The following is a 144179-nucleotide window of genomic DNA, read 5'->3' on the forward strand; positions in this document are numbered from 1 at the left end:
ATGGAATATACCATCTTCAGATGTGCAAACAAACAAGAGGTAGGAGAAATATTCTCATAGTAAAGGAATCATCTTGGCCTAAATTGAATTTTCCTTCAAGGACTCAACAATGAAAATAAATTGTAAGAATTTCTTTAAATTGCTGTCTTGTTATATACTGAGTTGTATAGCATCCACAACTGGAAAGGGCAAGATGCATGGCAAATGGATCATTTAAAAAAATGTAAAATACACACTTTTGGGGAGATTCTGGTGTTATAATATACTCTCTGTATCTTTGAAATGGAAGCTTTTCTACTGTTAGGCAGGACAAAAGTTAAATGAAAGTGATCTCACTAGGTAAAAGTGGAATAAAAGAGACCTGCCTGATGTGCATTGTCATACATCCTAACAAAGTCCTTTCATAAGATGACATGTGTAATGTGGCTTCTAACTCCATATAGAGAACCAGGTTTTTAACCAATCAAGTCAAAAAATAATCCTAAACACACTTCAACATAGAACTAAATACATATTGCATAATCAGTCTGTGCAATGCCGTCAATCATCTCTAATAAAAAAGCACAAACAGAAAGTGCTTGGGCAGTGTAATTTAATAAAACATGAAAAAAAAAAATGCACTCACAGGAAAGTGAAATAATTGTAATTCAATTGTGTCTCTAGTCCAATCCAGATGAACCCTTCCACCATGGTTCCCAGGAATGTCTACAATAGGCCCTTAAACTGGGTGTATGAAGAGCTGCATCCTGCAGCCACAAGAAGAATTACCTTGAAGGCAGCCATAAAAACAAATTATTTTGTGGAACTGGGTCACAGATTATGTTGCTTTCCTGTGAGTGCGTTTTAGTTTTCTTTACATTTTATTAAAATGATCTGTGTTCTTTTTGTATTTTTTTTTTTTTAATTTAAACTTTTATTTGATTTTCCAGTACAAAAAGAACACATTTGCAAAAAAATTTCACATGTACATATTCCCATTTACCCCAATATTACCCCCATGCCCTCCCACCCTCCCCCCCAACCCATTTTCAGCATCCACATCCTCTTTCCTGAACTATACCTTCTCTCATATTTATCTCTGATACTGCTCTCTTTTGGATTCTCAATTAAGGCTCTCTCGTGACTTCTACACTTCCCCCTCAATTCCGATCAGTTCCATATATCTTTCAGAGGTTTTAAATTTCAACCAACTACACCAAATTTCCTGAATTTTTCCATTTTATCCTCCTCCGTATGACATAGCTTCTCCATCCTATAGATATTTTCAACTCTATTTATCCATTCGTTAATTCTTGGTGCTTCAGTAACCTGCCAGAACTTGGGAATCAAACCCTTAGCCACACTAATTAAGTGATAAAGTACCCTAATTTTTATATTATTTCGCTGAAAGCTCAAAGTTATAAAATAAACACCTCTATGGATCTCTGTACAGTTATCCCACATATTTCCTGAATGTATTGGATTATTTCCCTCCAGTAATCCTGTATATTCGGGAAACATATATATGTGCCATTGTACCCCTTTCTCCACATCCTCTCCAGCACAGAGGTGAAGTACCTACTTGTTGCCTGTAAGCTACGTTTGGTGTAATATACCATCTAGTTAAACATTTATAGTTCATCTCCACTGTGCTCATATTTGTCACCTCATGTGTTAATTTGAAAACTTTATTCCATTGCTGTGCATTCAATTCTGTTCCAAGCTCCTTTCCCATGTTTCCAAGAACCCTGGAGGATCAGTTCCTTCAATGACCATAAGGATCTTATAAATCCTAGAAGTAACACGTTTTGGGGTTAGTTTTTCATTTAACAATTTTTCAAATGGATACATGTCCTCAGTAGTTGTGAGAGACTTGAAACAAAATGGTTAAGGTGATAGCACCGCCACTCATCAAATGTTATAAATAAATAATTTTTTTTCTTTAAAGTTTGTAAAGTGTGCAATTTCCCTTCATTCAATATATCCTTCAAATGTGCGTTCTTATCCTTTATCCATTTCTCAGAAATATTATCTTTCCCTGGGGGGAAATACTCCATTCCCACCAAGGGAGTCAATATTAAATTATTTTCATCCTTTTTGACTATACATTCTATCCCATAAACTCAAAACTTTCCTTGTCAGTGAACTAATGTTAACATCCAATGTGCGAAACGTATGTGGTATCCATACAATCTTCTCTAACTGTGCCTTACTTAAAATCCCTTCCATCTTTCCCCATCTTTTTCCTTGTGAATTAAATGTCCAATCTACTATTTCTGATAAAATCACTGCTACATAGTAATTCCTTACGTTGGGTAAGCCCAAACCCCCATTCCCTTTTACTCTACTTAGGACCACGTAACTGACTCTCGGTTTCTTATTTGCCCATATAAACTTAGTAACCATCTTCTTTATTATCCCTATAAAAGACCCTGGAAGATGAACTGGGAGCATGTAGAACTTATACAGAATTTTTGGCATTATCACCATCTTTACCAGATTTATATGCCCTATCCAAGAGGCTCCTCCCTTTTGAAAGTCTCCTTCGCTCTTCCTTAATTTCATTTATTAGGGGGATATAGTTTGCCTGATATATACCTTTTTGTTTAGGGGGTTAATTTTACTCCCAGGTAACCTATTTCCTTTTCCTCCAGATAAATGGAAATTCTTTTGTAGACTCAACGTCTGACATTGAGAGGTTGATATTTAGTATTTCTTATTTTACCAGGATTATTTTCAGGTTTGATAGCTCACCATGCTGTTTTGATACCCTCATTAGGTTAGGCAATGTTATTCTAGGTTTAACAATATAAAACAACATATCATCGGCATATGCAGCTACTTTATGCTCCACTTCACCTATCTCTTTATTCCTGCTATATCTACACACTTCCTTACCCTTGTCAGAACAGGTTCCAAAGACAGTACAAACAACAAGGGAGAGAGGGGGCATCCTTGCCTAGTGCCGTTGTGCATTCTAAAAAACTGAGAAAGCGATCCATTAACCTTATTCACCACTGACAGGCTATGATACAATCCTATTATCCATTTTAGCATTTTAGGGCCTATTCCTAATGTTTCTAGTGTATCAAACATGAATCTCCAATTAACCCTAGCAAAAGCCTTTTCGACATTGATCGATAGGAGTATTGCCAGCACTTTCTCTCTTAGCTCTTTCTACAAGAATCAAGGATCTCAAACCATTATCCCTACCTTCTCTTCCTGGGATCTAGATCTAGATGTACCCATTCCGGCATCAAGTCCTTCAGTCTCGTTGCCAGCACTTAGCATATAGTTTAGTGTCTATGTTTAATAATGATATAGGCCTATAACTGGCACACTGTGAGCTATCCTTCCCTTCTTTAAGAATAATCATTATATGAACTTGCAGTGACTCCACCCTCATTTCCAACTCCTCCCCCGTGTGTTCATATACCTACACATTTTAGGGACAAGGAGAGATCTAAATTTTTTAAAATATCCCACTGTGTATCCATCTGGGCCTGGGCTTTTACCTTCTACCGTGTTCTTTAAGGCTACGTCTTGCACTAATCGTGGCAACTTCACCTCACTTAAATATTTCTACCTGATTCTTTTTTTTTCCTCTTCCTTTTCCTTTTGATCACCACCGCTCACATTATAAAGTTCACTATAATATTTTGAAACCTATGTCTTGGGACCTTTCCGCTGGCAATTCCTATATTGGGGTGGGATTCTAAACACGCACGCCCACTTCGCTCCCTAGCTTGCAACATAGGGGATGTAGAGTTTGGCAGAGCATTCAGACTCTAGGTGGCCCACCCTCATCTTCTCATCAACTGCCTGATTACTACTGCCCTACTGCATCACCGACCTGCCGCCTCTCCCAGGGGCACAGGAACAGACTCCACCAACACTGACCACCTCAGAGACCACCACCAGTATGCCTGGACTCGGAGCTGCCACGGTTCTCTGCTCCACTCCCGCCCAGGCTTTCTGGTAGGACAGGGCTCCGGATGAACAACAAGGCAGGGCTGCACACATGACTGGCGGGTGCCTGGAGGTCACGCTGCTCACGGCGCCATGTTCATGCCCCCCCCCCCCTTGGCAATGGTCATGTTCTTTCTGTTTATGCTTGATTTATGAGGAGCAGTGAATCCACATTGTTGGAGATAAGCAAACCTTTCCAGATCACAAAGTATCACAATTTAAGCTTGTTTCATTTACACAGTTTCATGAAGTAGAGAAAAAAAGTCAAGATCTTAGATGTATTGCTGAAGTCTATGTCAGAGTCTGACTTATTAAACTACCTGATTGGTGTATTTCATATTGCAGATTGAACTACATATTGCTGAATCTGGAGGGGAATGACATCTGGATATTTTCTGGTTGATTGGAATGTGGACTTTAAATTGTACAAGACACCTAGGACAGGTTCTGGACCGGCACTATGTTCCGCCCATATTGGTTTGTGATCAGTTAAGGTATTTATAAACCCTCACCTTGTAAAACAACTCATTCAGTGTAAAATAGAAACTAAAGGAAAAACATTTGTGTATAGATATAAAAAATTTTTTTAAAAATGAAATATGAAAAATGAAATTTTTACTCTCTGTTTTACAAGTGACCACATACCCTCTAAGCTCCTTATGCAGCTGAGAACAGAGAGCTGGGGGAGGAGAAACAGCAGGACAATGAACTTCCCAGTGAATGGCTGTGCAGAGGGGGGCATATGAGCACAAGTCTGATCATTAGAGGAGAGCACACTAAGTTTTCAGCACAGCTTGAGAACTGACTATGCTTTGTTCTCATGCCCAGTGTGGTCAGTTTTTAATAGGAACATAGAGGGACTAGCACAAACACCAGGAATTTCACATAAAGGAAGCATACTCTTTAAGGGGGATGATTTCTGTGCAGTTGGTGCACTCAGGGGTTCTCATCCATGCGGGATGAGGCGTTCCAGGACAGTTTCATCAGAGAGGAGATCATTTCTTTTTTTTGAGACCTAGAACTAGGAGGTTCAGAGAGATTTTCGGCTGGGAAAGAACCTCTACCCCTGATTACGGGGACTCTGGTCCCAAAGATGTGAAGCCTGCCTCCAGGAAGCAACACTTAAAGACAGGAAGCTCCTAGAGCAGGGGTGGAGTAGTAGAGTTTGGAGAGGAGCTTTTTTTTCTGCTAGTAAAACCCTTGCATGTATGTTACAATACTGTGTTACCTTGTGCTGAAGATAAACAGATTTTTGTTTTCTCATTTCACCACAGTTAAGCTGATTACGGCTGCAAGCACTCTTTTATTTACCTTGCAAAATAAAAAAAAGACTTGTATTTTTATGAAAAACTGCTTTATAAATGATCCTGGAGTATGGCTAAAGTAGCTATTACACCTGAACTTTACAATGTATAAAACTGTACTTCAATTGTTTTTCAGGATTGGGGATGGACTATACAGTATATTTATTATAGTGATAGAGCTTTCTTTTGAGTTATTGTTGCTATGCAGATTTCAGAAGCTTAGGATGCGCTACATCAAGCAGGGAAAAGAGTAATGGGTCCACACTGGGTAGGGTCAAGCAAAGTTTTGAACCTCTGCAGAAATATACACCCACCCCAGAATCTCACCCTTCCCGAAGCAGATGTCTCCTCTGCAGCTGCTGGAGCGGTAAAAAAAATGTCCCCAAATACATCCCATGCCCAGCAGCCAAAACCCAACTTGGCAAAATGCCAGCTGAAAGGGAAATGTAAAAAAAGGAATGGAGATTGTGTAAAAATCTGTATGCCCTTAAACAATAATCATACCAGACCCTTTGGCTATTTTATAAAGAAACCTCAAGCAAATAAACAGAAAAAAGCATGAAGTCTCCCCAAATATCTATACCAGAGCCTAATGCAGCCTGGTTGGCCAGAAAAGGGGGAGGGCGAACATGAGACCCCCTCGAACCATACCAGGCCACATGCACTCCACATGGGGGAGGGGTTTGTCAGGGTAGATTCCCCTTGGCAAAGCACTTTGTCCCCATATTGATTATGGCCTTCTCTCCCAGTGGTTGATGGGACTTGCAAGTGGGGCATTTATTGGAATCTGGAATGCTAAATAGGAAGGGTCCATATACCAGTTCCCCATGTGAATGAGCAAAGGGTACATATAACAAAAATGTAAACTGAACAAGCACACTGACACTTTCTGACACGTTCATAATAAAAAAATAAAAACAAAAAAGTCCCACAATGTTAATGAATTGTCAATCACATCATCCAGACATACAGATCCATGTCAGTCATGACAGCAGATTTTTTTTCTTTCATGAGGGTCTGGTTAACGGTGGGCCCCAAGCAAAAAAAAGAAAGTGAAATTCCCCCTAAAATGCATAACAGATTCCACACAGAAGATAAAATCCTATAATTAGAACCCTTGGGGTCTGAAATTGATTTATGGGGGGACCTTACTCTAAAAACAAGAAAAAAAAGGGTGTGGTCCTTTCCAATAATCTAGTCCAGACTTATCCAGGTATACAGCTAGAAGGACAGGAAGGGGGGGAAGGCGAGTGTGTGCCCCCCCCTCCTGAACCATACCAAGCCACATGCCATCAATATGGCTGGGGTACCTTGCCAGAGGGTCTTGGGGCCCCTTCCCCACAACCCTTGCCCAGTGGTTGTGGGGGTCTTCAGGTCAGGAGCTTATTGAAATCTGGAAGCCCCTTTAAAAATGAGGGTGGCTCAAATACCGACTCCCCACTCATTTAAAAAGAAAAGTAAATAAATACCCACTTTCTGAGAAGTGTTTCCTGTTTTATTTTTGGGTTTTTTTGTGAATGAATAGGGATACTACGTAATCCTTGTTCATTCACATGAGGTGATGGCATCTGGGGGCTTCCTTATTTTTAAAGGTTGCTCCCAAATTCAGATAAGCCCCCAGGCCACAGATCACTACAACTACTGTGCCAAGGAGCTGGAGACAAGGCCCCCCTCATCAACACTGGGACATGGTGCTTTACCAAGGAGAACCCTGCTTCTAATCTTAGCTTGTTACCTGTATGAAAGACACCTGGTAGCCAGAAATCCTGCTGAATGATAGGGGATCAAATACGTATTTCCCTCAGGAACATGCAGATCAGTGCATCATTTGTTAGACATGCATTTCTTTTGAATTTTTTGTTGCTATTCTGTCTCTCAGTGTTACAATACACCTACCATTCGATTTCTTAGACTGATCATTTCTTTGTGAGTGGGCAAACATTCAAAATTAGCAGGGGATCAAATACTTATTTCCTTCACTGTACTACCATTAATTATACATATTTAATTGCCTATTCTCAAGGTCCCATCATTCCAGAATCAATAATAACCTCATAATGCTACCTGTTTTTTTTTCTTCTGTGTTAAGCATGTGACACAATAAAATGAGGGTAGCAAATAGGGAGAATTATGTACTCTTGCATTGCCCTTTCACAGTAACAAAAAGTATCTAAATGTAGTGTATTACACAGACACTTGACAGGTCCCGCTTTTTGTCCCAAGTTCTATTCCCTAAAGGGTACAAGCAGCCAGACACACAGTAGTTTCCCAGTTTCTCAACACAATAACCAGGCAGAAAGTGTTTTTTGAAGTTTATTGCTAAACTTGGTTAAACTAAACTGAAACAGAGGACACTTTCTGATAGTAGCTGAAGAGATAGTGGACATAGAACTCAGGGAACTCCCACTCTGGAAGCAGCCCTGAGCCAAAAACCCTGGATCAGTCTCTCCAATTTTTAGTGCAAAAGTAGTAGAGGACAAGATCTGCATTTTTCCTTCTACTTTTTAGGGTAGCTCTCCTCTTGCTTAAAGTGGCACTACACTGCATCTGAACACGACAAATGAAAAATGCTAACTCCCTCATCCATTCATGTCTCCTTGCTTTTTTTTGCTGAGAAATCACTTTGAAAAACACCCCCTAGCATTTATGGCCGTGGCCATCTTAAGTAACAGCAGATAATTTATGTAGCATTTACTTCCTGGATTCTATCTGCCCTTAGCTCAGGCATGCGGACAGGAGGGTGTGCTTAGCTGAGAAAACCCCTCCTCCCCTCCTGAAGACTTCTGGGGTGTATGACATAATTTGCCTGGGCCTGGAAAGCACAAAGTGACTGAAGAAATGTAAAGAAAAAAAGTTTAAAACAAGTAAATATGATATTCTGTCCTATTTATTAATGCTAGCAGCAAAAGGATTAAAATAGTCAATGTTGATTGAGAGAGTGATGTTCTGCATTAAGAATAGAAGAACTGCAATTCAGGGACTCCAGACACAAGCACAGTCCTATACAGGGGCCCCTGTGTCCTTGCCCAAACTCAAAAAAGCCTATGAAAAAGGTACCAGGGGCATCTCATGGGGCCCTCTACTGACCCGGGCAGTGCCCGAGTTTCCAAATGGTCATTCCGCCCCTGGTCCTACATCAGCTACTCTGGAGCAAGTGCTCAAAGGGTTAAAGCAGCACTAGACACTAGAATCACTCTCTATAAGGCTTTTACTTACTGTGTCCCTGTTTACCTGGTTGCCTCTTTCCAATACCAGCCAGACACTGTACTGTGAGCCCCCAGGCTAGATTTTCAGTCGACAAGAGCATTTCCAGACTGGGATCTCCTGCTGCTGCACAAGAACTAAGTCCTAGACTATTTATGCCCTTCTCAGCCACCTACTAATCACCTTCTCCCCAGGGATTGGCTGAGACAGCATGAATATTCAGGCCCAGTGTCTGCCTTTTCCAGCCCACTCTATTCTAGAACTTACTAGAAGACAGGGGAAAACAGTTGAGCCTGCAGCCAGCAAGACCTAGAACAGCCATAAGCAATCACACACACAGATCCACTAATTACAAAGGAGCTAACAAAATACGATTATCTGAACATCTCTAGCAACTTAACTAGGAGGGTAGAGTAGTAAGGTATTGTTTGCTGTACTATCAAACACTTTACACTGAGTGATTGGAAGACCAAAGCCTTCCAAGGAAGGAGAAGAGAGAGAAAGGAGAGGAATAAGATAACAGTGTTAAAAAAAAAAAAAAACCTAAGGCAGAGTTGCCAGTAGCATTGAAAATCACAATTAGGATGAGATGAGATTCAGGTTTAGGCCAGACCTGAGTTCGAGGTACATAGTTCATTGGCCAACCAAACTCTTGTAGTGTGTTAGAAGCTTTCCTTAACCTAATATTTAATATCTTCTTATTAACAGTACTAACATAAGTATGAATGAGTTGGATCTTAATAGAATAATTGAGTTATTATATTTATATTTGTTCTAGATTGGGAAAAGTAAGTAATTAGACTTCATAGTCTGTGAATATACATATGAACATATATCTTGGGTTTTTCCTTTACATTCAAGCCACATATGAGAGCAATTAGCTATACCTTCCCCCATCCTCCCCCATCTATGTAAGAGATAAAGTTACACTCAGACTTTGAGAGAAGTAGATTGGAGGTTTTGTTTTAATACCTCTGTTGGTGTCAATTATCTTAGTGGGACTACAAGAGAATACCAACCCACTTTTAGGAGATGGTGGGGGCTGGATTGCTCTTTTAAGAGCAGAACAAAGACTTTTTAAGGACACTTTGCTAGAAGCCTTGTTGCGTTACACACACACACATATACATATATACAATCTTATTATCAAGAACTTAACTATATTTTTTGGACATTATTTAAACATTTTGTATGCCAATATTTTATTTCTAATTTTATGCAACATTATTATTAAATCATCTTTTTGAGTTTATGCAAGAAGTGGAAGGACTTTCTATCTGAACATTTCTCATCAATACAAGTTAATAAAATATCGAGACAATACGATATTTTACAGTGGCGAGCCTCCAGTTCGATTAGTTTCCGACAATCGATTATTTTTGACTTTTTTCTCTTTCACCTTGATGAGAGGGACGATGTTTGTAAGTCAACAAAATATGAAGTCAAGCTTTCAGGAGAAATAAAAGTCTTCAACAGATAAATCGTCGGCATAATCGAGAACCTAAAAGCAGGATTGGTGAGAATTTTGCGCAATTGCAAGAAACGCTGTTCCTTGGTGATGTCATTTCCCGCCAAGAGAGAAAAGACGCGTTTATGTAAAGAAAGACCTTCTTAATCGGTAAGTAATGGATTTTATTGATGAATTATCTAGAGAGAGTAAGTTAGAATTCAAGAATCTGTCTACATTTGTTAAAGAGGATGAACTTTGGCGGTACATGTATAATGAGTGCTTACAGGCTAATATTAAGATAGAAAAATCTAAGTTTTCCTTTAAGAAACTGAGCAAACAAATTAGAAATGTAATGAAGTTAGTTAATGTTTTTAACGCCATGATTTTTGATGTTCCTAAGACTGCTGCTTGTGTAATGAAGCAAGATCAGAGCAGTGTATGTGCTAATTGCCAGACTTTGACTCAGAAAATAGATGATCTGCAAAGTGCAATTCAAACAAAAGACATTCAGTTATCTGACCTGCAGAATGATGTAAAAAGAATTTGTGTGAATACTAAGGCAGAGAAACAAAAATCTTTTGTACCAGAGATCCAGTCTATAGAAGGAGACCCTATAGATCAGGAAGAAATGTGTAAGAGAAAATTAAGGGATAAAGCTGCAGAACTTAATCTTAAAATCCTTGATCCAGCTTTTATTATTGCTACTGGAAAAAATGATTTAGATCAAGCAGCCAAAGTTATAGATACATTTAGAAGGCTTAAATTAAACAATCAGAAGAAGGAAAGTTTAATTGTTCAAAATGGAGAACAGAGAGAGACCATGTGCTTAGCCACACCCAATTATGATTATGAATACGTCACAGGCAGGACGAGAGTCTCAGAGCAGACAGGAAATACTATTTGTTTCTATTGTAAACGATTTGGTCATTTGAAAAGAGATTGTATTCATTATAAATTAGATTTACAAAGAAAAACATTGGAATTAGAAGATGAAAATATAATTTCTGAACAATCTGCTCCTCCATGTTCCAACAATAGTCTGTCTGAGTTGCCTTATGCCTCAGAAGTTAAAAAGATCAGTTCACTGAGTGTCAACAACAGCTTAAACAATATGGTAAACAGCGCTGTTGTCATTAATAGGAATGGTTTATTGCCATTGCCGAAATTTAAATCAGGATCAAATCGAGATTCTTCTTCCTTACTGTTGGAATATGTTGCTCCAATTTTATTGGATGAATGTGGAAGGCCCAAATCAACATTAATTGATTCTTCCATGTATTGTAATGTTGGAAGTATTTGTACAGCAACTGCTGACATGTCTTCAGATCATAAATGGCCACATACAGGAACCAATCTTGAATTGGAACAATTGGTTAGATCACATAAAGATCTTTGGAGTCAAAGCAAAAATGATGTAGGTTTGTTTACAGATTTTGAAGTTGACATTGAAGGTAGAGACCCTAAGCCTCAACCTCAATACAAATTGCCATTAGAATCAATTAATCCAATTTCTTCCATTGTAGATGAGTTTTTACAGCAAGGAATTTTAAAGAAAGTACAATCAGTGGTGAATAATTGTATTTGGCCTATCAAAGCTGATAATTCATATTCTTTATCAGTTGATTTCAGGACATTGAACAAATGCATCACAAATAACAAATCTATTGTTCCTGATTGTAACATAATGTCACATCTGGATGCCAAGGCCAAAATATTCTCAGTACTTGAAATCGCCAATAGCCATTTGTCAGTACCCTTAGCTAAGAGCTGTCAATATAAACTTGCCTTTAGCTTCAACACAGAAACATATACATTCACAAGATTAGCCCCAGGCTTAGATTTAAGTGATGGAATTGTTCATGAGTATTTGGGAAAAATATTATATAAATTCTCTAGGCCAGAATGTATTGTCCAGCATGTAGACAAGCTTCTCTTGTCTACACAAAATATAACTGAGCATATCACTCTTTTGTCTGAAATATTTACGTTGTTACAAACAGCAGGATTGAAATTGAATACAGAGAAAGTTCAGTTGATGAAAAGACAGGTGGAATTCCTTCATATGCAAATTAGTCATGGACAGAGACAGTTGTTGCAAGAAAAAGTTAGAACTATTTCTGCTTATCCAATTCCAACAAATTGCAAGGCTTTGCAGCAGTTTTTGAGCGAAGTAAATCATTGTAAAGATTTTATACCCAATTTTGCAGAGAAGTCTAGATCATTATTTGATCGTTTGAAACAAAAATATGGTGTGTTCGATCAATGGGATCAAACTGAGAAAGAAGCTTTTGAACTATTGAAATGGGATTTGCAGAATGCTACTACATTAAATACTGTTGAGTTTTGTAGTAAAATTCCTTTTGTTTTAGAAACCAATGTGTCCAATAATGCAATCTCAGCAACTTTGTCACAATTAAAAGAAGGTAATCAGAAAATAATAGGTTTCTTCTCAAGAACTTTGACAAATATGGAGAAAAACTTTGATGCACATATGAAAAAATTGTTAAGTGTTTTCTTTGCAGTCAAGGTAACTGAAAACATTGTTAAATCAAGTAAGATCATATTACAGACACCTGATTCATCACTGAAACTCCTACAGGAAGATGGTTATCGTGAAAATTATCCTATATGGTACAAAACACTGTCTTCCAAACACATACAGATAGAAGTAACAAAAAGACCTTTTCAGGAAAACATACCAACACATGTTTGTACAGCTGTAAGTGAGAAGTTTGTACCTCATGCTTTCAACATAGGAATTGAGAAAAGTTTGAAACCAGTATTTATTACTGCAGATCAGTCTTACACTACAAGAAGTAAGTCAACACAAAAAACAGTTACGCATATTTCCAATTTTATAGAGATAAGATCAAAGGCATAATCCTTTGTTATCTCTGGGTTGATACAAAACTTTTCTTTGGTTTTGAAACCAAGGTTTTGATTCATGACCAATAATGGAGATGTAGCGTCCTGTTATATTTATTTTTGTTTATTTCAGGTACTTATTTAGCGTCGTCAATTTACGTAGTGCTTTTTACATATATAGTACATTCACATAAGTCCCTAACCCTCAAGAGGTGTACAATCTAAGGTCCCTAACTCGCAGTCATACATACACATACTAGGGCCAATTTAGAGAGTAGCCAATTCTCCTACCAACATGTCTTTGGAGTGTGGGAGGAAACCGGAGTACCTGGAGGAAACCCACGCAAGCACAGGGAGAACATACAAACTCCAGGCAGGTGGTGCCGTGGTCGGGATTTGAACCAGCGACCCTAGTACTGTTAGGCGGAAGTGCCCGCATTCTAAAATAGAACACTACAAGTCAATAAGAAGTGTTATAATCAAAATATGTCTTCCATGTCATGACTAGAAATGTTTGTGATTGTGATATGTAATATTAACAGATAAATGTAAGGGGATTAATCCATGTAAAATTATCAATGCCAAAATAATGATACTGCATTTCTGTTACAGGAAATGACCTAAGAGTAACTGTTAAGGGAAGAAAACTCAAATATTTCTAAACCTTTCAGATGATAATACATTTTCCAAGAAGGAAATTTATTCTGGAAGAAGCTTTGCAACAAGAATTTCATTCATCATAGTTTTTGTTGTTCTTTTTATGTTCAGTAAAGTTATTTTAACTTTACAGAGCGCTAGAAGAAGACAAGGCATCTCATAGAGGAAGAACTTATAAAACAATTGACTTTTGACTACTGATGAAATAATTCATTCATCAGATATATTGTTTTTTTTTGTGTGTACATTTTATTTTGACATGATATGTTTACCATATCAAGATGAAATCCGTTTTTACATGAACATTTGCAATCACACACTATGTATTTTCAGAAGTGAAAGGGTTAAACTTTTGTTACAACAGAGTCACTCTACTTAGTTAGAACATCTGTTGTTAATTAAGCTAGAAATAAGTTTTTCTAAGGTACATATAGAAAAACTTAGGCAAGTTTTACATTGTTATATGTATGTTTTTAAAAAAAAATCATTTGATATACATGTATGGATTGAAGCTAGGGAACATATGTTATGTTTAAATGTTAATAAGGTATTTTGAAAAGATGTAGTGGATTATAGAACTATGTGCTACACACATTTTGGAGGGAAAATATGAAATATCTATTTTTTAAGTGACATATTTTAAAGTATTGTACTATAATGTTACAGTTATACATTTATTAAGGGGATGAATTATTTGGTAAAAGGAAAATAATAAGGGTAAAAATATTTTTATGTGATACATAACAAAAGGTTTATCAAAGAATTTGTTTTCCCATTATAGAATCAAATTGAAGATAAGTTCAGATCAATTATCTTAAGATCCAAAAACGCATGAATGGATACGAAAGTGACGAGAATGTGTATAAATGGATTAAGATAAGGAAAATGATTAAGATTCGATAAAATCGATCATTTTGAGAGGGAAATGTTAGAAGCTTTCCTTAACCTAATATTTAATATCTTCTTATTAACAGTACTAACATAAGTATGAATGAGTTGGATCTTAATAGAATAATTGAGTTATTATATTTATATTTGTTCTAGATTGGGAAAAGTAAGTAATTAGACTTCATAGTCTGTGAATATACATATGAACATATATCTTGGGTTTTTCCTTTACATTCAAGCCACATATGAGAGCAATTAGCTATACCTTCCCCCATCCTCCCCCATCTATGTAAGAGATAAAGTTACACTCAGACTTTGAGAGAAGTAGATTGGAGGTTTTGTTTTAATACCTCTGTTGGTGTCAATTATCTTAGTGGGACTACAAGAGAATACCAACCCACTTTTAGGAGATGGTGGGGGCTGGATTGCTCTTTTAAGAGCAGAACAAAGACTTTTTAAGGACACTTTGCTAGAAGCCTTGTTGCGTTACACACACACACATATACATATATACAATCTTATTATCAAGAACTTAACTATATTTTTTGGACATTATTTAAACATTTTGTATGCCAATATTTTATTTCTAATTTTATGCAACATTATTATTAAATCATCTTTTTGAGTTTATGCAAGAAGTGGAAGGACTTTCTATCTGAACATTTCTCATCAATACAAATTAATAAAATATCGAGACAATACGATATTTTACATAGTGGTTTGTGACTATTCGCCCATCTGATCCTCAGCAGAGGTTTTAGATGGAGGGAAGTAAAAATTTAAACTTTGTTGAAGCACCTTTTGATTTTATTAAAGCATGAGTCTATCAGCATGGCACATCTTGACTTGGCAATATTTGCCCACTCTTCCTTGCAAAAACACTCCAAATCTGTCAGATTACAAGGGCATCTCCTGTGCACAGCCCTTTTCAGATCACCGCAGAAATTTTCAATCAGCCATTCCAAAACTTTAATCTTCTTCTGGTGAAGCCATTCCTTTGTTGATTTGAATGTATGCTTTGGGTCGTTGTCATGCTGAAAGATGAAGTTCCTCTTCATGTTCAGCTTTCTAACAGAAGCCTTAAAGTTTTGCGCCAATGTTGACTGGTATTTGGAACTGTTCATCACTCCCTCTACCTTGACTAAGGTCCCAGTACTTGCCAGATATTCCTGCAGCTCCATTAATGTTGCTGTAGGCCTCTTGGCAGCCTCCACGACTAGTTTTCTTGTTGTCTTTTCAATTTTGGAGGGACGTCCAGTTCTTGGTAATGTCACCGTTGTGCCATATTTTCTCCACTTGATGATGACTGTCTTCACTGTGTTCCATGGTATATCTAATGCCTTGAAAATTCTTTTGTACCCTTCTCCTGATTGATACCTTTTAACAATGAGATCTTCTGATGCTTTGGAAGCTCTCTGTGGACCATGGCTTTTGCTGTAAGATGCGACTAAGAAAATGTCAGGAAAGACGTACTAGAACATTATTTGGGGTTAATCAGAGGCACTGTAAAGGATGGCAGGTGTGTACTGACTCCTATTTAACATGATTTTGAATGTGATTGCTTAATTCTGAACACAGCTACATCCCCAGTTATAAGAGGGTGTGCACACTTATGCTATCTCATTATTTTAGTTTTTATATTTACTCCCTCCCCTAAAAGATTTCACTTTGTCTTTCAGTTGTACAATTTATAGGTCACATTAACCACTTGCCCTCCTGAGGATTTACCCCCCTTCCTGACCAGGCCATTTTTTGCTGTACGATGCTGCGTTACTTTAACTGACAATTGCGCGGTCATGCAACTCTGCAAATTAAATTTACTTCCTTTTTTCCCCCACAAATAGAGCTTTCTTTGGTGGTATTTGATCGCCTGTGTGTTTTTTTTGCACTATAAACAAAAAAGCCGAACATTTTGAGAAAAAAACTGTATTTTTGCAATTAAACAGATCCACTAAAAAAATAAAAAATAAAATGTTGTCTTAAATTTAGGCTAAAATGTATTCTGCTACATGCCTTTGCTAAAAAAAAATCCAAATACGTGTAAACTAATTGGTTTATGTGAAAGTTATAGCATTTACAAATGGTGGTATACATACTGGAATTTTTTTTTCACTAGTAATGGCTGTGATCAGTGACATTATTATTATTATAATACAGTATTTATATAGCGCTAAAAGGTTTGCTCAGCGCTGTACATTATAGTGGGGGACAGTACATGAGGCAATACAGTAACGAAACAAAACACGAGGGGGTCTTTCGAGCTTACAATCTAGGAGACTTATAGCAGGACTGCGGAACTGCAGTGGGCATTCTGACATTGGGGGGAACTGACTTGGTGTCACTGACATCCCCAGTGAATTCCACTGGGAATATTATATAACTTTCAAATTAAAAAAAAAATTAAGTAAACATGGGTTGCTGCTAGCATTGACATATTCCCATACCTCAAAAAGTAATCCTCAGTAGTACATGTAATTACATAAAGAACGTAATGGTGACACCCTGCTTATAAAAAAAAAAAAACTATATAGTGGTGTCCTATAAACCAGAATTCAAACACACCAAATAAATATCAAACTTTACACCAAATAAAAATTACAAGATAAAAAATAGCAATATATTAGTGATGTTGACACTCCTTCAAAGTGTGATTCAAAAAAATTAAAATTATGCAATATAAAATGGCAATATATCAATAATAGAGATACCTTCTCAAAACAATATAATTGCAATATGTAAGAGATGGTGACACCCCCTCACCATGAAAACATTCAGTAGCATATCCCTCAATTTATCAACAATATATTATATACATACATATTACAAGATGTAAATAAAAAAGTCCTCTAAATATTCTCTTTAATCCTTTGTGCTGTGAATATCTTGATTGCAATGGCCACATGCTGTCCTCCACCACATGCACCAACTGCTCACTTTAATGCAATGGCCTATATGTTGGATAGGACTAAAGTGCGTATCCCTTTAAATTGGGTAAATTTCTCCAATAACCAGCTTTCTACAGATGTGTTGAATCGGATTCAGCTCTCCAAGTTTTTTTTTCCACTAGCACTCAAAGCAAGGCCATCATCACGCTGATTATTAAAAAATGTAATTTATTAATAAATTTTAAAATTTACACATATTTATGTGCACTGTAATCCGGTGCATAACAGAATATAAGCATATACAGTACTGTGCAAAAGTCTTAGGCAAATGTGAAAAAATGCTGTACATTCAGAATGCTTTCAGAAATAGAAGTGTTCATAGTTTATTTTTAGCAATTGCAAAATGGAAAGTAAATGAACAGAAGAGAAATCCTAAGCAAATCAATATTTGGTGTGGCCACCCTTTTGCGTTTAAAACAGCATCACTTCTTCTAGGTACACTTGCACACAGTTCTGAAGGAACGTGTCAGGTAGGTTGTTACAAACATCTTGGAGAACTAACTAGAGATGAGCGAATCGAAGTATCCGAAGTGGAATTCGAGTCGAATATCGGAAAAATTTCGATTCGTGCCGAATCCGAAAAACAGCCTAATTCGGACGTGCGAATCGAAATTTTTCCGAAAATGGCGGCTGACATGTGCGGCGACGGAGCGGGGATGTCGGGGAAGGCGCGCAGACAAGGCGCGCTGCCCCATAATGCATTCCTCAACGACATGTGATCGCATCAGCCAATCAGCAGCCAGCCAGCCAGCACTGTGTAATGGTCGAGGTATATATAGCGGCCATTTTGGAAATCTTCATTTGCCTGCAGTCATTGAACAGAGGCAGACCGCTCTGTACTAGGGACAGGGACAGAGTTAGGGCCACAGAAACGAGAATTGGGGACAGAGAGAAGTTACTTAGGGACAGAGAACCATTACTCAGGGACACAGACTTGTTAATGAGGGCCACAGAATCGTTATTTAGGGACAAAGAAACGCTAGTTAGGGCCACAGAATTCATACTCAGGGACAGACAGAATTTTCACTCAGTGCCAGAGAATTGTTACTTAGGGCCACAGAAACGTTATTAGGGCCACAGAATTTTTACTCAGGGACAGACAGAATTGTTACTGAGTGCCAGAGAATTGTTACTCAGGGACAGACAGAATTGTTACTGAGTGCCAGAGAATTCTTACTCAGGGCCACAGAATTCATTCTCAGGGACAGACAGAATTGTTACTCAGGGACAGACAGAATTGTTACTGAGTGCCAGAGAATTGTTACTCAGGGACAGACAGAATTGTTACTGAGTGCCAGAGAATTGTTACTCAGGGACAGACAGAATTGTTACTGAGTGCCAGAGAATTGTTACTCAGGGACAGACAGAATTGTTACTGAGTGCCAGAGAATTGTTACTCGCACAGACACAAAATTGTTACTTGCACAGACACAGAATTGTTACTCGCACAGACAGAATTGTTACTCAGGGCCACAGAATTCATACTCAGGGACAGACAGAATTGTTACTGAGTGCCAGAGAATTGTTACTCAGGGACAGACAGAATTGTTACTGAGTGCCAGAGAATTGTTACTCAGGGACAGACAGAATTGTTACTGAGTGCCAGAGAATTGTTACTCAGGGACAGACAGAATTGTTACTGAGTGCCAGAGAATTGTTACTCGCACAGACACAAAATTGTTACTTGCACAGACACAGAATTGTTACTCGCACAGACACAGAATTGTTACTCAGGGCCACAGAATTCATACTCAGGGACAGACAGAATTGTTACTGAGTGCCAGAGAATTGTTACTCAGGGACAGACAGAATTGTTACTGAGTGCCAGAGAATTGTTACTCAGGGACAGACAGAATTGTTACTGAGTGCCAGAGAATTGTTACTCGCACAGACACAAAATTGTTACTTGCACAGACACAGAATTGTTACTCGCACAGACACAGAATTGTTACTCAGGGCCACAGAATTCATACTCAGGGACAGACAGAATTGTTACTGAGTGCCAGAGAATTGTTACTCAGGGACAGACAGAATTGTTACTGAGTGCCAGAGAATTGTTACTCAGGGACAGACAGAATTGTTACTGAGTGCCAGAGAATTGTTACTCGCACAGACACAAAATTGTTACTTGCACAGACACAGAATTGTTACTCGCACAGACACAGAATTGTTACTGAGTGCCAGAGAATTGTTACTCAGGGACAGACAGAATTGTTACTGAGTGCCAGAGAATTGTTACTCAGGGACAGACAGAATTGTTACTGAGTGCCAGAGAATTGTTACTCAGGGACAGACAGAATTGTTACTGAGTGCCAGAGAATTGTTACTCGCACAGACACAAAATTGTTACTTGCACAGACACAGAATTGTTACTCGCACAGACACAGAATTGTTACTCAGGGCCACAGAATTCATACTCAGGGACAGACAGAATTGTTACTGAGTGCCAGAGAATTGTTACTCAGGGACAGACAGAATTGTTACTGAGTGCCAGAGAATTGTTACTCAGGGACAGACAGAATTGTTACTGAGTGCCAGAGAATTGTTACTCGCACAGACACAAAATTGTTACTTGCACAGACACAGAATTGTTACTCGCACAGACACAGAATTGTTACTCAGGGCCACAGAATTCATACTCAGGGACAGACAGAATTGTTACTGAGTGCCAGAGAATTGTTACTTAGGGACAGACAGAATTGTTACTGAGTGCCAGAGAATTGTTACTCAGGGACAGACAGAATTGTTACTGAGTGCCAGAGAATTGTTACTCGCACAGACACAAAATTGTTACTTGCACAGACACAGAATTGTTACTCGCACAGACACAGAATTGTTACTCAGGGCCACAGAATTCATACTCAGGGACAGACAGAATTGTTACTGAGTGCCAGAGAATTGTTACTCAGGGACAGACAGAATTGTTACTGAGTGCCAGAGAATTGTTACTCAGGGACAGACAGAATTGTTACTGAGTGCCAGAGAATTGTTACTCGCACAGACACAAAATTGTTACTTGCACAGACACAGAATTGTTACTCGCACAGACACAGAATTGTTACTGAGTGCCAGAGAATTGTTACTCAGGGACAGACAGAATTGTTACTGAGTGCCAGAGAATTGTTACTCAGGGACAGACAGAATTGTTACTGAGTGCCAGAGAATTGTTACTCAGGGACAGACAGAATTGTTACTGAGTGCCAGAGAATTGTTACTCGCACAGACACAAAATTGTTACTTGCACAGACACAGAATTGTTACTCGCACAGACACAGAATTGTTACTCAGGGCCACAGAATTCATACTCAGGGACAGACAGAATTGTTACTGAGTGCCAGAGAATTGTTACTCAGGGACAGACAGAATTGTTACTGAGTGCCAGAGAATTGTTACTCGCACAGACACAAAATTGTTACTTGCACAGACACAGAATTGTTACTCGCACAGACACAGAATTGTTACTCAGGGCCACAGAATTCATACTCAGGGACAGACAGAATTGTTACTGAGTGCCAGAGAATTGTTACTCAGGGACAGACAGAATTGTTACTGAGTGCCAGAGAATTGTTACTCAGGGACAGACAGAATTGTTACTGAGTGCCAGAGAATTGTTACTCGCACAGACACAAAATTGTTACTTGCACAGACACAGAATTGTTACTCGCACAGACACAGAATTGTTACTCAGGGCCACAGAATTCATACTCAGGGACAGACAGAATTGTTACTGAGTGCCAGAGAATTGTTACTCAGGGACACCTAATCGTTGAATTAAATAGTATGTCAGACAACATGCAGAGGAGTGGCAGAGGAGGCAATGTTTTAGGAGCGAGCAGACGTGGCAGCAGAGGAAGGGGTCGAGGCAGCAGTATTCGCAGCCAGAGGCCAGTGCTCCCGGTGTCATCCAGCGGTCGTGTCTCCACCGACAACCCTGCCGTCATTGATTGGTTGGCTCGGTCGTCTTCCTCTTCCCAGGTCACCTCTGACACCTACAGCCAACGGTCGGTGGGTACGTCAGACACAACCGTTAGTTGGCATGGCCCGGGAGCAAGCCCACTGAAATCACGTGTCCTCTACCTGCCCCTGTCCTTTGCTGTTCCCTCACCAAGCGAAGTATCGCATGCTGTGGGCTCAGCCCCACTGTACAGTGAGGAAGAGCTAACAGAGGGCGGTCAGGAACGGGGGGAGACATCGGCCTTTTCAGCAGCCAAGCGAACAAGTACTGGCGAGGAGAGTGGCTCGGTAGCCGGTCTAGAGACAGGTCTGTCTCCTGACCCAGACGCAGCCGAGGGGGCTAGTAGTGAGGCGGAGACCCTACTTGATGATGAGGAGGTTGATCGCACTTGGCAGCCTCGTCGTCATCAGGCAATTTCTTCCGCATCATCAGGAGAAGAGGGTGGCAGCTTGGCAGCGAGCAAAACAGTCGGTGGGTTGCCCAGGAGACAGCAGCAGGGTCGCATCAGTGTCAGTGGAGCCAAACGTCCACGGAGTAGAGCACCAGCTCCACTGCAGCCTACCACCACGGCCAGTAGTGGTGCCGGTGCGCACGGAGGAAGTAGCAGTCAGCCAGTGAAGAGTAGCGGGGGCAAAGTTTCCTACTCGGTGGTGTGGCAATTTTTCCTCAAGCCGCCCGAGGAAGTAAACGTAGCCGTATGTCGACTATGTGGCCAGAAATGCAAGCGTGGCCAGGGGGCCCATGTTGGGACTACAGCGTTGCGTCAGCATATGCAGCGTCACCATTCGGTGGCCTGGGAAAACCGTGATAAACATACGGCGGTTCTGCCTGCCCCAGCCCCCGCTCCATCACCCGCTCCGTTACTTGCTCCGTCACCCGACGTCGTCAATCGCCCTCTATCAGCCAGTCAAGGCTCCAACACCTCTGCTGAGGGGAGTTGTCGCTCGTTGGCATCTTCCGCTCGTTCAGATGCTCCTTCTCCTGCTACTCCTCTTCTCGGATTCCGTCAACAGTCTTTCTTGGAATCCGTATCCAAGAGACAACAGTTTGCGAGCACGCACCCGACGGTGCAAAAGCTGAACGTCCTCCTGTCCAAGTTGCTGGTGCTGCAGTCCCTCCCTTTCCAACTGGTGGACTCAGCACCTTTCCGAGAAATGATGGCTTGTGCCGCGCCGCGGTGGAGAGTGCCAAGCCGTCATTTCTTTGCCCAAAAGGCAGTGCCAGCCCTGCATTCACATGTAGAAGAGATGGTGGGCCAGTCTTTGAGCATGTCGGTCTCTGCCAAAGTGCACGGCAGCGCCGACGTGTGGAGCTGTAACTACGGTCAGGGACAGTACATGTCATTTACGGCCCACTGGGTGAACGTGGTGCCGGCACAGCCGCACCAGCAACTTGGACAGGTCACGACGCTTTTGCCTCCACGTTTGCACGTCCTTGGTCCAGCAAGCATGTCCGCCTCTACCACCTCTTTTTCCGCCGTGTCCTCAGCCGCCACCCCCGTGCCAAGTCCCATTACCCGACCGGCATATCACATGTGCAGGGCGCAACGGTGTCACGCTGTGCTGCACCTGGTATGCCTTGGCGAACGTAGTCACACAGGGGAGGAACTGCTGAGTGTAATGAACAGAGAAATCGACAGATGGCTGTCTCCGCGCAAACTAAAAATCGGAACCATGTTGACTGACAACGGAAAGAACATGGTGTCTGCTCTGCGTCAAGGAAGGTTGTGCCATGCGCCATGCATGGCTCACGTGTTCAATCTGGTTGTCAAGCGGTTCCTAAAATCCACCATCCCACTGCAAGACATCCTTAAAATGTCACGTAAACTGTGCATGCATTTCAGCCATTCCTACACCGCAAAGAACACCCTCATTGAGCTGCAGCGGCAGAACGGAATTCCACAGCATCGCCTGATCTGCGACGTTGCAACAAGGTGGAATTCAACCCTACACATGTTAGACCGCCTTTACGAGCAGCGAAAGGCCATCACCGATTTCCTGATGTTACAAGCGGATAAAGGTACTCCCCTGTGTAACTTAGATGTCAGCCATTGGCAGCTCATGCGTGACACCTGCCGCTTGCTCAGGCCCTTTGAGGAGGCCACGCTATTCGTGAGTCGGCAGGACTATGGGATGAACGACGTCATTCCTCTGTTGCACGTCCTGGAACAAATGCTGTTAACAATGGCTGGTCAGGGTGCGGTAGACGTGGCGCACAGATCTCAACGCCACATGACCCCTGTGGGGGCAGGACAGGAAGAAGAGGAGGAGGTAGAGGAGGACATTTGTGCTCAGGAATTATTGAGTGAAATGGGTGGTTTTTCCACTCAGCGGACAGGAGTGGAGGAGCAGGAGCATCTGGTAGAGGAGGAGGAGGAGGAGACAGAGGACCCAGACGCACCGTGGCAGTATGCTGTGGAGATGGAGGCAGGGAGTCCCTCGCATTCCTTGGCACAAATGGCCCATAGCATGCTCGGTTGCTTGCGTAGCGACAGCCGAATAATAACCATCAGACAGAGGGATGACTTTTGGCTGTCCACCTTGTTGGACCCTCGCTACCGGTCCAAAATGGTGGCCTTTTTCACACCTGCTGAGAGGGAGGCCAAAATTACGTACTATAAAAACCACCTATGTAGTCAGTTGGTCTCTGCCTTTGTGCGCCAACGTCCATCCTCAGACACTGTGGGCCCTGTGCGCTCGCGTTCCGCTGCCATGGCAGCACGGGAGGGGTGGGGTGGTAGGAGCAGTGGCAGCTCCACCAGCAGTGGCTGCCTCAGTCTGCAGTCGATGATGAGTAGCTTTCTTCACCAGCGCAGTGAGGAAACTACTAACCAGCCGCAGCAGCAGCAGCAGCATCAGGTGGACCTGGAGCAGGAGCTCAAACAACAGGCTTGGGCCTACTTGGACAGCACCCTGCCAACCGAGGTAGACAATCCCCTTGACTACTGGGCAACGAAACTTGACCTTTGGCCCCAACTAGCTGAATTTGCCCTTGAAAGGCTGTCATGCCCGGCCAGTAGCGTGGCATCGGAGCGCGTGTTTAGTGCGGCAGGAGGTATTGTAACTCCGCGGAGGACACGACTGTCCACCCAAAGTGTGGAGAGACTCACGTTTGTGAAAATGAATCAGGCGTGGATTAGTCTGGATTTCAAACCACCAGTTCCTGACACAACTGACTAAATCCGCCATGAATCATGCCTCAAACATGTGCCACTTTCAGGTCTCCTCACACTGCTGGTGTGTTTAATTTTTTGACATAGGGTGCTGGCAGATTACGGGCCTCCTATAGCTGCTGCCAGGCCCCTAATCTGCCATAGGCCCCTATATACCGCCTCCTCATGCTGCTGCTAGGTCCAGAGTCTCTCATGGGTCCCTGTACGGCCTCCCATTGCTGCTGTCTCCATCGCCACACTCTGCTGCCATGTGCCACTTTCAGGTCTCTTCACACTGCTGGTGTGTTTAATTTTTTGACATAGGGTGCAGGCAGATTACGGGCCTCACATAGCTGCTGCCAGGCCCCTAATCTGCCATGGGCCCCTATATACCGCCTCCTCATGCTGCTGCCAAGTCCAGAGTCTCTCATGGGTCCCTGTACGGCCTCCCATTGCTGCTGTCTCCATCGCCACACTCTGCTGCCATGTGCCACTTTCAGGTCTCTTCACACTGCTGGTGTGTTAAATTTTTTGACATAGGGTGCAGGCAGATTACGGGCCTCACATAGCTGCTGCCAGGCCCCTAATCTGCCATGGGCCCCTATAAACCGCCTCCTCATGCTGCTGCCAAGTCTAGAGTCTCTCATGGGTCCCTGTACGGCCTCCCATTGCTGCTGTCTCCATCGCCACACTCTGCTGCCATGTGCCACTTTCAGGTCTCTTCACACTGCTGGTGTGTTTAATTTTTTGACATAGGGTGCAGGCAGATTACGGGCCTCACATAGCTGCTGCCAGGCCCCTAATCTGCCATGGGCCCCTATATACCGCCTCCTCATGCTGCTGCCAAGTCTAGAGTCTCTCATGGGTCCCTGTACGGCCTCCCATTGCTGCTGTCTCCATCGCCACACTCTGCTGCCATGTGCCACTTTCAGGTCTCTTCACACTGCTGGTGTGTTTAATTTTTTGACATAGGGTGCTGCAAGATAACGGGCCTCACATAGCTGCTGCCAGGCCCCTAATCTGCCATGGGCCCCTATATACCGCCTCCTCATGCTGCTGCCAAGTCCAGAGTCTCTCATGGGTCCCTGTACGGCCTCCCATTGCTGCTGTCTCCATCGCCACACTCTGCTGCCATGTGCCACTTTCAGGTCTCTTCACACTGCTGGTGTGTTTAATTTTTTGACATAGGGTGCAGGCAGATTACGGGCCTCACATAGCTGCTGCCAGGCCCCTAATCTGCCATGGGCCCCTATATACCGCCTCCTCATGCTGCTGCCAAGTCTAGAGTCTCTCATGGGTCCCTGTACGGCCTCCCATTGCTGCTGTCTCCATCGCCACACTCTGCTGCCATGTGCCACTTTCAGGTCTCTTCACACTGCTGGTGTGTTTAATTTTTTGACATAGGGTGCTGCAAGATAACGGGCCTCACATAGCTGCTGCCAGGCCCCTAATCTGCCATGGGCCCCTATATACCGCCTCCTCATGCTGCTGCCAAGTCCAGAGTCTCTCATGGGTCCCTGTACGGCCTCCCATTGCTGCTGTCTCCATCGCCACACTCTGCTGCCATGTGCCACTTTCAGGTCTCTTCACACTGCTGGTGTGTTAAATTTTTTGACATAGGGTGCAGGCAGATTACGGGCCTCACATAGCTGCTGCCAGGCCCCTAATCTGCCATGGGCCCCTATATACCGCCTCCTCATGCTGCTGCCAAGTCCAGAGTCTCTCATGGGTCCCTGTACGGCCTCCCATTGCTGCTGTCTCCATCGCCACACTCTGCTGCCATGTGCCACTTTCAGGTCTCTTCACACTGCTGGTGTGTTAAATTTTTTGACATAGGGTGCAGGCAGATTACGGGCCTCACATAGCTGCTGCCAGGCCCCTAATCTGCCATGGGCCCCTATATACCGCCTCCTCATGCTGCTGCCAAGTCTAGAGTCTGTCATGGGTCCCTGTACGGCCTCCCATTGCTGCTGTCTCCATCGCCACACTCTGCCATGTGCCACTTTCAGGTCTCTTCACACTGCTGGTGTGTTTAATTTTTTGACATAGGGTGCAGGCAGATTACGGGCCTCACATAGCTGCTGCCAGGCCCCTAATCTGCCATGGGCCCCTATATACCGCCTCCTCATGCTGCTGCCAAGTCCAGAGTCTCTCATGGGTCCCTGTACGGCCTCCCATTGTTGCTGTCTCCATCGCCACACTCTGCTGCCATGTGCCACTTTCAGGTCTCTTCACACTGCTGGTGTGTTAAATTTTTTGACATAGGGTGCAGGCAGATTACGGGCCTCACATAGCTGCTGCCAGGCCCCTAATCTGCCATGGGCCCCTATATACCGCCTCCTCATGCTGCTGCCAAGTCCAGAGTCTCTCATGGGTCCCTGTACGGCCTCCCATTGCTGCTGTCTCCATCGCCACACTCTGCTGCCATGTGCCACTTTCAGGTCTCTTCACACTGCTGGTGTGTTAAATTTTTTGACATAGGGTGCAGGCAGATTACGGGCCTCACATAGCTGCTGCCAGGCCCCTAATCTGCCATGGGCCCCTATATACCGCCTCCTCATGCTGCTGCCAAGTCTAGAGTCTGTCATGGGTCCCTGTACGGCCTCCCATTGCTGCTGTCTCCATCGCCACACTCTGCTGCCATGTGCCACTTTCAGGTCTCTTCACACTGCTGGTGTGTTTAATTTTTTGACATAGGGTGCAGGCAGATTACGGGCCTCACATAGCTGCTGCCAGGCCCCTAATCTGCCATGGGCCCCTATATACCGCCTCCTCATGCTGCTGCCAAGTCTAGAGTCTCTCATGGGTCCCTGTACGGCCTCCCATTGCTGCTGTCTCCATCGCCACACTCTGCTGCCATGTGCCACTTTCAGGTCTCTTCACACTGCTGGTGTGTTTAATTTTTTGACATAGGGTGCAGGCAGATTACGGGCCTCACATAGCTGCTGCCAGGCCCCTAATCTGCCATGGGCCCCTATATACCGCCTCCTCATGCTGCTGCCAAGTCCAGAGTCTCTCATGGGTCCCTGTACGGCCTCCCATTGCTGCTGTCTCCATCGCCACACTCTGCTGCCATGTGCCACTTTCAGGTCTCTTCACACTGCTGGTGTGTTAAATTTTTTGACATAGGGTGCAGGCAGATTACGGGCCTCACATAGCTGCTGCCAGGCCCCTAATCTGCCATGGGCCCCTATAAACCGCCTCCTCATGCTGCTGCCAAGTCTAGAGTCTCTCATGGGTCCCTGTACGGCCTCCCATTGCTGCTGTCTCCATCGCCACACTCTGCTGCCATGTGCCACTTTCAGGTCTCTTCACACTGCTGGTGTGTTTAATTTTTTGACATAGGGTGCTGCAAGATAACGGGCCTCACATAGCTGCTGCCAGGCCCCTAATCTGCCATGGGCCCCTATATACCGCCTCCTCATGCTGCTGCCAAGTCCAGAGTCTCTCATGGGTCCCTGTACGGCCTCCCATTGCTGCTGTCTCCATCGCCACACTCTGCTGCCATGTGCCACTTTCAGGTCTCTTCACACTGCTGGTGTGTTTAATTTTTTGACATAGGGTGCAGGCAGATTACGGGCCTCACATAGCTGCTGCCAGGCCCCTAATCTGCCATGGGCCCCTATATACCGCCTCCTCATGCTGCTGCCAAGTCCAGAGTCTCTCATGGGTCCCTGTACGGCCTCCCATTGCTGCTGTCTCCATCGCCACACTCTGCTGCCATGTGCCACTTTCAGGTCTCTTCACACTGCTGGTGTGTTTAATTTTTTGACATAGGGTGCAGGCAGATTACGGGCCTCACATAGCTGCTGCCAGGCCCCTAATCTGCCATGGGCCCCTATATACCGCCTCCTCATGCTGCTGCCAAGTCCAGAGTCTCTCATGGGTCCCTGTACGGCCTCCCATTGCTGCTGTCTCCATCGCCACACTCTGCTGCCATGTGCCACTTTCAGGTCTCTTCACACTGCTGGTGTGTTAAATTTTTTGACATAGGGTGCAGGCAGATTACGGGCCTCACATAGCTGCTGCCAGGCCCCTAATCTGCCATGGGCCCCTATATACCGCCTCCTCATGCTGCTGCCAAGTCTAGAGTCTCTCATGGGTCCCTGTACGGCCTCCCATTGCTGCTGTCTCCATCGCCACACTCTGCTGCCATGTGCCACTTTCAGGTCTCTTCACACTGCTGGTGTGTTTAATTTTTTGACATAGGGTGCAGGCAGATTACGGGCCTCACATAGCTGCTGCCAGGCCCCTAATCTGCCATGGGCCCCTATATACCGCCTCCTCATGCTGCTGCCAAGTCTAGAGTCTCTCATGGGTCCCTGTACGGCCTCCCATTGCTGCTGTCTCCATCGCCACACTCTGCTGCCATGTGCCACTTTCAGGTCTCTTCACACTGCTGGTGTGTTTAATTTTTTGACATAGGGTGCAGGCAGATTACGGGCCTCACATAGCTGCTGCCAGGCCCCTAATCTGCCATGGGCCCCTATATACCGCCTCCTCATGCTGCTGCCAAGTCCAGAGTCTCTCATGGGTCCCTGTACGGCCTCCCATTGCTGCTGTCTCCATCGCCACACTCTGCTGCCATGTGCCACTTTCAGGTCTCTTCACACTGCTGGTGTGTTAAATTTTTTGACATAGGGTGCTGGCAGATTACGGGCCTCCCATTGCTGCTGCCAGACATGTAATCTGCCATGGGCCCCCGTACCGACTCCTCATGCTGTGACGTTGCAACAAGGTGTAATTCAACCCTACATATGTTAGACCGCCTTTACGAACAGCTAAAGGCCATCACAGATTTCCTGATGTTAAAAGCGGATAAAGGTACTCCCTGTGTAACTTAGATGTCAGCCATTGTCAGCTCATGTGTGACACCTGCGCTTGCTCAGGCCCTTTGAGGAGGCCACGCTATTCGTGAGTCGGCAGGACTATGGGATGAATGAGGTCAAATCGGCCATGGGCCCCCGTACCGCCTGTTCACGCTGATGCTGGTCCCACAGTGTGACCTGGGTCCCTGTACGGCCTCCCATTGCTTCCACTCTGCCATGTACCTCTTTGAAATCTCCTCACACTCCTGCGGTTGTCCATTTTGTCATAGGTTGCTGGCAGATTAGCGGCCTTCCATAGGTGCCGCCAGGCCCCATATCGACCATGGGCCCCCGTACCTCCTGGTCACGCTGCTGCTGAGCCCACAGTGTGACCTGGGTCCCTGTACGGCCTCCCATTGCTTCCACTCTGCCATGTGCCACTTTGAAATCTCCTCACACTCCTGCGGTTGTCCATTTTGTCATAGGTTGCTGGCAGATTACAGGCCTTCCATAGGTGCCACCAAGCCCCATATCGGCCATGGGCCCCCGTACCGCCTGGTCACGCTGCTGCTGGGCCCACAGTGTGACCTGGGTCCCTGTACCGCCTCCCATTGCTCCCACTCTGCCATGTGCCACTTTCAGGTCTCCTCACGCTCCTGCTGGTTTCCATTTTGTCATAGGTTGCTGTATGGCCTCCCATTGCTGCTGCCTCCACCGCCACACTGTGGCTCCAAACACTGGTTTTGGCCCCGTGACTGCCCAAATGAGTGAAGTGTGCGGTGATTCTAAGATCGACGGCACTCATCTGCATGTCATACTGACAGACAGTATTATTTCTCTTCCCCAGCAGACTCCAAGGGCATTTAAATTAAAGGTACAGTGTTCTGCACTAATATTAAGTCTCTCTGAAGCCTAGAAACACCCTTTTTTAAGTTAAATTCACAGCGAATTTATTCGACTCGAATCGAATATTGTCCACGAATTCGCCGAATCAGTCGAATCGAATTTTTCATTTCTTCGCTCATCTCTAGAACTAACCACAGATCTTCTGTGGATGCAGGCTGCCTCAGATCCTTCTGTCTCTTCGCATAATCCCAGACAGATTCAATGATGTTGAGGTCAGGGCTCTGTGGGAGCCAAACCATCACTTCCAGGACTTCTTGTTTTTCTTCACACTGAAGATAGTTTTTAATAATGGCTGAATATTTGTGGTCATTGTCCTGCTGCAGAATACATTTGGGGCCATACATTTTTATTGTATGGCATGATGGATAAGTATCTGCCTGTATTTCTCAGCATTGGGGACACCATTGATCCTGACCAAATCTCCAACTCCATTTGCAGAAGTGCAGCCCCAAACTTGCAAGAAACCTTCACCATGCTTAAGTGTTGCCTGCAGACACTCATTATTGTACCATTCTCCAGCCCTTCGTGAACAAACTGCCTTTTGCAAAAGCCAAATATTTCACATTTTGACTCATCAGTCCAGAGCACCTGCTATCATTATTTGCACCCCAGTTCCATGTTTTCATGCACAGGGCTAGGCAACTCAACTATGCATGAAAACAGAGGAACTGGGGTGCAGAAAAATGGCAGCAGGTGCTCTGGACTGATGAGACTTCATAGACTTCAATGGGGTTCATTACTAAATTTGATGTTCAAAGACTATCCACTGAAATATAGATAATAGCTTATCTTAGAAATGAATATGTATCTGGAAAGAAAACAGCTACTGAAATGTTTTCTAAAGTGGGAAACACAAAAGCAGAATATGTAGAAGGAAAACAAAAGGAATTGCGGAAAGGGGGTAGGATCAGACAGCAGTATTCAAACACTCTTAGAGACAAACAGGATATCATAACAGACTCTTGCCTAGGCAATACAGAAAAAAGAAAGCACAATGAGAAATAATAGCCTGACATATCAAGAGTCACAAGTAGTAGGTGAATAAAAAAGAAGAGAAAATGAGGAGAGCTTCAAATATGATGTGAAGCAGGAGGAAGAATGAGATTAGCGAAGGGGAAAGAAAAGTAAAGTGCCATATTTGTAGCTGACAGAATCTGTAGTCAGCCAACCTTGCAGCACTTCCATTCTCTGTGAATAGGGTCCCATTAGGGCTTGTTTTCTGGCTTTAGAAATGCTCTACTTGTAAAACACTTGTCTCTGAACTACAGTATAGAAACCACCAGCAGTCCTTTACAGAATCTTACTATCAGTTAATGACAGGGCGGCTCTGATTAATTCAACCGCAGTACAGGGAGAGGGCCAGCTAAGGTGTTATGAAAAGTATTAAAAATTGTTTCTCTTTATATAGCTCTAGAAGAGCAACTTCAAACTTGATCTGAAGAAATAATTAAAGGGACTTTTTACATAATAAAAGGATTTCTCCTGATATTACACATGATATAACATGTAGCATCTTGGCTCCCGTATCTAGCGCTGTGTTTCTGGATTGATTGAGTTTGCTCAGCTCCCATGCCTGGACATGGATCACCTCTCTGCCTGCAGCATGACAAGATCCTTGTCTGGACAATGGATTGCACTACTGAATACTACCTGCCCTGACCCTTGCTTGTGTAGCACTACCCTCTTGAGGGTTGCTGAACTTGTTTTGGGTACCCTAAACTCTGCACGGCCAGACAACATGCATTTTCCACACTTTCATTAAAAGTCAGCAAACAGTCCACGAGCTTGATTGTTTTGTTGTTTTATAAGGGGTTAACAACTTGGATGGGATATGAGACGCCCAAGGAACTGTAAACCTGAGGACAAACTTCTTAAAAATTCTTAAAGTGAAACATTAAAGATGGAAAATTCTTCTGAATAACATGCTTGGTGGATGCCCTAACCTTGTTTGTTACATCTACTTGATGTATTCAACCTACAACAGCAAAACTGATACTTCCAAAGAAAAATAGTGCTGAGTCAGGGTTGTGGAGAAGAGGCCCTTGTCCTCACCTACACAGGGACTAGGTGCTTTGCCAGGGAGGTCCCCCCAGCAAGATATCCCTTCTATGTTTAGGATATGTGGCCTGGTATGGTTCAGGAAGGGGGAGGGGGTGCCATACACTCATTTCCCTCTTTGCTAGGCAGCCAGGCTGCATGCTCTGATAAAGGTCTGGTATGGTTTTGAATGTGGACTCCGCACTTTTTTCTTTTTTTTTTTTTATGTGGGCTCCCCCTAAAATTCAGGTATGGAATTTGATGGGCCCAACACTTTTTTATTCTGGCAGCCACGATTTTATCCCATTTGTTTACATTTAGTTGTCATTCTGATGGGCACTACTTCCAGAAGCTCATAAATTACATACTCCATGGGTAAAATGTCATCTATCTGGTTGATTTACCAATTTATTCCAAGTCTCTGGCAGACCATCACAGTTTCCTTCTAGTAGGTTTGGCCTGGCTTTGAAAACATACCCCCTCTATGTCAAACTGGAGATATGTTTTTTTACTGCTTCTGCGATCTAGGGTACTTCATCTCTGACTTGGCCAAGGATTCCATTAAGATCCAGGCTACTCTGCATTGGCATCAGCCTATGGAACTTTGTGCCAATCAGCACTTAGGGTTTGATCATTTATCAAAAACTTATCTAATCCCTTTTTTGAGGCATTCGGACCCTGTCTTAGCTTTCCTTTTGGAGGTCAATGCGTCTGAGTTTCGGGCAGGAGCTGTTTTGTTGCAAAGTATTTCCGATGGTAACTTGCACACATGTGTGGTTTTGTCCAGCAAGTTCTTTCCTTCTAAGTAGAGATGAGCGAATCGAACTTGGCGAAGTGGAATTCGTTTAGAATATTAGGAAAAATTTGATTCGCACCGAATCCGAAAATTAGCAAACTTCGGATGCACGAATCGAATTTTTCCCGATCGGCCGATTTTCATCCCTTCTACAGCCGGCAAAAAGTGTCCCTGCAGAGAGCTCCGCTATTTCTGACAGTTCTCTGACAGTTCCTTCACATTTACAGCGGTTGAAACATTGTATCTATTTGTTTCCATTTAGGATACAGATGTTTTTATTTGGAAACAAATAGATACAATGTTTCAACCGCTGTAAATGTGAAGGAACTGTCAGAGAACTGTCAGAAATAGCGGAGCTCTCTGCAGATACACTTTTTGCTGTACTGGAATTCTTCTTCTTTTCATTCTTCTTCTTCTTTTCATTCTTCTTCTTCTTCTTCTTTTCATTCTTCTTCTTTTCATTCTTCTTCTTCTTCTTCTTTTCATTCTTCTTCTTCTTCTTCTTTTCATTCTTCTTCTTCTTCTTCTTCTTTTCATTCTTCTTCTTCTTCTTCTTCTTTTCATTCTTCTTCTTCTTTTCATTCTTCTTCTTCTTTTCATTCTTCTTCTTCTTCTTCTTTTCATTCTTCTTCTTCTTCTTTTCATTCTTCTTCTTCTTCTTCTTCTTTTCATTCTTCTTCTTCTTCTTTTCATTCTTCTTTTCATTCTTCTTCTTTTCATTCTTCTTTTCATTCTTCTTCTTCTTCTTTTCATTCTTCTTCTTCTTCTTTTCATTCTTCTTCTTCTTCTTTTCATTCTTCTTTTCATTCTTCTTCTTCTTCTTCTTCTTTTCATTCTTCTTCTTCTTCTTCTTTTCATTCTTCTTCTTCTTCTTCTTTTCATTCTTCTTCTTCTTTTCAGTCTTCTTCTTTTCATTCTCCTTCTTCTTCTTTTCATTCTTCTTCTTCTTCTTTTCATTCTTCTTTTCATTCTTCTTCTTCTTCTTCTTCTTTTCATTCTTCTTCTTCTTCTTCTTTTCATTCTTCTTCTTCTTCTTCTTTTCATTCTTCTTCTTCTTTTCAGTCTTCTTCTTTTCATTCTCCTTCTTCTTCTTTTCATTCTTCTTCTTCTTCTTTTCATTCTTCTTTTCATTCTTCTTCTCATTCTTCTTCTCATTCTTCTTCTTCTTTTCATTCTTCTTTTCATTCTTCTTCTTCTTCTTTTCATTCTTCTTTTCATTCTTCTTCTTTTCATTCTTCTTTTCATTCTTCTTCTTCTTCTTCTTCTTCTTCCCCCGTGACTGCCCAAATGAGTGAAGTGTGCGGTGATTCTAAGATCGACGGCACTCATCTGCATGTCATACAGACTGACAGTATTATTTCTCTTCCCCAGCAGACTCCAAGGGCATTTAAATTAAAGGTACAGTGTTCTGCACTAATATAAAGGCTCTCTGAAGCCTAGAAATCCTTTTAATAAGTTAAATTTGCAGCGAATAAATTCGCATCGAATCGAATTTCTTCCGCAAATTCGGCGAATCAGCCGAATCGAATTTTTGAATAATTCGCTCATCTCTACTTCTAAGCATAACTACAGTATTGGCAACCAAGACTACTGGCTGTGACGTGGGCCTTGGTAGAGTGGCTAAACACCTGAATTTCTGGCATTCCCAATTTCCCTTCTTTTTCTCTTGGTTCAGTTTTATCATGACCTTGGTTCCAAGAATATTGAAACTGATGTTCTTTCTAAAAGCTTTGAACCCTGTTCTTCTTCCCATTGTGATATCACATTCCACCTGCTGCCCAAATCGTTGACAGCCTCTCTCTTGACCTTCCCTTTCTACCCCAGGTGGTTCAAAAATCTGCTTCTAACAGTGCTCCTTCCAAATGGTTGTTTATTCAACTTGTTTCATCAGTTACATGATGCCAAGTCCGCTGGCTATTTTGGCATTTACAGACGTATCTCTCTTCTTTTTGATTCTGTGAAGTGACCATCTCTCAGGTAGGATGCTACAGCTTACATCAAGGCCTGTGTGGACTAAGCCTTCCAGCCTGTTACTGTTACCAGTTCTTGAATGACCTAGGACTCATCCATCTTTGTAGCATTAAAAGTATTACAGTGAAAATTCTTTCAAACTGCAGATTATAGCTCATCTCCCAGTTCTGGAAACTCTTCTTTTCTCAGTTTGGAATTTACCTATCTGTCTTATCTGCATATCACCCTCAATCTAATGGCCAAATGGAGCACATCAATCAGTCTCTTGAATGCTTTCTCCACTGTTTCATCCCAACAGGGTTGTCAGTGCCCAGGGCAAGGCAACTTTTTTGGGCGTCAAGCTTCACGCAATGCAATTTTCCGAATGACAATCACATTAAAACAGTATCACATTTTAGATGCCATTGAAAATAATAGCACCTGAACTTGCGTTTTGTGATCACAGTGATTTTGCCAAAATCCCAAAACACCCAGGTGTGAATGGAGCCACCCTGGGTCACACGTATGCAATTCTGGATGAATTTTAAACTCAAAGATTCACATGATAGGCTAGATATTATGTGTTTCCTATTCAGGTGGTTCACACAGATGGGATCCACACACATTGGGTTTTAACCTCCTTAGCGGTAATCCCGAGTGTAGCTCGGGGTAAAATTTCTATACCAAGAGCGGTAACCCCGAGCTACACTTGGGCTTACCATGCGGCGTTGTTCAGGGGGTCCCTGCAGCACTTGCCTTGTCCTTTGCTCCCGCGATGAAAAAAATGGTACCGCTTTCAGCACAAAAAATCGGAAAGAATCATACCACCAAGGAGGTTAAGTGCCATTACGAAAAGAGTCCTGTGCAAGTTTGTAGTGGTGCATTCCAGACTCGCAAGTGATAGAGTAGAGTGGCATGCAGAGATAAGTGATCACATAGTATTGTTATTGACAAGAGTTTTTGCATTGAAGTGGGAGGCGTTTTTGCATTGAAGTCAATGGGAGGCGTTTTTGCATCAAAGTCAATAGGATGTGATTTTGCATTAAAGTCAATGTGTCGTGATTTTGCATTGAAGTCAATAGGAGGCGTTTTTGCAATAATGTCAATGTGACAAGATTTTGCATTGAAGTTAAATAGGCCGTGATTTTGCATTGAAGGCAGTGTGTGAACCCAGGCGCCAGGACGCAATTTCTATTCATGACCTGGTGTCTGGTATATGTCGAGCCCTGGCTTATGCTACTGATTACTGCCTGTTCTGCCTCCTGCCTGGACAATGAATTACACTACTGATTACCCTACTGACCTTTGCTTGGATTTCCTGTTACACTACTACAGTATCTGCCACCAGCCCTGACCACTGCTAGCTTGGCCTGCAGCCAGTTACTAGTTCAGATTGCGTATGCTCACAGCACCTGTCTTGAACCATACCGCAAAAAAAAATCTGACACAGCACATGACCTCTCTCTCTTGGTTGCAAGGAAGAATCCTGGTTCTGCAAATATAGCATTGCACCCTAAGCCCTGGGCCTTAAAGGAAAGATGGCAGCTAAAGATAAAATCATGCTAGAGCTCTCTATATTTCTTTGTAGAACATGGTGAAAACCCTTAACCTTAAGCTATGGATCTGTGCTCCCAGTACCTCTTCTGCTACTTATTTTCATTATACCACTAGTCATCAGATCACCATTCAGCAGGGGCATCTCTGACATAATGAAACATACAGTGAGGAACGGAAGTATTTGAACACCCTGCGATTTTGCAACTTCTCCCACTTAGAAATCATGGAGGGGTCTGAAATTCACATTGTAGGTGCATTCCCACTCTGAGAGACAGAATTTAAAATTTCAGGAAATCACATTGTATGATTTTTAAAGAATTTATTTGTCTTGCACTGCTGAACATAAGTATTTGAACACCTAAGAAATAGCAAGAATTCTGGCTCTCAAAGACCTGTTACTGTGCCTTTAAAACGTCCACCTCTACTCCACTCATTAATCTAACTTAGTAGCACCTGTATGAGCTCTTTAAAGACACCTGTCCACCCCACAGTCAGTCAAACGCCAACTACTACAATGGGGACAGGACGACTGCACTGTATTAAGGAGAGGATGAATGGGGCCATTTATTGTGAGATTTTGAGCAACAATCTCCTTCCCTCAGTCAGAGCATTGAAGATGGGTCGTGGCGGGTCTTCCAACATGACAACAACCCGAAGCACACAGCCAGGATAACCAAGGAGTGGCTCCGTAAGAAGCATATCAAGGTTCTGGAGTGGCCTAGCCAGTCTTCAGACCTAAATCCAATAGAACATCTTTGGAGGGAGCTGAAACTCCGTGTTGCTCAGCAACAGCCCCGAAACCTGACAGATCTATAGGAGATCTGTGTGGAGGAGTGGGCCAAAATCCCTGTTGCAGTGTGTGCAAACCTGGTCAAGAACTACAGGAAACGTTTGACCTCTGTAATTGCAAACAAAGGCTTCTGTACCAAATATTAACACTAATTTTCTTAGGTGTTCAAATACTTATAATAAATAAGTAATAAATTCTTTAAAAATCATACAATGTGATTTCCTGAATTTTTTTTTTATTAATTCTGTCTCACAGAGTGGGAATGCACCTACAATGTGAATTTCAGACCCCTCCATGATTTCTAAGTGGGAGAACTTGCAAAATCGCAGGGTGTTCAAATACTTCTGTTCCTCACTGTATGCCTACTCCTCTAACCTGTAGGCTTCCTCCACACAGATACACAGTGTAGAACACGGCATAGCAAGGTAGTAAGGCTCTGATCAGATGGGCATCAGCCATGGATTATATTTTATAAGGTGGTTGACAGGCGGCTGGTGACAATATGTCACTTCCTCACCGCCTGTTTTAACCCTGAAAAGACTGAACCATTGCTGCAATTATGAGCATTGCATGCCATTGCAAGGTGGTTGTGGTGTAGCCTCATTTATTTGAATGAGACACATTCAGCCATTAAAACTGGGGCTAAAATTATGCAAAGCATTGTGGCTGCATCATGTGTACAGCCCTTATGAGCTGCTTGGCCTTTTTACAGGTGAGTGCTTTGAAGGCAGTTAAACCTTGACTCAACCACCTCTTTTTACCAAGCCCAACCCCCCATGTGAACGAGCTCTAATGCTTCCTTTTTTGGGCCCAAAGTCCTTGGTCCTTTGCTTCCTTTTTTGGGCCTAACTTCTACAGTATAGATCCTCTTTAATAGTGAACATTCAGTTCTGGGTTTTTTTTTTTGCCATATCAGACTAAAGCAACCAGCCAGGTTAAAGGATAAGTTTACCTTTTATTAAAATAAAAAAAATGAATAAATGCATATTTTGCAGGTAAAAGAAATGTGCTTTTAGTATTTTTATTTACACTGGAGCCTGTAAAGCATTGCACCCATGAACAGAGGATTGTGGGTGCATTGCCAGACTCCTGCAGACTCTCAGTACACTGTCTGCCCATACCTTATACAGGCAGGCAGTTACTTAACCTCCCTGTCGGTATTCCTGAGTGTAGCTTGGGGTAAAGTTTCAGCACCACAAGCGGTAACCCCGAGCTACACTCAGGAATACCCTGCTGCATTGCTCCGGGATCTCTTCTTCACTTACCTTGTCCTTTGCTCCCGTGATGTCCCTCCTGCAGTGTCCCCGGCAATGTCCTCCGGGCCGATGCCGGCATCTGTCTTCTGGGTTCCGTTCCCTGCGGCGTTGGGACTTATGGGGACGGAACTGGCGGGAAATTTGAAAGTTGCAAAAGTGACATTCACTAAATTCACTAAAATCACATAGTAAAACATTACTGTATCAAACCATTTCACACACATTTTGTCCCGAGTGCTTTGTCCTGTGCCCTGCTGCATTTTTACTGTTCTTTCTGCCTGGAAACTGAGAGATGTCCATGGCGTCCAAAAAGCGTCCCTTTAGGTCAAAAGCGGTTTTAGACCAGCTAGAGAACAGCGATAGTAAATTAGAACCACTTGCCGAATTGAGTGATAATGATTGTGGGGAAATTCATCATCAGACACTGAAAACGATTTTGCGACTTTGCTCAGTGATGTGCGAACTTGGCGCTATATTTCAAATTTCAGTGTTTTTGGTTTGATTATATTATTGAATTAAATTTATTATTATATTATTATTTTTTATGATTATTTATTAAATTATAATTTATGATTTCGTGTTTCAAATTTTAACATACCCGGGATGTTTACTAGACTCTTGTTTGGACAGATTTCAGTGAGTTATTCCTAAAAATTACAGGCCTACAATAAAAAAAATACATATTTCCATGCAAAAAAATGTACCGCTTTGAGCACAGAAATACTAACATAATCCGACCACTAGGGAGGTTAATTGCAAGAAGAATCAATGAACTATGAGAACTCTTACCAGCTCCCTTGCAGTTCATTGAGAACTAAAAGCCATCAGCCGCGGTGGCTGATGGTTTTTGTAGTTCATTCATTCACAGAACTCTGTGAGGGAATGACACAGCCTATGTCGGTGTACTGTACCCCCATTCTGTTTTTAAATTCAGACAGCAGGTGTGGGGAGAAGATTCCCCCTTCTGCTGTCACAGGGAGGGGGGGATCGGGAAGAGGTCAGGAGCTGGAACATGTTACATGTTCCACCCTAAGCATGGATAAAATATGTTGCATGTTCCAAAGGTGAACTTATCCTTTAAGGTAAACAAAAAAATCTTGCTGGCCAGATGAACATTTAGTAATGCATCATAACAGTATAATTCCAAATTGCACTTTTTCCCATTTTCCATCATCATTTTTCTTTTCTGGTTTCTCCTTTTTTTTACCCTTTTACTTGTACAGATGGGAAATGTATTCTTGTACATCTGATCTTGCCCTTGTTCTGTTCCTCTTGTTCTGTGTTTGCATTATCCTTTTCTAATACCTTGCCTTTCCTGACCCAATTTTTTATACCTTCTTGTTCACAAAAATCTGATCTCCTTTTCCTCCCACCCATATCTCTGGTGCCTGGTTCTTCATACATTTATATTTTGTTTCTTTCATGTTATTTTCACTATTCATCTCTGCCTCTGCATTGCTGTCTGTACATCTTTTTCATTGGCAAACCTTCATTTCACTCCGTCTCCCCTTCATCTCTCTTGCAATTATTTTCTCTATTTAATTTTCTCTCTCCTATATTATTACAAAGTGTCTGTCTTTTTTTTCTCTCTCCCCAACACCCACCTACAGCCCCCGCCCCCACCCTCTGTCTCGCTCTGTCAGAAAGATACCATAGAACAGTTGAAGCACTTATTAAATTGTTAGTACGTAAGTGCCATGTAACCAGTATAATTGGCTTCTTAAAATATTCTGTTTAACAATAACAGCTCTGTATGCAGCACGTGGCAGCAGCTGAGTGACAGTGTGAGTGACAATGCTCCTGGGAGTTTAATGGTTGACCATACAGGTGACAGGAGGGCACTAGAGATATTCTCTGTAACATTCTGAGAAGAATGTGAGCTGCCCAAAATGATTCAAATAAACTGTGGGGCTGCCAAATGGATATTCTGATTCTAAAACTCTTTTCTCAATTTAACCCTTTTATTACCAAAGACGTAAGGGTTACTTTGAAACAGAACTGCTTGCGGAGAGACGGTTCAGTGAACATTATGTCCTCTGCTCCTCTTTACGTTGTGGTGCAGTAAAAAAAAAAGAAGCAAAAAATAGGGGGTGCTATACAAATAAAAATCCCTCTTGCGAATTGCCAATACCCAGCAGTGAATACTTAAATCTCCAATAGCATTACCAGAAATCCCAAATGCAGATTCTTAATCACATGCAAATACACAATGGACTATACATGTTTACAAACATACATGTTTGTGTATCTGCATATGATTAAGAATCTGTATTTGTGATTTGTGGTAATAGTATTGGAAATTTAAATATTCACTTCTGGGCACTGGCAATTCCTAAGAGGAATTTTTATTTGTGTAGCAACCTCTTTTTTTTTTTTTGCTTCTTTACATATAGTATTTTTTACACTATAAAATAGTGTTTTACTAAAAAATGTTTAACTGTGCTAGCAAAGTGTGATGGGAGGGCGCAGGGCTGCTGTTAGAAATCACGGGACCCCTTACAGCCTACCTGAAAGGTCCCTCCACCCCAGAAAATATCAACATTATATTTTTGCTAAAAATACTCTAAAATCATAATTAGCAGATAAAACAACACAATTAGTGCTAAATCTGAAAGAAAAACTGTTATTAAATAAAGCATTGGGGCTCATTCACATAGTCTCTGTGGCCTGTACAGTGTTTATGTGACCTGAGCTGCCTGGAGCACACCATAACCAAATACAAGCTCAAAGTGTTGCCCTCTATATAACAGTGCAAAACATTTTCACATGTGTATTAAAAGTCTATATGACATAAATATAAATAAAGCACTACCCCCTTAAGAGTTGCTTAGTACGGTAATTTTTGAGTTCCCAGTTATGATAAACCAAGTTAGGATAAACCAATATGAAGTTTATACTGGAATTAAAGGTAACTTGGTCAAAAAGAACAAAATGACACTGATATATGCAGCAAATATAATCACTCTTGGCAGTTGTGAGCAAAAGTAACAACATTCACAGTAAAGTAACACGAATTGTTAACAGGCCTGCATTCAGAAATAATCCACTGCCTCTGATCTGAGGGGACTGCTGAATCACCAGTGAGCAGAAACAACTATCAAGAAACAGGTAAGCTCATTGTGGATCCTCAGAACTAGAGGACAAGGATTAGATGTGAAGAAAAGAGAATTCTCATTTGAAATTGAGCACTGTCTCTTTAAGAACACTAAAGTGTCTTCTGTGTGCTTGTTGGGGCCCAGTTGGCATGACATTGAGTTGAGGTGTGGAATATAGTTCCTTGAGATGCTAACACAAAAATAGTGAAGGAACAAGGGAGATTCATCACTTTTCCTCTTGGTGGTTGCGAATTAGGGTGGGGTCCCCTTTAAAGCACTAAACATGGGCAGGCTTAGAGTAATAGATAGCAACAATTTGCATAAATGTCTATAGGCAAAGACAGCTCCCTTTGTACATCAAAGGAAAAAATCAACAATAATGGAAATCCTGCTTTGTTGAAGAAGGGAAACTTGTTGTTTCAGTTGGCACTGCTGTATACTGGCCTGAAAATGTTTGTCCTGCAATCTGCTTGTATGATGAACTGTAATGCAGATGTATCTCAACGATGGTGGCTGCAAGAACTGGGCCACAAACTAAGGCAGCTGTATGTAATGTTCACAATTATGTGTAAGCAGACTGTCAAACTGTCAGTATTCACTTGATTAGTGGATGTATGGGTCTCTCTCACCCGATTAAAGTAGTCCAGAAGATCACAGCAGTCTGTCTTTTTCTGCAAATGGGGTTAGTCCACTGACTCTCCGGTTCAGACTTGGCGTCCTGTCTGGTCTCCTGCTGCTAGATTGGCCTGCTGTGCATCGTGGCAGACTGGGTGGTCAGTGTTTTTCTGGTTTTCCCCTCTCTCCAACCCTGGCTCTGCGGCCTAGTTCAGCACTTCATCTGTCAGCACACCTCCTTCTCCTTCAGTCTCTTCCTGTACTCTCCTGGAAATCTCCCGGGCTTTGATATTTATATGGCCCTGTCCACACGCTACCTTTCTTAGGAAATGCAGTCCCTGACTGCCCTGCTCACCAGCTGAGTCCTGATATACAGCACACAAGTTCCAGAGGGCTGTTCTGTCCATGTGAGTGACCCTAAAATGGCAATCCACCGCCATCTAATGTCCATTTTAATGTATTGCACGTAATAACATTTCAATGGGTTACAAGTCTATAGTGAAGAAAGTGCAGTAATCCTCAAAATGATGGGTGCTGAAATCATAGTGCTGTGCTCCCCTCCTGTGTTCCCACACTCGACAGCATCTGTGGATTCTTACATATAATGTCAAGAGACATATATGCATATAATGCAAATCGTCAAGTGTTGCTGGGACTTATGTACCTCCTTATGGATCGCTCCTCCACTGCAAGGACTGGATTCACAGACTGATGTGCTCATATAAAAAGGAATGGCAAAAAGGCCACATGGCATAATTTCATTTTTTATTAAGTTTATATATAAATTAGTTATACTCACATTAAAAACAATAGGAAAGACACAGATTAGAAGTGACACACTACTATGCATTCCAACAGCTGGATATGACATCACCACTTGTCTCCTTCTAGTGCATTTCGCTCCTCCCATGGGGCATCTTCAGAGATGGGGCAATGGCCTTAGTGTGGGTAATTTTGTGATTTTATTACATCATGCCATAGAGATGCAGTGGTTGTATGAACACAGCCAAAGGTCTTAATTTAACAGGTGTGCAGGTGCAGGTGTATGGTCTCAAACACAGACAGTGTGCATTTTGGGCCACTCACCTACATCTGTCAAATCAGAACTTGTGCCTGTGTTTGTAGAGCTAATAAAACAAATATGCAGCGCTTAGCATAAACTTAAAATAAAAGTCAGAAGTTATATATATAAAAACTCATAAAAGATGATGATGCATAAAATAATAAAGTGACAAGTGAAATGATGAACGGATGACAATGTCTAAAATGATAATACACCTGGTTATGATTATCTCATAGTCACAAACATCATCACAATAAAAGTATACAGTATTTCTAGGAACAGATTTATTGATGTTATACAGTACATGTACGTGTGAAGCACTACATTTTGAACTGTTTTAAGAACCTGGAAAATAGATGTTTAAAAAATTAAGATTATGAATTACAAATGCAAAGGAAAAAAAATTGATGCATTGCTGATAACAATTTAGTTATTAACCTGTATGGGGATTATGGATGAAATATAATGGTTACACATCCCATGTAATACATTTCACCTTTTTTAGATAAGAATATGGGGAAAATTACTTTTGTGTATGAGGATTATGGGGAGAATATCATGGTTACATTTAACAATGAACAGATTAGAACTGCAAGTAAGAACAAAAGAAAGCGCACCAACCGTGCGCATTACCTCAGCGATAAAAGCGGTTTTAATAAAATAAGATGTATACTCACAAACGTAGCAATATTAAAAGCATATGATATCCAAGAATGGATCACAAGAGCCCAAGTAGTGTACGAATCCCACCGAAAAGGGAGACTATATGTAAAGGCTGATGTGTTTCAAAGGGAGATCCCTTCTTCCTTTAGAGCCAACGTGATAGAAATTCACCCTCTCTTAAATATGACATTTTTATAGACACTCCCATATGGGCTGGATATGTCAAAACAAGGGGGAGGGGTAGAGGTGTCAAGGTAAACACGCTTAAGTAAAATAGAATCAAAATCAAATTATAATAAAATACAGCATACAATCTGTACGAATCCATACATGCAATTTATAAGTAAAATTCCTATGTGGAAGGATTAGCCATTACAATGCATAAATAGCATTAAAAAGTACTCACAGAGCATCAATTGACCAGACGGTACCACAAAGTATTAGCTCTTATATGTCATCCATTGAATATGATTGGTGCAGACTAGAAGTGTTAGGAAACTGGCCATAATGAAGTTTGAAATGGAATACAAAATGGGGTAGACCTCAGTGGTGATTCCAGGTGTTTGTAGAACGCACGCCAGTGGAAAGCATGGAAGTGCGGCTGCGCAGTGTGTTCGTGCCACAACTACCAGTTCCCAAGAGCGCTCAGCTGCCTATGGAATGCATGCCTGTGGAAAACCCGGAAGAGCAGCTGCGAGGTGCGTTCCAGCCGCGACTTCCGGTTCCCGGAAATGTCATTTCGGTACATGGTTGTATCTGGGCTGTGATCCAAGCCTCCATCTCATCTCGGAGATGGAGAGCAATGGACACCATGTCGATCTCTGTGAGGAGAATATGAGAATAGTTCTTTTTCTACATGGGGAATATGGGTGGATTATTGTGGATACACATGCCAAGGACCATATGGGTATAGTTATTTTTCTACACTGGGATTATGGGTGTAATATCATGGTTAAACATGCCTCAGAACCCATTTGACCTGTGTCTAATAAGTAAATGAAAATAGTTATTTTTCTACATGGGAAATATGGGTGGAGGATTGTGGATATACATGCCAAGGATCATATTCGACCTGTTTCTGATAAGAATATGAGAATAGTTATTTTTCTTCATGGGGATTATGGGTGAAATATCATGCTTGAACATGCCTAGAAGCACATTTGACTTGTTTCTGATAAGAATAGCTATTTTTTTACATGAGGATTATGGGTGAAATATTATGGTTATACATTTCACATTATGCATTTGACCTTCTTGAGATACGAATATGGGTAAAATTACTTTTATGTATGAGGATAATGGGTTGAATATCATTATTACAAATGCCAAAGGAACACATTTGACCTGTTTCTGATATGAATGTACAGTGGGGCAAAAAAGTATTTCGTCAGCCACCAATTGTGCAAGTTCTCCCACTTAAAAAGATGAGAGAGGCCTGTAATTGGCATCATATGTAGACCTCAACTATGAGAGACAAAATGAGAAAAAAAATCCAGACAATCACATTGGCTGATTTGGAAAGAATTTATTTGCAAATTATGGTGGAAAATAAGTATTTGGTCACCTACAAACAAGCAAGATTTCTGGCTCTCACAGACCTGTACCTTCTTCTTTAAGAGGCTCCTCTGTCCTGCACTCATTACCTGTATCATTGGCACCTGTTTGAACTTGTTATCAGTATCAAAGACACCTGTCCACAACTTCAAACAGTCACACTCCAAACTACACTATGGTGAAGACCAAAGAGCTGTTGAAGGACACCAGAAACAAAATTGTAGACCTACACCAAGCTGGGAAGACTGAATCTGCAATAGGCAAGCAGCTTGGTGTGAACAAATCAACTGTGGGAGCAATAATTAGAAAATGGAAGACATACAAGACCACTGATAATCTCCCTCAATCTGGGGCTCCACGCAAGATCTCACCCCGTGGGGTCAAAATGATCACAAGGACGGTGAGCAAAAATCCCAGGACCACACGGGGGGGAACCTAGTGAATGACCTGCAGAGAGCTGGGACCAACGTAACAAAGGCTACCATCAGTAACACACTACGCCGCCAGGGACTCCGATCCTGTCCTGCAGTGCCAGACGTGTCCCCCTGCTTAAGCCAGTACATGTCTGGGCCCGTCTGAAGTTTGCTAGAGAGCATTTGGATAATCTAGAAGAGATTGGGAGAATGTCATATGGTCAGATGAAACCAAAATAGAACTGTTTGGTAGAAACACAACTCGTCGTGTTTGGAGGAGAGAGAATTCTGAGTTGCATCCTAAGAACACCATACCTACTGTGAAGCATGGGGGTGGCAACATCATGCTTTAGGGCTGTTTCTCCACAAAGGGACCAGGACGACTGATCCATGTACAAGACAGAATGAATGGGGCCATGTATCGTGAGATTTTGAGTGCAAACCTCCTTCCATCAGCAAGGGCATTGAAGATGAAACGTGGCTGGGTCTTCCAACATGACAATGATCCCAAACATACAGCCTGGGCAACGAAGGAGTGGCTTCGTAAGAAGCATTTCAAGGTCCTGGAGTGGCCTAGCCAGTCTCCAGATCTCAACCCCATAGAAAACCTTTGCAGGGAATTGAAAGTCCGTGTTGCCCAGCAACAGCCCCAAAACATCACTGCTCTAGAGGAGATCTGCATGGAGGAATGAGCCAACATACCAGCAACAGTGTGTGCCAACCTTGTGAAGACTTACAGGAAATGTTTGACCTCTGTCATTGCCAACAAAGGATATATAACAAAGTATTGAGATGAACTTTTGATATTGACCAAATACTTATTTTCCACCATTATTTGCAAATAAATTCTTTCCAAATCAGCCAATGTGATTGTCTGGATTTTTTTTCTCATTTTGTCTCTCATAGTTGAGGTCTAGCTATGATGCCAATTACAGGCCTCTCTCTTTTTAAGTGGGAGAACTTGCACAATTGGTGGCTGACTAAATACTTTTTTGCCCCACTGTAGCCCTCTGTACAGACTGAAGTGGTCAGGAATTTGTAACATAGAGACCAGCACACAGAGTACAGTGTAATGTGCAATCCAGCATACAGAGTGCAGGGCTCAGGAGTACATAACGTAAAACCTGTTGTACAGAGTGCAGAATTCAGGAGTATTGTCCAAGGGCCATTAATATGTAACATATGACTGTAAGTGGTACGTAACATATAGCACAGCATACAGAGTATAGAAGTTATGACTAGGTAATGTAGAAGGTATGTTACTAAACCCTCACTGTTGCATCCTGCATGCCGTGCCATACATACTCTTGGTTACTGAACTCTGTATGCTTTCTTGCCATCCAGCAAAGTTCCCTTGTCCTCTCCAAGCAAAAATTTCCCTTCCCTCAAGTATCCCCCCCCCCAAAGTAACCACCAATTGCTCGCCTTTGCACACTTCTTTTCTTATGTAACAACCTCTTATTACCAATAATATAACTGCAGACATTATAGTACTGTATGTGAATTTGATGCAATATCTTATTCGGCCACAAGATGCCACTAGCAACAGTTCCAGATTCAGCTCTATGATCGCCTTGGGACAGGAAGAGGGAGGACACAGGAAGAAAAGGGAGAGACGATTTCCGGAGGGAAGGTGAAGGTCAGTGCGGAGGGGCTGGCGAAAAGAGGAACCCGTTGTCATTGTTGGACACCAGAGACAGCGCTGCAGGATCCTAGAGGACTAAGAGGAGGCTGAAGAGTTGAACTGAGTGAAAGATCATATAGGACGTGAGTACTGCTGTCTGCAACTCCCTCCACGAGGTCGGTGGTACTCTGCTGAGTCGCCATTTTAAAGACACACTGACACAGAGAGAGATACCCAGTGGAATTTCCCGCCAAGTCACTGTACTGATTTTACCAGCACTAGAGACTAGTAAAGTGTGTCGTTTCCCTCGGTTGTCTGCAAAGTCTGAATACATATATTGGAGACAGTGAAATTAAAGAGAAATCCCTAAATGAGAGATATGTGCTGAAGTGAGAACAAGCCATTTACCCAGGATTGCTACTATTTTTTTCAAAGACATTTTTGTAGGATTTTCTGATGAAATCAGCCACATTCTGTTTAACAGTTCACTTATGTTAAAAAAGAGCTCCAACGGGCCCCATCTAGAGACTGCATTTTTGGAACTTTTGTTCTGGTCAGATATCAGGAAACAAGGGGAGTGTTTGGCACTCATTATAGTTAAGTGCTGGTAACTATTTTATTCAGTAACGTTTATACTTGTTAATATATGCGTTTGGTATAGGACATCTTATGTCCATAAGTTAATATACATGATTATCCAATACGGTTACTAAGATTCACTACGCTTAGAGTTATAGGTGATATTTGCACCCTGTTTCTAGATGGAATAAATCCACCAGGGAAATGTTATCTCTTAAATCCAGTGTGTGTTTTATGGGATTCTGCTGTGTCATCAATCCAGGTAAGAGCTGTGAAACCCACATTATATACCAATATATTGCTAACACCCACGGGTGTGCTACACTTATCTCTGTGCCCCTCCCATCCCCAGCTCAACTCTGTATCCCCCATCCCCACCTCAACTCTACACCCCTCCATCCACAGGTTACACTCCCAGTCCACAACTCACCTCTGTATCCCCATTCAAGCTTATCCTCACAGCTTTCACCTCTGTACAACCCCTTCCCAACTTTGACCTCTGCAAAAATTCCCCCTTCCTTATAATTCCTGCACAAATCCCCCTTTTCCTAGCTCTCCCTTTCCACAGATGTCTCACCTCATACGAATCCCCCTGTAAGGGACCACCGGGTGGTACCACTAGCACTCCACTGGCCAGACGTCCCCAGCGCACGGAATCTAAGCCCCAGGGTACGTGTTCACCAGAGCCCCTGATGGTGGGGATGGAGTAGTCGGGTCACACGCCAGGTCAGCAACGGAAGGTCAGATCCAAACAGGGGCATTCAGGAGAGAGGTCAGGCAAAGCAAGGGTCTGGGCAGGAGAAGGCAACAAGGTCAGGTACAATCCAGGTCAGTAACTTACTCAGAACAGGTTCACAGATACAGGATACAAGGAAAGACCAGAAGGCACTGAATGACAGCTCAGGGCCATTTAAATATCCCACCCTGCGCTGTCATTGTGCCACACGCGCGCCCGCGGTCCCTACTGCGCATGTGCGAACTCCCTCGCCGCGGACGGCCAGGTCTCAGTGCCCGCATTCTGACACAGGGCGGTGCACTGCGCCTGTGCTGAGCCCATCGCGGCGGGGATCCCTGACATTGCCCCCCCTCCCCTACGGGCAACCTCTGGGTGCCCACCCGATCTCTCCACCACGGGTGATCACGAAGGAACCTCCGGACAAGTCTGGGTGCATGGACATTATGGGCTGGTTCCCAAGAATTGTCCTCAGGGCCATAGCCCTTCCATTTAATAAAAAATTGGGTCTGACCCCCCCCTCCTTCGGCACTTCAGGATTGTTTCCACCTCAAATTCTTCTTCCCCTTCGACCGTTATGGCCTCCGGAGGTCGGGATTCTCGTTCTGGGAAGGCATCAGGGATCACTGGTTTCAGCAAGGACACATGGAAGACCGGGTGTATCTTGAGTGTGTCAGGGAGGACAAGTTTGTATGCCACCTCATTGACCGTCCGCTTTACGCAAAAGGGGCCTATGAACTTTGGTCCTAATTTCTTCGATGGACATAGCATTTTCAAGTTCGTCGTTGCCAACCACACTTTATCCCCGGGCTGCAGCACCAGGTCCCCTCTTCGTCTTTTGTTAAACGCCTTCTTGTAGTCCTCCTGGGCCCGAGCGATAGCCTCCTGTAGTACTTTTATGTTGGAGGAGAAGAAAGCTAGCGTGTCCTGTGTTGCCGGAACTGGGCATTCAGGTACCAAGTCAGTGAGAAAGACAGGGTGAAATCCGTAGTTTGAAAAAAACGGCGATTGCCCCGTTGCAGAATGGTTGGCGTTGTTGTACGCAAACTCCGCCAAGGGTAGGAGTGATAGCCAATTATCCTGTAGGAAGGATGTGTAGCAACACAGGTACTGTTCCAGGGTCTGGTTGGTCCTCTCGGTCTGTCCATTGGTCTGGGGGTGGAACGCAGAGGAGAGGGATAATTTGATATCCAACGCCTTGCACAGTGCCCTCCAAAATTTAGACGTGAATTGGACCCCTCGATCCGAGACAATGTCCTCCGGGATTCCATGTAGTCTTACAACCTCCTGGATAAAAATTTGCGCAGTCTCAGCTGCTGACGGAGTCCTCTTTAATGGTAGAAAGTGAGCCATTTTCAATAATCGATCAACGACTACAAGGATCGTGGTGTGGTCTTGAGACGGGGGGAGCTCGACTATAAAGTCCATTGCGATCCTTTGCCAAGGTCGTTCAGGGATTGGCAAGGGCTGCAGCAGCCCCCAGGCCTTGTTCCTCGATGGCTTGTTCTTCTGACAGATGGTGCAAGATTTTACGTAGAGCCTGCAATCCTTGGCCATGTTCGGCCACCAAAAGGAACTGTCAGGAATGGACTGGCCAGCAATGGTGGGACTCACCTGCCTTATGAGCTGCAGTACCAGGGCTGGCCAGCGGGTGCTCCCAGCAATCAGAGACTCAACCTTGCAGCCAGTCAAACACCTGGAACTGATTATACTGGTGTATTTAAGGGATGGCCAGACCTGCAGACTCTGCCTTGGTGTGTGTTTCTCCTGGGCCCTGTATCCTGTTCCTGCTCCCTGTTCTTGTCTGATTCGTTGCTGACCCTGCTCTGATCCCTGGCTTTGTCTGACCTTTCTCCTGCTCCTGATCCCTGGCTTGTCTGATCATTCTCCTCTGCCTGACCCTCTGTACCACGCTGCCCGCTACCTGCTGAACCTGGCTTGTGACCCCGACCATTCTCCGCTTGCTCCCCCTGTACCTACCTGCCCGATTGATATTGACCCGGCCTGCCTGACGACGCTTGCATTGTATGTATAGTTATCTGTGGGTGGTTTGGTTTGGTTCGTTTGCACTGTGTTATGTTTTAGTATTGCACTGCGTTTATGTTTGTATTGTTAGTGTCAATAAATTATATTGTTTATAACATATCTGAAGTCTGCGTTTCCCTGCGTCAGTCACACACCTCTGGTCATACCCGGGAGCCCTGACAGGAACATTGAAGAAGTTCCAGGGTCTTCGCTGGGCCAAAGTGTCCTGCCATTGGATGGTCATGACACTGTCCTAAGACAAGGGTTCGGACCTCCTCGGGTACCATGATCAATCCTTCCTTCCAGAGGAGCCCCCCCTTGTTCTGGAGGGGTACCCCAGCTGGGGTTACTGTGGTCGTAGATGCATCCATTAGTTTGGACCGAAGGTCAGTCTGGAGAGCCAAGAAATTCCCTGAGGACAGAATAGTATCGGGTACCACTTCTTCTTTGGAGTCCTCGAACATGCGTGATAGTGCATCGGGTTTCGTATTTTTGGACCCAGGTCTGTAAGTGATATGGAATATGAACCTGGAGAAAAACAGTGCCCATCTTGCCTGCCGTGGACGTAACCGTTTGGCAGTCCTCAGGTACTCGAGATTCTTATGGTCAGTGAAGATCAAGATGGGGTGTGAGGCCCCTTCCAGCAAGTACCTCCATTCTTCCAGTGCAGTTTTGATGGCTAACAACTCCCGATCGCCAATATCGTAGTTCTTCTCGGCTGGGGTGAGTTTCCTCGAGAAGAACGCTATGGGGTGGAGTAATTCTTTGGTGCCTTTTCGCTGGGACAGGATGGAACCCACCGCATTCTCAGATGCATCTACCTCCAGTACGTAGGGCAGAGAAGCGTCTGGATGGCCCAAAATGGGTGCCGTGGTAAATAGTTTTTTCAAGGCCTCAAAGGCTTCCTGAGCCTCCGGCGTCCATCTGAAGCGGGTTCCTAGTTTGGTTAGCTGAGTTATGGGGGAGACCAAACCCGAGAAGTTCCTAATGAATTTCCGATAAAAATTTGCAAAGCCGATAAAGCGCTGGATGCCCTTTTTGTCTGTGGGCACAGGCCAATCCAAAATTGCAGAGACCTTCTGAGGGTCCATTGCAACTCCCGTGGTGGAGATAATCAAACCCAGAAACGCAATGCTGGACTGCTCGAAACTGCACTTATCTGCTTTGGCGTATAACCCATGCTGGCGTAACCGACCCAATACCTTTGCCACATGTATTCTGTGATCCTTCAGGGAGGATGAGAAGATCAGTATATCATCTAGGTAAACAATTACAAAAACGTCAAGGTAATCCCAGAAAATGTCGTTTACAAAATGTTGGAATGTGGCTGGGGCATTGCACAGTCCAAATGGCATTACCAGGTATTCGAAATGCCCAAACCGGGTACGAAATGCTGTCTTCCACTCATCCCCTTCCCTTATGCGAACCAAGTTGTAGGCCCCCCTGAGATCAAGTTTAGTAAATATTGCCGCAGCCTTCAGGCTCTGGAATAATTCAGGTACCAATGGCAGTGGGTAACGATTTTTAATCGTGACTCTGTTCAGTTCACGATAGTCAATGCAGGGTCACAGAGATTTGTCTTTTTTCTCCACAAAGAAGATCCCCGCCCCGGCTGGTGAAGTAGAGGGACGGATGAACCCCTTCTGGAGGCTGTCCTCTATGTATTCCTTCAGGGCCCCCAATTCCAGTTCAGACAGGGGAAAAATCCGCCCAAAAGGGATCTCGGAGCCGGGCAACAGATGAATTGGACAGTCATACGGGCGGTGGGGGGAGGAATTCCTGATGCTGGTTAGCAATGGTAGTGGCGATAGGGGGAGTCTCCTGGTTAACTACTCCTGATTTTATCTGGGAGCCATCTGCCAGGAATATGTTAAAGCCCCGTTTTCTGGGCTGGAGGGGAATCATCTGCTGATGAGCAAAATCTAAATCCAGGAAACAGCTGCATGCCCCTGAATCAACTATGGCTGTCACCTCCACGGTCCTTTCTGGAAGCTGGAAGGAGAGGGGCACCACTAAGTATTGGGACGGACTGACCTTGCCAATAGCCAGAGAAGAAAAAGAGGTGCACTTACTCATTTTCTGAGGGCAGGATCGTACCATATGACCGGCTTCACCGCAGTAGAGGCAGAGGTTCAGAGAGCGTCTCCACTGGCGTTCTTCTGGCGATAATTTAGGCCGAGCCAGGCCTAGTTGCATTGGTTCCTGCGCGTCTCCTAGAGGTGGGTTCTGGATATTTGTTCTGGTTTGTTGGCTGGGGCCTGGAATTGGGCCCCATGCATTTCCGTGACCCTGACCGGACCTCTCAAACCTGCGTTCCCGCAGTCTACGGTCTATTTGAATCGTAAGGGCTATTAGGTCTTCTAGTGACTCGGGAACCCCCACTCGGGCCAGCTCATCCTTTAAGGGCTCTGACAGACCCATACGGAACTGGTGTCGCAACGCGAACTCGTTCCAGCGTGTGTCCCCCATCCAACACCTAAATTCAGAGGCGTATTCCTCTGCCGCCCGGCGGCCCTGTCGAAGCGTGTATAACGTTGCTTCAGCAGAGGCTGCCCGCTGTGGATCATCATAAAGGATGGCCATGGCTTTAAAAAAATCGCTGACCGTTCCCAGGTGAGGGTCATGGTTTGCCCTTAACCGATGGGCCCAATTTTGGGGTTCACCCTGCAATAGTGAAATTAAAAATCCCACTTTCACTGACTCCATTAGAAAGGTGCGGGGTTGCAATTCAAAAAACAGGAGGCAGGAATCCCGAAAAGACCTGAAGCGTGTGCGGTCCCCGTGAAAATGTTCAGGTAATGGTACTCGGGGTTCTACCATAGGTAGCGGAGCAGAGGCCCCTGAAGCTGGCCCAAGGGCTTCTCCCACCATGGGAGCGGAAACAGGGGCCTGTGGGGCAGGGCCAGATACCGAGCGGGTCTGGAAGCGGTTTTCCAGGTGCATGCACTTGTCCTGCAAGGCCGCCACAGCCTGTGTCAGGGCTGAAAGGTGCCTGCAAATATCTTCCAGCGGGCTGACCCTCCTCCAGGCTCAGTCATGGCTTTCTGGTACTGTAAGGGACCACCGGGCGGTACCACTAGCACTCCACTGGCCAGACGTCCCCAGCGCACGGAATCTAAGCCCCAGGGTACGTGTTCACCAGAGCCCCTGATGGTGGGGATGGACTTGTAGTACCCCGAGACCAGGTTGTGGCTACTGAGCACGCCTGTCAGTGGTAGCAGTATTCGCCAGGGGTTCCCACAGGGAAGAGCCTGATGTGAGGAGGTCGGGTGATCCCGTCGGGATGGATGGATGGCTGAGCAAGTGCAAGGTCAAACGGGCCGGGTCGGTAACAGTGGGGACGGAGCAGTACAAGGCAGCGGGCAGAGAGTAGTCGGGTCACACGCCAGGTCAGCAACGGAAGGTCAGATCCAAACAGGGGCATTCAGGAGAGAGGTCAGGCAAAGCAAGGGTCTGGGCAGGAGAAGGCAACAAGGTCAGGTACAATCCGGGTCAGTAACTTACTCAGAACAGGTTCACAGATACAGGATACAAGGAAAGACCAGAAGGCACTGAATGACAGCTCAGGGCCATTTAAATATCCCGCCCTGCGCTGTCATTGGTGCCACGCGCGCGCCCGCGGTCCCTACTGCACATGCGCAAACTCCCTCACCGCGGACAGCCAGGTCTCAGTGCCCGCATTCTGACACAGGGCGGTGCACTGCGCCTGCGCCGAGCCCATCGCGGCGGGGATCCCTGACACCCCCCCCTCTAAGCTGTCTCACCTTTTCACAAATCCCCCCCCCTCCAAGCTGTCTCACCTTTTCACAACCCCCACACACACACAGCTCTCTCACCTTTCCACAAATCCTCTCCCCTACTCTTTCACCTTTCTGCAAATCCTACCCTCCTCCTCCACAGTTCTCTCAGCTTTCCACAACCCCGCCACGCAGAGCTCTCTCACCTTTCCACAAATCTTCCCCTCCCCCTCACACAGCTGTCTCACCTTTCCACAAATTCTCCCCTCCCTCCAATGTCCCTCTCACCTTTCCACAAATCCTCCCCTCCCCCCCCCCCCACTGTTCTCTCACTATTACACAAAACCTCCCCTCCACCTCACATGGCTCTCTCACCTTTCCACAAATTCTCCCCTCCCTCCAACAGCTCTCTCACCTTTCCAGAAATCCTCCCCCTCCCACTGTTCTCTTACCTTTCCACAAATCCCCCCACCCCCCTTGCACGGCTCTCTCACCTTTCCACAATTTCTCCCCTCCCCCTCACACGGCTCTCTCACCTTCTCACAAACCTCTCCTCCCCCTCACACAATTCTCTCACCTTTCCACAACCCACCCCCCAGCTCTCTCACTTTTCCATAAATCCTACCCCCCACAGCTCTCTCACCTTTCCGCAACCCCCCCCCCCCCCCCACACACACACACACAGAGTTCCTGCAGCTCTGCCTATTAGGAATGTAGCACAGAGACAAATTAGGAGTTTCACAGCACTTCACTCGGCTCTGTGCTACACAGTTGTGGCAGGGGGCAGGCCGGGGAGAGAAGCCACCTCCTCAAGCCCCATATTTACAACAAGTGTGGCTGGTTGCAGTGTCAGGACCCGAGGCTTCCACCTGCAAATGTTCAGCATCATGCACCCTGAGTGCTGGTGCTAACACACAGAAGCTGGTGGTGGAGGTGAGTACTCTACCAGCTTCTGTGTTACATGACAAGTAGGAGAGGACAGGACTGCCGGAGGTGTCAGAATGGAGTTGTGGCTCGTTCTGGAAGAAAAAAAGCCCTGCTCCTCATAAAAAGAAATCAGATTTTCAATTTTGTTTTTTCATAAATCAATGCTGATTATTGCATAAAATATTATTTTCTAGGAAAACCTTCTCTGTGGTATGTTATTAAACTCTCAAGTATCTTTCAGCTATAGAAGTTAAACTAACTGGTCTGTTGTAACTTGGTAAAGGCTTTGGAGCATACCATTGTTGAGCCATTGTGGATCATTTGGGGCTATATCAAAACTATCCCCATTAAGGACTTGAGCTCCCCCATTTTTCTTTGTATAGACAGTGCTGATACATTTGTCTTGGCCATTGTCCCCAGTCACCAACCTAAAACTATCTCTTGTAAACAGCCTACACGCCCAGACCTAACATTTTATTGTTAAAATATTTGAAGGGGGTAAGACCCAGCTGTCATGATGCATACTGGTACCGTTGACAAAGTCAGAGGAAGATAGAGCATCCTAAAAAATGATTTCAGGGACTTAGGAGCTATATTGAAGAAACTGATCTTCAGGGTGGTATTCTCAGAAATACTGTCTGTACCTCAAGCCAGGAGACAGCAGGAGATTAGAGAATGTAACAAGAGGCTAAGGAATTGGTGCAGGAAGGAGGATTTTGGGCTTCTGGAGAACTGGGCTGATTTTTCAGTTGGTTACCACTCTATAGCAGGGGCAGATTGCACCTAAATGGGGAGGGTGCAGCTCTGTTGGAGGAGTTTACCGCTTTCCCGCTGCCCTATAGTAGATACGTTATTTGTGTTTTTGGGTAGGGAGCATGCTGCCCTACCCACGCCACCATTGGCAGCTAGGGATATCAATCACCGGGTCCAGCCCAGAGATTCCCCGCTGGCACCCGGCGATCAACAGGGAAAACAGACAGGGGAGAGAGCGGTGTGTAAACAACACCGGTCTCTCTCCTGTCAGCAAGAACATGCTGCTTTGGATTTTCTGCACAGCAGAGAAATACAAAGATGCATTTCTCCCTTAGCAAAGACATGTAGCAGAATACATTTTGGCCTAAATTTATGATGAAATTTGATTTTTGTTTATTTTTTTACTGGATATGTTTTATAGCAAAAAGTCAAAAATGTTGTTTTTTTTTTTTTTTTTCTCAAAATTGTCGGTCTTTTTTTGTTTATAGCGCAAAAAATAAAAAATGCAGAGGTGATAAAATACCACGAAAAGAAAGTTCCATTTGTGGGAAAAAAGGACATACATTTCATATATGTACAGTATGGCATGACCACGCAATTGTCAGTTAAAATAGCGCAGTGCCGTATCACAAAAAATGGCCTGGTCAGGAAGGGGGGTAAATCCTCAGGAGGGCAAGTGGATAATGGTGAAAAAGTTAGAGGAACTTTTAAACTAAGTGATAGGGAGAGGGATCAGAGGAAACTTTTCCAGTTAGTGAACAAAACAGAAAGTACGACGGTGGTCAATGTAACTAGAGTACATAAGTTCAACACATGTGGGCTGGCAGAATCCTACTGCAGCCTCGGAACGAACAGGGAAAAACTATGCGGCCATAGAAAACTAAAAGACACGTTCACTAATGCTAGAAGTTTGGTGAACAAAATGGAGGAACTGGAACTACTCATACATGAGGAGGATTTCAACTTCATGGGAGTAACAGAGACTTTGACAGCACACGACTGGCTTGCGACTGTCCAGGGGTACTCCATGTATTCAAAGGACAGGGTAGATAGAAGAGGGGGAGGGGTGTGCATTATGTCAAGAGACAAGAGAGAGCAATGGAAAGGATGGAATCCTTGTGGCTGGAACTTTGATTGTAATAAACAAATGGGAAATTAATAGTGGGGGTATGTACCAGGCCCCCTACCCTGAAGGATGAAGAGGAGACCGATCACCATGGGGGACTTTATTTATTCAGATATTGACTGGGCAAATGGAACTGCTCAATCTTCCAAGGTTTGGCACTTCTTAAATGTCTTTCAGGACAATTTTACATGTCAGTTGATAGAAACAAGGCTCTGCTAGATCTACTAATCACAAACAACCCACAGCTGATAGTGAATGTGGAAGAATGTGAAAACTTAGGAAACAGCAATCACAGGGCAAATATGTTTGCTGCAAAGCACAGGAAAAGAAGACACAAGGGTAAAACAAGTACATTAAATTGCATGAGAGCAAATGTTACCAAACTACGCCCCATACTTCATGTCAGTAAATGGTAAGATATTATAGAAACAAAAAGCACGTAGGAAAAGTGGGAGTGCTTTAAGAACATTTTAGGTAATGGCATTAGCCAGTGTATTCCAAAGTGCAACAAATATAAAGTAACTAAGGCTAAACCTGGGTGGCTAAATTCAAGTGTAAAAATACACCTTACAGAGAAAAACTGTCTTTTAAAAAATATAAGGCTGATTGTCAACATTCCAGCTCTACAGTCAAAAATGCAAGTGCACAATCAGGGCAGCAAAAATAGACAAGAAGAGATGCATAGTAGAGGAGAGTAAAAAAATCCCCTAAAATATTTTAAATATATTAAAGTGATTCTAAACACATACCCTATAAAAACCTTTATATATTCTTTTAAAGTATGCTATTCATGTTTGTTGTTCATTTTAAAAAATGAAACTGCTAAGTACCTGTATGTCCTAGCTTTATACAGTGGTCACATGATTAATATCTAATGCTGAGCAAAGTGCTGGGAGAGATCATAGGAAGAGCTTCCATTCCCATCTGATTTATCTATGTACAGAAGCGGAAGCATAAACTGTGATCCTTGTGTGCAGACGGTGCTGATTGGTGCTATCCAAGTCACATCACAGCCCCAGAAAAAAGTATTTAATGATACAGTGGACAAATATAGATTTATTTTTATATCCATGTATAAAATGATCATACAAGTACATATTTGAAATCCAAGCTTTGTTATTATTCAACAACCTGGTATGGGCAGAGCTACACATCCATGATAATTTCCTTCACTATCCCACCCAATGTGTAGTAGGCTTGGAGGAGGAGGAGGGAGAATGTGATATATATGCATATATGCCCACATGTATGATGTCCCAGTCATATGACCTGCACAGCTCTGATTACAGAAGAAATATTCTGTATGGAAACACAGATAAAACAGAACATGCATATTGCTTGCCAACGCTGCTCTCTAGAATCGGCAGCTGAATAGGAGACAGTGAAAGAAGGGAGGATCAGAGGTTGGCAGGATCAACCAGGTTTTTTTTTTTTACACAATGCTGAGGATTAACCCCTTAGGTTTCAGAGTGAGTATAACAAGGATGCATTACTGCATATACAGATTTTATTCTTGTGGGTTTAATAACACTTTAATAGTTAAAAGGAAAAGTCATAGTATATTGGCCCCATAAAGGATGATCAAGGAATGTTGGTTACAAGTGACAACTGTATTAAATACATTATTCTCCTAATTTTTTACTATGGAAAAGGAGATGTATAATAGATAAGCTGGTATTGTTAGCAACACTGCAAGGAGTATGCCCTTGTGGCTAACAGAAGCCAGTGATCTAAGATAGAAAAACCTAATGTGAACATATCACCAAGACCAGATGGCTTGGACCCGATAGTCCTCAAAGAACTTAGCCATGTCATTGCTAACATAGTACCAATATGCAACAAAGGGCTGAGATACATACCTGTGTAGCGCACCCTTGGATGATGCTTGGCTAGATATATAGGTTCAGCTCCCACCTGAATCTGGTGACACCTCCGATTATACCCAGAACACTTCGACACTCTGAGAATATTTTTTATGGGTTTTATTGAAGAAGACAAACCCTGAAAAAGAACTAACTGATTTAACACAGGTAATGTACATAAAACACAGATACCACTTTGCATAACACAGTTAGTAAGAAGTCACAATTCAAATTCTCCAAAAACTGACTAGTATCACACTGACTAGGATGACATATGAGAGTGACATTGACACATGAACAATAACTGTTAATGAGGTTTAGCAGTTTATTGACATTTGCTATAGCAATATTATCTAGAGCAGAAATGTCCTACCTAACCACTGGCCAGTGGGATGAAACTTAAAGTCTCTCAATGTTGGGGCCCTTTAATCAGTGAAAGGGCACTCATTCTCTGCATGGGAGAGTATTTGTAATCCAGGGGTAGCAGAATAGCACAGTCTCCTTTAAGCAGAATCTTCCAGTGAACATTGCAATAGAAGAAAAACAACACTTCAACAAATCTTTACCATACAGGTGAAATCCTGATATACTGACACTTGCTCAGTATATTCAAAGCAGCAAGCTTCTGTGGGGATTTGGAACTAAACAAACTCTTCAGCCCTCAGCATAAGTCTTGAGGAGACAAACCAGTAATATACAGACAGTTCTTTCCAAGATCTGTGTCACTCTGAGAATTAGAGAGCAGGCTTTCTCGTGACCATTCTCCAGAGATGAACAGCAAATGCAGCAATATGAAAATCCCCTTTCATCACAGAGTACTCACTGTTTCTGGATTGTCCTCTAGATAGCATTAGACAGTAGTAGAATTCCTCTCTCTTTCAGCAGCTCCAGACTTTGAGAGACACATGCACTTGAGTGGCTGTAATCCTGAGTGTCAGGCAGGACAATCCTTGGTTTGCACACTGCCCTCCTGCAACAATTCCTCTGCTACAGACTCCCAGCCCAGCCCATGGGCTCTAGCAGCACAGAGAGTGAGACTCTGTGACTTTATACCAGGAGCCCTTGCTCCATGCGGTCCCCTGAAAATGTCTGCCTCCCCACATGTGCTTCTTCTTCCTTTTTTCTCTCTCCTTTCATCCACAGCCAATCATAAGTTCAGCTGCAACAGTGCTGCTATGAGTGGATCCTTTTCAGCTGTAGCAACAACCAATTAGAGCACAGTCCTGCTTTTCCTGTCTGTCACTCACAAAGAGAGAAAAGAAAAAAAATGCTTTGCAACTGCTGTTTAAGATTTAAAGCAACCAGCACATCTCTACACTTGGAAACTACAAACCATTCAGCCTAACATCAATGGTTTGTAAACTATTGGAGGGGATGATAAGGGACCATATTCAAGAATTTGCAGATATTGGAGGGGATGATAAGGGACCATATTCAAGAATTTGCAGATAAGAATAGTATTGTTAGAATGAATTTATGAAAAATTGCTCTTGCCAGACCAACCTATTAACATTCTATGAGGAAGTGAGCTGTAATCTGGATAAAGGCAGGCCTGTGGATGTAGTGTATATAGATTTCACCAAAGCATTTGACACAGTACCCCATAAATGCTTACTCCACAAATTGAGGTCTGTTAGGGTTGACGATAGTGTATGTACCTAGATAAAAAACTGGTTACAGGGGCGCATCCAGAGGGTGGTGATAAAATCTTCTGAATGGTCTGCAGTTATAAGTGGGGTACCCCAGGGCTCTGTTCTGGGACCAATCCTGTTTAACATGTTCATAAATGATATAAAGGTTGAGATAAATAGTTCAATCTCAGTGTTTGCTAATGATACAAATCTAAGCAGGACAATAACTTCACTTCAAAAGGATATAGCAACTCTACAGGAAGACCTCGATAAAATACAGGGGTGGGCAAACACATGGAAAATGAGGTTCAGTGTAGGGAAATGTACAAGTACATGTATATGTAATAGTAATGCTCCCCTCTGGGGGAATCAAGGATAGAAAAAGATCTGGGAGCCCTAGTTGATGGCAGACTCAGCAATTGCATGCAATGCCAAGCTGCAGCAAAGCCAGTAGAATTTTAGTATGCAATAAAAAGGATATTTACTCAAGAGATAAATATATAACTGTACCACGTTACAAAACTCTGTTTCGGCCACACCTTGAGTATGCTGTCCAGTTCTGGCCTTCAGTCCTCAGGAGGGATGTGCTGGGACTGGAGAGAGCCTAGAGAAGAGCAACAAACATAATAAGAGGACTGGAGGATCTCAGTTATGAGGAGCAATTCCAACATTAAGCTTACTCTCCCTGGAGAAGAGGTGATTATGTAGGGATATAGCGATATACAAATATCCTAATGGTGGTTCCAGCATTGGGAGGAAACTATTCTGTCTCAGGTTACTTAAGAAGACACGTGGCCACTCAAAGAAAAGGATAAGAAGTGGTTCAGCCTTAAACTTTGTAAGGGGTTTTTACTCTTAGAGCTGTAAGGATGTGGAAACCCCTTCCACAATCAGTTTCAGCAATACATAAGTACATACACACAGGTTGAACTGGATGGACTGATGCCTTTTTCAATCTTACCAACTATGTTACTATGAAAAATGTGGTGGGGGGTGGGTTAGCTACTGTCTTTTTCAACCTGTTTATTTTTCAATTTTTTATTTCCTTTTTACATATTCTGTTGGTTTTTTGTTTTTAACTTTTTAATGATGATAGTGTTTCCTCATTTTTAAAAATTTTTTAAATGCTCTCCATTTATTATTAATAGCTATTTTAACTTTGGACGTGAGCCACATGTTTTTAGCTTTTTAAGCTTACTGCCCATATATGTGACAGTGTGTTTGCAGATAGTCGATTTGAAGTTTTCCCATTTTTGTTCTGTGTTCTTTAATGACAACATTCCCTCCCAGTCTAAGTCTTAAAGAGCATCCCTCAGCTTTAGAAAATTTTCCATTTTAAAATTAAGTTTTTTAAATCTTCCCAGCATGTGTTCATTGTTAACAGCTAATAATAAAGCTGATTTCCATGTTTCCTTTCACTTTCAATAGTTAGTTTGGACCAAGGTTGTATTCTGTATTTGTATTCTGTGAATGAATACAAAGCTTCCTTTGATTGGCTGAGTAGGAGAGCATGACTTTATCAGTTCGCCCCTCCACAATGTGTAAAAACCCCTCCACTGTCAGGATCATATGTATGGACCTGGCAGCAAAAAGTTTAATGTCTGACCCCTTACTGACTTGTCTGGCCCAATGTCATAGCAGTGCAGTGCTGCCTATTCCTGTGCTGACCCTGGCCTGTTTTATGACCACGTTTCTGCCTGCTGTCTAGATTCATCCTTTGCCTGTTTACTGACCATGTTTCTGCCTGATGCCTAAACTGACCCTTCTGCACATCCCGCTGCCTACATTCCTTAGAGACACTGGACCCAGCCATCCCCTGCAGACTCCACTCCTGGAATCAATGAATATGGAGGTAACATACCTGGTAGGAGACTGTATTAATGAGGTTGGCCTCTGTTGTATCTCTAGCTCAGGTGCCACTGAAGGTGGAACAGATGGTATCGAGGGATGGGAGGTGTTGATAGCAGAGCGTGCAGCTGGAGATGCAGGCTTGGGAGGTCAGACAGGACATCAGGCCAGGAGCAGAAGTGAAGCAAGCTGGACAAGCTGAAGTTAACGGGGCACTAAACATGTACTACAGGATCTGGTTGCGTGGATTTTCGAAGCTCCCAGCCGGCTTTAGCAGGAACACACTGCAATGACTGGATCTGATATAAAAGACAGCTGAAGCAGGCACTCAGAAGTAATAGGAAGCCAAGACAGAGACAGGACCAAGGTCACAGAAGAAGCCAAAGTCAGTAGAAAGTGGACAACGAGGTACAGAAGTGAAGGTAGGAACGGAGCCAAGGTCAGGAACAGGTGGGCAGAGGTACAAGCAGAATCCAGGATCAGGTCAGTAACAAGCTAGGTTATCAACGGAAATCCAATATAGGATACACTCAGGACACAGGAAAAGCTGAAGATCAGTGAGCGCTGACAGTGAGCAAAAGCATTTATCTGGTGCGTACACATGCGCGTGCATTCCTGTGCACATTGTGCACACCTTTGTCCAATGCTATGAGCAACGCCATAAACATGCGCATGTTTATGTGTCAGTTGCCCTACTGGAATTCCCTTACAATGGAATTCATGGGGGCAGCCACGTACCACTAGATTAGTCTTGTTAGGCTTATAGGAACTGGAACAAGATGCTACACTAAGCTATATTTCCTGACCACTTTTATAGAGGCAACCATTACAGTACATTGGTTTTAAAACAATTGGTTGATCTTTGTGATATATGAGGGGTCTTCAAAAAGTTTCTGTGCTTTTATATAATAGAGTTAAAAAAAAAAGTGCAGAAACATTTTGAAGAACCTTCATACAAGATACAATGTCCAGTACATAACTAGTTCAAACATTGAAACAGATACACACATGTGGTATCCCCATACTCATGAAGAGTAGCAGAATGTGTTTTGGGGTGTAAATCTAAGTATGTCCATGTTGTGTGTGAAAAATATCTTATAAAACTTACAATTTTGTGTAAAAAAATTAATTTTCATTTTCTTTCAACATTTCCAAAAACTTGTGGCAAAAAAAAGTCTTTAAAAGACTCACCATGCCTCTTAAAAAATACCTTGGGGTGTTTACTCTTTTAAATGTGGTGATTTTGTGGATGTTTCTACTCTCCCAGCACTCCAGGGCCTCTAAAAAATGTGAAAGGTAGTCAGGAAATAAGATGCATAATTTATGCTCCTAGAAAGCCTTAAAAGGATAAGTTCACCTTTTGCAACATGCTACATCTGTATTCAGAGTCTAACATGTAGCATGTTACTAATGCATAGATATAACACAAGATATGAGGCGAGCGCAGATAATATGGTAGCTGCTAGCACAAAAGTCAAGGTAACAAACTCACAGGGGGCGTGATGTCAGCACGTAAGGCTCACCCAACGCCTTTTGTGCACATGTACGTCTTCAGGGGCACTCATACTCCCTGAAGATGTGCATAAGCATGCGTGCTCCTGAAGAGGTGCATGCACGCGAAAGGCGTTGGGTTAGCCTAACATGCTGACGTCATGCCGCCGCGGCCGGAGTTCGGAGCGCCGGCCATCTTGGTATGCTTTTATGCATTTAACTCTTTTATGTATCCACGTGGATTATTTTTAACTATTTACAATAAATACTACACTATATTGCCATACCTTCGGCTCCTGTGGTGAGCTTCTCCCCCTAGGAGGATCCTTGGCTGGTTTTGCATAGCCCTAACCCTGGAGAAGTCTGGTCCCTATTTATGGCTTCCTGAGACCCCCCATAAGGATTAGCATTAACGCTATAATACAAGTAGCGTTCTGGTGAGTGCACATCTATATAAGGTGGTGGACTCCCATGTTGGATCATGAGCACTCTCGAGCATCCCAGATGGTATTGGTGCACTTTGTAGTTCCACGATCACCGGGCATTGCTATGACCTGTAGTGCCACGGGCTAACCACTAATATTGCTAAAAAGCACACACGTATCACTTGGCACTGCTGTGACCTGTAGTGCCACGGACTATTTATATTCACTGTGTTCAGATTTTTAGAGTTTTTTATGATACTATGATTTTATATGATCTGAGATGTTTTTATTGTATAAACACTTCTATTCACATAAGCACTCTATGATTGCATTTGTCACTTATGCTTTAGCGCTGCACTTACATTTGAATATGTTACTAATGCAGCAGGCCTGCTCACTCCCCAATCCCCCATTGTGACAGTGGGCAGGGGATCCTCTCCCCACACCTGCTGTCTCAATTTAAAATCAGAGCAGTTGTGCAGAGATCTGCCCACACAGCCACGTCTTTCATTCCCACAGATCTGTAAATTAATGTACTACAAGTCCAGTCTGCCACCACAGCAGATAGCTTGTAGTTCTCAATGAATTACAAGAGCATTGATGAGTGTTCTTATAGGTTATTGACACTTCCTGCACTTCAACAACTGTCTTTCCATACGGGAGGTGCGGGCAGACAGTTGTACTGAGTGTCTGCAGGTGGCTGTCATTGCACGTGCGATCTGCTGATTGCGAGTGCATTGCTCTGCAAGCTCCTAATCAAAAAATTATTATTGCACATTTTTTTTACCCGCAAATAAACTAAGAAAACATTTTTTTTTTCCTTTATACAGCAAAAAATAAAACACCCAATGCTGATTAAATACCACCAAAATAAAGCTGTCTGTTTCCAAAAATTATTTAAAATTAATTTGGGTACAGTGTTGTATGTAGTTGTAATTCGAACTTTGACGGCATTGAATTCTGAAAAATGGCCTGGGCTGGAAGTGGATGAAGGTGTCTAGTCTTGAAGTGGTTAATCAGCAACCAAATGACGGGACCTGCCCTTATGGGATCCTAACACCCCCTTACAAACTGGAAGAACAGAATTACAGTTTGTTTAGCTGGTAATACAGTTCAAATGTACTGTATGTATTTTAATCATGTATATTTATGTTAGATGTTCAGACCAGGTGACTTCTTCAGCGTGATCCCCCTGTTCAGCGGAGGATCTCGCCTCTGATCCCTGCTGAGCAGGTAGATGACAGGTCTAAGTCCGTTCCGCTGCTGCAGAGCGGACACAGACACTGCCCGCTGGTTTCAATGGGACAGTCAGATGGAAACAGACTGCCTCTCTGTTTCCACCCAATTGTCATCCGATGCGATCCACTGGATGGATCCCCATCTTTCTGTTTTTGGCGTACAGCACAGGATCGGATGCCAGCGGGTATCAGCGAACTATTGTCTATGGATGGACCGATCGGGTCCGCCTGAAAAATGGACAGGCAGAACCCATCAGTCCGCTCATGTGAGAGGGGCCTTACACTCTAAGTATTAAGAAAAGATCGGTGGTAAAAATAATCCTAGCAACTTGACTTACTAAGGTATAAATCACAGCCACCAAGCCTCAGGTTAGAGTTAAAGTATAACTAAAGGCAAATTTTTTTTTTCATTTTGAATAGAGTAAGGGATGGTTATAACCCCCTTCTTTTTTTGCCTTCTGTGTCCCATTGGGGAGATTTCCCTTCACTTCCTGCCTCATAGTCAAAAAAGAAAGTTAGAGAAAATCCCTCCAAAGCAGGGGAATCCCAGTGTGTCACCAAGGTCACCAGAAGTAGTGTTCCCATTAGAAGTGTAGCCTTTTCCAGGCTGGGTCATTCTGCAATCCAGGGACCTCTGCAGCCTAGACTGAGATCCTCTTTCTTCCCCTCTAGTGTTCAGCGCAGAGTAACCACATCATTTCCTACTAGCAGAGTGGGAACTTTTTTTGAGAAGCAGTGGATCTTAGGGCTTTTGGACCCATAGCCTAGTCACACTGTACTCTTCAGCATTGTCTTGACTACACTTAAAAGAAGAAAGGAAACTGAAAGGCATTCTGGGGAGGTGGATACTTTTTTCTGCAGCTGGAGCTCTTGACGCAGGGATTTTGAGATGGACATAGAGGAGCAAGTCCCTTTCCCCTTCAGGACCAGACTGTGGCTCAGCACCGTTCAGCGCAGTGAACCTGCTCGGCAGTCCAGCATCAACTGGCACCACCAGGAACCACAGTATCATCCAGAAATCGGGTCAGTCATTGCTAGTCCCTTTGCAGGTGTCGCTGCCCACTGTCTTAATCAGTTGTCAGGAAGTGATCCAGTGCCACTCTGCCAGGAGCCTGAACCTCCACAGCGGAGTTAGATTGTGTCACCTCCCAGGGGACTGGTGAGTGGGTGCAAGCCCAACATTCTTCATGCTGTCTGAGATTGTTCTTGAAGTTGAGGCGCAGAACAGAGAACCCAAAATCATCAAGTGGCTCCTCCAGGGGTGGCGATACAGAAGATTTCCTCTTTATTAGTGGTCTGATGTCAATGCAAAATTTGTGATTTTCTTGAACTCTCTCGATTTGTCCGCTTTACCATTATCATCAAAAGTGAAAGTAAATCTCCCTAATGGGAACACATACAGCAATTAAAACTGACAGGTATTCTAATCCATTTCAACTCTATCCAAATTTTTTAAAAAGGTTTGCCTTTAGTTACACTTTAAGGAATAGGTTACTCTAACAACTAAATCAAGACTGCATCCCCTAAGTCATAACTGTACATCTGCTCATCTAATGGAAGCAGGCATGTAGGGATATTAAAATTAATTGTAATTAAAGTCAACTCCTGGCACAGAAGTAAAACGTGATTTGCAAAACAAACAAGCGGCTTTTCCTGGATTGCTCTGTATAGTTACTAGTCATTGTTGAAAATGGTCTACTAAAACTTTTTTCTGTGGTTTTATTTTTGGTTGTATTTACATTGTTCTGCATGTCAAGGTATGAATATACCCACAGAGTTTCCATTTGTCTTTCAAATTAAAAAGCACACTGATGAACTAGCCACATAGGAAATAATATGATTTCTACAGCAAAATCCAAGTGATTTGCTGCATCATAATGGACAAGTGGCTGATCCACTACCTGCCCCCATACAGTTCATCTTACCAGCACTGCCTTAAAGAACTATAGGCAAAACGTTTTCTTTTCATTTTGGATAGGGTAAGGGAGGTTTATAACCCCTGTCAGGGAGATTTACCTTCACTTCCTGTTTCACAGCTAAAACATGAAGTGGGAGGAAATCCCTGCAAATTAAGGAAATTCATTACCCTCCTCCCTCAAGTCACCAGAACTAGTGTCCCCATTGGAAGATTTCCCCTCTATTACTATTCTGAGGACAACCCAAAATTTGGGATTTTCTTTTACTTTCACTTTTGATGATAGCGGTAATCAGGACAAATTGGGAGGGTAAATCTCCCTAACAGGGGCAGAGGTAGCAATAAAAAAAAACTAACAGGTGTTGTAATTTCTCTCCATCCTGTCCAAAATAAGAAAAAGTTTGGCCTTGCTCCTTGTTGGGGCATGTTCCGAAGATGGGCTGTGTGCGTCCATGCACACACACAACATGGCTTGACCATGCCCCCAGCTTCCTCCTCAAAGGATTTGACTGACAGCAGCAAGAGCCAATGGCTCCTGTTGTTCTCAGAGCCTCCTGTGAAAGCAGGGAGTGAAGAGTAAAGAGATGACATGGGCACAGCACTGGGCACAGAGGACACAGGTAAGTACTGGGTGGTGTCGGGGTGGTGGGGGAACAAATAGTGGGGTTTTTTTTACTTTGTATTAAAAGCTAAGTTCACCTTTTTTTTTCTAAATTTCAGCACCCCTATGTACCAATATAGCTTTAACGTACTTCTTTTGCAGGGAAAAGCTTTCTGTTTATGCTACACTGCCCTTACCTCTGTGTCAGTGCTTGTTCTATAAAAAAATGTCTCCATTACTTCCTGGACAGATATTAGGAGGTGACACAGGAAGGAGTGCACCAGCTGACCTCATTAGCGCACACCCTGCATCATCTACCCTACTACTCCGGGAGATCACTACCACCTACCTCTGCAGGTGCACGTTTTTTAAATGCAATCAGTGATTACTGCTCTCATAAAATATACAGGCATTGATTTTTTTTCTACCTTATTTCATCTTACATCGATCGTTCATTTGGCAAAGTGTGCAGGAGCGATCAGATAACAACCTATGTGGATAGAACTGTAGTACTGAAAACAGGAGCAGTGTGTCCTGGGTTCTGTAAAGCTAACCATACACTATACAATCCTTTAGTGAGTGGACTGGTGCTAATGGATGGCATCCCTACAGAAAGCCACAGCTTACACGTTTTTGGCATCAAGCTGCTAAAGCATATAGGAGTGTCATATCCCACACAATTTATATCCACAATGTAATTTACATAAATAGAATAAACATATGGCTAAACAGAAACATGAGCGTGCAATGGTTGAGTATCCTAACTGCATCATGATAGCAAAAAAAAAAAAGGTTAAAACCAAAATTTCTTATAAATACATATACATCTTGCTCCTACAATATTATTACAATAAAATGAAAGGAAAAAACTGTAAATCCCATAACATCAAAACATAAAATTAATTTATATCAAATTAATTTATATAATCCTAATCATTTTTTATGAAAAAATACCTTTTATATAATCCTAATAAAAATGGTATGCCTTCTAAAAATATTATGCCTTCTGAAAATATACCAAAATTCTCTCTTTATGGACAGAAACTGGTAAAGTCATATATTAGAAATTACTTTAAAAACTATTTAGATCTATATCTACATTCATTCTGCCAGGATATTTGGTTTTTAATTCATAAATATTTCTGGTTTCTTTCTTCAAGATTTCTATCCAATTTTTTCTGACACGCTCCATTCCATAGAAGTTTAAGCAGCTTGGGTCCTTATTATGCATCTCCTTAAAATGTCTTGACACATTATGTTTTGTGAATCAATTTTTTATTTTCATTATGTATTCCCCTGCTATGTTTAACTCTAACACTTAAACTCCTCTTTGTCTTTCCTACATATTTGAGTCTACAAGAACATTCCAAAACATAGAGCACATGCGTTGTGTCACAGGTTATGCAATTCTTGATCTCATACACTTTCTTGGTTTACTGCTAGGTAAATGTCAATCTCTTAGTGTGTGGACCCTGTGTCATCCTGCATTCTTTATACCTCTTACATTTAAAGAAACGATTTCTTTATTTCAAAAAAGGAAATATTCTCCTCGGAGGATCTAAAACATTATGAACTATTTTGGTACATAATGATAGAGCTTTTCTATAAATAAACTCCGGTTTTCTGGGAAGAATTTTTTTTCAGTTCTTTGCCTCTTGATATTGTTGGCCAATACTTCCTAATTTTCTCTCCTCCCTAAACTGAACACTGTAATCTGTAAAAAAAAGAAAAAAAAATTATACCTGATTCTTTTTACCATTCTCCTTCTGAATAAGTAAATCTACCCATTTTTTAGTGAAGACTTGTCTCCTTGTCTTCTCTAATTCTTTTCTATCACATCCCTTTTCCACAAAGCATTCCATCATCATATACTGTATGTTTGTATAGAAAAAAAAATCTTTATCTTTGGTACAGTTCCTTCTGATGCAGGTAAACTGACCTTTAAGAATACTCTGTATCCAATTAGGATGGTGGCAACTACTAGTTGGAATAAAACTCTTTAAAAAGGTTTTTGTCAGGATTCGATCTTTATCGTTCAAAAGTAGTAAATTAAAAATATTTACCTGTGTGGAATTCCACATACCACTAAAAGTTAATCCTTATTTATTATGGTTCACATGCTCCAGGATCCTTTTTTAAACTATTTTCTGTGCCTCTCCATCCTGCCAAAATATCATCTTTCCAGCGATCCCTGGAGAAGTCATGTGTTATTGCGACGCAACATGTCGGACTAGAGCGTGGTGATGCAATTACGCACGGACGGTAGCCATCTTTGGACTCCCTATGCAAGCACCCTGACTGTGGGTTATACAGTTCATACCTGGTGGGTCTATGACCCGATTTTAATGTGTGAGTAGGTCTTTGACATTTGTGTATGGTATAATAAACTTTACTCTATTACACTATGGTGGCTTTTTCTCTGATTCCGTTTATGAGCCATTGGGAGAGTGGAGAAGTTTTGTAAAGGTGCCTTACCATTGTAATGGGTGATTAACCGTGGGCTGTGTCCATCCAGAGAATGAAATTCATCCCACCTGGGACTAACTGGTGATCTGTTATGCCTTATGACTCCTTGAGGGTCAAAAATTGGCGGTAAGCGTGCACGCTAGACGGTGACAGATGGTCTGATGTACTTGAGCATGTATTTATTTTCACGGTCGAAGACTGATTCATCACAGTTATACGTTTGGGACTTTGTGCTATATGATTTATGAATATTGTTCATTTATGATCACATGTATTTATATTTGGTTAATATTTGTTTCTATATATTTCACCTATCACTTATATTTAGTCACATTCTTAATGGCATGTTTTTGGGTTACACATTAGGTGCACCACTGTACACCTATATATTTATTCATATAATTTATGTATTCACCCATTTAATATAGAGTCCTTTATTTCTATTTTTATGTTTATTATCACATGGAATTAGCGCTACACCACCTTACCTACTTATGTTTCATCCATTCTAGTCTAGTCAGGTGTCAGCAGCTTCTTCATTTTTATATCTTTGGCAGTGCATGAGTCCGCAACCCACTGGCTCGGAGACAAAACACACAATCTGCAGTGCATAAAATCCACCTTCAAGTTAAACCTTGGTTAACCGGAATACACCCGAGGACACCATACCACCAATGGGTCCCAACCATTCACTTTAGCTTCAAATTTTTTGCCGCCTCCAAAGACCAACAAACCGCCACAGCACGCTGGGATAAGCCCTCACCCATGGATGCCATCCTGCAAGCCCAGGGATCACATATCGGTCCCCACCACATTAAAGTGCACACCATCGCCACGAAGTTATCTCCAAGTGTCGACTTCCAATTCCAAATGCCGGACAACCATCCCCCCATTACGATCACAAACCTACCCACCTCCTTGTTAACCTTAATCTGGGCCTTGTTAAGCCACTCAACAGATCTAGCTGAATGCCAAGAAGTGCGGGCGACAATGTCAGACCAAAAGACAAGTATGTCTGGGAACACCCTGCGCAACCGAAGGAAATCAAATTTGACGTCCCGAATAAGTTCCCTCATAGACCTAACCCCAAAGTCGTTGCTGCCCATGTGGAGCAACAGCACATCCGGCGGCCTGTGCAGGCATGCAAAACGATGTACTTCGGGGAACACCTGGCCCCACATCATGCCCGGTACCCAAATCCACTGGACACAGGCCGAGTTGCCTGCCTTTGGACCTAATGTTAGCGAGCCTGGTCCCTCAAAACACATACAAGTGACCGAGAATCACACAAGGCACACTGCACCATCTGAAAAACAAAAGAGAACAAGAAAAAACAACCAGAAAATGCACAACACTCAGAAAACAAGGACCCAGAACCAGGACACCCACCTAAGCCGTCAACAAATGAGAATGAACATAAAGGCAAAATCTATGCGATTCCCACCTGTCAAAAAGTTTTACCACTTCCTCGTCCAAACCCCACCGTGCAGCCTCCGTGGCCTCCCCGATGCAGAAGGAATGCGAGGCGTAGAGTGACGCATTCAGGCCAGCAGCCATCAGGCATTTGCGAACAACAGACACAATTGAAACCTAGACAAGGGAGACCCATCGGAATGCACAGACAAGGACCCAGACAAAGACCCAGACAAAGACAGATGGCGGGAGAGATAAACCTGTACCGCACTCACCGGGCACAAGGGTGAAGCCGGAATAGCAAAAAAACTCACCCGCACGCCAATGCCCAACTAGTCCGTTTTTGACCAGCTGATGTGCAACTCAATCCAATCCGCACTGCAGCAGACATCCTGCAGCAACAAACCCCCTTGAACCAATTTAGAAGGGCTAATGAGCTCCCCAAGCCGCAAAGCCCCAAAAAAAGCTACTGAAAACGCCGCTTTAAACCAATTTCATAAACAGAAGAGCACAATGACCCCAAGCGATCAGAGTATGCAATAAAGCAAAAGATCCAGGATGGCGTGTATCCCTGAGCTTATGGGCCCTGCGATAACCCCTGAGAGCCTTTTGGACCCAAAAATCTTTTGTGAAGTCTTGACGACCCTGCAATTTAAAGAAAAAGACCAAGCCGGCCAACCGGCGAACTATAGCCATCGCAGACACACCCCGCTCAAAGTTCCTAGCAACAAAATACAAGACAACAAGCCGTATGTCCAGCCCCAGCGGATCAAGTCCGGCCTGTCGCAACAATTCCAACCACTCAAGCCATACCCTGGAGTAGGCGGACCACGTGGCCTCACTCACCGAACGCTGGATCCATCCTGCAACGACTCCAAAGCAATATCCCACAGCCAGTCGGGACAAGGAACCACGCGTTGCTCCGTTGCCGGTGCCAACTCTCAGAACTTGTCCCACTGAAAACGAGACAATGCGTCAGCCAAAGCGCTATCAATCCCAGGGAGATGCACAGCTTGTGATTAATGACCTGAACCACTCCAAGGTTGTCGCAGTTAAAAAGCACCTTCAGATTCTGAAAAGACTCCCCCCAAACCTCCACAGCCAATACGACCGGAAAGAGCTCTAACAGAAAAAGATTCCAAAGAAAGCCAGCCAACCTCCATGAGTGCGGCCATGGATCCGCACTCCAGCGACCCCAGAAAAAAGCCCCATATCCCATGGAACTGGCCACGTCCATGTACAGCTCCAGATCGAAATTGCTCACAACGCTGGACATCCACAATGACTGGCCGTTAAATGAGTCCAAGAAACTGTGCCAGACTCGCAAGTCTGCCCTATGATCTCTAGTCAAGTAAATGAAATGAGAGGGCGAGGTGACCCCCGACATCACTGCCAACAACCATTGGCAAAACCCCCTACCCATAGGCATAATGCGACATGCAAAATTCAGCTTGCCCAACAAATATTGCAAGGCACAAAGCTGAACCTTACGTTGATCCAGAATCCCCCAAATTTCGATCTTGAGGGCCAACAGCTTGTCTTCAGGCAAACGACACTCCATAGGGCCTGTAATCCAAAACAATGCCCAGGAAACTGATCACAGAGGCCGGGCTCTCCGTCTTCTCTAGAGCCAGTGGAATCCTGAAATGCTCAGCAATGTGTTGCAGAGTTGCCAGAAGAATGGCACACACGTTGGAAGCAGGCGGTCCCACACAGAGAAAATCATCCAAACAACGCACAGGAACTGGAACAGCTCATGGGAAGGCATTGTCCACATAATACGTACCCTGCCAATGACATTCCAGCAAATAAAAGCTGTCTGGGTGAATTGGCAACAGCTGAAACACCGATTCAGTGTCAGATTTGGCCATGAGAGCACCCTGCCCATAATGGCGCACCAAAAAAACCACAGCATCGAAAGAAGTATACGACACAGTACACGACTCAAGAGCTATAGCATCATTGACCGACCCCCCTTTTGGGAAGGAAAGATGATGAATCAGCCGAAACGCAAGAGGCTCCTTTTTGGGCACCACCCCCAAGGGAGAGATCACCAAATCTGACAAAGGCAGGCTCAGAAATGGGCCGCCCATGTGGGCCAAAGTCACTTCCTTACACAACTTGTTCAAAACCACTGCAGGATGATGCAAGGCCGAATGTAAATTCCGCACCATTGGCGGAATGGAAGCCAAAGTACAAGGGATGCGAAAACCCTCAGCAAACCTGGCTTTTAGCAGCAAAGCAGCCTCCTAGTCCAGGTATCTATTTAGGAAAGGCCTCACCCTTTCCACCCTCACCGACATAATCCCTCTTATCCGCAGACTCACCGACATGGCCCCTACCATGTTTGAAGCAGCGTGACAGGGCATGGGAGCAACCACAGCTGGAACATTTGTGTTTGAAACACCAAGCCATGCCAAACCTACAGGACCCCTCATTGTACTGCCAGCAGAAACCCCTGCATTTTGTGGCCGTTTGTCCCGGGGTAACTGAACAATGGACTGGGAGCCCGCACCAAAGTCATAAGCCTCATCCATATGCCAATGTCCATGTGGTCCCAATGCAAGGACGGTTGGATGGCCCTGCACTGCTGGAACTGTTCATCGTAGTGGAGCCAGGCAGTGCCCCCATAGACCCTGTGGGCTTCATTAATAGCATTGAGATAACAGAAGAGCGCCGAGCAATGCTCAGGAGTCTTCTCCCCAATTACACTGGCCATAATAGCAAACGCCTGCAACCAGTTTGAGAAGGTGCGCGGGATGAGCCAAAACCGCCTCTTCTCCTCATCCTCCTTCCTACTGTCCTCAGGCTTCAACCTGTCCAAGTTAAATTTATTCAGAGGCAGGAGAGTGAATATCTCTATATTCTCACCTTTTCAAATCTTCTCCCGGACCTCCAGCTTCAAGTGTGCACCTAAAGGGCCCTCAAAACAAACATCGCACTTCGTGGATATTCAATAGGAAGGATGGGACTTTCAGGGTGCATGAACATGAATACCAATCATATTAAAAAGATATATAATTGTATTTAATATTTTTTTAAAACAAAGAAAAAAATACAGAAACATAAAAACAATTTCAGTACTTAGGGTAGAACCGAAATTCAGACTTGATTATATAATTGTAGTTACTCCCTACAGGTTTTGACCTCACGGGCTTCTTCATGGTAGATTTTTGAAGAGATTTCAACCGCCAAGGCAGTCTAAAGGTATATCGAAAAAATGTATATAGTTACCAAACAACTTTAATATATCCAGTACAAACAGTGTATCAATAAAATATGTATATGGCACTCAATGGCTCACCCTGGATGTGAAGGCTTCTTAGAGCTAAAAGGAAATAACCTATCAAAGATCTAATTGGCCTACACGTCCAAAACAGTTGTAGATTATATAATGGGCATCAAATATCCATCTAGGCATAATAGGATAGATATAGGAAACTAAAAATGTATTTAATTTTATGAAGGATATAAGGAGGAGGTAATAATTTGTTAAATGGTTAAGGTTAACTTAAGCAGTGTTACCTGTTGAATGTTTTAGAAGGATATATAGGTTTAACCTAACAAGGATCTAATTGACCTATATGTCCAAAACTGTAGTAGAGGAAAGGCACATCAAACATCCATCTAAACATAGTAGGATAGACATAGAGGAATCAGAAATTCATTTAATTTCAAGAAGGATATAGGGAGGAGGTCAGAAGTTGTTAAGTGATTAAAATTAGTCAGCGAGACAGACAGGATCAGACATCTGGGAACCAGCCCCACGCCTCGGACTAGTCTCCCGCCGCAGATACAGCAGTAACCGACACCACTGCAGAAGAAACCTCAGAACCTGACCCTGATCTCAAAGGAGAAGCCCCCGCAACCCCCTGATCCTCAGCAGAGCCCTGCACTTGCCCACCAACCACTTCCCCGCCACTAGGAGGGATCCACGTGGCAACAGGCACGGATCGGCTACCGCAACCCTGCTCAAAACACCGTTGCAAATCCCACAAGGCGGAAAGCAAGTCCCGCAAGTCACCACCTGGGGGGGCAGAGGCCATACCCATATCCGAAACGGTCGCAGCGGAGGCCGAAAGAGGGGGAGCCCCACCCCCCAACAAATCCCTCAGAGCGGAACACAGAGACAAAAAAAAACTATGCACAGAAAACTCACCAGGCTGCCCAGTAGAGGTCCCATCAGCCGCAGGTCCAGACTCCACCACCGCCAAGCAGCCGATCGCTCCACCATGGTCAGGTCCAGACAGCTCACTCTCTCTGATCACTCCACAGTCCCATGCTGCACCACTGGAGGCCTTCCAAACCCTGGATCTCCAGAGCCTGTGTGTCTGTGCTGCGTTCAGCCCCGCCTCCCAGCACCAAACCCGCCCACCAAAGCCCTGGTCCCTCGAGCAGCACAGCACCCAGCTGCACTCCTCACGGAGTCACTCCTCCTCTCTGCCGTCCCAACAGTAGCTCCCACCGAGCCAGGGGGACCGCCGGCTGCAGGAGGTGACAGCCAAGCGGCCGCAGCTGATCTTCTCCCACATCGGACCTCCTCCCTGGCAGGCACCTTGCCAGGGGAGGAGTCTGAGCCTCCTTGTACTAGCTGCCAAGAGGGCGTGGGACTGACACCACAAGGCCCACCGAGCTCTGCCATGGCTGAGGATTCCTCCCAGGCACACCACCAGCAGAGGCAGGAGAGCAGCTCGCTAGCGCCCCGGAGGGTCCCTATCAGGCTCCAATGGTGGCGCAGAGCTCTGGGGGTGGGTTCCGGACTGAAGCGCTCTGGAGGCCTGGACCGCCAAGCACATGGGCACTCCCATCTCCCCGCTGCCATCCCAGAGACCTGGTCCCCCAGCAGAGTGGAAACCTGGTCCTGCAGCCAGGCAGTGCCCCTGAAAACGGCTGCAGCCCACAGCTCGGACAACAAGAGTTCCAGATTCAACATCGCCCATGCAGAGGGCCCAGCAAAGTGTCTTCTGCCACATGCTGAGGGTCCCAGTGCAAGTTTCTTCTTCCTCTGCCACCCCTGTCTGTACTACCTTATTCACACAGCCATGTCTGCCCTCCGCTATTTTTTTTTATGTTGTTGTTACGGGTATCGATTTCCCATAGACACACTCATGAACCTTGTGGACAGCCTTCCCAGAAGAGTTGAATCTGTTATAGTTGCAAAGGGTGGGCCAACTCAATACTGAACCCTACAGGCTGGGATGCCAATAAAGTTCATGTGCTTGTCAAGGCAGGTGTCCCAATACTTTTGGCAATATAGTGTATTTAGCATGTGGTTCCACATGTACTCACCTTCGTCATTTAAAACCTGGTCACTGTAGCATCGGTGACTGCTACAGTGATTCTTTACTTCCATAGTGGTCTTTCCTTTAATGGAATATGTATGTTTACATTGGTCCAAGCAAGATCAATTTTTACTGTAAAGCCCAGCTCCAGCCTACAATATTTGTGTTTTAGCAAAGGTGGAAAAGGCTTGTAGAACTGTGACAGCGGTCAGAGTGACAGAAACTGTTGGGAAATCTATGCAATGAAGACAAAGACAGAAACATTAAAGCTTTAGTAGAGTGAAGAATGGGTAGAGGTATCTGTTGATTTTTTTATTGCTATGCCTCCTGTCCCAGTGGCCCCCAAATCCATCGTTTTATGTCATGTGTCGCAGAGATAAAAAAGTAAAAGTCTGACAAAAGTTCTTAGGGTGAACTAAGAACATAGGGTGGATTTGGGTTTTAAATGTAAAGATTAAGTCCAATTGTCATTTTAAGCACCATTCTGAACATTGAATTGTAAGTCTACTATTATACCATTGTTATACCGTATGAAAGCTTTACATCCATTTGTGTATATTTTCTGTTTGCTCATGCTGCACTTTTGTTTTCTGCCAAATATGAATGCAGTGTGATGTGATAATTAATGTGCATAAATTCATGCTGGAAATGCAAATATAACATTACACCAAGCTAGTGGCAGTTGCCTCGCAGATCAGCCCACAATTGTGGGGAGTGATTGCTAAATAATTATGAATGTGGGAAGAATAAAAAAAAGAATGGAGCGGTGAGCATTGCTGGAAAAGTCAAGAGCTATTTGGATTTTGAAGTGACATAGCTGTGATGTTGAGGCTTATAGGACAACTACAGGCAATATAAAATAATGCCAGGTCATATGCACTTTTATTATTATTATTATGATGATGATTAATATTATAACTGGAGCAGCTGGAAATAAGATGAGGTCATCAATATGGTAGTTATGTGTTAGGAAAATAAAATTCTACTTATATCAGTGGTGCTCTCACACTATAAGGGGAATGTCTGATGCAGAGAAATCCTCTAGTGCTTTTGTGTTATCTCTCTTTATCCATATAGAGGGTGTCAGCAAAGTCTGGACACATAGGCAAAATGCATATTTTCAATAAATGTCAATACATTTTTTAAAATTTTATTTCATTCTAATATTAATCAATAACATCTTCAATGTGATTCCCACAATTTTGTGATGCAAATTTCCATGCGCTTTGCAAGATTCGCATGAAACAAATGCAGTAACTCCACATTTCCATCAATTTGAGCAGATGCATTCATGATGCGTTCCTTCACGTGATTCATATCTGTGATTTTAATTGAGTACACATTCTCCTTTAGCATACCTCAAAAAAAGAAGTCAGGGAGGTTAAGGTCTGATGAGCTTATATAGTGATATATTATACACAGTATACAAATAATGATATTTCCTATGTGTCCAGACTTTAGGGACAGTCTGTATATGTTTATACAGTATATAAACTGTATATCCAGTATATGAATTAATTTATTTTACTGCATGTTGGGTTTTTTTCAAGTGAAATGTAAATGCTAAATAATTATAAGTATTTTGTCTTTCTAGGTAGAGCCAACTAACCCAATAAAAGTTACGCATGCATTTGCCAGTTAGGAGTAGAACCTACCTAAGGACCTGTATTGACGGGATTTGGGTTTCTGTCAATGGTGTCAACTTAACATCAGTTTGAGATGCTTTTGAGATCATTCAGAATTCATTGACAATTGTATTTGACTTGCCATTGACATCCTTCTCATCTACATTTGACCTTCTTAAAGCGAGTTATACATTCTCAAAGACTCATATAGGAATGCAGAACCTGCTTTAGGTAAACAAAAGCCTGTTATTGCAGGCCATAAGCAATCTAGTTAGCGCACAGTGGGGCCAGTCCAGAGACCATTAATTAAGGTTGCAGGCAACAGTGTTAGAGTGTGAAGCTTCTTGTGAATGAAGGCAGAAAACCCACGGATATCTACAGAAAACTTCAAGCACAGAGGCATTCAGCCTCAGTAAGACATTTGAATGGTGTAAATGTTTCAAAGATGGCTGTATGTCCGTCAGTGATGATCCCGGCCGTGGTGGTTCCCAGCCCATAGCAATCATTCCTGTGAACATTCAGAGCGTGGATCACCTGATCCTGGATAATCGAAACATAACCTGTTGAGAGAGACGAATCTTTCTGTGGGAACAGTGAACTCAATGATGACGAAGTGAAGCAGGCTGAACCTTTCCAGGCATTAGTTAAATACTGGGATAAGTGGATAAATGTAGCAGGGGAGTATGTTGAAATATTAATGCAGTTTCCATTCCCTAAAATTTGTTCTGTTATTATATAAACTCAAAAGTCCTGGTTTGACTTGAATTTCCCCCGTACATTAGTTGCCTGATCAAAGCATTACAGGTTTCCTTTAAATAATAATATTATTATTATAATTATTATTATTAATAATAATAATTGTGTTTCTACAATATAGCAGTTGAGATTTGAAAAAAAAAAAACTTTCAAGCAATTACCTAGATTGTCAACGCCTATGGTAGTGAGATCTATAGGTTCACAGCTTGGGGTTCCCCAGGGCGTTGAGTCTAAGCCACAGTCTGCTTGTTCACCAGGGCCCCTGATGGTGGGAACAGACTTGCAGCAGGCTGGGACCAGGTCGTGGCCCCCAGGTACACCCAGCTGAGGTGGAGGAGATTGCTAGCGGGAGCAGGGTACAATGGGAGAAGACACTGGGAATCCAATGGGCTAGCTTAGGTCAGGATAGGCAGAAAACAAGCAAGGTGAGGAAAGAAGCCGGGGTTGGTACATAGACAGACAACACAGGATTCACAGCGGAAACACAAGGGAGCTTCAACAACACGAAGTTGCTCAGGCAAAGTGGGACAGACTGAGCATGTCCTAAATAGACAAGCCAGCTAGGAGGCGGCCCAGGAAGCGATGGAAGGGAAGGACAAAAAAGAAGAGTGATGATGAGGACGGGAAAATCTGTTGATGATATACGGTCTCAGAAGAGAAACATGGAAAACATTAGGGATTCTCAAAGGTGAAGTTTAAAAGCAACAGGATTGGCCTGGAGAAGGATGGTAAAGGGACCAATGAACCGAGGAGCAAATTTCATAAAGGGTACCCGTAGACGGATACTCTTGGTAGAGAGCCAAGCCTTGTCACCCGGGAAAAATTTGTGACTCACCCGGTGATGACAATCTGCAGCTACTTTGTACTTGGAAGCTGACAGATGTAAGTTGTTGGAAATATTTGCCTCAGAAGGAGTAAGAATAGGAGAACATACGACAGGAACCTGGGCTGGAGCAGACACCAATAACCAGGATGAAGGGTCTGGTGAGGAGGCTGCCAGGGAGGGCGCAGGAGTAGGCGTGAAGGCTTTGATTTGTACAGTGGGCAAGATAGGCTGTGCAGAACAGGAACCTGGGGTAATAGAAGGAACAGAGAGCACTGTAGGGTGTATGGGGGCAGGACAGGGGACAGAGAGTACAGTAGCTACTAATGTGGAAACCACGGCTGGGTCCAAAGCAGCTGAAGGGAGTTTTGGGGTCCCAGCATGCAGAGCACATGAATCTGGGAGTTCAGATGGCACAGAGGTCACAGATGTTATGACCTCCACCCACCCAGAAGGTTGCGACATAGGAGCCTGAGCTGCAAAGTATGTAAAGGGACCAAAGATTTGGGCAGCAAAGAAGGTAAGGAACTAGAGGTGGACAGCACTGGAAGGGGGCCCACAATAGGAGTAGTCAGGGGAGCAGCTTTACTACAAGAAACATCTTGTAAGGTCTGGCAATGTTGAAGGAGCATCGGAGATGGTGGCCTCAGTCACGGTTACAGTGCGAGGTGGGTGGACAGAACATGACTTAATTAGATGACCTTCAGCCCCACAGTAAAGGCATAGACCAAATCTTAGGCAACCCGATCGCTCTTGTGGAGTAAGGTGTGTTCGGCCTAACTGCATGGGCTCTTCAGATGTTGGTACGGTAGCACAGGTAAGTTGATCAGGGACTTTCTGGAAAAGGAGCAAAAGAACCCACGGGAGGGCAACGTGGATAAGCCCTTTCCAGATCTTGCTCCTGGAAGCGGATATCAATCTGGATGCTAAGAGCAATCAAAGCTAGTTCATCCTTAATATGGTCTGCTAGACCTTGCCAAAAGATTGCAGAGAGGGCCTCATTATTCCATGCCAGTTCCGAAGCTATGGTGCGAAACTGAACTGCATATTGTCCAACAGTCCTGCTACCTTGACGAAGCTGAAGAAGAGCTCCTGCGGCAGATGAAGTCTGGCCAGGCACATCAAAGGTTTTACGGAAAGCTTGCAGGAAGGCTGGGAGGCTGCGAATAGTTGGATCTTGTCGCTCCCACAGTGGCGAGGCCCAAGCCAGTGCTTCACCAGAAAGGAGGGAAATCATATATGCCACCTTGGAACGATCAGTAGCAAAATGGTCGGCTGCTAGCTCCTAAGTGAATTGAGCACTGATTGATGAAGCCCTGACAAGCTTTGGGATCACCAGAGAAGTGAGGCGGTGGAGGCAGCTGGAGTCCCGAAGGACAGTGTTCCACTGGGGAACAGCGGAAGGTGGAACACCGGGAATCAGAGCAGGGGCCGAAACAGAGGGTGAGGAAGTGGACACAACCTGTAGCTGATCCAACCGGGAGGAGAGTTCCTGCAGACAGTGCATGATTTGTTCTTGAAAGGCCTGCTGGACCTCGACTCTCAGCGCCAACTCTTGAAGTTGTTCCAGGACAGGCTGCTGTGTCTCCGAAGAACTCATGGCCTGAGCAAACTGACAATGTCTATGGTAGTGAGCTCTATAGGTCCACAGCTTGGGGTTCCCCGGGGCGTGGAGTCTAAGCCCCAGCCTGCTTGTTCACCAGGGTCCCTGATGGTGGGGATGGATTTGCAGCAGGCAGGGACCAGGTACACCCAGCTAAGGTGGAGGAGACCGCTAGCGGGAGCAGGGTACAATGGGAGAAGACACTGGGAATCCAATGGGCTAGCCGAGGTCAGGACAGGCAGAAAACAAGCAAGGTCAGGAATGAAGCCGGAGTTGGTACACAGATAGACAACACAGGATTTACAGCGGAACCACAAGGGAGCTCCAACAACATGAAGTTGCTCAGGCAAAGTGGGACAGACTGAGCATGTCTTAAATAGACAAGCCAGCTAGGAGGTGGCCCAGGAAGTGATAGAAGATAAGGACATAAAACCCAGAGGATAGCAGACGACGCCCACAGGTGAGCACAGACAAACACACGTGAAGGAATCAAGAGCAGCAAGGAAGTAAGAATAAACACACAAGAGGCTGCAGGCTAACTTGTGACATAGATGTGGCTTAAATGCTTTCTAAACACTCATTATCTGAGACAGTTATTAAAGTATTTGTGTTGGAGCAGTCACAAGAGTAAATAAGTAGTAGTGGAATCCTAATGGGGACCTCAAATTCAATTACCTTTAGGGTCAAAAAAAAGTTTGAGTCAAACCTGATTTTGAACTCAAAGGCTTTGGGAACATTAGGAAGAAGTGGGAGATGAATGCAAAAGAAAATGGAAAGAAAATTTTGGAAATTCCCAACCACAGATTTGCATACTTGCAGGAAGTTTGAACCATATAAATCAGCAAAGGGTTGGCATAATAGTTACACAGGAAATCTGAATAGGCATAGTCAATTTATGATAACATTTTGTTATAATTTTACTTTGTTTTTAAAGGGTGAAATTTTATTCTCGATAATTCATCATTGAGGGCTCATTTACACCAGCATTAGTTTGTGCATCACAATGCATTGCAGAACATAGAATGACCCACTTGAAGACGAGGCCTTTTCTGACACTTTCTGTTTACATTTAAAAATCTGAAAAATACTTAGAACCCCCAAACATTTTATATACATATATATATATATATATATATATATATATATATATATATATATATATATATTGTGGCAGTGCGGTATCCTGCCACGGTGGAAATCACAGTGGTGACCCAGGATTCTCAACCATACAGGTTGAGGGGCTCCAGGCAGTTCTCATAATGCAGAGGAAACGGGTTTATTGGTTTCCTCTTTGGTTTGTAAAGCCTGTTTTGGGACCTGTAGCCTTGAGATTTCTAAGAGATTTGGGAGGGATGAAATCTCCTGTCCTGGGCCCATGTTTTGAGAGCAGCCAGCGCGCTGATTGCACAGGTGTGTGCAGGCCTTTTTGTGGAGGCCAGGCCATGATTCTGGGCACCATCCTGGCAGACAGGAGTCAGGAGGGCTCCACCCTGGCAGACGGGAGGTCTCTGCCTTGGAGTCAGGAGGACTTCACCCAGGAGAGGTGGAAGACAGACTAGCTGTGTGCTCGTGGCCAGCTGTGTGCGAGAGCCATATTTTGGTAAGAGTCTGTAGGAGACAGACATAAAACCTGTGTACAAGCCAGGAGGCTGAGTTTTCATTTGCATGTGTTTTGATGGTGGATAGCCCTGCGTGGGAAGCTGTATGTGACGGGACATTTTCTTTAACCTCCTTAGCGGTTTTCCCGAGTGTAGCTCGGGGTAAAATTTGAGTACCAAGAGCGGTAACCCCGAGCTACACTTGGGCTTACCATGCAGCGTTGCTCAGTGGGTCCCTGCAGCACTTACCTTGTCCTTCGCTCCCGCGATGTGTCCCCTGCAGCGTCCTCGGCCATCTCCTCCGGCCGATGCCAGCATCCGGCTTCCGTCTTCCGGTCCCTGTGACGTCGGGACGTACGGGCGCCAGAACCAGCGGCAAATTTGAAATTTTTAAAAAATGTCATTTTTGCTGTCATTGCTGTTTCAATGCATTTCACATATATTTTGTCCCTAGTGCTTTGTCCTGTGCCCTGCCTGCATTTTGACTGTTCTTTCTGCCTGGAAACTTAGAAAAGTCCATGGCGTCCAAAAAGCGTCCCTTTACGTCAAAAGCGGTTTTAGACCAGCTAGAGAACAGCGATAGTAAATCAGAACCACTTGCAGAATTGAGTGATAATGATTCGTGGGGAAATTTGTCATCAGACACTGAAAACGATTTTGCGACTTTGCTCAGCGATGTGTGAATTTGCCTCTGTATTTCAAATTTCAGTGTGTTTGGTTTGATTATATTATTGTATTAAATTTATTATTATATTATTATTTTTTATGATTATTTATTAAATTATAATTTATGATTTGGTGTTTAAAATTTTAACATACCCGGGATGTTTACTAGACTCTTGTTCGTACAGATTTCAGTGAGTTATTCCTAAAAATTACAGCCTACAATAAAAAACTACATATTTCCATGCAAAAAAATTGTACCGCTGTCAGCACAAAAAATCGGAAAGAATCATACCGCCGAGGAGGTTAAATAAAAGTGAGCTAAAAAGCCTTAAAAAAGAGAGTGCGTTGCTGTGTGCGTTTAACAAAGCTCTACCATTTGAAGCGAGTTCCCACTATATATATATATATATATATATATATATATATATATATATATATATATATGGCCCTAGTGAATAAAATGATGGGTTTTATGTAATTTTATATGTCACACAGTATTTGTGCAGCGTTTTTTCGAACTCAATTTTTTTTTTAAAAATACACTTTCATGAATTGTAATGCATATGTAACACCCTGCTGTAATACTGATTGCAGGATGTTAAATGAACACAAGATGGCAGTGTCCATTTATAGACTCTGTTGAAGTGCTTTGTAGGATTCGTAGGCAGATTGCAGAACTTCACTGTTTTACAGTGACCTAGCAAACTATATTTCCCAGAGGAGCTGGGGGATGGGTGGAGGCAAATAAATATGGAAGCCCGGGAACCCGAGGACAGAAAGTGGACAGAGAGAGCTGCAGAGCAGGTGTGAGGAGAAGGCTGCGTGGGATACTGGAGGTCCAAGCTGGGCCAGGCCACAGGGTTTGGAGGACAGAGGAGGAATTGATGACCACTGATACTGTTGACAACTCTGGCGGACAGCCCTGTAAACAGGTGGACTGGAGTGCTGTTGTCCAGAGTGATCTCTGAAGGAGGAACCATGAGAACATGGGGGCTCCCATCTACAGACAGACTGAGGCCACGGATCGGGTGAGAAAGTTCCATACACAACCATCTAATTGCAAATTACATTACTAAATTCAGTTACTTACCACTCAGTTTTGACTGCCATTGTTTCTCATGTTACACATGTTAAGGCCTACTAGTTATTGCATATCCATTCACAAGAGTCTACTGCAATACCTGCCCTCTGCAGGTCAAACCAAGGAGCTCCTTCATTGCTGCAGTATGCCATTGTGGTCCAGAGAAGAACTAATCCCTACAGAAGCACATTTTTGCCCATTCTTTAATCTCTGCCTAGTTTTACATCTCACCCTGTGTGTCTTTAAGTGATATTGAATTTGAATGATACCTCTTTAAGGGGCAGCTCCCTTCCTTTGTGTTCACCCTCTATTAAGAAACTTCTACCTTTGCTTCATGGAAGATTTGAATCCTTATGTGCACCAACTAGGGCCCCATCAAGCGCGCAGAGGATCAGTCACTGCGGTTAAAGGGACATTGGCCTATTTAATTGAAGAGGTCTTCTGTCCTCAGAATTAAACCCAGCCATCATCCACTGAGAGCCTAAAGTGAGTTAGTGTCAGGATCCATTGCGGCGGGCGGCTCTGCGCAGGCGCAGTGTGCCGATTCGCACTAGCTTGCAGGCGCTAGGTGCTGTGCGGCCGCGACGGCGGCGGCACTCGTGCATGCGCACTTGGGATTGCGAGCGTGCGCCTGGCACCAATGACAGTGCAGGGCGCGCTATTTAAATCCTCTCTGTACTGACACTGGTTGCCGTATGGTCTAATCTACCTGTTCCTGTTTCTGTGTACCCGTTATTTGATTGCCGCCAACCCTGCTTGATCCTGACCGTGCTGTCTTCTCCTGCCCTGACCCCTGGCCTGTTTGACTTCTCTTTGGATACCCCCATTGGATCTGACCTCCTGTTACTGACCCGGCGAGTAACCCGACTATTCTGTGCCTGCTGCCTTGTACCGCGCTGTCCCCACCGTTACTGACCCAGCCTGTCTGACCACACTTCTGCTCAGCCATCCATCCATCCGTCCTGCACGGACCCATCCACCTCTTCACGTCAGGATCTCCTCCAGAATATACCTCTGGCGGATCCCTCTACCACGGGTGGGTGTACTCAGGGGCCATGACCTGGTCTCTGTCTGCTCCAAGTCTATCCCCACCATCAGTGGCCCTGGTGAACAAGCAGACTGGGACTTAGACTCTGCGCTCTGGGGAATCCTATTCCGTGGGTTGCTAGAGGTACCGCCAGGTGGTGCATTACAGTTAGTCTCTCTGTTTGGTAGTTTTTTTGGCTCTCACTGGGGAAGATACATCTCAGGATTGAGGCTACCATTTAAATTTTGAATTGCAGGACATCTAGAACTGATTGATATTGTGCTGTGTTGTGATCTGTACTTGCAGTTACTGTAACACCCTGCTGTAGTACTGCTTGCAGGATATTAAATGGACACAAGATGGCAGTATCTTGCAGTCCAGTTATTTAGACTCTGTTGAAAACTTTGGGGATTCGTAGGCTGATTGCAGTACTTTATTATTTGACAGAAAACTAACAAACTACATTAACTAGAGGAATGGCAGATTGGCAGAGGTAAACAAATACAAATGCCAGGGAACCCGAGGACAGGAAGTGGACGGAGAGAGAACTGGAGAGCAAGTGTAAGGGGTGTAAGACCATGCGGGACACTGGAGGTCCAAGCTGGGCCATACCGCAGAAAGTGGAAGAGAGAGGAGGAATTGGTGACCGTTGACACCACTGACAAGTCTGGTGGATGGCCCTTTGGGCAGGTGGACCAGAGTGATCTCTGATAAAGAAACCATGAGGAAACGGGGGCCCCCCGTCTACAGAGAGACTATCTGCCACCTGACCGAGGCCATGGATCTGGTTAGAGAGTGCCATATTCAACCCATCTGAGCTGCACATGACATTACTAAATTCAGTTACTTTCTACTCCGTTTGACTACCATTGGTTCTCAAGTTACACGTGTTAAGACTCGGGTTGTGTAGCCTACTAGTTATTACTTTTTCAGCATATTCAGTCACAAGAGTCCAGTGTGATATCTGCCCTCCACAGGTCAAGCTGTATTATTGCCCCAATATAGTCTGCCCCATTTGCCAAGGAGCTCCTTCATTGCTGCAGTTTGCTACCATGGTATAAGGTCCAAGGAAGAATCAGAAGTGTGTTCTTGCTCATCCTTTCATCTCTGCCTCAATTTACATCCAACCCTGTGTGTGTTAAATGGGTGCAATTAAAATTCAATATCACTTAAAGGGGAAACTCCCTGCCTTTTTTGTTTACACTCTGCTAAAGAAATTCTGCCTTTGCCTCAAGGAAGCATTGAATCTTTAAGTGTAACAACTAGGTTCCCACAGAGCGCACAGAAGATCAGACACTGCAGTTAAAGGGACATTGGCCTATTTAATTGAAGAATTACTGTAAACCCAACCACCAGCCACTGAGAGCCCAAAGTGATTTAGCCTCTCTGTTTGGTTTGGGTTTTTTTGTCTCGGGGGGAAGAAACATCTCTGGACTGGGGCTACCGTTTCAATTCTGAATTGCAGGACATTTTTAACTGCTTGATTGAGATTGCGCTGTGTTGTGATCCTTCCTTGAAGTTATGAAGCATGATAGCTGTTATTTCATGCACATATTTTGCTGTTGATATACTGTGTTTACATTTAACCTCAATACAACCAAAATATCAGTTCACTCTAAACTGTGTGTGATTCTGTTTTATGATTCCAGCCAGAGGGTTCTTCTGGCCACAGGTTTACAGTGGTGTCAGCAGGGATTGGGCTTCCAGAGTGGGGTCAAGAAAGACAGGGAACCCAAAAATTACTCAGTGGCCCTTGGGAGGGTAGTGCTACACTTACATATACCCAGTGAAGTGATTGGCCTCAGGTGATACACAGAGATTAAACAAATCCTCCTACATAAATTGTACCTGTTTATCTACAGCTATCTGTCCTGTACATCCATTCAAAGTGAAGAATTTACACAGGCTCTCTCAGCTCTGAGAGAAGGGGGCAGAGAGCTGAAGTTACATCAGTGAGGAGATCTCTGAGAGCTTATTGGAAGGAAGAAACATACCCCCTTCACACAGCACATAGGAATAGAGCTGCAGTTGTCAATCACAGGGTGTTTTTTCCCCTGTCACTATTTTTCTCCTGTCACTATTTTTCTCTTGGTGTCAGAAAAACTCATCAGAGGTGACTCATGATTATAGCAGAGCAATGGGACAGTGAACAGAAATGACACTCAGTGCTCTGGATTGAGACAAATACACACTATAGCAGGATATGCTTTTTTCATATTTCTCATGTGAGATTTACAACCACTTTTAATATGCCTATGTGTGTGAGGCCAAAAAGATAAAGAAAGCTGCATGCTCAGTAAGAGATCAAATCAGCTGCAAAAAGTGCTTCAAAAAATCCGATGGTTTAATAACTCTTTAATATTACAGATCATGCAATTCTAGAGAAAGATAATACAGAGACAAGCTTAGTATTAGTAATGGCATTATAGAGAACAGTTCAAGAAATAGTGCAGGTGATACTCTAGGCAAAACTGAGATGGGAGTGATTGTGAATAAAAAGCTAGAGAGGTGTAGAAGTGATTCAGTCTTCTCCTACAGTCTCTCCGAATCGCTAGCTGTTATTAGCATCCCGGGGATGTGTGAGGATGAAATGAGATTACAACAGCTGCTCAGGGCTATTTATACCCACAGAGAGCTCCCAGAATCCTCTCTGCAAGCACCAGCATTTCTCTACTTCAATCTGTGGAAAGAGTTTGGGGGGCTTGTTTAAGCCAACACATTCTGATAGAATAAGCTACATCCACCCCCTGTTGAAAACATAAGCAAGCTCCCCATTGTTGTTTTGCTCTGATTAACTGATTCTGTAATGAGATGATATGGTATAACTGCAGTCGCTGGGAGGTTACCTTGCAAATCCTGTCTCACAAGACGACAGCAGATAAGCCACGCTTACAACTTTCAATGGACTGTGTCTTATTCTGTAAATCTTCTGATCCCGCTTGCTTGCTTGCTGACAGTCTTTTATTAAAGATGTGCTTATTTCATATCAGTGTGCTTTGAAAGGATGCCATGCAAAAGCCATTTTTTTTGATACAGATGCAGCAGAACCTAAAGCAGATATATGATTTGGATCCCAAAGCGTGTGAGGGGTGAATTGTGGATGCAAGCCAAATATTAATGCAGTGTTACGGAGAAGTTTATAGGGTAACATGCACCATGTGTAACACGTTGCACAAGGGGAGGGAGTAGCTGTATAGGCTTGGCTTAAGGGCTCTTTTACATCTTTTTCAATGCATTTAACACACACGTTATCAAGAATTATTAGGGAGCCTAATGCACTAGGTGTTGTCTTCTCATATATGAGTTCCAAACAGTTCATAAGACAAATATATATATATATATATATATATATATATATATATATATATATATATATATATTACACACAATATACTACACCAGGATGCACCAAGAAAGATGCATTTACCATTTCTGGCACAATTTGGTGTGCTGCCTTGCAATGCATGTGTGCTACAACTCATTTTCCCCAGTAGGGTGAGCTGGGGTGCCTTCTAGAATAAGGGGCATCACAACACACCAATGCACTGTAGCATGTGCATTACCACAAAACAACAATGCAAAGGTTTTTTTATATTAACCACTTGCCTACAGGGCACTTATACCCCCTTCCTGCCCAGGCCAATTTCCAGCTTTCAGCGCTGTCACACTTTGAATGACAATTGCGCGGTCATGCAACACTGTACCCATATGAAATTTTTATCATTTTTTTGAGACAGATAGAGCTTTATTTTGGTAGTATTTAATCACCTCTGGTATTTTTATTTTTTCTTAAACAAACCAAAAACCACTGAAAATTTTGAGAAGAAAAACTTTTTTCTTAGTTTTTGTTATACAATTTTGTAAATAAGTGATTTTTCTCCTTCACTGATGTGCGCTAATGAGGCTGCAGTGATGGGCACTGATAGGCTGCACTGATAGGCACTGATGAGGAGGCACTGGTAGGGTGCACTGATGGGCATTGACAGGCATCACTGATGGGCACTGAAAGGCAGCACTGATACATGACACTGATATATGGCACTGATAGGCGGCACTGATAGGCAGCACTGACTGGCACTGATAGGCAGCACTGGCTGGCGCTGTTAGGCAGCACTGGCTGGCGCTGTTAGGCGGCACTGACTGGCACTGTTAGGTGGCTCTGACTGGCACTGATAGGCGGCACTGACTGGCACTGATATGCGGCACTGACTGGCACTGATAGGCGGCACTGATTGGCAGCACTGATAGGTGGCACTGACTGGCACTGATGGGTGACATTGAAAGGCAGCTCAGATGGGCACTGATATGTGCATTGATGTGCACTGGTATGCACTGATATGTGGCATTGATGTGGCACTAGCACATGGCACTGATGGGCACTGAAAGGTGGCACTTCTGGGGCCACACTGATCATCAGGGCACACTGATGATCAGTGCCCTGATGATCAGTGCACATGTCGCCTCCGCAGAAAGCCGATGTGAATTTCAGACCCCTCCATGATTTCTAAGTGGGAGAACTTGCAAAATCGCAGGGTGTTCAAATACTTCTGTTCCTCACTGTACGTGACTTTAACAACTTCAGCCCAAGAAGGTTCTCTTCCCTTCCTGACCAGGCCATTTTTTTTTACTTTTTGGCACTGTGCTATTTCAACTGGTAACTGCGCAGTCATGCAATGCTATACCCAAACAAAACTGATGTCCTTTTTCATACAAATAGAGCTTTCTTTTGGTGGTATTTGATCACCACTAGGTTTTTTACTTTTCTACTTTTTGTTATGAAAAACTATCCAATAAACTCAAATTTAGCCATAAATTTAAGCCAAAATGTATACTGCTACATAAAACTATTCTATAAGTGACCACCTTGAATGTTGTCCAAAAGTCACTATATCACGCCCAATGCAGATAACAATTATATTAATATTATATTGCTGCCACTTTCCTTCCAAGCACAAAACATTAATAATATGGTATCACCCCTAATCCAGTGGCCACAAGCGGTGCATACTTTACACAATGTTCTCAATAAACCTCAATTAACATTCATATAGTGTGTCATTCTTTGTCTTCACCATCCTGGCAACCATTCTTAAAAGGATGATTCTTAGGGAACCTCCTGGTCCTAGCAGTGGATATCCTTTTGATTATGCTATAAAAAGGCTGTTCTCTGGTGGAATTAAACCCCAAAACACATTCTGCTCCTTCTCTTGATTATTGGGATACCACATGTGAGAAACCTTTTGGCAGCCTAACCACATACAGACCTCCAAAATCTAATGACCATAAGGCTTTTAAACGGCATATTTCCTTATGTCACTTCCTTACTACTTATCTACCTACCACAGTTTCAAAGGCCCTGAAACACAAGGATAGTCCAAACACCCCCCCCCCCCCCCAAATGACCACTTTTTAGAAAGTAGACACTCCAAAGAATTTGATAAGAATCACGGTGAGTATTTTGCAAAGATGATTTTTTTGTCGAGAGGTTTTGAAAAAAAAAACTTGTGGCTACAAATGAGATCTGCTAAATACTCACCATGCCTCTCAGCAAATAGCTTGGGGTGTCTACTTTCCAAAAAGGGGTCATTTGGGGAATATTTGAACTGTCCTGTTTGTTAGAAGCTTCCGCCACACTTTTATTTTTTAAATCACAGGCCCTAGAGAATAAAATGGTGGGTCTTGCAATTTGTTATGTCACACAGTATTTGTGCAGCAATTTCTTTAAATGCAAATTTTTGGGAAAAAATACTTTTTTTTATTTTAATGCACAAAAATACAATATATTGCCCAATTGTTTAGTTAAATATAAAATATGATGTTAACACACAAATAGTAAATAGATACCAAATATGACATGCTTTAAAATTGCCCATGCCCGTGCATGGTGACAAACTACATACATTTTTACCATATCCATAAGCAATGCAAAAGCCTTTACAAGTTACCACTTTAGATTTACACAGGAGGTCTAGTGCTAGAATTACTGCCCTCAATATGACATTCACGGTGATACCTCACATGCATGGTGCAATTGATGTGTACATACCACTACAGGACCAACGTGTGCGTGCACACGAACACGGGGGGACGGGGGTGCTTTAATTTCTTTTTATTGTTTATTTTACTTTTTTATTTCTACACTATCCATTTAATTTTTTTTTCACTTTTATTGTTATCACAATATTCCCTGTGATAACAAAAGGCAGTGACAGGCACTCTTTCCTAAGAAATATTGGTCTATTAGACTCTAGATCGCTCCTCTGCCCTTAAATCATCTGATAATACCAAGATTGGTGGGATCAGATGCTTTCCCAATTAAAAAATAGCACTGTTTATATCTCGCATAACTGAAGTGATGAAATGCTCCTTGCTTCCGGTTTCACCATAGAGGTGATTGGAGCTGTTCCCGTCTCTAATCAGCTCTATGGTCAGCAGGCAGAACTCGGCTGCATTCTCGGGTTCCCTGCTTTTACATGAAAAAGGGATTGCTTTTACATGCAATCTTACTGCCAGCTGAAAAAACAATACCAGGATGATATCCTGGTATAACTACTCAAAGTCCAGCGATGTACCAGTTTTTTGGCTGGTCCTTTTCGGGCATATACACTCTATTGTCAAAAGTATTGGGACACCTGCCTTTACACACACATGAACTTTAATGGCATCCCAGTCATAGTCCGTAGGGTTTAATATTGAGTTGGCTCACCCTTTGCAGCTATAACAGCTTCAATTCTTCTGGGAAGGCTGTCCACAGCTGTCCACAAGGTTTAGGAGTGTGTCTATGGCAATGTTTGACCATTCTTCCAGAAGTGCATTTGTGAGGTCAGGCACTGATGTTGGATGAGAAGGCCTGGTTCTAATTCATTTCAAAGGTGTTCTATCTTGTTGAGGTCAGGACTCTGTGCAACCCACTCAAGTTCCTCCACCCCAAACTCGCTCATCCATGTCTTTATGCTCCTGGTGTGCAGTCATGTTGGAACAGGAAGGGGCCATCCCCAAACTGTCCCCACAAAGTTGGAAGCATGAAATTGCCTAAAATGTCATGGTATGCTGACGTCTTAAGAGTTCAAACCCAAACATGTCCTTTGGATTGCCAGACAGAGAAGTGAGATTCATCACTCCAGAAAACACGTCTCCACTGTTCTAGAGTCCAGTGGTGCCGTGTTTTTCACCACAGTATCCGAAGCTTTATATTGAACTTGGTGATGTAAGGCTTGGATGCAGCTGCTCTGCCATAGAAACTCATTCCATGAAGCTCTCTATGCACTGTTGTTGTGCTAATCTGAAGGTCACATGAAGTTTGGAGGTCTTTAGCTATTGACTTTGCAAACAGTTGGCGACTTCTGCGCACTGTGCGCTTCAGCATGCGCTGACCTCATTCTGTCATTTTACGTGGTCTACCACTTCATGGCTGAGTTGTTGTTGTTCCCAGTTGCTTCCACTTTGTTATAATACGTGGCCATGAAGGTGATTGGAACACGTGAATTCAATGATTTGGAGGGGTGTCCCAATACTTTTGGCAATATAGTTTATGTAATTGTCTTATTTTTTCATGCAGCCTGTGGGCTGAACGAAAAAAAGAATAGATTCCCTCATTCACACTGATCGATGTGGATAAAGAAATCTCTGCCAAAAAAATGTGAAAAAAATGTATGTCAAAGCATAGGAGCCATCCACCCAATGACCACCCCAGGCCCCCATGCTTGGGCATCTATGTTCTTTGTTTTAAAGCGGAGTGCCACCTGAAAAAAAGAAGTCAGCAGCTACAAAAATTGTAGCTGCGGACTTTTAAAATACAGACCAGCCGTCTTCTCTCCCTAACGCTGGCATCGTCAGTGTGGGCACCCGGCTGTGACAGTTTGCGGCTTCACAGCCGGGTGCCCACTGCGCATGTCACGTGTCCCAGAAAACTAAGGGGAGGGTAGGAGGACAATTTCCGCTCCCGATCACCTAGGCGATCGCAGTAGAAGTGGGAGCGAAATACTAGTGGGAAATAAATACTAGTGCTGGCAGCGAACTGAGCTGCTCCTGCTAGCACTAGTATTTCTGGGTTTTTGGGAACACTACACTAAGGGGGGACTAGTATAGTTCTGTTCATGATCAATATATTGATCTGTACAAACACTAACATAGTAATGGCAGTGATCAGTGACCTATAGTGCGAGTGTGACAGTGTGCAGGCAATCTAAAACTAGCTGATCCTGGCTGCGAGGGGCATTAGCTGACCCTGGTGCTATCTGATGTCCTTAGTGGCAGTAATACAGTGATCAGTGAAAAAGTCTATACACTGACACTGTACTAATGGTACTGACTGGGTGACAGGGATGATCAAAAGCTTAATAGGGGTGATCAAAGGGTTAAATGTGCTAATCTAACGTGTGTGTGTGTGTGTGTAAAATGTAGTGCTTTTATTCACAGTATGGTGTTCTCTCTTTTTGCCCTGGATCGAAAAGTGTCCAGAAAGAGAAGAACTAGCTTCTCCATTTGCTGCAGGAGATCAGCAGAGTCCCTGGCAAAAATCATTGGCAGAGACCTGCTGATGAACTGCTCCTGCAGCGAATGACAAAGGGGTCAGCATGGAGGACGCACGCATGCAAGCTCACACACGGATATAGATTATGACGTACTGGTCCGTTGCTTTGCCCAGAGCTGCCACTTGCTCGCAATGTACATTACGGGCAACAAGTAGTTAGATAAAATTTGTTGTTTTTTTCACATTATTTTTTTATTACATACTGTCACCAGCGCAGTACAGCGTCATGATATGACAGGTATGGCCAGTGGCGGACTGACCATTTGGAAACTTGGGCACTGCCCGAGGGCCCAGGGTCAGTAGGGGGCCCCATGAGATGCCCCTGGTACCTTTTTCATAGGCTTTTTTGAGTTTGGCCAAGGACACAGGGGCCCCATGATCCCCTATTGCCTTGGGGCCCCATGACTTGTCAGTCTGCCTCTGGGTATGGCGGTGATCAAGGATACTGACTGGTGACAGCATGTTATGAAAAAAAAATGTTATTCAATATTTTCATTTTTAACATTATTTTTATCTTTTACTATTTAAAACAAATACTTTCATCAGAATAGTTCAAAGTTACCATAGTAAGTAATTGCACCAGCAATGCTAGGAACTGTCATGAATGGTTTAAGTTCATGACAGTTCAGAATACTAGTGATCTGTGATTGGTTACAGCTAATACTGTATACAATACAATAAGTAATACTTGTACAGTGTGCTGTGATTGGCCCAGGTACCATGTGATACTATGTAAGCCAATCAAAGCTCACTAGTATCAGAAGCAAAGCTATTATGAATAAAATGAACTCATAATAGCTTTGTTGACATTGTGATCATGTGATCGCATGGCAATCACATGATCACCGGGTCCCAGTTATCCAATTACCGGGATCTGCATTATGCTGTGTCTGGTGGATACAGCGGTTGCTGGGGGAGGGTGCATATTGTGCACCCCAGAGAGCATGCAGCGGCCCCATGTCAGTACAGCCAAAGCGAAATACATATCCGCAGTGCAAGTGGTTAAAAAATAAAAAGGAATGAACTTACAAGCATATGTGTATCAAAGGGAGAATGGAGGAGACCTTCACTGGTGTTCTTCAGGAAGCTAAAATGACTGCAGTGGTAGATGGACAATCTTTATTAACAAGACACTCCCTCTCCTTGTTAAAAGGAATAATAAAAACAGGTGCAGTTGCAGTGAATACCCAATAGATGACTCCCTACTCAACACAAGGATGATATACAGACCACTCCATGCCTGGTATAAATTAATACCACTACTATATATCTTAATGTTTAACTACAGTAGGCAACTTTGTTCTGGAAACGGACTACTAAATCTGAGACAGGTCGCAGGTATACTTTAGCAATCCCCTAATTTTAACCTCTACTTTGTGAAGTTTACCATCACCACTGGGAATGGCTTTAATAACCACTGGGAATGGCTTTAATAAGACCCATTGGCCATACATTGTGCTTTGCTTGAGGGTCTTTCAACAAACCAAAATCTCCTACTTGAACATTTGGTTTCTCCTCTCCATTTTCTTCTTGTTTGGTGGGATGACAAATATTCTTGTTTCAAGCATTTCCAAAAGGTATCAACAAGGTCCTGAACCTACTTCTAATGGCACTTGTAAAGATGTTTTAAGGTGAACTCACCAGGTGGTGTTAATACTGCACAAGTCTTCTGAGTCAAGAGCATTGCTGGTGTAAAAATTTCAGGTCTCTCGGATTGAAATGGAAACCAATGGCCTAGCATTTATTATGGCTGCAACTACGGTCAACAATGTTGTAAGGACTTCATGCGACAATCAAGTATTTTTGTTTAGCATCAACATTGAGTCTAGAATATGTCTACCTATGCCAATCATTCTCTCCCACACTCCTCCCATGAATGGAGAGCATTGAAGGTCCAAGTGCATCTGACCTACAAGGTAAATCTGGATCTCAGGATCATCTGAGTCTATTTGGAGTTCCTTGCAGGCTCCTACAAAGTTTGTTTCTTTGTCAGATCGGAATTGCTTGACTGGTCCACAGAGGGACAGGAATCTTCATAAGGTATTAATAAAGCTTGAAGATGACATTGATTCAAGCACTTCGAAATGAATCGTTCTAGTATTTAACCATTTGCCGCCCGCCCTATGGCCGAATGGCAGCCGGCAAATGTCATCAGCGTTCCGGGTGGACGCCATATGGTGTCCTCCCGCACATGCGCAGATTGCGCTCCTGCAGAGCCGCGCAGCGGCGCGATCTGTCACCGGCCGTGTACCTCGGACACGGCCGATGACAGATCTGAGTATCGGCCCCTGTTGCCGGTACCATGTGACCTGCTGTGACCAATCACAGCAGGTCACATGACAGTTGTATACAATGGATGGCATGAATGAAGCCATCCATTGTATACTAGTGTCTAGCTGTGAATGGTCACAGCTAATCACATGCACATGTCATGTGATTAGCTGTAGCCAAATCACAGCTAAGCACAAAAAAAAAAAAAAAACCCTGAATGGATCGATGTCATTCAGGTAAATGCTTGCTTATAGCAAAGTAATTCTTTGCTATAAGCAAATTGTGTAAAAAAAAAAAAAAAAAAAACTGGCACATATGCAAACTGTTGTAATTCCTACACCGTTCACCTGATCTGGATGTAAATACTTTCAAATTAAAGCTGACAGTCTGCAGTTAAAGCACAGCTTGTTCGTTTCATTTCAAATCCATTGTGGTGGTGTATAGAGCCAAAATGTTAGAATTGTGTCGATGTCCCAATTTTTTTGGACCTGACTGTAATACACTTATGGACAACACTATAAATTAGTTTTTAGCTCTGACGGGGAAATCCAAAACTCATGGGTTTCAGTAACATTTTGACTGTTGAAGCCAGATTGAAAAGTAGATGTGTTTATTTTACAAGCATGTAGTTAGACTTCCATACAGGGAGAACAATAAAGTGTTGGATTCAAAGTAATGCTCTAACTGTCTTGGAAAACTAATACAATTTATATGTTCTAAGATGGGTGGTACCTAGCTATCTAATCATTCTTTGAAGTTCCACATGTGTCTTTGGTGGAGTTCATTGAAATGTAGATGTAAATTCACACACAAGCATGTTACTTCCTTTAGATAGCAATCTTCCCAGCAGGAGGTGTAAATAGCATTCTAACACAAGAAAATACAGCCCTTACACAATAAGACTTCTAATAACAAAATATACATTCAATTTATATCCACTTAATCAAAACTAAATGTTTGATATATAAAATGGCTGTTCCATTTTCCCTTACAGCTCCAATGATCCATAAGCCTGCTGAGCGTAGTGCACTTTTGGTAAAATGATGGTAAAGTGCCTTGATGCACTGCCTCCTCCTAAGAGAGTGGATTATTTGATGGTTGTAGGGATGGTCTATATGTTCGAGTCAAACATATGTTCAACACTAACATGTGATGTTCATGTGTTTGGTGAACACATTAACATCTGGGGCATTTGGCAGGCCATTAGCGCACGCGCCCCACAATGCAATTGTGGCGCCGCATTGTAATTGTCCAAAGCATAGTACCTGACCATAGGGTGTTTCTGCTGGGTTCTGACTAGTGGTAACTTAATGCCACTGATGTGGCTCAGTTGATTTTCTAGTGCAGCTTACCCTGTTTGAAACATACACATAAAATCTGCTGGAGGTATTGTTAATATAGTTTAACACCATTTTGCTGTCAATTAAATATTTTACTGCGCCGGGCTCAAAATCCATTTCTGCAAAAATCAGTTCTGCTAGCTCAACTGACAAAACGACAGCACATAACTTTAAAACGTGGCACAGTGTGGACTGGTCCAGGAGATAATTTAGAGTTGCCCATAATAATACCTACATGTTATTTCCTGTTACTGTCTATGACCTTGAGATATGCTACAGCTGCTATTGCCACAGTAGAAGCAGCAGAAAAGACACATACTTCTCTTCATATAGGGTCTTGAAATATTATTATTATTTTTATACAGGATTTATATAGCGCCAACAGTTTGCACATACTGACATCTTCAAGATGAATTAAGTCTTCTGTTCATATTCTCCACTGAGTTTCTCTCTCTGGCGAGAGTTGGGAGTCCCAGTCACATTGATCTATTGAGAGCTCTCTAACTAAGGCTTTGCTTTCCATAGTGATCAAGGCTGCAAACCCCAGTAAAGACTGTTTACTGTGGCTAGGATACCTCTCTGTGTGCATGGCTTCACCTCTCTGGACACTTGAAAGGTAAGACTCAGTCTGGAGATTCCAGCTTATTCCTAAATTCCATTGAAGAGGCAGAGGATTGACACCTAGACTGTGGTCTTTTAACTCTTTAGCTCTGTCATCTGCAGGGAATGCTTCCATTACTGAGCTTCTATAGGAGGCCACCTTGTGTAACTTGTGTAGGAGCCCCACACGGCGACCTTTTTTTAAAAATTGTCACAGCTAGCGGGGAGGAGAAGGTCCCCCACTAGCTGTCCAAGCGAGGATCGGGAGGTGCGAGGGCCAGTCCAATCGTAACATGTTACACCCTGAATATGGGTGTAACATGTAATGAAAGGTGAACCTATCCTTTAAGGATGGGTTCGCACTTATGCGGTGCGGTATATCGCATGTGATTCGCACAGGAACCGCATCGCATTCCTGTGCAAATTACATGCAAATTGTGTGCGATGCAATTGGAGCCATAGATTTTGTATGGCTCAAAGTGCACCGCATCTGCACCAAAAAAGGTACAGGACCCTCTTTGGTCCACACTAAAATCAGATTGCATGGGTATTCACACCCATGCGATCCAATTCTGCACATCGCACCACGTTTTGCAGACCAATTGCAAGGTGTTGTTAACTTAACATACACGCCCGCAGTGCTTTGCATGAACGGGGTGAGATTGTGATGCAGTGCAGAATTCACACAGAAAATGCTGCAAATTCCGCACCGCATCAGTGTGAACCCGGCTAAGTCTACGGTCACATCAAGCCCAACTTTGAAATCGTGCGACTTACAGTAAAGTCACACGATATGTATGAATGTGAGTTAGGGACCTTAGATTGTACGCCTCTTGAGGGTTAGGGACTGATGTGAATGTATAATATATATGTAAAGCGCTGCGTAAATTGACAGCACTATATAAGTACCTGAAATAAATAAATACATTTCAAAATCAGGGTACTGCAGATTTCAGGTGCGATTTGCAAGACATCTGACACAGATGTCTATGCAAATCGAACAAAATTAGAGCATGAACTACTTTAGAAATCGGTGCTGCTCTGACCAAGTTGGAACTGCACCGATTTGACCGCTGTAATTGACAATAGGGTGCGACTTGGCATACGATTTACAAGCTGATGGCATGCAAATCGCATGCTAAGTCACACCCAGTGATACTGGGGTGTAAAGGTCTCTTTTACTTGGATAAAGCTGGTGCATGGGCTGAATAGAGAAGGATGCCCATTAGACAGCATGTTTGTCTTAAATGAGTTCACGTCCGCTGGTGTGTGAGCCCCAGCTAAACATACTTCTCCAACTATGACGCAACCTAAATCTAAATGTTGTGCATAAGGAACGTTATGGGGTCCATTATTCTGCTCACACACCTTGTGCACCCTGAGAATATTTCTCCCTAGCAAGAGGAGTATTTGGGCCTCAGGGTTAATTGTGGGAATCTTACCTGTTAAGGCATTCAAATGAGGGAAATGCTGTGTAATCGTAAGTGTTGGTATTTCTGACCTGTCAGTCGGCATCATGTCACCTTCAATGAGAGTGGGAAATGTTAATGTTAATAGACTGAACAGTGAAGTTAGATGCCCTCCCTACACCCTGTTTTTACCATAGTACCCAAGCATGTTTTTAGTGTGTAAGAAAATGATTCACCACTAAAGGTAAACACCAGGAGCGGACTGACCATTTGGAAACTCGGGCACTGCCTCATTTGAGACTTTATTTCACTAGTTATTGTTACGTGTTCATTATTTAAGCATGTGTATCATGTAATATAACATACACTGAGGCAGCGCTCCTGCTATTTTGTGTATTATACTGTCATGGTTGTACCTTTATAGGAGCAGCAGCCCAGTTTTTGTTTAATTTTGAGTGTGCACTATTGATTGGTGTGTCCTAAGTGCAGGTGATCATTATCTATCATTTTCACAGAATAGTCAGGTTTATAAGAGGGGTATACAGTCATTAAACACATTTTGGAACATGATCTGGGCCTCTAATCCCTTCTGCACATACAGTTGTGACCAAAATTATTCAACCCCCAATGCTGTAAAGGGGTTTAGGGACTATAGTGTACATTTGGAATTGTATTCAGAATCAAATCCTACAAGGACGTTGTAACTACCCAAATGCAACTAAAATGACATCAATTGTTTATGTAATACAGTAGTAAATGGTTCTTATGTGGTTTCTTCATTGCCACAATTATTCAACCCCTTAAAGACTACCACTCTGAAGAACAGAGGTTCATACAGGTGCTTTCCATCAGGTATTGAAAACACCTGTGGATGTCACCGAGCAGCAATCAAGCATAATAAGCACCAATTAGGCAGCTTTAAAATGACTGTGATACTCAGCTCCTTCTAGACATTTACTGGTGTGGTTACAAACATGGTGAAGGCAAGAGAATGGTCCAGGAAGACAAGAGAAGAGGTGATTTCTCTTCACAGGAAGGGCAATGGCTATAAGAAGATTGCAAAGATGTTAAACATACCAAGAGACACCTTAGGAAGCATCATTCGCAAATTCAAGGCAAAGGGCACTGTTGAAACGCTACCTGGTCGTGGCAGAAAGAAGATGCTGACTTCGACTGCTGTGCGCTACCTGAAGCGTAGAGTGGAGAGAAGTCCCCGTGTGACTGCTGAGGAACTGAGAAAAGATTTGTCAGATGTGGGTACAGAAGTTTCAGCCCAGACAATAAGACGCACACTGCGTAATGAAGGCCTCCGTGCCAGAACTCCCAGGCGTACCCCCTTGCTGTCTCCAAAGAATAAGAAGAGTCGACTGCAGTATGCCAAAAGCCATGTGGACAAACCACAAAAGTTGTGGGATAGTGTTCTGTGGACTGATGAAACAAAATTAGAACTGTTTGGGCCCATGGATCAACGCTATGTTTGGAGGAGGAAGAACAAGGCCTATGATGAAAAGAACACCTTGCCTACTGTGAAGCATGGTGGAGGGTCAATCATGCTTTGGGGCTGTTTTGCTTCTGCAGGTACAGGGAAGCTTCAGCGTGTGCAAGGTACCATGAATTCTCTTCAGTACCAGGAGATATTGGATGGAAACGTGATGCAGTCCGTCACACACCTGAGGCTTGGGAGACGTTGGACCTTTCAACAGGACAATGATCCCAAGCATACCTCCAAGTCCACTAGAGCATGGTTGCAGAGGAAAGGCTGGAACATTTTGGAGTGGCCATCGCAGTCACCAGACTTAAATCCGATTGAGAACCTCTGGTGGGACTTAAAGAAAGCAGTTGCAGTGCGCAAGCCTAAGAATGTGACTGAACTGGAGGCCTTTGCCCATGAAGAATGGGCGAAGATACCCGTAGATCGCTGCAAGACACTTGTGTCAAGCTATGCTTCACGTTTAAAAGCTGTTATAACTGTAAAAGGATGCTGTACTAAGTACTAAGATTGAATGTCACTTGGGGGTTGAATAAAACTGATAATGCTGTGAGCACAGAAAAGACATTTGTGGTTATTTCATTATAACTGTTATGTTATATTTGTCTGACCTACAAGTGCCTCTTTAATGTAAATGTAAGCAAGATGACTGAATGATCAAAAGCAATGTCAAACTGGCCAAAACACTCAATTTCAGTGGGGGTTGAATAATTTTGGTCACAACTGTACCTCCTGTAGGTTCATCTTCCTCCCCGTCTTGCTCTTTGTTTGTTACCAGTCTCTGTTACCCAAGGGACTGGATCAGGGTGCATTGCCGAGGTATGCTGGTCACTAATGCACTCTCTGCATCTTATATTGACTTTGCAGTCTTTAGCAATGTGTTTGGTGGATGCATAACTTCTGAAGCAGATAGCATTTTTTTTTCAGGTAAGCTTTACATTCATCAGTGTGCTTGCTTCTAAACCCATGATACTTTGACAGTGGGTGGGTGTTTTTTTAATGGATTGGGCAGGAACTGTCTGGGTCCATGGACTTCTTTTCAGAGTTGTTAAGATGTAAAGGTGTATCAGTGGCTTACACCTCTGTCTTTCTGACTGACACTAATGGCCTATTGGCCATGCTTTGATCTTCTCTCTGTTTACTGACATCTGATTACTGCATGTCGAGAATATGAAGCTTGGGTCATTCCTAGTCTTTGCCTGGTTGGTGATAAACATGGGGAAGAAACTGAATGGTGGGAATGAAACATAATGATCTTTCTTGTACATGGAGCCTTGAGAAATCCACTTATTTTTCAGACTGTATGTGCTGTGTCTAGGTATCCCAATCCTGGTAAGTGGCCTCCGGTCTTAACTGCATTGACCTCCAACAACATGTTAGGTTCTCTTAACTTTAGGTTGTCTTTCTAAGAGATTGTAGGGAAGTCTTCCAGTTTCTTCAACAGAGCGTACTCAATAGTTTCAGGACTGACATAACAGTCATCTAATCTCTGCCATACCATTTTGACCCTAGCAGCTGGATCATGAATGCGTACAGACATGATTCTCTTGGCCTGTTAAGATGACTTTGGACCAAACCACTTTATTAACAGATCTAGTTCCTCTAGCTGTAAGACTGAGATCTCTGATGATGCCTTGGAAAGATATCTTCTATAGAAAATAGTTCTTGGGGCGATCATCAAATGTTAGTAGCCCGATGCTCACTAATTAGGACAACTAGATCAGTTGTTCCTGAGTATCCTAATGGACCATTTCCAAAGAAGACACATGGTAACCCATGTGACGTGATGGATGCTGAGGGTTAACATTGTCTTTGCTTTCTTGAATGTGTACCCTTGGTGCTGGGACAGTTTCAGAATTAATGTGAAAAGTGGGGGACAGTACAGACATATCTGGAGAGGACTGTCAGTATGTCAAGTCAGGAAACTGTGGGAATGTATTGGAGATAGTTTTCATAGCAGCATACTCTGTCATAACTTGGTCTGGACCATGGTTCTGTACATATTCCTGAGTCCTTTTCACTGAATCATGAGTTGTGATTTCCTCAAGATCTTGGAGAGAATCCACTTTCGTACGAACTGTTGATGTTGCTGCTACCACCTGTTGAGTCTACAATACCTGCATGCTAGCATCTAGCTCTGGTTTCTGCCTCATCAAGTCAACTTCTTTTTTAGCTTATAAGGCCTTTGTGCACGCTGCCTTTGCTCTTAGGCCTGCAGAACTGACAGATTATCTGCTGGAATGCACTGAGTGTTTGGAGCCAGACATGTGAGACCTGGTCTCTGAAGTTTGATGCATAATGTCCACACTTCTATCTGGATCCGTGATGTATGAATTAAAGTGGAATACAGTCCCAAGTACAGTTTTCATGTGGATTCTTTCACTTTCAAATGAAGCTTTTATCTTTGCCTATACGGTATACAGATGCCTTTTTACTATGCTTTCCTAAAAATGGTTAGCAAACATCTAGCTAACAAAACTGACAGAAGCAACATTGTGTTTCATTCCAAAACTGAATTTACTTCTGTGAATAGTTCTGTAAAACTGCAATACAATCACATAAACTGAAGTTATAGTATGCTTGTAAATATGTCTCTCACAAATGCTTACAATGAACACATTTCTTGCAAACAGCTACCTACAAATCACATTATATACATAAATGCGATCTGGGCATCAATTCACAAAAAGAACATTGGGTAACTTGAGAAAGTACAGAGAAGGCCAACTAAACTGATAAGAGGCATGGAGGAGCTCAGCTATGAGAAAAGATTAGAGGAACTGAATTTATTCTCTCTTGAGAAGAGGAGGTTAAGGGGGGATATAATCAACATGTATAAATACATCAGTGGTTCATATAGTGAACTCGGTGTAGAGCTATTCACCCTGTGGTCATCACAGAGGACAAGGGGGCACTCTTTATGTCTGGAGGAAAAGAATTGTAATCTCCAAACACACAACGAGAGCTGTGAAAATGTGGAATAGACCCCCTCAATAATTGATTCTGGCCAGCTCAGTGGATTGCTTCAAAAAAGGCCTGGAATGTTTCTTAGATACACAGAATATAACTGGATACTAACATTTATAGGTAAAGTTGATCCAGGGAATATCCAATTGCCTCTCGGGGGATCAGGAAGGATTTTTTTTCCCAGCAGGAGCAAATTGGATCATTCTTTACTGGGTTTTTTTGCCTTCCTTTGGATCAACTGTGGGTATAGAATTATAACTTTTTTTTTTTTCTATGGTAGAACTGGATGGACTTTTGTCTTTTTTCAGCCAGACTAACTATGTAACTATGTAGCTACAGTCATGGCCGAAATTGTTGGCACCCTTGATATTTCTCCAGGAAATCATGTATTTCTCACGAAACGTATTGCATTAACACATGTTTTGCTATACACATGTTTATTCCCTTTGTGTGTATTGGGACAAAACAAAAAAAGGGAGGAAAGAAAGCAAATTCGACATAATGTCACACAAACCTCCAAAAATGGGCTGGACAAAAGTATTGGCACCCTTTCACAACTGCGGATAAATAAGAATGTTACAAGCATGTGATGCTCCTGTAAACTCACCTGGGGCAAGTAACAGGTGTGGGCAATATAGAAATCACACCTGAAAGCAGATAAAAAGGAGAGACGTTCACTTAACCTTTGCATTGTGTGTCTGTCTGTGCCACACTAAGCATGGACAACAGAAAGAGGAGACGAGAACTGTCTGAGGACCTGAGAACCAAAATTGTGGCAAAATATCAACAATCTCAAGGTTACAAGTCCATCTCCAGAGAACTAGATTTGCCTTTGTCCACAGTGCGCAACATTATCAAGAAGTTTGCAACCCATGGCACTGTAGCTAATCTCCCTGGTCGTGGACGGATGAGGAAAATTGATGAAAGATTGCAACGCAGAATAGTCCGGATGGTGGATAAGCAGCCCCAAACATGTTCCAAAGACATTCAAGCTGTCCTGCAGGCTCAGGGAGCATCAGTGTCAGCGCGAACTATCCGTCGACATTTAAATGAAATGAAACGCTATGGCAGGAGACCCAGGAGGACCCCACTGCTGACACAGAGACATAAAAAAGCAAGACTACAGTTTGCCAAAATGTACTTGAGTAAGCCAAAAGCCTTCTGGGAAAACGTCTTGTGGACAGATGAGACCAAGATAGAGCTTTTCGGTAAAGCACATCATTCTACTGTTTACCGAAAACGGAATGAGGCCTACAAAGAACAAAACACAGTACCTACGGTAAAATATGGTGGAGGTTCAATGATGTTTTGGGGTTGTTTTGCTGCCTCTGGCACTGGGTGCCTTGACTGTGTGCAAGGCATCATGAAATCTGAGGATTACCAAAGGATTTTGGGTCGCACTGTAGGGCCCAGTGTCAGAAAGCTGGGTTTGCGTCCAAGATCCTGGGTCTTCCAGCAGGACAATGACCCCAAACATACGTCAAAAAGCACTCAGAAATGGATGGCAAAGAAGCGCTGGAGAGTTCTGAAGTGGCCAGCAATGAGCCCAGATCTAAATCCCATTGAACACCTGTGGAGAGATCTTAAAATTGCTGTTGGGAAAAGGTGTCCTTCCAATAAGAGAGACCTGGAGCTGTTTGCAAAGGAAGAGTGGTCCAAAATTCCGGGTGAGAGGTGTCAGAAGCTTATTGATGGTTATAGGAAGCGACTGATTTCAGTTATGTTTTCCAAAGGGTGTGCAACCAAATATTAAGTTAAGGGTGCCAATACTTTTGTCCAGCCCATTTTTGGGGTTTTGTGTGACATTATGTCATATTTGCTTTTCTGCCTCTGTTTTATATTTGTTCCAATACATACAAAGGGAATAAACATGTGTATAGCAAAACATGTGTTAATGCAATACCTTTTTTGTGTGAAATACTTGATTTTCAGGAAAAATATCAAGGGTGCCAACAATTTCGGCCATGACTGTATATATGTGACTTTAACAAACACAACTAATGAACTTACAAGCATATGTGTATCAAAGGGAGAATGGAGAAGACTAAAATGGCTGCAGTGGTAGAAAGGAAATCATTGTTACCAAGACACTCCCTATTCTTGTTGAAAGGAATAATAAAAACAGGTGCAGTTGCCATGAACACTCAAAAGATGGCTCTCTACATAATGATGATATACAGAACACCCATCTTCAGGTATTATGACAGATATAAAATAAGAAAATATAATATAAATAACAAAATTCAAAAATATATACAGGTTCTGAACAGAGACATTGGGAGTTGATTTACTGAAGGTGTACTCACATTTAAAAGGGTTCAACTCTTTATACCCTTTGATAAAGTCACATGACGAAACACGTCAGGGCCAGTCCACATGACAGCTAGAGATAGCCGGGAGTCACTTTTCCCCCCCTCTCCCTGCCGGAAGTGACTTTCCACCTGTGGTAGCGAGGTTGTTCGGGAGAGATGCTGGGTGAAATGCCTGTCACATGTTAAACCTAGCCAATGCGGGAGTTTACATGTTTTTGGCAATTGATATATGCTTTTTTATAAGTACCATACTGGATGATTAAAAATTGGTATTTGTAATGGTAATACACTATTAGTTCCTCTTTTATCTCTTTCCTTGGAACTGAGTATTATTGGATAACCATCCATTTTGCTGCATTGATGCACTGTGGTCGGTTGATAAAGCTGATATGAAGGAGAAGCAATTCGCAAGCATATTTGCTTATCAGTTACAGATAAGCCATACTATTCAGTGAGTAGCAGTAAATAGGGGGTGACCTATCTGGACACATGGAGTTTGAAAATGGAGTCGGCTGATTGTTATACGCTTATTGAAGATTTTTTTTTGTCACTTGGTGTGAGAAGGGGACAATGGACTTTTAACACTATTTATGTTGGATTTTTTGCTGTTTTTTCACTTTTTTATCTTTAGTTTTATTTTTATTGCACTATTTATTGATTATTTGATTTACACATTTACATAAATTTTTTAGCACTTTAGTTTCATATTAGACACATGCGCTGCTATTTTTACATTAAAATGTACTCATTTTCCCCTGAGCTTAGTATCATCCATCATCCAATCATGTGCAAGCAAAAAAACAATTTTTTTTGGTTTTTCCTTGCACCTGATTGGGTATTCTTTGCAAAGTGAAGCTTTACTACATTTATATCTATTGAGAAAAAAAGAGCACAATTGCACTTTCAAAGTGCACAGTCTATTTTCCTTTAGTAAATCAACCTCACTGCAGTTAAAGGATAAGTGCACTTTCAGAGAATGTGCACTTATCTTGTTTGGCCCTCAAGAGATGCATACTTATCTCGATTCAATGGCCGCAACCTCCAGGGATTGTTTACATAACACGCCACAGGTCCTGTGTGTCATGGACACACATGCAGAGTAGAGCCCGAGAAAAGTCTATATGGCCTGCAGTTAGTCAGGCCCATACTGTATAGACTTCTATTGGGTTCTACAGTGAGGAAGCGGCCAGAACACAGAGGACTTGTGGCTCGCCATGTAAATAAAGAGGCCACAGCTGTCAGCTTGAGGTAAGTATGCATTTGTGCAGAGGGGGATGGGATTGATTAATTCATCCTAAAGGACAAATGGGATGAGTTCACTTTCTCTGAAAGCGCACTTTAAAATGTAAATAAGACAAGAAAAGATGATATATAAATAGACTAAATAGATATATAAGGAATTGGCAAGCTTCAGAGTATCAATCATTAGCCCTGCAATGTAAAAAGTCAGAGGGTCTGATTGCACTGAGATACTTTGAACAATTAATTTACATACACTGTCATGAATTGTGTCACTAGAGTTAACCATTCCTGTAGTGTACTGGACATTTCAATACAGTTGTTCTCTCAGTTTTTCCTCCCAGGTTCAGATTTGAAATTTCGTTCCAGAACAAGCATTTTCGTGTGTTTTTTCTGGTTGGCCTGGTATGCAGTAAGTGTTGTTCTACCAAAGTGTCACAACCATTCCTATTTATTTTAAAACGGTAGTGATTTAGTCTTGTACATAGCTTCTTCTTCATATCCCCAATGTAGGTGCATTTTGGAGGGGCATTTTGTGCAAAAATCATGTATAAAATATTTCAAGAATGTATCCGGGATGTGATAGTACCATTGTGAGTTTTGGTATTTGTATATGATCTTGTTGGAATACAAAGTTCAGGTATTTTTGTACAGCAATTACATCAATAATAAGTAGAGATATATTCTTCAACCAGTAGATGGCAGTGTTTATATGTCTGCAGCAGCATCTATGATACTGTATACTCTATTGTATTTTCTCTTAATAAAGATCCTGTATCCTGTTTGCAGAAAATCAGCAGAAAAACACATGTGGACTGTGCATTGTCTGTTCTGTAGGACTACATACAGAATGTCTAACAGATCTTGGTTTCACATCATTTATTCCTGCATTGGAAATGTTCCTGTTACCAGTGGTCTGGTCAAAGCACTTTTGACTAGCTGTTTTCATTGGATGGTTTCCATAGGAGAACTTGTATTGTTGTTCAGACATACTAAAAGGAATGACAGAATGGAATTCCCATAGACGTTAACAGGGCAGTGGAATGCCCATAGAGAATAATGGAAGAGAAGGGAATGCCCATAGAGAATAATGGAACAGAAGGGAATGCCCATATAAGAATAATGGAGTCAGAACCATTAGACATATCACATAATCTCAATTTTTAACATCACCATTGAACTTGGTGAGTATCTCTGCTAAGGATTTAAGTGGGATTATTATTGTTCTCCATGGAATGACAAAAGTGAAATACAGAAAGGAATGCGCATAGAATATGATGAGAAGCAAAATATAAAATAATTTGCAGACAAATCTGTGAAACAGCAATTTCACCTTTCCCACAGGTGTTCCCTAGCAGATTGTAAGATTAGAATAATTTGGGATCATAGCTGTTTTCTGTGGAATGACAGATGAATGACAAAAGAGAATGCCCATAGTGTATAATGGGAACCAAGATGCAACCAGGAGTCAGAACAATTCAACATTCCAAATAAATCCTTAGCAGACATACTCTCCACGTTCAATGGTGATGTTTAAAATTGAGGCCTAAGTGGGATTATTATTGTTTTCTATGGAATGACAAAGTGAATAATAGAAGGCACCAGGTGAGGTGGGACTGCACTGGGCAAGACAAGACAAAATGCCTTGAAGCCTTTGAGGGCAGTTCATACCACAGTGTTGCTGCGGCATTCACTGAAAAAAGTATTTTTTTCCCGCAAAGTGAGTTGGGACACAAAAGATTGCATCACGCTGCTACTGCAGTGATTAAAACAGTATTGAAATGTCATTCATGACATTTCAATAAATTTATATGAAAAAAGTAAGCTGTGCAGTGTGCCGGGATCAGGGGCGTATTTACCCCAAGGCAAACAAGGTATTTGCCTAGGGAGGCATTTTTTCAGGGGGGCAGCTGAATTTTTTAGGGGGGCAGCACCATTCCTCAGAAGAAGGAATGGAAGAAGGGACACACGCAGTATGGGGACCAGGTGGGATCTGAGAGAGTCTGTGGGCTGCTTGAAGCTGTATGCAGAGCCCGACTCTCGTTCCCAGAGATGTCCAGAGCTGTGAAGGTGAGTGTCTTCTCTCTCTCGCCGGGGTGGCCAGTGTATGGGGGGTGGTGGTAGTAGAAGGCTCTCTTGGGTGGTGGTGGGGGATAGACTGGGGTGTTGTTGGTCAATGTCAGGCTCTCTCTGTGGGGGAGGGGGGTGTTGGTCGGTGTCAGGATCTCTCCGTGGGGGAGGGGGGGATGATTTTTGTGTTGCCTAGGGCAGCACAAAACCTAAATACACCACTGGCCGGGATAGGCGCTTTAGCAATGTGTCCCCCTAACACACGCCAGCGTCCTTAAAGGTATAACTGTGACACCGCTTTTTGTCTTCTTTACCTCTCTATTTATTCCTGGATAATACATGACATCATTATTTTTTGCTTGTTAAGAGGCTATTAAGAAAATACAGTAGCTCTCTTTTTTTTTGGGGGGGGGGTTAATGACAAATGGCCCTCCCCAAACAAAATACTGTGCTAAACCTGTGGGTAAATAAGAGAACCAGGACCTTCCCTAAGTGCAACAGTGGGTTTTATTTTAAAAAATGTGCAGTGCCTCCACCCAGGTTATAATATCCTCCATGAGAAGAGGGGATTTCCTTCCTGTGAATCTAACTAGTAATCTGATCAAAGTAATTGGCAGCAGAGGAACTACTGCAATCAGCATCTAACATTAACCATACATTTATAGATGCACACCAGTATGGAAATAATTCAAGCTTTATATATAAATAGATCAACAACAGCAAATACATCCAATGTACAAACGGATATTTTCCGCAAAGGAGCCAACAAGAGTCCTTGTGGAATTGTGTACATATATATGGGTGTATACAGTTAGCAATAGAGATACCTCCAGATTAATGTTATAGCAAAGTTCAGCGATCACAATGCAGTGTTCGTTTTGGTGTCAGAGACCTGAAGTGCTGAGACCCTTAAGCTGTTGTCCAACCAGCTGGAAATGGATTGGGGACAGAAGGGGAGGATCAGAGAAGACAGGATCAAATAGTCTTCTTACACAATGCAGAAGATTAACCCCTTAGGTTCCACAGTGAGTATAACAAGCATGCTTTAATGCATATACAGACTGACTTTACTGTTGTGGGTTTAGTAAGACTTTAACTATTATTAGATTCCAAAGGCCACAACGTGGGGTCTGCAACTTGGGAAGACATGCCTACAGTTGGGAACACTTGTATTTCTGTTCATTCTAGTGTAAAATACCCATCTGTTGTTTCGTCACATACTGGCAGTTAGATTACACTCTTGGATATCAGATGCAGGCAGTCCCTGGGTACTAACAAGATTTCTGTGGGTTCTGTGGGTTTGTTCTTAATATGAATTTGTATGTAAGTTGGAACAGGTACATTTTGGTACAACTCCAGCCAAAAATTATTTTTATGTTTTTGATAACATAGGGAAGGGTTAACTGGCCATGCAGGAATGTGTGGGATTTCTGACAGGTCTGCTAGACAGTAGGTGGCAGCATGCGGTGAGAAGCAAGATGGCCACCCAGCAGTTTCCGGGACCAGCATGAGGGCATGCTGCCTCCATTCTTAGGTATGAGTCATATGTAGGTTGGATGTTTGTAACTCAGGGACTGACTGTACCACGTTTTCATGAAAAATAACTGATCTCTTAACCTGTAGCTCTAGTGGACTCTATATAAACACTGTCTATATCTCTTACCAAGAACTCAACCACTGTTAAAACTGTTATAAAGCTTAACCCCATGCAAATAAAAGGCACATATAATTACAGTACTGCATTCATTAACTGTTTTTCAATGTCAGCCCTTTATGTACTTGAAATTGACTTGATATGAGCCTCTTGCAATCCATTGTAGTGCAGAGCTCAGACTAAGGGAAGGAGATGCAGCACAAGGAGTCAATCAGTTGTACTGCACTAACAAGGAACATGCTGATAGAAGGAGAGAGCAAAGTTAAAGCAGAACGCCAGTCAAAATGTTTATTTGCCTGTGCAGTTGGCCTGCACTGCATGGATTAGCTACTCGTTTTATCCGGGGGCTCAGGGAAAAGCTATACTTACCCTCTCCTCCGATCCTCCAGAAAACCAGGCTCCCCCACATTCAGCGGTGGACTATTTCTGCTGTCCTCACATCCAGAGCCAGTCTACGACATCAGGGACATCCATTCACATGACCGTTAGCGGGACCAGCAGGAGCGGTGGGGACTGGTCTTGCGCTTGGAGGATCTGCAGATTGGGTAAGTACACTTCTCAAAAAAATTAAAGGAACACTTCGAAAACACATCAGATCTCAATGGGAAAAAATATCATGCTAGATAGCTATATTGATATGGACTAAGTAATGTGTTAGGAACATAAGGATGCTCCATCGTTTGATAGAAATGCAAATGATCGACCTACAGAGAATTCAAAGATACCCTGAAAATCAAAGTGAAAAATTTCACCAACACCAAAGCAGATGAAACTGATTAACAACCCCCTCTGCTACTTAACTGACCAGATCAATATCCCAGGAGTTTAATTGACTTGATGCTATAGGCCCCTTTCACACAGGTGTTCCGTTTTTATCATCAGTTCAGTCACGTTTTTTCCAAGAAAAAAGCGGATCAGTTTTTCAGCAGTTCACATTAGTTTTCATCAGTTTACATTTGTTTTTTCATCCGTTTAGATACTTTTTTGGTCCATTGACATCCGTTTACATCCGTTGTTTGTTTACATCAGTTTTTTCCATTTACATCCATTTTTAATCCTTTCTGGGGGGTTTTAGGAAAGAAAAGAGTGTTTAACTCCATTCAAAAAAAGGATGTGAACAGATGCGGACATTAACAAATGTAAACAGATTATTATCCGTTTACATCCACTAGTCCATAGAAATACATAGGTGTCCGTTTTTCATCCGTAAACGGACAAATGAAATATGGACATACAGAACACCCGTGTGAAAGGGGTCATACTCTGATTAAAAAGTGTTCCAATTTTTTTGAGCAGTGTATATCTCTGCTTACTGAACCCCATAGACAAAAATGAGCATTCAACCCATGCAGTGTGGGCACAGCCCCACTGCATGGGAAAATAAATTTTTTTCCTTTTAAAGATGAGCTCATGAATGTGCTGCTTCTCCTTTACAGATCAATTACAGGCTGGGGGGAGACAAAGCCTAGTCTGACTGCTTTAGTTCAATAAAGAAAATTCTGTCTCCTGTACTGTGTAGCAGCACTGGCAGGGCTGTGTAAATCATAAAGTACAATTCTTTTGGCAGGCAAAACAATTATATGTATTTCATCTGCGCATTTAGCGGTTTGCCTGGAGCTCAGATTTTAGCACTTGAATTCCTAGGTGTTTAAGTGCATTCCGTTCCCAAATAAAAGACATTCCTAAGAAATGTTGCCTTTCTTCTTGCCATATAGCTATTTCAAGAGCTTTGGATGCATAATAAAATGAGCTTTAAAGTTTACTCAGCTACCTTAGCAGTTCAATGTATTATGAGAGGGACACAGGAGGTATGTGATAGAGGCATACAACAAAAATACGGCACAGGAAACAGTTACCTTTGGGCTCTGTGCATGCTGCCACACAAGATATGGTTTCAGAATTCTATATTCCTGGAAATATTTGAAATAAATTTTACATGCTAAATAAATCTCTTGCTATCTATAAATGGCTTTTTTGTATAATTGAAAAAAGGGTCACTTGTCAACTCTTAAAACTATGTTGTATATCAACTGAGCACCAATTTATCCCTAGAAATTAAAGCAGACCTTTCAGCAACTTTGGAAACTTGAAAAAATATAAATGCTAACATGTCACAATGTATAACAACAGTATAATTACATAATACGCATTTAACAATAAAAAGCAACCCATTAGGTGCCAGCGAATGACTATGTCTAGGCCTGTAAGAGCATCTCGGGAGAATGATGTAATCAGTGTGCTAGAGGCAGAAGAAAAATATTTCCTTAGGCTGGCCATACACTATACAATTTTCTGTCCATTTTCTGCTCAATTTCCTTTAGATTTGCTTCAACTATGTAGTGCAAGGGCCTGCTAATTGGATACAGTTGAAAATGTTGTATAGTTTTGAGATCATATTATATGTTTTTTGGTAAATCTAAAGCAAAATTCTCAAGAAAATTGTATAATGTATGGCCAGCCTTAGGCTTAGCTTACACTTGTGGATGGGGGCAGCACAAATAGGAGAGCTGAGCCTCATTTTTACCACCCCAAAAAACCTGCAAAGGCAGCCAGATGGGGTTGTACACATGTCATGGCTGTGATGCTTTGCTTTGTGGCACAGAAAAAGTTATCCCACACTTGCAATAGTATTCAAAAAGCCCATTTGACTGTGGAAAAAAAAACAGGCATTCAGGAGGCGGCAGTATTGACTCCTGAATGCCTGTCAGCCAAACCTGCACCACACTCTGAAAGGTTTTCCACCATGTACCACACTTCAAAATTCAGCAAAGGTGTAAACACAGCCTTCTTGGGACCATTGTAGCAATTTCTGGCAGCTCAGAAGGTAAGAGGTAGCAACATAAGGCTGATCTGCGAAAGACAACATTAGTTTTATTAAAGTTTTTAAAGAAATCTACAGCTCCTTTTGGGTACATTAAAGCGATTGTACAGGAACATTATTATTTTTTAAATAACTAAACATGTTATATCTACCTGCTCTGTGCAATGGTTTTGCACAGAATAGCCCCAATCCTCCTCTTCTCGGAGGAGCAAGTGCCAATGGAGCTAATGAGGAGAGAGGGAGCCTCTGCCCTCGTGCACATTGCTGGATCAAGTTTGGGCTCAGGTGAGTATATGGGGGTGCTGGGGGGGAGCTGATTTTAGAAGTTTTTTTATCTTAATGCATATAATGCATTAAGGTATTAAACCTTCTGGCTTTAAAAGCACTTTAACCACTTGTCACCTGACCACAGTACTTTTACTGCAAGCGAGCAGCACAGCCAGGCTCAGCGACATACTGGTACATGGCGCAGTCACTGTGAGTGGCTGGGTTATCATGGGATCACTATGACCAATCATAGCATTTGCTTAATTACAATGTAAACACAACAATCATGAATTGCTTCCATTCATGACTGCTTGCTTACTGTTGTGAAGCTGTGATTGGTCCACAGTTATCACATGGTACCTGGCACCCTGTACCATGTGATCAGCTGCAACCAATCACAGCATGTCAACAGAAAACAAGCTGTCATGAATGGAAAGCCATTTAAGACAATTAACTACTGCTTATAACAGTGATCATCATATTTCAGAAAAAAATCTGAAAAATTATTTCTTTATTCAATTTCTTCATTTTCAAAAAAAATTGTGACAAAAAATGACTACTTCAAAAAACTTGCCATGCCTCTTACAAAATATCTTGGACTATCGACTTTTTAAAAGGGGGTCATTTTGGGGGTATTTGTACTGTCCTGGCATTTTCGGGGACTCATGAAATGAGATGAGGCCATCAGTACATCAGGACAGATCATTTTTTTAAATACTATATTATATACCATACCATTTTATATACCATAGTTTGTAGACTCTATAACATTCACACAGACTAAATAATATACACTGATTTGGATTATTTTTACCAAAGAAATGTAGTAAAATACATTGTGGTCTTAAGTTATGATGAAAGATTATTTGCAAAATTTCAAAACAGAAACTATAATGTTCTGTATTTTTTCATTTATGTAGCAAAAATAAAATCCCAGTGGTGATTAAATACTACCCAAAAAAAAGTCTATCTATCTAAAAAAAATAAAAATGTCATTTGAGTACAGAGTTACATGACCGAGAAAATGGCAGTTAAAGTAGCACGGTGCTGAATAGCAAAAAAATGCCTTGGTCATGATGGGAGTAAAACCTTCCGGAGGTCTAGTGGTTAAACATATTATTGGGACTGTTGTCACTTTATACAAGGTGCTAGCAAAATTTAACTTTCATTTAGAGCATGCTATATGTGTTAAGATGCATTTGTTAATGTGCTATATCGCTAGAGTACGAATAGGGATTTTTTTATGAGTGGAGAAAGTTTAACTGTATTTTGTCTATAGAAGGAGATAGTCTTCTAGGTCAGTGCCTTAATCAGAGTTGATCCCTGATAAAGTACATTTTTCTATGATTGTTTCATGAGGAATATGTTCCTTTAACACATTCCTCAATTTCTTCAATCTCAGATTTGTTGTACCTCCTGCTTACTGTATATGTATAATAACGTACAGTCAGATCCATAAATAATGGGACATCGACACAATTCTAACATTTTTGGCTCTATACACCACCACAATGGATTTCAAATGAAACAAACAAGATGTGCTTTAACTGCAGACTGTCAGCTTTAATTTGAGGGTATTTACATCCAAATCAGGTGAACGGTGTAGGAATTACAACAGTTTGCATATGTGCCTCCCACTTGTTAAGGGCCCAAAAGTAATGGGACAATTGGCTTATCAGCTGTTCCATGGCCAGGTGTGTGTTATTCCCTCATAATCCCAATTACAATGAGCAGATAAAAGGTCCAGAGTTCTTTTCAAGTGTGCTATTTGCATTTGGAATCTGGATCTCATCTTGAGAGTTGACAGCAACAAAGAGCTGTCACTATCAGTGAAGCAAGCCATCATTAGGCTGTAAAAACAAAACAAACTCATCAGAGAGATAGCAAAAACATTAGGCGTGGCCAAAACAACTGTTTGGAACATTCTTAAAAAGAAGGAATGCACCGGTGAGCTCAGCAACACCAAAAGACCCGGAAGACCTTGGAAAACAACTGTGGTGGATGACCGAAGAATTCTTTCCCTGCTGAAAAGACACCCTTCACAACAGTTGGCCAGATCAAGAACACTCTCCAGGAGGTAGGTGTATGTGTGTCAAAGTCAACAATCAAGAGAAGACTTCACCAGAGTGAATACAGAGGGTTCACCACAAGATGTAAACCATTGGTGAGCCTCAAAAACAGGAAGGCCAGATTAGAGTTTGCCAAACGACATCTAAAAAAGCCTTCACAGTTCTGGAACAACATCCTATGGACAGATGAGACCAATCAACTTGTACCAGAGTGATGGGAAGAGAAGAGTATGGAGAAGGAAAGGAACTGCTCATGATCCTAAGCATACCACCTCATCAGTGAAGCATGGTGGTGGTAGTGTCATGGCGTGGGCATGTATGGCTGCCAATGGAACTGGTTGTCTTGTATTTATTGATGATGTGACTGCTGACAAAAGCAGCAGGATGAATTCTGAAGTGTTTCGGGCAATATTATCTGCTCATATTCAGCCAAATGCTTCAGAACTCATTGGACGCCGCTTCACAGTGCAGATGGACAATGACCCAAAGCATACTGCAAAAGCAACCAAAGAGTTTTTTAAGGGAAAGAAGTGGAATGTTATGCAATGGCCAAGTCAATCACCTGACCTGAATCCGATTGAGCATGCATTTCACTTGCTGAAGACAAAACTGAAGGGAAAATGCCCCAAGAACAAGCAGGAACTGAAGACAGTTGCAGTAGAGGCCTGGCAGAGCATCACCAGGGATGAAACCCAGCGTCTGGTGATGTCTATGCGTTCCAGACTTCAGGCTGTAATTGACTGCAAAGGATTTGCAACCAAGTATTAAAAAGTGAAAGTTTAATTTATGATTATTATTCTGTTCCATTACTTTTGGTCCCTTAACAAGTGGAACGCACATATGCAAACTGTTGTAATTCCTACACCGTTCACCTGATTTGGATGTACATACCCTCAAATTAAAGCTGACAGTCTGCAGTTTAAGCACATCTTGTTTGTTTCATTTGAAATCCATTGTGGTGGTGTATAGAGCCAAAAATGTTAGAAATGTGTCGATGTCCCAATATTTATGGACCTGACTGTAGCTTTGTACCCATTAAATACAAACATTCCTCCATAAATTCATGAGATTTTTTTGCTATTTCTAACACTTTCATTACAACCAGAATTGACTTCAGCCTTCTTGTCCTTCTCCATTTATCATTGAATTGTAAAATACATTATTATGAGAGCCCACGTTCCATAAGCAAACAATTCCCTTTAGGTTGGCCATTATAGTCATGGGAATTGGACTGTAGAGTGCCTAACACTGATATACATAATGTATTTTCAGAACTTATAAATAAAATTTATGCCATAAAGATAGTTTAGTTTAAAAAGACAGCAGAACCCTTAATTGGCCCTATACTACAAAGAATTTCCTGTTTAGTTTGAGTCATCGAAACTAAGCTCTCTGGAATAAATGCATGCAGGAAATGTGTTTAAAGTTCCCAGTGCAGAAGAGTACAGAATTCATTCCTATGCATTAAACAAACAACAGTTAGAAGCGAAGCACACTTCCATATATAACAGACCTACAGTATACGTAGTCTGGTAATTTCAGCAGAGAGAGGGAGATGGGAGGAGGTGCTGGTTAACTCAGGCCCCAAAACTCATTATAAATGACTGACAGATGAGTGAGGGAGGAAAGGAGCTGTGCACATTCTATAATAATCTAGGGTGCCATGTACAGCAGAATAAGAAGTACACAGCAAAGGAAAATTAGATATGGTGTAAACTTTGATTTTCTAACCTACGCTGGTACAGCAAAAAGTAGTTTCTGACCCTCTTGCTAAAATGTTGGGGTCTCAAAACTACAGCCCTTTCCACAGCTAGGGTAAATGGTGTATCCTCAATGTGCACAGATTGCAGATTCAGCAGAGGCTGTCTATGATCTCCACTTCCTCCCCAAAACCCCAATTCTATCCCACAATCTGCAGTGCAGGTTCTATACGCTGTGCTGTCATCATCCCTGTCATTGGTTGCTAGGACTGCTGTTGTCCTAACAACCAATGAAACGCTTGCCCTAACAATTGACAGCAGGACAGAACTTCCAAAGAACCCTGGTTGAAAACAGATTTCATCAGCTTTGGCACTAGCAGTGTGCCATAGAATTATGTGAGCTCAAAACTTTGCATATTGAGAACAAAGACTCCCCATCAGTTAATGCACTCTCCAAACCTGCATTCAAGAAGAGTGAAAATAAGGACAAGAAATCACAGTACCCATGACGTCCTATCCATGAAAGCATGAGTCAATCTAGTGTAGCACCCTTCTAGATAAGTGCTAGGATTGGTTACATTTAGTTTTGGCTCACTGAGTTGCATTCATGTTAGGTAAATTCAGTTTGGCTCACTGTAATCAGTATGGCTGTTTGTGATTGTTTAGGTCTTTTCTATGATTCACAGGTTGCAGGTTTGATTACTTCTCCTGCCTTCTAGAACCCTCTGGATGGTTCTAGAACATACAGGAGGTGCTGAGTAATGGAAATGAGCAGCATGAATATCTATACTGTCGCAGACAATTCCTGTGGGAAGAGGGCACAGAGGCTGCTGGGAAAGTGTATAAATAGTTTGAGACCTGAAACAGAATTGTCATGTCCCTGAGGAGGAGATCACAGCCTGGGAGGGGGGGTTCCCCCCAGACCACCTGCCACGTTTTCTGATCATCGCGTGGGTAGGTTTTGCTGGAAGTTGTTGACTGAGGGGGCCTGTCGTCTGCGGATCTGGTCCAGTATCACATGTGAAAAATGTCTGGAAGGCATCACAGGAAGGCAGCCAATCTTTACGTTTTAGATCCACTTTAAGCAAGGATGCATGAAAGAATTTGGAAGCTTGAGATGTTCAGGCACACAAAGTTTGTATCAGACAGGGTTAACCCCAGATTACATAAGATTCAATATAATGTGGACCACAGTTTATGGTGAGAAACTTTAGATGAATTGGCAAGCAAGGTTTGGGAACAAATTGAGCAAGTTTTTATATAGTCCTGGGTAATGATGAGAAAAGTGCCAGGGTTAATTTTTCAGACCAATCATAAAGTCTAAAAATTGCCAACTTAAACACAAATCCCATTGAGTTTGTGGGGTGGGTAAATTGTGAACATTCATTTTGGACATTTTCAAGGCTAATAAGTAAGAGAGTCTAATAGAAAAGGCAGCAAGATTTGGGCACTAGCATATGGGGACATTTAAGAATTTAACAATTCAGAATAAAAAATACCTTACAGCAGGGAGATTTCTTCCGTTTTATGTGATTTTTTAAGGGGAAAAACACCAATCCTTTTAATTACATGCTTGGGAGATGCTGAAAGTCTTGTTACAGAAAAGTACAGTTTCATGGACAACGTCAACGACGTATTCCGGCATCACATTTTTTGCATTTGTAATACATATTTTTAATTTTACAATATTTTCTTTGATCAAATACAGCAACAGCACTCCTATGTTGTTCATTGCAACGTTTACGGTAGTCTCAGCTATAACACCTGCTTTTTTTTTAATCCAGTGGTTATAGGTCTGAATTAAATAGTAGAAGTAGCCAGTAGTATTTACCATATCTGCTGCCAACAGCACCATTATGGTCTGCAGCTTCTACCTAAAGTGTATAAGCCATGATAAAAGTACCAGCCATTTGGGTGCCATGTGCATAAGGAAACACATGACTATGCACCAAAGAGCTAGAGCAAGTAAGCATTTCAGCCACTACTACTATCCCACTGCTAATGCAGCCTTTTCCTCCTCCTTTCCTAATCCTTCCATATCCCTGATTCCCCTCAAACTGGCTATAAGGAGTCTACATATTTTTGGGATTCTATCCAAAGTGCTGACCCATATGATGAGGAGGAGTGTTGGGGTGCAGGCAGTTAGAGGAGGGTTGGAGTGCTGGCAGTAAGGAGGAGGAGGGATAGAAGTGCTGGTAATGAGGTATAGGAGGAAATTTGGGGTGGCTTCAGTTGGGATATTTCATTCCTGTCCAATACAAGGGTATAGTTGTGGGATCTACTGCCACCATCCAAAAGTGGGCCCAAAATGACTCTGAGGGTATGAACAATTGCCAAATGTCCTAATAGTGGCTATATCCCCCACACTGTAGACCTAGCTGCAGGGAACATAAGCAGGCCGCCCTTAAACAACTTAGCTTTGGTTTGACAGTTATTGCTGATACAGGCAAATGTGCCTTTTCTCTGCAGGCTGCCACCACACACATGTGCAGTATAGTTGTGTGCACCAAAGTACCACACTTTATCTCCCCTCTTTGCCATAGCGGTCATTAAATTTAGGAAACAAAAGTGAGACAGGCCTAAAAGTGAGAGGCAGATGTTTTGCACGCTGAGTAGGTTTTTAAAGTTTTTTTTAAACAGTACATTGTGTTTACAGATTTAAGTAATGTTTTTTTCATTGTAAGGCCATCTCTGCACTGTTGAAACAAAATGAGTTCCTAGCAAGATACTGGCCTAGCAGACGTGATGATTAGAGATGAGCGAATTATTCAAAAATTCGATTCGGCTGATTCGCCGAATTTGAGGAAGAAATTCGATTCGATGCGAATTTATTCGCTACGAATTCAACTTATAAAAAGGCTTTCTAGGCTTCAGAGAGCCTTTAAATTAGTGCAGAACACTGTACCTTTAATTTAAATGCCCTTGGAGATGAGGAAGGAGAAGGATGAGAAGAAGGAGAAGGATGAGAAGAAGGAGAAGGAGAAGGATGAGAAGAAGGAGAAGGATGAGAAGAAGGAGAAGGATGAGAAGGAGAAGGAGAAGGATGAGAAGAAGGAGAAGGAGAAGGATGAGAAGAAGGAGAAGGATGAGAAGAAGGAGAAGGATGAGAAGAAGGAGAAGGATGAGAAGAAGGAGAAGGATGAGAAGAAGGATGAGAAGAAGGAGAAGGATGAGAAGAAGGATGAGAAGAAGGAGAAGGATGAGAAGAAGAAGGATGAGAAGAAGAAGAAGGATGAGAAGAAGGAGAAGGATGAGCAGAAGAAGAAGGATGAGAAGAAGAAGAAGGATGAGAAGAAGAAGAAGGTTGAGAAGAAGAAGGATGAGAAGAAGGAGAAGGATGAGAAGAAGAAGAAGGATGAGAAGAAGGAGAAGGATGAGAAGAAGAAGAAGGATGAGAAGAAGGAGAAGGATGAGAAGAAGAAGAAGGATGAGAAGAAGAAGAAGAAGGATGAGAAGAAGAAGAAGAAGGATGAGAAGAAGAAGAAGAAGGATGAGAAGAAGAAGAAGAAGGATGAGAAGAAGAAGAAGAAGAAGAAGGATGAGAAGAAGAAGAAGAAGGATGAGAAGAAGAAGAAGAAGGATGAGAAGAAGAAGAAGGATGAGAAGAAGAAGAAGGATGAGAAGAAGGAGAATTCCAAGCCGGCAAAAAGTGTATCTGCAGAGCTCCGCTATTTCTTAGCGGAGCTCTGCAGATACACTTAGCGGAGCTCTGCAGATACACTTAGCAGAGCTCTGCAGATACACTTTTTGCCGGCTTGGAATTCTTCTTATTTTCATCCTACTTCTTCTTCTTCTTCTTTTTCTTCATCCTCATCCTCATCCTCAGAAGAAGAAGAAGAGGATGAGGATGAGGATGAGGAAGAAGAAGAAGAAGAAGTAGGATGAAAATAAGAAGAATTCCAAGCCGGCAAAAAGTGTATCTGCAGAGCTCCTCTATTCTGCAGATACACTTAGAGGAGCTCTGCAGATACACTTTTTGCCGGCTTGGAATTCTTCTTATTTTCATCCTACTTCTTCTTCTTCTTCTTCTTCATCCTCATCCTCAGAAGAAGAAGAAGAGGATGAGGATGAGGATGAAGAAGAAGAAGAAGAAGAAGTAGGATGAAAATAAGAAGAATTCCAAGCCGGCAAAAAGTGTATCTGCAGAGCTCCGCTAAGTGTATCTGCAGAGCTCCGCTATTTCTGACAGTTCTCTGACATTCACTCCATACAGCGGTTGAAACATTGTATCTATTTGTTTCCATAAATGGAAACAAATAGATACAATGTTTCAACCGCTGTATGGAGTGAATGTCAGAGAACTGTCAGAAATAGGCTATTTCTGACAGTTCTCTGACATTCACTCCTCAACCGCTGTATGGAGTATTGAATGTCAGAGAACTGTCAGAAATAGCCTATTTCTGACAGTTCTCTGACATTCACTCCATACAGCGGTTGAAACATTGTATCTATTTGTTTCCATAAATGGAAACAAATAGATACAATGTTTCAACCGCTGTATGGAGTGAATGTCAGAGAACTTCTTCTTCTTCTTCTTCATCCTCAGAAGAAGAAGAGGATGAGGATGAGGATGAAGAAGAAGAAGAAGAAGTAGGATGAAAAGAAGAATGAAAAGAAGAAGAAGAATGAAAAGAAGAAGAAGAATGAAAAGAAGAATGAGAAGAATGAAAAGATTCTTCTTCTTCTTCTTTTCATTCTTCTTTTCATTCTTCTTCTTCTTTTCATTCTTCTTCTTCTTCTTTTCATTCTTCTTTTCATTCTTCTTTTCATTCTTCTTCTCATTCTTCTTCTCATTCTTCTTCTCATTCTTCTTTTCATTCTTCTTCTTCTTTTCATTCTTCTTTTCATTCTTCTCATTCTTCTTTTCATTCTTCTTTTCATTCTTCTTCTCATTCTTCTTTTCATTCATTCTTCTTCTTCTTTTCATTCTTCTTCTTCTTTTCATTCTTCTCATTCTTCTTTTCATTCTTCTCATTCTTCTTCTCATTCTTCTCATTCTTCTTCTCATTCTTCTTTTCATTCTTCTCATTCTTCTTTTCATTCTTCTCATTCTTCTTTTCATTCTTCTTTTCATTCTTCTCATTCTTCTTCTTCTTTTCATTCTTCTTTTCATTCTTCTTTTCATTCTTCTTCTCATTCTTCTTTTCATGAAGAAGAAAAGAAGAATGAGAAGAATGAAAAGAAGAATGAAAAGAAGAATGAGAAGAATGAAAAGAAGAAGAAGAAGAATGAAAAGAAGAAGAAGAATGAAAAGAAGAAGAAGAATGAAAAGAAGAAGAAGAAGAATGAAAAGAAGAATGAAAAGAAGAAGAAGAATGAAAAGAAGAAGAAGAAGAATGAAAAGAAGAATGAAAAGAAGAAGAAGAAGAATGAAAAGAAGAAGAAGAAGAATGAAAAGAAGAATGAGAAGAATGAAAAGATTCTTCTTCTTCTTTTCATTCTTCTTTTCATTCTTCTTCTTCTTTTCATTCTTCTTCTTCTTCTTTTCATTCTTCTCATTCTTCTTTTCATTCTTCTCATTCTTCTTCTCATTCTTCTTTTCATTCTTCTTCTCATTCTTCTTTTCATTCTTCTTCTCATTCTTCTTTTCATTCTTCTTCTTCTTTTCATTCTTCTTTTCATTCTTCTCATTCTTCTTTTCATTCTTCTTTTGATTCTTCTTCTCATTCTTCTTTTCATTCTTCTTCTTTTCATTCTTCTTTTCATTCTTCTTCTCATTCTTCTTTTCATGAAGAAGAAAAGAAGAATGAAAAGAAGAATGAAAAGAAGAAGAATGAGAAGAAGAATGAAAAGAAGAATGAGAAGAAGAATGAAAAGAATGAAAAGAAGAATGAAAAGAAGAAGAAGAATGAAAAGAAGAAGAATGAAAAGAAGAATGAAAAGAAGAAGAAGAATGAAAAGAAGAAGAAGAATGAAAAGAAGAATGAAAAGAAGAAGAAGAATGAAAAGAAGAAGAAGAAGAATGAAAAGAAGAATGAAAAGAAGAATGAGAAGAATGAAAAGATTCTTCTTCTTTTCATTCTTCTTTTCATTCTTCTTCTTCTTTTCATTCTTCTTTTCATTCTTCTCATTCTTCTTTTCATTCTTCTCATTCTTCTTTTCATTCTTCTTTTCATTCTTCTTCTCATTCTTCTTTTCATGCTTCTTCTTCTTTTCATTCTTCTTCTCATTCTTCTTTTCATTCTTCTTTTCATTCTTCTTCTCATTCTTCTTTTCATGAAGAAGAAAAGAAGAATGAGAAGAATGAAAAGAAGAATGAAAAGAAGAAGAAGAATGAAAAGAAGAATGAGAAGAAGAATGAAAAGAAGAATGAAAAGAAGAATGAGAAGAATGAAAAGAAGAAGTATTCCAGTACAGCAAAAAGTGTATCTGCAGAGAGCTCCGCTATTTCTGACAGTTCTCTGACAGTTCCAGCGGTTGACAGCGGTTGAAACATTGTATCTATTTATTTCCGAATAAAAACATCTGTATCCTAAATGGAAACAAATAGATACAATGTTTCAACCGCTGTACATGTGAAGGAACTGTCAGAGAACTGTCAGAAATAGCGGAGCTCTCTGCAGGGACACTTTTGCCGGCTGATCTTCTCATTCTTCTTTTCATTCTTCTTCTTCTTTTCATTCTTCTTTTCATTCTTCTCATTCTTCTTCTCATTCTTCTTTTCATTCTTCTTCTTTTCATTCTTCTTTTCATTCTTCTTTTCATTCTTCTTCTTTTCATTCTTCTTTTCATTCTTCTTCTTTTCATTCTTCTTTTCATTCTTCTTCTCATTCTTCTTTTCATGAAGAAGAAAAGAAGAATGAAAAGAAGAATGAAAAGAAGAAGAATGAAAAGAAGAATGAGAAGAAGAATGAAAAGAATGAAAAGAAGAATGAAAAGAAGAAGAAGAATGAAAAGAAGAAGAATGAAAAGAAGAATGAAAAGAAGAAGAATGAAAAGAAGAAGAAGAAGAATGAAAAGAAGAATGAAAAGAAGAAGAAGAATGAAAAGAAGAAGAAGAATGAAAAGAAGAATGAAAAGAAGAATGAGAAGAATGAAAAGATTCTTCTTCTTTTCATTCTTCTTTTCATTCTTCTTCTTCTTTTCATTCTTCTTTTCATTCTTCTCATTCTTCTTTTCATTCTTCTCATTCTTCTTTTCATTCTTCTTTTCATTCTTCTTCTCATTCTTCTTTTCATGCTTCTTCTTCTTTTCATTCTTCTTCTCATTCTTCTTTTCATTCTTCTTTTCATTCTTCTTCTCATTCTTCTTCTCATGAAGAAGAAAAGAAGAATGAGAAGAATGAAAAGAAGAATGAAAAGAAGAAGAAGAATGAAAAGAAGAATGAGAAGAAGAATGAAAAGAAGAATGAGAAGAAGAATGAGAAGAAGAATGAGAAGAAGAATGAAAAGAAGAATGAGAAGAATGAAAAGAAGAAGTATTCCAGTACAGCAAAAAGTGTATTTGCAGAGAGCTCCGCTATTTCTGACAGTTCTCTGACAGTTCCAGCGGTTGAAACATTGTATCTATTTATTTCCGAATAAAAACATCTGTATCCTAAATGGAAACAAATAGATACAATGTTTCAACCGCTGTACATGTGAAGGAACTGTCAGAGAACTGTCAGAAATAGCGGAGCTCTCTGCAGGGACACTTTTGCCGGCTGATCGGGAAAAATCCGATTCGCGCACCCGAATTATGCAAATATTCGGATTCGACGCAAATCGAATTTTTCCTGAAATTCGAAACGAATTCCACTTTGCCTGGTTCGATTCGCTCATCTCTAGTGATGATGGCTAAAATGAGTTTTCTTGGCATTATCTACACATGGTTCACTGATGTAAAACAGCTTTTGACCTCAACTTTATCTTCTATTGATAGTATAATGGAAGAGATGGACACTGCAGTTTCAAAGTTGAAAGTCTCACTCAAGGAACCCAATTAAAGAGTACAGGAAATAATGATTAACACATGAAGCAGAGTTGTAAAGCACATCAATGAAGAGATTTGTTATTCTGAAACCATTACGGTAAATAAAAAATGTTATCCAGGACCGATTAGAAAAAAAATATTGTACAGTGCATCAATAAAATGTCGGTCAAGAAAACAATTAGCGGACTCAAACTTCAATTGCGGTGAAAACTGCTATAAAGCAGCTCATATATGAATAAGATGAATACAGTTAAGCTGCCCATAGTCCATTGCTTTGCAGCAAAAAAAAAAAGATTAACACTGAACTAGTAGAAGTGATGGCATTGACTACAAGAAATAGGTGAGAATATAGAGAGGAATGGAACAAACGGGTTAAAAAGGCAGTTTCTAAAGCAGAGAGAGAGCCAGATTGTTGTATAAATATTGGATAGTGGATACTATGTTATCTGCATATTGGAGAGGGTGTGACTCTATACGGAAAGATTGGCAGAGTCTAAGCACACACACCCGATCTTCCCAAGAACACCCCACAAGGAGTGATGGACTTTACTGGTGTATGCACCAGGCTGTGACCCTTAGACATGCCTGTGTAAAGAGCAGCTGAACAGGTGGAGAAGCAGATCCTGGTACACAGTTGACAGACAATATCAGAAACAGGAACAGGCAAACGATAGGGGCAGTCAGCAAACAAGCTTAGTCAGACGCTAGCTGAAGTCAGTAAATGGAGAAACCGGAACGCAGGAAACAACATGGATTGGGGCTAGGAAATGACCATAATGGTCTGAGGACACAGATAGTGAACTTGATTGATAGACTGCGCAGGGACCTATCCTGTGGATGGTATACAGATCAACAGGGAAGTTCTGAGGATGCCTATACCTACCAGTCATGGAACCAGCAGATCTGCTTTACAGCTGATTTGTGACACAGTCTTATTAAAAGGAGTGAGAGGCCAATGGTCTTTTTAATTTGATATAAAGGGCAGAAGTCTAAGCTTTGTTAGTGCTTAAAATCAAATGCTGGTCAAGACAAAGTCATTTTTACACTATTTACAGGTTTTTTTTTACATATTCTTAACTCATTACTTTTTTATTTAAACGTAAAAAATGTAATGTAAAGCCATCGCTGCCCTGTTTAAGCAAACACAGTTTTCTTAGGACAGCAAAGCTGTAAGTGAAAATACTCTCAAGCAATCAAGTCTCCTGAGTTTTGCTTTCACAGGCATGTATACCAATGGAATGATCTTGCTATAGCTCTTCATTGGTAATGAATATATGGAGGATTGATGTGGATGCCAAAGCAATATGTCTTTTATTCAGCTTACTTTGTTGTGGTGGTCACATGGAGACTGTAAGTAAAAATGCATGGAGGCTACTGCATATCAGAGCTCATGAATTTTTTTTTGATTGCCAAAGCAGATATTACTTTTTTGCTTGACAAAATTAAGAGTTTAATTACAATGCACCAACTGACTTTGCTTAAACAATTCAATCCTTCTTGTGGCAGAATTACAATTTTTAATGTGGAAAAGGAAAAAAACAAAGCTCATTGTGCATAGCTCTCAGTTGTCCCTGATTTGGAGGGACTGTCTCTATTTTGAAACCAAATCCCTCTGTCCCTCTTTCTCATTTGTCCCTCTTTTTGGTCAGATGTATAGACCTATAAAGAAATGTACTACAGTATTTAGATACCTGAAGTTTTATACTGCAGTAAATTGTACATCCAACCAGTAAATGAGTGAATTTGTTCATCGATTGAATTTGTTGAAAAGCCAGTATAAAGAAAAAGATGTGATGGAAAAAACTCATAGGTTTAGCTTTAATAGGCCATAATGTAAGATGGAGGGACAATTCAGGTTTCATTAACTTTATTCATGTCTTTATTCACTTTAATCATGTCTTTGCACAGGAGTGTGGTACATTGTGTTGCAGTGTGGTGACATATGGTATCATCCAATGCTCTGCATTTTTCTGTACTGCACTGCTCCACACATCACACTAAGGTTATCATGTGAACTAGGCACAGAAGACAATTGTTTTCTTTGTGCCCTAGCAGTTATCTGCATTATCCAGTTCCAAAAACACAGGTTACCACAGATAGTGTGAAGGAGTCCTTACAGGGTCATGTCTGGCTGCTCTCCCAGGGCCAAAAATTATCAAGATCTTGCTCCTAAAAGACCTACTACCACTAGTGCTACATGCAAATACCCGCTATTGTAATATTTTTGTGTTATGTGTAAGTATTCTACACCCAAAACCATCTCTCTTAGAATTTAATTCAACAATAAACAGTAAAAAGATTAAAGTAACTGGTGCCCAACCTATTTTTCACCCCACCATACACCAAGGGCCAGACTCTGACAAAGCTATGTTAGCCTGCCACACCTCTCAGGGAGTCATTCTGTACCACCCCAAAATGTGAAATGCAGACTTTGCAATATAGAGGCTGTTGATGGGGGGTAGCAGAATTTGTGAGGGTACTATAGCATATCCAAGCTGCCCCCTGGTACTAACACAGGGCTTGATCAACTTTGGAGTGCAGGTCAACATGTGATGGAAGTGCATCTATGGGGAAGAAAACCTTTGCTGGTGATGATGATCATGTCTTATTCTCATACATATTTGTTATTGCTCTGTTGTTAAAGCTAAGCTCCAGGTAGATGTAAAAACACCAATTAATGCAGTTCTATATTCATTATAACATCAAAAAATACTGTATATTTTCACTGAAACCAGTTTAAGTGACTGATTTTGGTGTCAGGTTCTTGTAATCTGTTGTACAATAGCACTCAGATTTGGAGAGGAAGGGGAAGAACTATGAGCCAATCAGGTGTGCTGCATGCACATGTACAGACAGACTTGGAACATGCTAATGTAATCAGTGAACAGAAAAATGACTCATCTGATTGCTGCTGATCTTTACCTGTCCAATTATAGGCTGAGAGCAGGCAGATGTACTGCTCTAACTACAGTAAAGTCAGGTCACCAAGTTATGCTGTCAGCTTGGGCTGTGTAAATCAAATAGGGATGAGGTTTGAGTTGAGGTCCTGAACTCTTGTTGTTCAGGGTTCATGGACAAGACGAACCAAATGGCCATTTGTGCCCTGTTAACCTGTGCTAACCTCTGGCTACTGCTACGGCAGGAAGTTATTATTTTAGTGGAGATATTACTACCACTACTAAGTAAAAACCTCCCACTCTGTGGGTTGCACAGAATCACTGGTTGTTAAGATGCAGGTGCCCTCCAGCATCCTAGCAACCAAAGATCCCACTTCTTGCTGGCTTGTTTCAAATTGTAAACATATTTTGTCAATGATGTCAGCTAGCACCCCATATGATTTGTTTACATTCAGCAGGCCAGCTGGGAAGATGTAATTTGTGATGAAGTATTGGCTGGAGTGGATTGCAATGTGAGATATATACAATTTTTCATGCACAGTGCAGCTCAGTTTACATTTCCTGTACAGTGCCAGTGTTCCATGATGAATAGCGTCATCCTAGCTCAGCCAATCAAGGCGGAACCTGGAAAAAACCGGGCAGAAGATGCAAGCACTATCAAGGGACCTCACGGGTATCAGACTGCTGGAACAGAGGTAGGTATTTTTGGCTTTAGATCCATTTTAGGTGACATATGACTCTCTGAATGTCTCACCAATTGTAGTTCTCATATTTTGTCCTGACAGGTTCCTTCTACAGTAATGTAAGCTTTGTATTAATTAGTTCCTTAGACAAATGGACAACTCTGCACTTTTTTGTGAGGCAATTATACATACTGCTTAGCAATCTAAGTATAACAGTACTGTAGACATGAAGGGGTTGTTCCCTCTGTGGCCTGCCCTTTCTGTAATTGGTGGATTTCCCTGATCAAAAGAGAGCACATCAGCTCTGTTTCCTGGTAGTCTGTGGATGAAAGAGAACTATGTAGCCAATCTTTACATTTGCCAACCCAGATTCCATATACTCTCCAAAGAGAGTATGACACTATTGGCTGGGTTTCCCCTAATTTGGTTGAGCATGCCTCCTCTGTGAAGTTGAGGCAAGGAGAAAGAATCATTGGTTCTTAATTTGGAATAAGTGACTTAAAGTGTTCATGTGGAAACTTCAATCCTTGTGAGAAACTGACCCTTGCAGCTTGAGTTGTTGCTGTTTACTCTGTGCTGTAAAAAAAAGAAAAAATTCAATGCAGAAGGTTCAAAGGTTGACATCAATTGTGCAGACATTGCTCACATACTCCATAAAAGAACACGCAGTTACTTCAGGAGGGAAAAGGGGTATACAGAGAGTACACAAAACACAACCTGCCAGTATTGGAGTAATGAGAAATGCACTTTGAACCCTATAGCCATTATACTTACCGTGGTGGTATCTTTGAGGAATGGTCTTTTGTGCCCCACTCCATATATGGACAACTAACTTTCTACCCCCATTACCTATCTTAGATGTTCCCCTTGGTTAGATAATTTGTGCCCCGGGTAAATCTCAAGAAAACTACTATAGGGGCTTGGTTATACACTGTATTCCACTTGGTTTGTATTATACTATCCTTGTAATCACCTTCTTTTCAGTACAACTGGGATCCCAGTGGGATTAATACCCTTCTTCCCATGGTATACCTTAATCTCCTCTCTTTCGGTCTTGGCAGTGGTCACAAACAATTGGGCACAAGCAGGTTGTGTCATTAATTTTATGATCACCAACAAATACTCCTGAAGAAGAAATCATCTCAAAGAAGAGTTAATATGAATGTATTTTATGGCATTATTGTCAAATGATATTGGAAAGTTGTGTCTGTATTCCAACATGATGCTGTATAAGATGTGAGTAGAGGGGTATACCTAATGTTTAATATTATATATTATATGATTAAAATATATTTACTTTACAATGAATATGTTTATGAGTCTTTTCTTGGTACCTTGAAAGTGCCGCTTACCAAATCCAAAATTGTAACTAAGGCCACAGAGAGGTTGAGAGTGCAGGGATGTTTAGAACCACTGAAGAGGCAGCTGGGGCCAGAGTACCAGGGTGTAATCAGCTAACTTGGAACTTTTTGTGTTGCTAATCAAAAGCTCCTTCATGGAATCCCAAAAAGGTAGAAGGATGGATTGTGATGGTAATGATGTCTAGGATATGGGGTGTCATAATGAAAAATCATTTAGATGCTCAGATTGAGCAGTCAGTTCAGAGACACTGCCCAAGCCAGACCAAGGGAGTAAATAGCCATGGTGGAAAAACCTCTTAAAAGTTAATTACCCAAAAAATATCATTAAGGCAGAGCCTGCATTAACCAAATACATTTTAATAGCTATTGTAAAGATATTTTAGTTTTAAAAGTCTGCGTAACTACATCCCTTATTCCAACATCTCTCAAGCCTACAGTTATTAACCAAGGCTTAATGGCATGTTGTTATTTAGTTTGACCTGTAGTTAAGCAGAATCTGAATTCCTATCTAAGGGTCTCTCACTACGCAACTAATATCTACACATAATTCCCAACTTTTGATATGAATAAATTATCCTAATAATGATCAATCTCCAGAAAGAGGATTACAATCATTTGAAGACCAAACCGCCTATATCGCAAGATGCAGGGGCCTAATAGGACACATTATCCCTTTTGAGGGATCCTCACTTAATAGCTATATCAATTTTAGTTTTGTTCAAACCATGAGATCATGCTGAGCAATAAAACATGGGCTGTTAGATTGTAGCATGTGATCATAGCAAAATATGACTACAGCTAGAAAAAATCTACCAAAGGTGGGTGTGTTGACTACCATAAAACACTTCCACACCCCTCAGTCACCACTCAGATTCTTTGATTAGTTATCAACTTGTCAGCTCTCATTATGCTGCATGCTGCAAATCCTTCTGAGTGCCAATGATACCAATATTTATGCTACGTTGGATGGATTTCTGCTGGAATCAATGGTCAGGGACCTTGTTACATACTTTTTCATTCTAAATTCTATTTATTTTGCTGTTGCTACTATTGTATATTTTGTATATTATCATTTTCTATAAGCATTTTGTTTGCTTTGTTCTTCTTATTTTTTTTAAGCAATATTTTAAAACCGTTAAAGTGGTAGTAAACACCGGATTTAAATTTTTACCTACAGGTAAGCTCCTAATAAAGCTTACGTGTAGGTTAAATGAATATGTCCTAAATGTGCACCGTTTAGGAGATATTTGCTTGGTTGGCAGCCAGTGGTATAACCGGCGCATATGCTCTGAAAGAACGGCATGCCCATGCCGTTCCTTCAGAACGTCATTGTGGCTCAAGCATGCAAGCAGAACCCAAGAACCTGGCAGGAAGACCGACTGAAGATGGAAACCTCTGCATGCTGCTGGAGGGCTTTGTTGCAAGGTAAGTCTTTCATAATGTAGTAGAATGCAATGCATACTAGCATATTTATGCCTTTACCTTGCAGGGATAAAGTTCTTTTTCTCTTTTAAAAGTTTACTACCACTTTAAGTCTTATCTCTAATACACTAAACCAAATTTCTGTCTCTTTGAAAAGCGCTATTAGATTTGAATCTCTGTTATATCCCTGTCTTGCATGACAGCATGTATTACAGGCATTTCCTTAAGTCAGAATTGTTACAGCAGATACTGTGAACAGTTTGCATTTTTGTTAAAACATGTGGTGACAGCTGGTGTGTGTGTAACAGGTTAACTGCAGCGTTTACTGACTCCAGTGTCAATCACTCTCAGTCTGATGGCACTTAGCTTGTTTTCCCACAAGCTGGAGAGTAAGGCTGACAGTGCCATTGCCACATCGGTAATTTACTGCTTGCTTGTCAATGGCACTAGTGAAATGCCCAGAAACATGAATCCTGGTGATATCCCAACCTTTTGAAAGCACATACTGTTCACAACACCAAGACGGAGGTGTGTTTCAATAGTTTTTTAAACTAATCTGTAGAGCTGCAGATAGAGGTGATTGAAGCATCTCAGGTGATGAGAAGCATCTTGGGAATTCCCATTCTGCTATGCATATTTGCCACCTAGAAAAGTCTTTCCCTTTACTGTATGACCAGCCTTCCATAAAACCACAGGTGGTACGTGCTCAACCCCTGTTAAAGACATACACAGGTAAATTGCTCAATAAATATACTGTACCAAAACTGAAAGCTGCAGAAAACCACCTTAACTTTTTATCAAGCTCAAGCACAAGCAACATTTGTATTAAGTACACCTGTGGTAAAACAAGGGCAAAATCAATGGCATTAGGTTTTGCAGCATGATAGTAAATCTGTACTTCTCATACAAAGCATTTATGATATTCATTATCACTCATGGACTTAACCTTTACTCTTCATACTGCTTCAAGAAAAGCTCAAAATAGTTGCATGATCTCAGAAAATTGGGGCTATGGGGTCTCATGTTAAAAATAGTTACTAGGAATACTGAGTGGAGGCTGCTCTGTAATAAAGCAATAACTACCAGGTTTAATACATATTTTACTGGAAGGTAAACCCTAGGATTAAGCACTTTATCTGCCACTCACAGTGAGAGTAAAATTGTTTTTAAAAAAGACGTATAATTTACTCTTATGAATATGCCTATTTTCCAACTGCTACATTAATGCAATGACTTGGCAAGTAAAAGCGAACACAGTAATATCCTAAATACTCCATTAAAATCTTTAGGAATTAGGCTAGATATAGCTTTTGAAAGAATCAGTGACATATAGCTAAAGCAGTCATTTCATGCAATGAAACACAGCCATAGCACTCTCTACACCAACTTTCTGTTTACGTAGTAGAAGACAGCATGCAGCAAGATGGACACAATTTTAACAGACAAAGAAATGTGGTCTTTGGTGTCATATACACAAGGAAACAATACAATGTCAGGCTCAGCTGGTAGGCTTATGTTTATAATACAGCTTGGCCATCCTGTGCAGTCTGCTTGTCAGTCAGAACTGGCCAGAGTCCCAGGGATGTTGTGTTACTATGGAAACGGTCGGGATACAGGAGAGAGGAGCAGGGATGGACCCCAGAGACTACATGAACATTAGAAAAATGTTGTATGTATATGTGTGCGTGTGTGTGTGGTCACATTTTTCATGTGCATATCGAGTTTGTGCAGAGCAAGATTATCAGTAAGTAATGTTTGCCTTTATTAGAGATTGTGCTGAATGCAGAAATGCCTTCAACAATTAACATGTTATCCAAATGCACAGTCTTTTTTTTTCATCCTTTCTGAATGAAATCCATATGAATCTGATACACAAACTAAGAACTAAGGGCACTATAGTGACAGCTCCCTAACATCATTATGGCTAGGAATATTTCTCCCCAAGGGATATTTGTGATGGAATAAGCAGCAACAGGCAGATTTTCAAGACTCCGTACTGTTTATTAAACACTATTACGTCAGAAAATTACTGTCAAGGATCACCAGCTGTGAACACATGCAATTGGCTTCCAGCAGCCTTATTGAAAATATAGTCCTCATTAAATCAGAGAAATCTTAGCAAACACATTTGGGGCACATACTAATATCTTAGCAAACGTGTCTTGCATTTATTTCATTTTTAAACCTGAATATTTATAAGCTTAAAGTATAACTACAGGCAATGCTCTTTTTTAGTTTTGGATAGAGAGGGGAGAGGGATTAGAACACCTGACAGCTTTTTATCATTGACTATGCCCCCATTAGGAAGATTCACCCTGTCTTTTTTTTTTCCTGTTTACTGTTATTGCCAGAGTGAAAATAAAATTCCAAATTTTGGATTGTCACCAGAACAGGAAAACAGGGGAAATCTTCCAATTGAGTTAATTCTGGTGGCCCTGGTGACAACCAGGGATTTCCACACTTTGGAGGGAACTACAATATAAAACATCTTAATTCTTTCAGCTAGACACAGTAATAACTGCCCTTAGAAAGAAACTTAGGCTACTTTCTCACCGATGAGTTTTTGAAGCGTTTTTGCATTAAAAAAAGTGCTTGAAAAGCTCAAGAATAATGCTTCCCTATGTATGTGAATGTATATCTATGTATGTTTTCACACTGCAGCGTTGTGCTTGCGGTGCGTTGTAAAAACTCCTGCTTGCAGCATCTTTGGGGCATGTTTGGTGAGTTAAAAAAATGCCCCAAAACGCATTTTCCCATTGAGATAAATGGAAACCGCCTGAAAAGCGCCTCAGAAACACCTTAAAAATGCCTCTAAGAGCGTTTTTGGTACAGGTATTAAGTCACGTGTCCTTTAAAAATGCTCAGAAAGCACGGTAAAAACGCCTATGCGTTTTTGCTGTGTTTTTGCAGCGGATCAGTGTGAAAGTAGCCTTAGAGCACATTCACTATATAAAGCAAAACACCTTCTAATATTATATTTATGAATATGGGAATAAGTGCAGTTGGTCCCAGGCTCATGCCTTCAGATCTCAGAGAGTACAGACGTACATAGCCGCCATTTCCTTGCCTATAGGTAGGAAACTACATTCCACATTGGAAACTGCAGAAACTTTCTGAGCTTTCTCAATGGATCTATACAGTATGAAACCCCCATCGCTAAGAATACACCAAAGAAAGTAGACTGACAAGTATAAAATCTCATATACTGTATTACCAAGTCCCCATTAATCTTTGTTCTCACTCTTGAACTTTTCCTTAGCAATGTTTGAGAAAACCTAGACATAAAAGGAATATATTGCAGAGGCTACCACCATAAGGTCACAGCATATGCCAATGAGCTACATTTTTACATATCCTGCCCAAACACCTCTTTATGAGCCCTAGCCCAGGACCTTTCATACTGATGGTTCTTTAGCAAACAAAAATCTGAAGCACTAAATGCTTCACTGCCAGAGTCTGCTATAGCAACTATCCATCCAAATTTCCCATTTCACTGGGCATCCCAATCCATACAATATCTGGTCACTCAAATTCTCACTGATCAATATTTAAACAAAATTGTCTCCCTATTTCATACTCTTTATGAGAAGATCTTGACAAAGGGTAACATTGGGCATTATTCATCAATATCAATATTCATATATATCAATAGTGTTATAATGCCCTGTCTCCAGTCTTTGTTACAAATGTTACCTGTCCAAATTTTGCATTCTTTTTTCCATTCAAATAAGGCTGATTTAATTAGTTTGGCAAGGGAAAGCAGTATGTATTGGAAGAGATTGGAAGTGCAAAGGGGAGGAGGGAGGCTAGCAGATCCTGCCCTTTAATATACTGCCGTACACATGGCAAGGGTAATCTACTAGTGCAGACACAGAACACATAAAACTGTGGGTTTCCCTAGGACACGATTGCTACCCGTTTGCAATGAAAATCCTTCAGATCACCCACTAATGGGACCTATTTTGCAGGAAACAGAAAAGATATATCACATTATACAATTTACAAAGTTATCCATCGCCAATGATATCTATCATAGCCCGCCATGAATTTCATCTGGGATGAACGAATAAAATCTTTCAATCCTGGCTGGACCAGTTAATTTCATGAGCCTCAGGATTCCTGGTCTTCTGTACCTGGAAAAATATCTCTATCTTTTATTCTGACCGTAATATCCCTGTGATTGGTATCTTTTTGGCATTTTCTTGCATTCTTTACATAAACCTCACAGATTGCACAGACCCTTAACAACATTTGAAGAAATAAGTTAAGATCAAGGTGTAGTTCAGCGTACCTCTCTCATATTAATTACTTGTGAGCACATACTCTCAAGTAAACCCAACATATCTTTATAAATGGGAAATGGACTTACAAATTACATTTGCCAATTAGACAAAATGATATTCTTTGCCCATAAAGCCTCCATTTGTAGTAAATATCAGTAGATTACCTACAAGATTATGACTAGAGATGAGCGAATCGAACATGGCGAAGTGGAATTCGTTTCGAAGATCAGGAAAAATTCGATTCGCGCCGAATCCGAAAATTAGCAAACTTCGGATGCACGAATCGAATTTTCCCAAAAATGGCGGCAACATGTGTGGCGACGGAGCGGAGATCTCTGGGAAGGCACGCAGACAAGGCGCGCTGACCCATAATGCATTCATTCATGACATGTGATCGCATTAGCCAATCAGCAGCCAGCCAGCCAGCACTGTGTAATGGTGGAGCTATAAATTGCGGCCATCTTACAATTCTCCATTAGCCTCCGGTCATTCAAGAGAGACAGACCTCTGTGTATTAGGGACAGAGTTAGGGCCACAGAGACTTTAGGGCCACAGAATCGTTACTTAGGGACACAGAATCGTTACTTAGGGACACTGAATCGTTACTCAGGGACACAGAATTGTTACTCAGGGACACAGAATTGTTACTCAGGGACACAGAATCGTTACTCAGGGACAGACACAGAATTGTTACTCAGGGACACAGAATTGTTACTGAGGGACACAGAATCGTTACTCAGGGACACAGAATTGTTACTCAGGGACACAGAATTGTTATTCAGGGACACAGAATCGTTACTCAGGGACACAGAATTGTTACTCAGGGACACAGAATTGTTACTCAGGGACAGACACAGAATTGTTACTCAGGGACACAGAATTGTTACTCAGGGACACAGAATTGTTACTGAGGGACACAGAATCGTTACTTAGGGACACAGAATCGTTACTCAGGGACACAGAATTGTTACTCAGGGACAGACACAGAATTGTTACTCAGGGACACAGAATTGTTACTCAGGGACACAGAATCGTTACTGAGGGACACAGAATCGTTACTCAGGGACACAGAATCGTTACTCAGGGACACAGAATCGTTACTCAGGGACACAGAATTGTTACTCAGGGACACAGAATCGTTACTGAGGGACACAGAATCGTTACTCAGGGACACAGAATCGTTACTCAGGGACACAGAATTGTTACTCAGGGACACAGAATCGTTACTGAGGGACACAGAATTGTTACTGAGGGACACAGAATCGTTACTCAGGGACACAGAATCGTTACTCAGGGACACAGAATTGTTACTCAGGGACACAGAATCGTTACTGAGGGACACAGAATTGTTACTCAGGGACACAGAATTGTTACTCAGGGACAGACACAGAATTGTTACTCAGGGACACAGAATTGTTACTCAGGGACACAGAATTGTTACTGAGGGACACAGAATCGTTACTCAGGGACACAGAATTGTTACTCAGGGACACAGAATTGTTACTCAGGGACACAGAATTGTTACTCAGGGACAGACACAGAATTGTTACTCAGGGACACAGAATTGTTACTCAGGGACACAGAATTGTTACTGAGGGACACAGAATCGTTACTCAGGGACACAGAATTGTTACTCAGGGACACAGAATTGGTACTGAGGGACACAGAATTGTTACTGAGGGACACAGAATTGTTACTCAGGGACACAGAATTGTTACTGAGGGACACAGAATCGTTACTCAGGGACACAGAATCGTTACTCAGGGACACAGAATTGTTAATCAGGGACACAGAATTGTTACTCAGGGACACAGAATCGTTACTGAGATACACAGAATCGTTACTGAGGGACACAGAATCGTTACTGAGGGACACAGAATTGTTACTCAGGGACACAGAATTGTTACTCAGGGACACAGGATCGTTACTGAGGGACACAGAATCGTTACTGAGGGACACAGAATTGTTACTCAGGGACACAGAATTGTTATTCAGGGACACAGAATCGTTACTCAGGGACACAGAATTGTTACTCAGGGACACAGAATCATTACTCAGGGACACAGAATCGTTACTGAGGGACACAGAATCGTTACTCAGGGACACAGAATCGTTACTCAGGGACACAGAATCGTTACTGAGGGACACAGAATCGTTACTCAGGGACACAGAATCGTTACTGAGGGACACAGAATCGTTACTCAGGGACACAGAATCGTTACTCAGGGACACAGAATCGTTACTCAGGGACACAGAATTGTTACTCAGGGACACAGAATCATTACTCAGGGACACAGAATCGTTGAATTAAAGAGTATGTCAGACAACATGCAGAGGAGTGGCAGAGGAGGCAATGTTTCAGGAGCGAGCAGACGTGGCAGCAGAGGAAGGGGTCGAGGCAGCACTAGTCGCAGCCAGAGGCCAGTGCTCCCGGTGTCATCCAGCAGTCGTGTCTCCACCGACAACCCTGCCGTCATCGATTGGTTGGCTCGGTCGTCTTCCTCTTCCCAGGTCACCTCTGACACCTACAGCCAACGGTCGGTGGGTACGTCAGACACAACCGTTAGTTGGCATGGCCCGGGAGCAAGCCCACTGAAATCAGGTGTCCTCTACCTGCCCCTGTCCTTTGGTGTTCCCTCACCAAGCGAAGTATCGCATGCTGTGGGCTCAGCCCCACTGTACAGTGAGGAAGAGCTAACAGAGGGCGGTCAGGAACGGGGGGAGACATCCGCCTCTTCAGCAGCCAGGCGAAGAAGTACTGGCGAGGAGAGTGGCTCGGTAGCCGGTCTAGAGACAGGTCTGTCTCCTGACCCACACGCAGCCGAGGGGGCTAGTAGTGACACGGAGACCCTAATTGATGATGATGAGGTTGATCGCACTTGGCAGCCTCGTCGTCATCAGGCTATTGCTTCCGCATCATCAGGAGAAGAGGGTGCCAGCTTGCCAGCGAGCAAAACAGTCGGTGGGTTGCCCAGGAGGCAGCAGGGTCGCAGCAGTGTCAGTGGAGGCAAACGGCCACGGAGTAGAGCACCAGCTCCACTGCAGCCTACCACCACGGCCAGTAGTGGTGCCGGTGTGCACGGAGGAAGTAGCAGTCAGCCAGTGAGGAGTAGCGGGGGCAAAGTTTCCTACTCGGCGGTGTGGCAATTTTTCGTCAAGCCGCCTGAGGAAGTAAACGTAGCCGTATGTCGACTATGTGGCCAGAAAGTCAAGCGTGGCCAGGGGGCCCATGTTGGGACTACAGCGTTGCGTCAGCATATGCAGCGTTGCCATTCGGTGGCCTGGGAAAACCGTGATAAAGATACGGCGGTTCTGCCTGCCCCAGCCCCCGCTCCATCACCCGCTCCGTTACTTGCTCCGTCACCCGACGTCAATCGCCCTCTATCAGCCAGTCAAGGCTCCAACACCTCTGCTGAGGGGAGTTGTCGCTCGTTGGCATCTTCCGCTCGTTCAGATGCTCCTTCTCCTGCTACTCCTCTTCACGGATTCCGTCAGCAGTCTTTCTTGGAATCCGTTTCCAAGAGACAACAGTTTGCGAGCACGCACCCGACGGTGCAGAAGCTGAACGTCCTCCTGTCCAAGTTGATGGTGCTGCAGTCCCTCCCTTTCCAAGTGGTGGACTCAGCACCTTTCCGAGAAATGATGGCTTGTGCCGCTCCGCGGTGGAGAGTGCCAAGCCGGCATTTCTTCGCCAAAAAGGCAGTGCCAGCCCTGCATTCACATGTAGAAGAGAGTGTGTCATGGGTCCCTGTACGGCCTCCCATTGCTGCTGTCTCCATCGCCACACTCTGCCATGTGCCACTTTCAGGTCTCCTCACACTGCTGGTGGGTTCCATTTTGTCATAGGGTGCTGTATGGCCTCCCATTGCTGCTGCCAGGCCCGTAATCTGCCATGGGCCCCCGTACCGACTCCTCATGCTGCTGCCAGGCCCGTAATCTGTCATGGGCCCCTGTACCGCCTCCTCATGCTGCTGCCAGGTCCAGAGTGTGTCATGGGTCCCTGTACGGCCTCCCATTGCTGCTGTCTCCATCGCCACACTCTGCCATGTGCCACTTTCAGGTCTCCTCACACTGCTGGTGGGTTCCATTTTTTCATAGGGTGCTGTATGGCCTCCCATTGCTGCTGCCTCCACCGCCACACTGTGGCTCCACACTCTGGTTTTGGCCCCGTGACTACCCAAATGAGTGAAGTGTGCGGTGATTCTAAGATCGACGGCGCCTCATCTGCATGTCATACTGACTGACAGTATTATTTCTCTTCCCCAGCAGACTCCAAGGGCATTTAAATTAAAGGTACAGTGTTCTGCACTAATATAAAGGCTCTCTGAAGCCTAGAAACACCCTTTTTATAAGTTAAATTCGCAGCGAATATATTCGATTTGAATCGAATTTATTCCGCGAATTCGCCGAATCAGCCGAATCGAATTTTTGAATAATTCGCTCATCTCTAATTATGACCCGATGGTACGGGACTCCGTTTGTCATTGCCAAACTCTTTCCACAGCAAATTGATTTATGCTGGCAATGTAAAGCCCACAAGGGTAGCTTCCTAGATTTCTTTTGGGACTGCCCAATATTGAGGCCCTTTTGGCAACAAGTTATCCAAATAATAAAACAACTTACAGAGATCTACATTACTAGTAACTAAATCTTCTAAATTTGACACTAATATCCAGGAAACTTTACAGGAAGTCCCTGCTGATTCATCTTTTAAATCAGTGGTTCTCAACCTGTGGAACCTCAGGACCCATTTTTGTCCTTGGCCATTAAGTTACGACCCCAAAATAATTTAATTTCTGAAACATAATTTATTCTACAAAACAATTTGTGCAGTATTCTACAATGTACATAATGTTACATAATAAAACACTTTTTTTAGAATTTTAAAATAAACAATTATTTTAAGCACACATACAATAACAAAAATCCACCAATACCCCCTAACTTTAAGCAATGTCCCCTCTACCTCACACTAATAGCCCATTAAGCTGATCAATGCCTCCTCTACCTCTCACTCTCTCAAAGGCACACTAAGTTAAGAGTAGTAATATCTTGAATGGCTTTTAAAGTAAACAATATAGTTTGTGCAATATTTGTGTGAGGGTTCTCAGTCCCCCCTCCCCGTTACATGCACTCCTTAAATTCCCCCTTCCATACCCTGCTTTATTCTATCCTTTCATGCCCCCTCCTTTCTCTTTTTATGCTCTTTCCTTATCCCCCTTTCATACCCTTCAATACCCCCCTTGACCCCCTTTTCATGCCCTCCCCTTTCATGCACACTTTCAGTCCCCCTCCCCATCACCACAAATTTCCTGTTTTCTTTCAATCCTTTCAAAATGCACTGTCCATCACCCTTCCACAACTCAGGAAAAGTACCTGGTACTTTTCTTCCCTCCTGCATGGCTGGCTGGAAGGAAATGTAGTTAAATGTCACTTCCTCCCAGCACTGCCGCAGAGGAAGGAGGAATGAGCACGAAGGTCGTGGGACCGCTGTGTAAGTGTACCATGTGCACCACCTTAATGAGACTGGCTGGCCACAATATTACAAATATTAAGGCTAGCCGTAATTGCGGTCCCGGCCATCTTAACCTTTGTGTTAATGCAGCTGGCGGTTTTTATTAGGCTATGTTGTCTGTCAGGGCACCGGGCATTTTACTGGGGAAATTAGACAGGCTTGGGGGGCCCCGTGGCCCAGTCCGTCCCTGGTCATGACCTACTTTTGGATTGCAACCCATTACTTGAGAAACATGGTTATAAATGCAGCCAGGGCGTATATGTCAGGAATGGACTTGCCAGTAATGGTGGGACTCACCTGCCTTGTGGGCTGCAGTACCAGGGCTGGCCAGCGGGTGCTCTCAGCAATCAGAGACTCAACCCTGCAGCCAGCCAAACACCTGAAGCTGATTACGGAGGTGTATTTAAGGGATGGTCAGACCTGCAGTCTGTGCCTTGGTGTGTGTTTTTCCATGGGCCCCTGTATCTTGTAACCTGCGTTCCTGTTCCTGTTTGTTTCTGTTTCTGCCTCTGCATGACTTGTTGCTGACCCTGCCTGATCCTGACCTCTGCTGACTTCTCCTGTTTTGATCCCTGGCTTGTGACCTTGACCATTCTCTCTGCCTGCTCCTCCTGTACCTACCTGCCCGATAGTTATCGACC

The sequence above is a fragment of the Staurois parvus genome, unplaced genomic scaffold (genome assembly GCF_062004578.1).
Source record: "Staurois parvus isolate SC_StPar_1 unplaced genomic scaffold, SC_StPar_1.0 ptg000053l, whole genome shotgun sequence".
Lineage (NCBI taxonomy): Eukaryota > Metazoa > Chordata > Amphibia > Anura > Ranidae > Staurois > Staurois parvus.